At 47.0% G+C, this 144,179-nt stretch overlaps 2 protein-coding genes across 3 annotated transcripts; both read right to left on the reverse strand.

Moving 5' to 3' along the window:
- Positions 1–8,437: 8,437 nt before the first annotated feature.
- LOC127210716 (phospholipase B1, membrane-associated-like) lies at positions 8,438–13,748 on the reverse strand. Of its 2 annotated transcripts, none has more exons than XM_051170492.1 (5): positions 13,615–13,748; positions 12,615–12,695; positions 11,481–11,546; positions 10,973–11,067; positions 8,438–9,414 (listed from the first exon to the last, which is right to left on the reverse strand). In XM_051170492.1, exons 1-5 carry the CDS (start codon positions 13,660–13,662, stop codon positions 9,231–9,233), a joined length of 474 nt encoding a protein of 157 aa, XP_051026449.1. In that variant the 5' UTR covers positions 13,663–13,748; the 3' UTR covers positions 8,438–9,230. The 2 variants fall into 2 exon arrangements, with proteins under 2 accessions (XP_051026449.1, XP_051026514.1); XM_051170557.1 differs by lacking the exon at positions 13,615–13,748 and adding an exon at positions 12,780–12,846.
- Positions 13,749–35,560: 21,812 nt separating this feature from the next.
- Plb1 (phospholipase B1) lies at positions 35,561–103,388 on the reverse strand. The gene is made up of 36 exons (XM_051170675.1): positions 103,333–103,388; positions 99,484–99,524; positions 98,961–99,004; positions 96,304–96,391; positions 95,946–95,997; positions 93,458–93,544; positions 87,456–87,518; positions 86,800–86,879; positions 83,035–83,110; positions 81,986–82,084; positions 80,753–80,809; positions 74,876–74,947; positions 73,432–73,506; positions 71,475–71,538; positions 62,947–63,005; positions 61,009–61,082; positions 59,560–59,603; positions 56,394–56,502; positions 55,270–55,321; positions 53,823–53,903; positions 51,773–51,838; positions 51,419–51,519; positions 48,926–49,007; positions 48,465–48,569; positions 48,274–48,369; positions 48,068–48,139; positions 46,984–47,022; positions 46,498–46,558; positions 45,133–45,191; positions 44,044–44,114; positions 39,899–39,942; positions 39,004–39,112; positions 37,421–37,472; positions 36,980–37,060; positions 36,382–36,447; positions 35,561–35,665 (listed from the first exon to the last, which is right to left on the reverse strand). Exons 2-36 carry the CDS (start codon positions 99,507–99,509, stop codon positions 35,561–35,563), a joined length of 2,511 nt encoding a protein of 836 aa, XP_051026632.1. The 5' UTR covers positions 99,510–99,524; positions 103,333–103,388.
- Between the last annotated feature and the right edge of the window lie 40,791 nt (positions 103,389–144,179).

Raw genomic sequence — 144,179 nt, forward strand, 5'->3', positions numbered from 1 at the left:
TGTTAAAGAGGAGAATGGTGCATGCAGATAAGGGGGCTCCATGGAGGGGTGTGTGTGGAGGCAGGAGCAGGAGAAGAAATCAAGATGGAAGAGGAGGCGCCCAGGCAGTAAGGGACCAGTGGGGCGAGGAGGTGGTGAACTTCTTCATAGGTGAAGTAGGTAACGAATAGAAGTAAAAAGCACGCACACACACACTAGCGGGGCTCATCTGGGAAGTGGGCCCGTTAGCCTAGGGTGTGGAGTGTGTAATAGGCACACGCTGGGCAGTGGTGACCAGACAAGGATTCCAACATCTTTGACAAGGTTGGAGTTAACTCTTCAAGCCAGCCATTCAGTGTCTAGAAGCAAGTGGAGGATGATGGGGAAGCAGAAGAGGAGAGCTGGAGGGAAAGGTGGGCATCTGGTCAGTGGTCCAGGAGAGGAAGGATGGGAGCATGGATTATGAGAACAGATGGTATCTTCATTATAAGCCACCTCCCATCCCCGAGCTCCTAGTGTAGGGCTTGGCACTACAAACGCTAAAATCCCTCTTGAAGTTTAAAGGCATCTAGGCAGCATTTCCCAGACTGCTGTCCAGCATGACTCCTCTCTGCCATTGTTAACTCCCCACTCCCCTCTTTTGGGTCACTCAGAAGAGAAAGTTGTGATGCAGAGAGTGGCAGTTTGTTTAAGCCCCGCCCCCAAACATCCAGTCAACTCCGGGCTGGCAGGGTACTCATGTTCACTTACAGGTGAGGGGCACCTGAGTTTGGTTCGGCTGTATGTGAAGTTATTAGACGTTGTCTTCCGGCCCACTGGTTCCAGCTGGAAAGAGAAAAAAGGTATCTTGACTGTGTAGAAAGTTGAGAGCTGGCTTACATGGACGGCATGGATGCTCTTTTGGAAGAAGGGTGGATTCAAACCAGCAACTGGTGAAGATCCACCTCACAGCACAGCATCTCTGGCCAGAGCTGGAACTGTCTTTTGACTCACAGGGAGAAAAGGCTGTCTGAACAGGGGGAGGGTCCCTGAGTTGATGCCTCTAGATTTACCCAAAAGGAAGCCAAAGTCCCAGGACAGAGCAAGCTGTGAATCTCATGAAGAGCCAGGGCCAGGATGCCCACTGCCTCTCCACTCGTGGGTGGCTGTGATTGCAGACACTGTATCTTCAATTTTATAAAATGGTGATCATATTTACCAACTTGTCCAAGTGTGCGTGGCTAGTCGGTTTCAGGAGAACTTTGAAAGCATATTGGTTACCATGGCACCCTTACTACACTTGGCTTGTCAACCTTAAGAAACTGGAATCTTACTGGAGCTGCTTATGGGTTGTCACACAGATGAAAACATTTACTTGGAAATATCCCAGGGAGCAGCTGTGGTTCTGGGCGGGGGGTGGGGGGGTGCTGCTAAATGCTTTCATATCAGACTCGGAGAAGGAGCAGGAAGCTACTATACCCCGACCCCAGTGACTTTAGTTAGTAGCTTGTCCTAGACTTGTGCCCCAAAGGGAAGAAAAGATCTGCCAATTTGAATTGGTCTGGCCTTCATCCACTGTATGATCTGCTGTCGGTCTGTTCCTGGTCACCAAGCCCTGATAGTGCAGAAAGTAAACACTCTCTGTGCTGGTGACAGGCCTGGGCCTGGATCTCACTCTCTGAAGGCCCCATTTCTTAGGAAACTCAGAGGCAGCGAATGTCTCTGGGCTTGGCAGAGGTCCGAACCCTGGCTCAGCTGACAGTGACTGTGCAGGGCCAGCCAGTCACCTTCTCCAAGGCATCAGGATGGCTGGCATTAGCTGTGGTGGGATTGTGAGGAAATTTATTTTAGGGCTTCCAGAGAAATGATGACATGGAAGCATGTATGAAGCGGGATGGTTCTGGATGTAGAACTATTTCCGCTTCCTTAGAGCCAAGGAAACACAACTCTGCTCTGGCGAACAGAACCACTAGGGACAGAATGGAGGTTAAAGGTCAAGTTGCCTGTTTCCCAGGGATGTTCTGAGAACAAACTGTGACCCTGTGGGTTGAAAGACCCCTGTCAGTTTCCTCTTCCTGTTAGTCCTCACCAGAGTGCGTCCACTTCACCCACCCCCTCCCTTCACTTGCCCAGATTTCCCTCCACCACGTCACCACGTTACCTGTTGTTGTTTGTAACTGGCCCCATGATCCCCAGTACCTCTTCCTCCCCTAGGGCATCTCAGTTCATTCTGTGGTTTCAAATACTAAGATTGGTGTGCCTTTGTCACTTTTCTGTTGTGGCTGTCAAACCTCATCCAGACTTTCCCTCAGGCTCCTGCATGTAGCAGACCCGCTGCCTCTGTGAGGAAGTCTAGGAGGCAGCTCCCACTTCCCATGCCTCAAACAGACCCCAACTCTTCTGCTATTTGACCATCTGTTCAATGTCTCCAGGCCCCGAATCCAGAAGCCCTCCCTAGTCACTTCCCTTGGCCAGTTTTAAATATATCCCAAGTGACCACAGCTCTCCTCCATGGCTGTCACCCTGGTCCCAGCTACACTGTATCTCTGATCCTAGCCCATGTCTGCACGGATGGGAACACGTCATCCTCTTGTTTAATACAGCTGAGGACATGGCCCTCGCCTGTCACTCTGATCCTGGGCCCTGAATTTTGGAGTTCCTTAGAGGCTTCAAGCTCATTCCTGACTCCGTGCCACATGAGTCCTATTTCTTCTTCCTGGAACACTGTGGCCCAGCCCTCTGCCTGCCTGGTAGCCCCTTGACATTCAATCCACATGCCACAAACGAGGCTGCCCCTTCCTCATCAGCACCCTATGCCCCGCTCCCCGCTTTACTTCTTGTAAAGGCCAATGCAGTAGGGTGCATATGACCTTGAGTTGACCTGTCTAACTTGTTTATCACCTGCCTTTTCCCGACCACACTGCTCACACTCCACAAGAGGCACCTGCAATGGTACCTACCACAAAGTAATGTTGGGTAGTTGTTTGATGACTGGATAAAGAAACGGAAGTCTGCAGCGCTTGAATGGAATGGCCAAGAAGAGAAAAGGTTTGCATCAGCCACAAAAAGTGGAGCTGTTTTTCCTAGGACCAACCTTTCCCAGCACAGGCCACTGTGGGGTACCAATGATGCAGCCCATCTCAGGCACTGGCAAGGTGCAATAGAGCTGGCAGCCACTGGCCTGGCCTGGCCTGGCAAAACAGGTTGCTGTGGTAGCTGGTCTCTTTGAGTGTTTAGACTAGGCAACGAGGGGAAAAAGAAAACCCAAGACAAACAGATGGTGTAAAACCACGTGGGTGGGACAGGGATTGCCAAACTGCACAGTAGAGGTAGGGGCTTCCTAGCATGGTGGCCAGAGAGAGGAAATGGGGGCCAAATCCCCAAAGTATACAATACTATGGCAACAGTGTCTAACCTGCCACCTTTCTCTGGGAGGTAAGAGCCTTAGAAGATTGAAGGGAAGCGATGATCTGGTCAGGTTTTCTTTCATACGTTAAAAAGTACTATGTCTAGACCATTACAGTGGCACATGACTTTAATCCTAGAAGTCAGACACATCTGCACCAGTTCTAGACCCATTTGGTTTATATGGCCAGTCAGGGTATACAGTGGGACCCTGTCTTGAAAGAAAAAAAAAAGTACCAAGCCTAAGACCTACTCCAGAAAGACAAATTATTTATCAAATATATATATATATATATAATATATATATAGTGTGTGTGTGTACATGAGAACAGTTGCCCTCAGAGGCCATATCCCTCTTGGAGTTACAGGCAATTTTAAACTGTTTTTGTCAACTTGACACATGGTATAGTTATCAGAGAAGAAGGAACCACAATTGAGAAAATGCCTCCATAAAACTGGACTATGGCACCTTTTCTTAAGTTGGGTGATGGATGTGGAGGACCTTGGCCGCTGTGGGCAGTGCTCCTCTTGAGCAAGGGGCCCTGGGTGATAAACAGAAAGCAGGCTGAGCAAGCCAGGAAGCAGCTCCGCCATGGCCTCTGCTTCAGTTCCTGCCTCCAGGTCCCCGCTTGAGCTCCTGCCCTGGCTTCCTTTATTGATGAACTGAGCTGTGGGAGACTGGAAGCTTCCTTTTCTCTCTCCAAGTTGCCCTTGCACGTGACATTTTATAGCAGCAATAGAAACCTAACCTGAGACACCGTCCGACATAGCTGGGAACTGAACTTGGCATCTCTGCAAGAGCAGCATGCACTCTTAAGCCAGATGACAAGATGTCTCCAGCTCATTGCTGTGTTTTAAAAAAAGTACTATTTGTGGAAGCTAACACAGAGAGAAACAAGAAGTACACATCGCAAATAAGCAGCTGATCATTTTGGTAAAGAGAACATACCAGAAGGGTAACCAACAGCCAGAACATGGCCAGTGTTCAGAAGGGCTCCTCCCGTATCTTTCTCAATCCTCTTCATCCAAAGAGAGGCCATCACGAAAGACAACTTCTACCACCTTACAGTTAGTTAGCGCTTGCCTGGGAGGTAGGGGAGTGTACATGCGTGCATATGCTGTTGACGTTTGCTTGTTCTTGGTGTGTCAGAATACTCCAGCTTATGGATGTGCAGTGGTTTGTTGATAGACATCTGTGACAGCTTGGGGTTATGATGTGTGTAGTGCTGCTATGGCAACTGTAGTATGTATCTTTTTAGTGGACTCTACTATATACTCTTCTCTCCAGGATAGGATTGTTGGGTCTTAGGAAACACATAGGTTCACATAGGTTTAGCATCATTAGATAAACAAAAGTTTGCCCAAGTGGTTGCAAACAGTCATTACATTTAAAAGTCACGAGAGGCTGGTCCAAGGAGATGGTTCAGCAATTAAAGGCTCTAGAGGATTCTCATAAGCAGCCAGTGCTAAGAACTGTTGTATTGGGGTTGTGAGTCTGGAGAGGTGCTAAGGAGGAGGAGGTGCAACTACTATTTGGTATATGGTTTGTAGACAAAGGGGATTGTGTAGCAGTGGGAGAACACGTCTCAGAAGGGGAGAAACAGCTGGTTTTGACCTTTGCTCAGGTCTCTAGAGGAAGACCTGTGGGCTATTAAGCCAGGACACACAAGATACAGTGAGACTTAACGTTCATGTGTTGTTCCTGGAGCATGCCCTGGGAGCGTCAGCCAATGCTGCAGACATTATGTCATGGGACTCTAATTATGAGACACGAATTCACCAGCTGTGTATGTGCTTATCCGGTTGGAAGCAGGAGGGAGGGAGGCTGGTGCTGTGGCTGGGCCACCAGAGGAAGACACGGACTCTTGTTTCTGCTGGGCCACTAACCGGCTGTGTGAGGCTCAGCAACTGTCTCATGTCTCTAGTTCTTAGTTACTGCGTGCCCTGGCTGGATGACCTCTCAGAGCTGTTCCAGCGCTAACAGTCTATTATTTATTTGCTGTGACTCTAGGGGTGACATTCCAGTAAGAAGATGGTTGGAGAGTTGGCAAGATGCTAGAGCTGTAAGTCTGAGATGGTTTGGGATGAAAACATGGGGCTCTGTAATTATTCCCCTAAATTACATAGGACAAGAGACTCTGGTGGTTCCTTTTTTTAAAGTTTGGGGCATCGCTGGGGAACCACAGCTGTCTTGTGTTACCAGTATTTTAGTTTTTGTTTTGACATTCAAGCCCCTTCAGCCTGACCTCATGGAACAAAACCCTCTCACCTGGGTGGATGGAAAGAACACTGACAGACTGAGGGCATCAGAAAAGAAGGCAAAAACAACAGGTAACTCTTACAGCAGAGACCAATGGGCTTGCTGGTGTTTAAGCATCGGTCTGCCTACTGAGCCCCAGGAGACCCTGAAGACATCCAGCTATGAGCAGACAAGGCTCAATGGAAAAGCTGGGAAGGGAAGAACAAGAACTTTGCATCTCCTGGCTCTTGAAATGAGTGGATCCCCCTAAGATCTTTGGGGAGGGGGACATAAGACAGGAAATAGATTCCTATTCCACGGAGAGATGTTAAAAGGGACAAAGTTGTGTGACTTAGTCATTGAAGGACAGTTGTCCTTCAAAACAAAGAAACAGAGCTAGTTTCGGGAATTACGGTCTACAAAGTTTGATTTAAAACAAACAAACAAACAAACAAAACCTTGTGCAGCCAGGTGCAGTGGTGTGTGCCTGTAATCCCAGCACTCAGGAAGACAGAGCTCTGTGATCTGGAAGCCAGGCTTGTCTACAAAGCAAGTCCAGGACAGCCAAGGCTACACAGAGAGACCCTGTCTCGAAAAACAACTGAGAGTGTTGGCCCTTGGGAGATTGAAGCTGAGACAGATACTTTGTGTTTAAAAAGCAAAACCAAAGGGAGTCAGTCATAGGGCTATAGCTCAGTGGCAGAGAGCTTACCTAGTATGTGTGATGCCCTAGGTTCCATACCCAGCAAGAAAACATATACAACAAAGCCAGTTATAGTTCTAATTCTGGCATTTGGGAGGCAGAATTGATATACAGCATTAGGCCAGCCTGGGTTACAAGAACCAAGACAATCAAGATAAACTGAGGAGGCAGGTGGAGGGAAAAATCAAAGATATTTTAGAAACCTGTGCTGAAAGTGTATGATGGAAAGTTCTGGAATGGGTGGACAGATAGATGATGTCCATGGGAGGAAAACCCCCCAGACAACAAACAGGAGTGGAGGGAAGTGGAGTCGGCAATTAAGTAGACTTACGCGCCGCTTTGGTTGCTAGAGAGGAGGCGGCGATGTAGCTAAGCAGGAAGTCAATATTGTGAGTCAAGCACCGGAGTATGGGGTTGCTGATAGGTGTGGGAATATTTGCCCAGCAGTGGCTGCCACAGACACCCTAGGCCTGAAACTGCAATAAAGGCTAGGGGTGTTGATGACTCAGTCACCATGGGAAACATGCAGGCCAGGTGGGTGTTGGGTTGCAATGGAACCTAGATCAAAGACCGTGAGAGCACTTCATCTGCTCTGAGCCAGGATCAGGAGTGATGGGCGAGCACAAGGACAGCTGTCCACCCCTCCCCCTCTCGTGGAAAGGACTAGAGTAGGTCTCTACCTGGGAGAACAGGCTGTGTGGATGCTGCCTTTTTGATGTCTATAGACAAACTAGTTGGAAGTGCTGAGACTGGATACTGAAAGGGGGTGAAGGGGCTGCCATTAGTCTACATTGATTTTGTGCTGACTTTCTGTATCATTTCCCAGGTGTGGAGACAGGCGAACAGAGAGACCATTTTTCCAAGGATGTACAGCTGGCTCTCTTATTCAGCCTGATTGCAAAGCTATTCTCTTCACAATATATACTATACAAAAGTGTGCAAATGTGTGCATACACACACACATACACACACTTTAAAAAGGTATGTGTGACTGTGTCAGTAGACGTGCTCGCAGGCCAGCCTGATGACCTGAGTCTGAGGCCCGGAAACCACATGGTAGAAGAGAACTGACTCCTACAAGTTGCTCTGACCTCCACATCTACACTGTGGTGTGTGCGCACACACAATAAATAAATATAATATCTTAAAACATCTTTATACCAAGGGGTAGAGCAGTCATCTACAGGCCCGGGACTAAAAGCACTTGCCATCCAAGTCTGTCCTCTTGCGGGACTGGGTCAATACCCTTAGGGTGCTCCCAAGGGAGCATCCCCACTCACCATGTTGTTCCAGAGTGCAATGGACATCTCAGCATGCCCGCGTTCCGAGAAGTGGAAACAGTCTTCCGAGAAGAAGGTGAGGTCCGTGCCCCCACGCTGTGACCAGAGACAAGGAGGAGGTTAACATCTGGACACAGCTGCCTGCCTCCCCTCCCAGCAGGGGACACAGCAGTTGCCCTCCCGTCCTTTTGATTCCTCTTCCAGCTGCTTCAGATACGGATGGAAAAAAAATCTCCTGGGTTTTGGATTTTGTTTTTTTAGTAAACATGAATACGTAGCTTCCCTAGTTCATCCCTGTCCTGAAAACGAGAATATGATACTTTTTAAGGAAGATTTCTATTCTGGGGTGGGAGGTGACATGGAGGGGGACACTTGGCCACTATTCTATTGTTACTATTACATTTATTGTTTCTAAGAACATCTAAGTTCTCTCTCTCTCTCTCTCTCTCTCTCTCTCTCTCTCTCTCTCTCTCTCTCTCTCTCTCACACACACACACACAGTGGAAAGAAAAGATCCACCTTTGGGAGGCTTCCTGGACAAGGCAATAAAAATGGGCTACATCCTTCTATAAGCTTCCTAGACACAGCTGCAGCCTACCTACCTCATTCAGTGGGACAAGGGTATCCCGGAAGAAAGGCTGCACGACAACTGCAAAGTCCTCGCGCTGCATGTACCGGTGCACGTACGAGAGGTCAGAGATGCCACTCTGCGGGTGGAGAGGATGCTCAACCCAAGTGGCAAGGCTAGACATGGTCTCCTTTGGCTGCCATGGGCTGGTTGTGATAGGAGCGGACCCACTCTAGCTAAAGGGACTGTGCTATCCCACGCATGGGCTCTTCCTGCTGCAAGGAACACCCACAGCTTAGAGTCCTGTGCTGGCTGACAGGATCAGAGCCAAGAGGCCCTGGATAGAGAAGCTCTCCACTCATAGTCTCTACTTTATCCTAAGAGGCTAAGTCTAAGCCACTGATGGCATCACATTGGCCACAGGCCCTCACTGCATGGAGTAGTGAGTGAGTCCTCGGCTCTTCAAAAATGCCTAAGAATTTAGGATGAGAGGGTTAGAGGGGCCATAGGTTTTAGACTTAAGTACCCAAAACACAGACTATAAAAGAGTTAAACTAAGATGCATCCATACTTAGGACTTCACAGTTCATCTGGTAAACAGAGGCAAAAGGGGAAGAAATGAGAACTACAGATAGCTTGAAGGTCTGGTAAGGTAAAGAGAGAGTGGGGGTGGGGGCTTCTAAGAGGAAGATTACTTACCTCACGAAGAGGGGTTAGTTTGCAACAAAGGCTTTGGGTGGGCTTGTCCCAAAAGAGGACGATGGTAGATACGCAGGAGTGTTAGGGGCGCAGACAGAGGGTGGGGTAAGTAGATGTCAGTAGGGCTACTATTCATGGGAAGGGAAAAATAGAAGTGGGAGCCAGGTACGTCACCCTTCCCCTCATAAAGGTTAGAGGTCAGCAGCGGTCTCTGCTGGGTGACGCTACTCTGAAGGCTAATGCTGTTATTTGCTCAGCCTGAGCCTGGGCCAGGAGGCTGGGTTTTTTCCAACTGCCCCTTTTGGGTTTCCATGCCATCTTTCCCTGGATAAATACTGTGAGGGATAAGATCTCCTTTTAGGGAGCTGCTGCTTGCTCTCAGCCAACCCCTGGCAAACACACGAGGTTCTGAGTCCTCACCGTGGGAGCGTAACATAGCCTCCCGTCAGGGGTCCACAGGAGGATGAGAGCGTGGAGACTCACCTGGAGGTTCCAGTTCACTTTCTTCAGTTCCTGCATTGCCAAGGGGTTTTGTGAGTATTGAAAGCAACTGCAGTTCTTCCTACGGGACAAGAAGTCTTGTGTGGAGGCTTCCTTGGCCCAGCTGTGTCCCACTGACAGAAGTCTGTCTGTCCACAGGGTACATACAGCCTGTGCGGCTCGATGGGTGTGGTATGGGGTGAGTGGGGCATGACACACAAGTAGACACTTGGGTCCAAGTCAGAGGCCTACCTCAGGAATGAGGTAAAAAAAACAGTGGGCCATGGTTGGAACAGTAAGTGTTCTCTAGAAATCTCAAGCGCAGAATGGAGGCTTGGTCCCACGTTCTGGCGCTATTGGGTGGCGGTGGAGCCTACTTAAAGGAAGTGGTCACAGCATCATCTCCTTTGAGCTCCCACCCGCTTCGCTTTCCAGCCTCTGTGAAGTGAGCAGCTATGTTCCCCCATATATTCCCACCAAAAACTGTCTCGCCACAGGACCAAGAGGCCATGGAGTGAGAACTCTGAAACTGGGAGCCAAAATAACCCAATTCTCACAGATTGACACAGGATGCTTGTTTAACAGTGGAAGGGGGTGGGCCCTGAAGCGGGGTCCCCCTTCTCTGTGGTGACTATTTCACAACTATCTGAGAAGACCCCAGGTGGGAGTTTTGGCGAGACTTTTTGGATGGCTCTGCCTCTGGACTCACTCCTTTCAGTTCTGAGGCTTTTCAGCTTCACAGCTGGGGGGTTCCCTCAGGGTGCATAGGCGAGGACAATTAGAAGGCTTGAGATGACCTTGAAATGTGATACCAGAGTCTAAGGAACTGGAGGGGACTTTTCTTGCTAACCATGGCCATTCCACCTGGAGACTTGATTCCTGAGTCACCTTTACAGGACATCTATTTGTCATCAGTTAGGACTCCTCAGCCCCAGATGTCGAAACTGAGACCCTGAGACCTCAAAAGGTGGCAAATTCCATCCAGAGTCCCACAGTGACTCTTGCCCATTAGAACATCCAAGCCCTGCTTTTGAAGACGGGATACACTCTCTTTTGAAAGCCCATTCTAGCCCCAAACATGGATGTCCTGTTGAGGTCCCTTTTGGGGAAAGGTTTAATGCCTATTTTAAGATTTATTTTTATCTTATGTGCATTGGTGTTTTGTCTGCATGTATGTCTGTGTGAGGATGCCAGAACTGGAGCTACAGACAGTTGTGAGTTGTCATATGGGTGCTGGGAATGGAACCTCAGTACACTCTAAGAGCCAGCCAGTGCACTTAACCGCTGAGCCATCTCTCTAGGCCCGGTTTATCCCTATTTTATAGGCAAGTACTCAGAGGTCCAGAGAGGCTGTGGGTTCAGGCCCAGTTGTTCCTCAGTAGCAGAGCCAGTGTTTTAGGAATGCTCAAGGTGTCCTTGAAGTTCACGGCTCTCTGTGGAGAGTAGATTGCCAGTGTGGACCTTGGACGCAGAAGTGCTGGGGAGGCTTATAGGTTTTGGGGTGTGCCTCATTTGCTAAAAAGGAACCTAACATCCAGGAATGGAGTAGGCATGTGGCTCTATAGGCACCTCCAGGCATTTTTCTGAGTCCCTAGCTTCTGGCCCTGCCCACTCCCGGCAGCCTTGCCCTGTACACTTACTGAACTACCAGCGGCATGGCACACTTCCCGCCATGGCCCTGGTACAGGCCAGCCAGCTCCATGACCTCCACCACATTGACGAAAACCCTGGGAAGCTGCAGGAAGCAGAAGCAGAGGGGTGGGTTGCATGAGCTTGAGGCGGGTGCGGACAAGAAGCCTGGAGGACAGTCTTCGATGGAGCCTTACCCTCCCCAGTATTACCACAGAAGAAACGGATGCCCAGGGAGGGGCCCATCCACTTCCTCAGGCAGAGAAGCTGAGACCCAGAGAGGTTCAGGTGCTAATAAAAGCCAAAGCGGCTGCCTTCAAACCCAGGCCAGCTGGCTCCAGCGGGAGCTCTTTGCCATGCCACCATCCAGCTTCCGAGCCAGTTAGAAGCTGCTTTGCACAGCACTGAATACAACTCGCCTAGAAGCACCCAAGGGAAGGGCCCACCACACTTGGCAGTAGTGAGAGAGCAGGGCTGCCTGCGGGATCAGGGAGCAGCCTGCTCACTACCTATTCCTACCTCCTCATAAAGGATGTCTAAAGCACGCTGGATGTGCTCCACAGACTCCTTGGTCGAGTGGTTCTCCTGTGAGGGGAAAAGGAGGCTCGCTTTAGCTTTCTATTCGGGGAGGAAGAACTGAGTGGCTCCTGTCCCCAAGAGCCCCACATTCTTACATTCCTCAGACTTGGCCTGAGGGACCTGGTGGTGTCCATTTTCAGAAATATTCACTCTCCGGAGCAGAGATAAAAACTGTTTACATGAGGGGCAGGTGTGCTGGGCCCCAGAGGAGCCTTTCCCTGCATCCTATATCCACAGGCAGTTCCGGGTATCTTCTGGTTCCCAGTGGCCCCTACAGTCCAGGACCCAGCAATATTGAAAGCTCCAAGGGTTAGGTCTTTCCTGCGTGCCCTAGACTCCCTGTTCTGGGCAGTAAGGGGAAGGACTAAGGGAGGAGTCTAGAAGACATGAGCCTGCATAAGGGAAGACAGTCCCACCAGGCTCTTGATGGTTGCTCTCTGTGATCCACCAGGAGCTCTGAGCTGCCTGCCACCTGATAGTGACCGTCTCTACCACACGTTCAGAGTCCTGGCAGCTGCCTTTTCCTGGCCGAATAAAATACAGGATGTCCTCAGCTTAGAACAAGATGTATTCTAAAAGGTGCGGTTTCCAAACACTTGTAAGTCCGGACATGTTTCCTCATAGAGACACATCAGGAATGGGGTCAGCTCCCAGGCCAGCTGGCTGGGGTTGGCTGGTTAACTTATCATAGCCCTGAAGGGCAGCAGGGACACTCGCCAGCTTGGTTCTATGTTTCCCCATTTCATTTAGAGGGCAAACTCTAAGCAGGCACAAGACAGAAAACCACTGGCTGCCTATCTACCAGAAAGTGCCATCTGTGTGCCCTCAAAGAGGCCACCACTTCGGTGTGTGAAGACTAGGTCCTTCTAGACATTGGGACCCTTAGGAAAAGCTAAGTCTTTCCTGATCTGTGTGAACCAGAGGCCGCCTGGGTAGAATCGAGTACCTGGAGTCTAGGCTAGCATGGCACCCAAAAGAGAAGGGCCTGAGTCAGAGCCCACGGTAAGGAGGATGATGGGAGCCAGTGATGTCATCCCCAGGCCCCCAGTGGGGCTAGTCAGGGTCGTGGCTTACCGGATTCTCACAGTAATGACACAGGTCGTTGCCCCCAATGAAGAGTGTAACCAGCTTCCAGTCTTTCTCCAGGTTGATCGTCTGAGGGGACAGATCCTGAGTTTAAGATCTGGGGACAACTGTTGGTGATATAAAGCCATGCTATCCTGTCAGCTTCTCAGATACCTTCGTATTTTTTATATCGCACAGAGAAAGCATGGGGGGAGGTGGTCTCCTCTAGTACCATGCTGCCCTGAGATAATTGGAGGTCCCTGAACTGCGTGCGTGGGTGTGTGCGTGGGTGTGTACCTGCTCACACACAGGAGACAGGCTACTTTCCCTTCCCATATCCTCTTAAAGGGCTAGGCTGGATGTGGTCCAGGTTTCTCCCAGCTCATAAAAGGCCTCACACATTATCATGCTCCTCAAATGTGACCTGAGGTGTCCGAAGGAGTCTGTGTTAAAAGATAGAACTTGAAGACAAAGGCAGGGCTTTTAGGGGCTGGCTTCATAGAGGGAGAGCCCAGCGGGGCCAGCATGGCGGCATAGGTCCAGCGAGGCCCCAGAGCTGTGCTTCCTCTTTCAGCCTCCACCATAAAAGGAGTCTCTCCAGGAGCTGGAGTTCCACAGCACAAGAGCAGAGCTTTAGGAAAGAGTGCAAGTGAGATTCTGAGGGGCTGGGGAGGGGAAGGTGGTGGGGGGGGGGTGGGGGGGGGGGGGGGTGGGGGGAAGAAGATTGGACTGGCCAGCCTATTTTTAGAACTGTGTGTTTATGTAAGAAGGCTCTGGGAAGCCAACTCTGGGATAAAGGGCCCAAGGCCTGTGATCTTGGCCAACTGCCTATGTATGCCACCTTGGCCTCCTGCGCCTAGCCCCTGCCAGGCAGCACTTCTTTGAATTCCTTTAAAGACCAGCCAAAGGCATGCAGTGGGGGCAATTGAGGGGTCTATCAGGCCCTGCAACTCCCCAGTTAAAGAGAAGAGCACCTTTTGGGGTGGGGGAAGGGGCGTTCTGTACTCACAGGAGTGCGTCTCATCCTCTCTACCAGGGCCCGGGCCTGGACCGGCATGTCCCTAGGAAGAAGGCAGAGAGCTTTGATGACACTGTCAGAGCTGCTGGTGGGTGGAACACCTTAAGCTGGACTCTAGGAAGGCTAACTCCCAAGAAAGTCATTCTTCCGAGTCAGTCTTGGGGTTTCCATTCCAGCTCTTTGTTATTAGGAAGCTGCCAGGGACCTGGGGCTACACTGATGCAGACCCTGCACCTCACTGACCTCTCATATCTAGCATTTGGACAGTGACATCAGGGGCTGCCCCCACTTGTGCCATGTCTTTTCACTACAAGCTGAGCTTGTTTGAGTCTTACTCGGTTGCCTGTTTTAAAAATAATCTATTTTATTTTTGAAAGAGTCATGTTCCTAAATTATCCCCCAGCTTTCTCCTTTCCTAGCTCCCATCTCGATATATGAGCCCCAGCAGTCAGCCCTTTGATCCCTGCACTCTTCTCCATCGTTGCTTGGATGTTGATGCTATTATCCCCCCCTACCCCCACCTTCTGCTCCCCCCAACCCCAGCCCCCTTCCAACAAAATAGGGGGGGAGAGGCAGAGGTGAAATGAGGAGGACTGAGGCGCCCTTTTTCTCCTCACTGTTCGCTGTAAATTAAGGTACACTGCTAGCTCCTAGACCCTCAGTCATGTGTGGTGGCGGAATAGCACTCAGCAATGAAAAGGAATGACGGCGCTCAGCAGCATGGATGGCCTTAGATAACTCTGTGAGTGACAGGCTTATTCACTGCACGACGGCAGTGACAGCCTCACGGGCGCACAGGTGTCAAGCTTTATCAGGCTGTATACTTTTGATTACACATGGTTCCTTGTGGGTCAATATACCTCAATGAAGCTGTTCCCTTAAAAAGACATAGTATTGCACCAGGTGTGGTGGAGCACACTTGCAATTGCAGCACATGGGATATAAAGGCAGGAGAACTGGGAGTTGAAGGCCAGTCTTGGCTACATAGTGAATTTAAAAGGTCAGCCTGGGCTACCTGAGACCTTGTCACAAACCAACAAAATTGAGCTGAGAAGTTAGGTGAGCAAAGGACACATGGCCAACATAAGGAACCAACACAAGATGGCTCTAGTCTGTGTGTGGACACAATGGGCAGGTACTGGCCAGCATACATGGTGCCATCTATGCCCTTCTCATGGATTGTATGCATAGGCACAGGGTTTGTAAAGTAAAGGCAGCCACAGATAGGCTCTAACTTTTAGTAGGCCCAAGTCAGGCTCAAGGGAATTCATGGCAATGAGGCTTTAATGTTCACTGGGGGAAGTGAGGGACCTTTTCCACTCCCTCACCCCCTCACCCCTTACCCCCTCACCGCCTCACCTTCTCATCCCCTCACTCCTTCATCCCTGTACGCCCTCACCTCCTCACCCCTTCACTCCTTCACTCACTCACCCTAGCAGCTTCTTCCTCCTCCTCAGGCCCTCACCATGCACTTCTTTTCCTGCGTCCTTATCTGTAGGTCCTCCATCTTGTCTCCCACTTCCCTCCAGTGCCCAGGGCCTCTCCTCATAGCTGTTTCCACAGCTCTGTGAATCTGCACAGGTCCTAGGCTTGAGGTAGCAGGCCCTGATATTATCCCGCCTCTCTAAGGATACTGTGAGCCAGCATCAGGCGATTCCAGTCTGAGTGTTGTCCTAATCAACACCGCCTTTCCCCAGACGTTAGCTGTTCTCTGTCTAGTTCCCTGACTGGACTAATTCTTTCAGGGCAAAGATCTTAGCTTTTCAATCTGTAATCTCTCAGTAACACAGATGCTAAAAGCAGTTTTGCTGGTTGGTTAATGGAAATGAAGTCAGCTGCCGAATAAAAACTTGAAACTAAATATCCCAACAACGTCTGACTTTTGTATGTGTGTGGACTATATACCGTACTAAATAACTTCTCTCCTTTAATCCTATGACAGCTCTAAGAGTTCAGGTACTATGGTTAACTGCATTATAAAGGAGAAAAATCAAGACTCAGAGATGCCAAGCAACTTGGCCAAGGTCACACAGCCAGTAGGTTTCTGAATGAAGATTTGAACACAGAAGATCTGACCTCTGTGTACCTGGCTCTTACATGGGTGCTGAGGATTCATGGGACATCTCTCTCTCTCTCTCTCTCTCTCTCTCTCTCTCTCTCTCTCTCTCTCTCTCTCGCTCTCGCTCGCTCTCGCTCTCGCTCTCTTTAGGCAAACTCACACTTATCCACACTGATAAGTGACAGAGTAGAAATAAGAAAAAGAGACCGATTCTTACTTAAGCCAACCACTTACCTTTGTCACATGCCCCACCCTGCCCCTTGCCCACCCCCCTGCCCCCCCAACCCTCCCCACCCCCCCCCGCCTACCCCACTCCCTTCCCCTCCACCCACTGGACAAGAGTAATGCCTGCAGGTATCAGCTACCTCTCCTACCACCACCTCTGCTCAGGCACAACTGTTAAGTAAGGCAATGAGAGAGGGGCGTGGAGGAAGGGGTAAGGGTGGAGGCTGGGGAGATGATCAGTGGGTAAAGTGAGTGTGATGGAAGCACAAGGGACCCGAGTGTGAGTCCCCGGCACCCATGTAGAAGCCAGGCACCTCTGTGTGCACCCATAGTCTCAGTGCTGAGGGGTTGGAGACAGTGCACCTCTGAAGCTCACTGGCCAGCTATCGGTTAGCTCTAGGTTCAGAGAGAGACCGGGTCTCAACATACAAGGTGGGGAGGGTGGTGAGCTGGTTCAGTGAGTGGTGCTACACACAAGCCTGAAAACCTGAGTCTGAGTCCTAGAAGCCATGAGGGAAGGAGAGAACTAACTTCTCAGAGATGATCACGTTCTTCCCATGTGTACCCTACAACCCACCATACACCACACACACACACACACACACACACACACACACACACACACACGCATACACACTAAAATTATAGGGCTGGAGAGATGGCTCAGCAGTTAAAAATGTTTGTTTGCAGAGGACAAGCATTCAGTCCCCATGCCAGGCAGCTTACAGTCACCTGTATCTCTATCTCTGGGGATCCTAACCCTCCTTTCTGGCCTCTGTGGGTACATGTGAGCACACACACAACCAAACACCCATGCGTGCACACATGCACCAAAGTAAATCTTTAAAAAAAATAAATTTAAGCTTGTGAGTTATTGAGAAGAATGTGACATTGTCCTCTGGCCTCCACTTGCAGGAGCATTATCTGAATTCACACACCCACACATGTCCGTACTGCCACCCGCCCCTAAAAGAAGGGGAGAGGAAAAGACAGTAGGAAGAGGAGTAGAAGCATTAACAGACTGAAGAGCCAGGCCTTGGTGAGCAAAGCCTAGGCTCCATGCTTGTGACAGTAATCCTAACAGTCACTAGGTGGAGGAGGAGTAGGAGCACTCACAGACTGAGGAGCCAGCCCTAAAGCCCGGGCTCCAGGCTCGTGACAGTAATCCTAACAGTCACTAGGTGCTAGAATAATGGCCCACAGGGCCCAGTGTTTTGTAGATAAATAAGTCCTTCCTTATGCGACACTGAGGAACTATCAGTGCAGTGCGTCTGCAGCTGAGCCCTGGGCCCAGGTTAGGCTTCCAAAAGGAATGTTCTCTGTACGCAGAGTGAGTCAAGCCTGTGCTGTCTCCCTGGTGACAAGAACACAGCAGCAATCCTTCTGCAGAGCAAATACCCAGCACGCTCCGCTCTGTGCAGGAAATCAATGAACCCGGTCAGGCATTTCAGCTTTAATTACCTGGGTTGCTGTCAACAACAGAAAGCCCAGTGAAAACAAACCACTGCCATGCTATTTGAAGGGCCCTGACATCTAACTCTCTTGTGTCAAAATACAGCTTGCTTTCTTTTCTTTTCTTTTTCTTTTTCTTTCTTTCTTTTTCTTTTTCTTTTTTTTTTAAGATTCAAGGATATGAGGCACGACAGAGAAAAGCAGAGGAAGAGAAAGGAGTGGTGTATGAGACTTCTAGCCACTCTGCACATGTGACTCATGTCCCCGAGGGACAGGAGATAGACATGGACTCAGCAGGGACAGGGACTGCTCATGCAGAAGTAGATGGGCTCCTTGTGCCTCTATAACAGTGCAGTGGTCAGAGCTACATTTAGGAATGGTCCTTCCCTAACTGGCTAGGTGACCCCGGCCGTTTAAGAAACTCTAGTGCCCGGCGTGGTGGCGCACACCTTTAATCCCAGCACTCGGGGAGGCAGAGGCAGGCGGATCTCTGTGTGTCCGAGGCCAGCCTGGTCTACAAAGTGAGTCCAGGACAGCCAAGGCTACACAGAGAAACCCTGTCTCAAAAGCAACAACAACAAAACAAAAACAAAAACAAAAACAAAAACAAAAAAGAAAGAAAAAAGAAACTCTCTATCCACAAGGCCCACATCATAGTACCTGTGTCCAAGGGCATGAGGACTGCAGGAGATAATGCACACAGAAGGATTGATGCAGGCCCAGCACTCAGGGAATGCCCCGTGTACTGAGGTTATGACCCATCTGGGTCCACATAGGGTCTTAGACACTGTTGCCCTCGCCACTTCCAAATTCCCACCTTAATCTCTTTGCTGGTCCCCACATGAACTCACTGAGCTCTGGCTCCTTCTTCGGCCATATTGAATCCCGCCGTCTCCTCCGAGGTACCAGTAGAGAATCCCAGGACGGAAGGGTTGAACTTCTTCAGTATATCTTTGATGAGGGAGCGAAGCAGAGAACACAGGTGAAAGGCACTGAGGTAGGCATGCTGTTTTGGGGGGCACAGGTGTGCGGCAGGAGGGTCCTGATTTTTCTAGGGCTTGCTGACTTCCTCCCCTGCAGATAGCTCCCACTTCCCCCACTCTAGGCAGGAGGCCCTGGTCTTGGTGAGGGTTACCATGGTCATGGCACCAGAGCCTCTTGCTATGCTACTTACTGGGAAGTGTGGTATGGGTCTCCAATGTCCCATCTCCTCCAATGCTGGGGAAGAGAAAGTAACTCTGTCAAAGTCACACTGACCTGCTGCCTCCTAAACTGTCACAGGCAGGAGCCAGGCCAGAGAGATTCTGCCCTCAGCCATTGCTCCTACTGCCCTCAGGGCTAACACAAACATCACAGGGTCTTCTTGGATATCAGAAGTGGGCCACGGGAACCTAGGCCTACTCCTGAGCATGTGGTGGGGAACACATTTTCTATACCTCTTTGTTTTGTTTTGTTTTGTTTTTTTGAGGCAGGGTTTCTCTGTAGCCCCAGCTGCCCTGGAACTCATTCTGTAAACCAGCTGGCCTCGAACTCACAGAGATCCGATTGCTTCTGCCTCCCGAACATGGGATTAAAGGTGTGCACCACCACTGCCTGGCTTCTTATGCCTCTTTAGGGGAATATTATCTATAGAGAATGTGCTGAAGAGCTCTTACCTCCAGGACAGCCCCCTCCAGGGCGTGTTCAGATTGTTGGACTCACTCAGTCGCGCTCCCGTGGCTAGCTGTGAAAAGCAAAGAGAAGCTATAGGGAGGTGCCAATGTGCGATGCAGCTAGAGGCCTTCGGCGGCCCTCTTGCCGCAGCCAGTGCTCAGATTGGTGGATTTTAGGGCAGGACCCCACTGCCCTCTGTCTCTGTGCATCTGCAGTTTTCTCCCAGACTTTTGCTGAGTCTTCCTGACACCCTCCCCTTCCCCCAGTGAAGGTCCTTTATTGTGCGCTGTTCATCATGTCCTTGGAGACAGCCTCAAGCCTGCAATGGACAACACTGGTGTCCGATCTGACCTCATCGGTGCCGCATGCTTCCTTCCTGCCACCGGGGCTGCCGGGACTCTCTATGTATCTTTCCACCATTTGCTTCTGATTCGGGCCCTTCCATGTGTCCATCTTGGGGTCTAATGCAAAACGCTGTCCCCAATATCCAGCATCCACTTTCTGTCCCTGTGTTTGCTTCTCACCTTTGTTCTCTCCTCTGCACCCGCCCCCCCCCGCCACCCCTAGACAGTGTTTCTCTGTGTATCCTTGGCTGACCTGGACTCATTTTGTAGACCAGGCTGGCCTCTAACTCACAGAGATCCTCCTGCCTCTGCCTCCTGAGTGCTGGGATTACAGGCGTGCGCCACCACTTCCTGATGTTTCCCACCTTTCAGACCATGCAAAACCTCAGATGGAGACACACTGACCTGTCACTCATTCCAAAGCCTGAGGGCCTTGAGCTGCTGGCTCTGTCCTTGCCCTCCCTTTCTTTCTCCTTTCCTAGAGTGCTGAACCTCCTCCTCCCCAGCCCCAGAAACCTCTAGTTCACTCTCTCCCACCTCTGCCCATGTCTCTCCCTGCTATCTCTCTATCTCAGGGCCAAAGGCAAACGCCTCTCCAGTGGGGACACCCTAATCTGCAGGTCACTTCCCTTTGTTGATTCTGTCTTCCTAATTTCTTTTCCATGAAGACTTCTAGAGCTGCCATCTTTTAATTTTATTAAAAAAAAAAAAAAAAAAAAAAAAAAGGATTCTACCTCTGGAAGTTACCAATGTCACTCATGTTCACCATAGTCAGTAAATTAAACGAAGATTAAAAAATAAATAAACAAACAACTTACTCCCACTACAGGAGTCTTGCCCCAGGCTGGGGGTGCAACTCAGCTTGCCTGGCATGGGTGAAGACCCAGAACTGCTTCTCAGTACCGCACAAAACTGCATTTGCTGCCATGCACCCATAATCCCAGCATTCCAGAGATGGAGGCAAGAGGATTAGGAGGCATTCTCAGGAAGTCTGAGGCTAGCCTGGGCTACTTGAGCTCTTCTCCCAAATTAAACAAGAAGCATTGCCTCAGCTGGGCCTAGTAGCTCATGCCTGTAACATCAGCACATGAGAAGCTAAGGCTTGCTGGGAGTTTGAGGCCAGCCTGGGCTACAGAGCAAGTTGGAGCCAGTCAGGACTATTTATTGAGACCCCAGCTCACAAAATAAAACAGAAAGAATCATGGCCCTGACCGTCTTACTTCATCTACTACATCATCTCTTTCCCCTGCACCCATGCACACGCCCCAGCAGGGTGACGTCATGCTTGTTGGGGCCCCGGTGTGCTCCCTTCACTACTTTCCCATGTCCACACCGCAATTAAAATGCCTTCGCTTCCATGTGTTGGTGGTGGTTTGGTCTCCACAGGAATGGACATGCATTTTGAAAGCCCCAGACGTCACCTATCTACTCATGATTCTCCTCCCGAGTCTGATTCTTGCTGTCTTAGCCATTGGGCTATGAGTGGCTCAGTCCTCCTTTTGGAATTGCTGAGAGAGCATGACGCACACAGCAGTAGCTAAACAGCGGACTAATGCAACTCTGCTAGGACTAAGCTGGGTTTCCCTCTGCCCATAAGGAACATGTCCTTAAGTGGGGTGAGGGGCTCTGGGCAATGCGGATGTAAGGTCTAAAACTCTTTAGGACTGGGTCGATGGTGTTGAATTCAGGCAAGTTCAGACCTGTGCATCATACTGATGAGATGCTGGGAAGCAGCGGGGGCTGGAGAGAGACCTAGACCCAGTGCACAGGGTAAAGTTTAAGTAGGCCTAAGGAAGATGGGGGCTGGGATATACACTTCACGCCTGGAAGGGACTGCCTGCTGAGTGTAGAGTTAATGATGAAGAACAAAGAGCTGACTGTGCACAGCCAGGCTGAACTCTGTGGGGGCCCATGGCTTAGTACTCACAGTCAGAGAGTCACCCAGAGCGGCCACCACCTTGATGTCTGCTGGCCGGAGCTCGTGGACTAGGAGAGACAAGCAAGAGTGTCAGCTTTTACACTGAGCCTGCTCTAGCCCACAGGTCCCTGTTCTTCCTGAGCCCAGCTGAAGGCTTTACCAGTGCTGCCTCTTCTATTCGCTCAGAACACTAAAGCTCTCAGGGCATGGGCTTGCTGGCTACCATACAGGACTCAGTGGGTGGTCTAGCAGAGCTCAGTGTGGCTCATGTGGGGTAGGCAGCTAGGACTGCATCCTTGGCTGCACCTGTCTCACCAATGGGGAGAGAGGGGCTAAGGAGAGGGGTTGGAACTTCAAAGAGACAAAAGCATTACTGAGGGGAGAGGCCTGAGCCCCTCCACATGGGAGCTCGGCAGTAGCCGCAGACCCAGCCTCTCGGGGCCTCCAAGCATCAAGCTCTGCTGTGCAATGGAACCAGCAAGGTCCACTCAGTGCTCTAGGTGCACCTACAGGTCTCTCACCCAACGTGATATTTTGTAAGGCCCTTCAGGGAAGGAGGTGTGGTGGCCCCACTTACCTGAGGTAGGCATGCTGCTGGAGGGACTCTGCTCTGCACAGAAGAAGTCACTGCCCCAGTTCTAAGTCAGGAAGAAAGATATAGGACCATCACTCTCATTCAGGTGAGGTGTACCTGAGAATAGTGTCAAAGGACCTGCAAATACACACTGGAGGGGCTCTCAGAAGAGTGAGAATAGTTAGTGGTAGGTGTGGGAAATGGAGAGAGGAGAAGTGGCTTTCGTTTTTATACACACACACACACACACACAAAGGGACACACATATATACTCACACATACACACATATACATAAATATACATGCACATACAACACACACAAGACACACACTCTCTCTCTCTCTCTCTCTCTCTCTCTCTCTCTCTCTCTCTCTCTCTCTCTCTCTCTCCAGCACAGCAGCCACAAAGTAGAGGAGAAAACAGTGAATTCTTACAAGTAGTTCTGCAAAGGACATGAATTTAACGTGTTTAAGATGAGAGATTTTACACATCTAACACAAGTGCCTTGGTGGGCATTAATGAGGTTAAGCTGATTGACATTAATTACGATGATAGAGTCTAAATAACCAGCTGTTAAAATATTTTTTATAAAAATAACTAATGTTTTGTAATTTTGAAGCTCCTAGCTTCTGCACATCTTCCCTATACACCTGTGTCTCCATTTGCCTACTAAACCCTGAGCCATCAATCCCTCCTATGTGCAGAAATTGATTCTTGCCACCCTGGATTCTCTTGGTCATTGTCCTTGTCTTTAATACAGAGTGGATTTTCCAAATGCCTGGGGCGGGCGGGGGGTGGTGGTGGTGGTAGGGAGGGCATCAGGGTGTGGTGGGAGGTAGAAGGCACAGAAATGACAATCCTAGGAAACTGATAGAAAACTGACTTTCCCTAAATATGTGCACACTGAGTGTGTGGCATCATCTCCCTACAATGGAGTGTGAGTGACTGCCTGAGGAGCCCTGGATAGGTCATCTGAAGACAAATCATCTTAAAACATTGAGCAACCAAGGAGGAACTGTCAATCAAAATACAGCTTACACCTCAAAGGGAGTAAACTGATTTTTCAGCCCAAAAAAGGAGGAGGAGGAGGAAGAAGAGAAAGAAAAAGAAAGGATAGAGTGACCATGACCCAGGAACATAGATTTAGGTTGCCTCAAATAACATGTTCCAATATAGCAATGGTTCTGTGAAGTTTTTATAGTTGCAGAACAAAAGAAGTGCATTGATGGAAACATCAGATGTCTGGGTTACAGTAAAGAAGAAAAATGTCCTCTCAAATGCCATCTCTGATGACATTTTTAGCTTTCGGGTTGATGGAAGCAAGTGGCCCGTCTGTTTAGTCACTATTTATATTTTTTAAAAAGTTTCCCCTGATAATCACAAGGATTTAAGTTGAGCACAAAGTGGGAAAATGAAGACTTACTGAGGGACTAAAGGCAGCACAAGATAATTTGGTTCTGGATCTGCAATATTCTGACTCTCTACACCCATGAAATTCTGAGGAACCTTGAAGAATCTTTAACATATATGTGGCTTTCATGTGGATGGGGTGGAGTGGGGTTGGGTGACCAATCGGCACATTTGCTTAATCCAGTAGACTAGTTTATTCCAGGGCCTGCTCAACAGGTCACAGTGACTTCACCAAGCTGCTGAGATGTTTTATGGAGCCTAACAATAGGCAGACGGGAAAGCTACACTTGGGAAAGTGCAATTCAAAAGCCAGCACCGTAGACATCTGATAGTTAAGCATGTTCAATGTGGCCTGGCACATACAGATCGGATCTGAGCGTGTCACATGTCACAAAGGAGAGGACACCATGCTCTGCTCTCACCAGGACTTCCCAGGGTCCTGCCATCTTGCTGTATGTACACCAAGTAGGTCCAGAGAAACACCCAGGACAAAGGTAAGTGTTGATGTTGCCAGTTAATAGCACTCTACTAGCCAGGCAGGATAGCACACGCCTATAATCACAGCACCTGGGAAAGCAGAGGCAGGTGGATCTCTGTGAGTTCGAGGCCAGCCTGCTCTACAAAGCAAGTCTAGGACAGCCAAGGCTACACAGAGAAACCCCATCTCTAAAAAAAAAAAAAAAAAAAAAAAGAAAGAAAGAAAAAGAAAAGAAAAGTGCAATATATTAAAACAAGCACATGCCGTTCTAGCCCAGGTTTTAAAGTCTGCCAACATTGGAAGAAAATACCCCTGAGAATGAAGGTTCAGGGGAACAGGCCCAGCCCTGCTTGGCTCTGTTCATCTCTCCCCATCCAGCAATCAGCACAGTGGCCGGTCCTCTTAGTATCCAGTAAGGAAGTGGGAATGCCTAGTTGACAAGACTTCTTGCTCACACAGGAATTTGGTCACTGGTTCAAGCAGGGCCAGCCAGGCTCCTTTGGGTTAACATGAGTCAGAGAGATTCCAGGGAGCCTGGAGATGACATAGCTCCCCGCCACACTGCTGTAGTCGTCAGGGGGGACACAGCTGACAGTTCCTTGGCAGCTCCACATAGGCCACACTCAGTGCTTTGGTTGCCTTGTGAAAGATCTTTCTTCTAGGTGTGGCAGTTCCCACCTCTAATCCCAGCGTTTACGAGGCTGAGGCAGGAGGATCACTGTGAATTAGAGCCCAGTTTGGGCTATACAGTGGGATCATATTTAAAACAAAACAAAACAAAACAAAACCCAGAAATTTAAACAAAAGCTAGGTGTAGTGGTGCACACCTGTAATCCCAGCACTTGGAGGTGGAGGCAAGAGAATCAGGGGTTCAAGGTCATCCTTGGCTACATAACAAGTTTCAGGTCTGCCTGGGGTACATGCAACCCTATCTCAAAAAACAAGTCTTCCCCCAGTCACTGATGACTGGTACGGTCTCCATGCCACACTAGGGGAGTCTCTCAAGCATGTGTATCAAATCATCAAACCTTCCATGGATCCCCTTCACTCTCCACCCAAAACTTAACCTTCGTTCTCAGGCATGTAGGCTGTGTGTGACCCCGCCCTGAGCACTGCTTTGACGTCATCTCCCACACTCCTGGCTCACCACATTCACGTGCCCTGACTCCAGCCACTCTGACCTCCCGTCTCCCTCTCAGTTACACTCAACCCCACCTCCTGCCCCCAGCATCTGTGCTCTCTGGCCCATTTGTTTGGACTTATCTGGCTTTCCAAGCAGCTGGCATCTCTTTAACCCGCATGTCTTAGTCCCGGTCTCCCCTTCTCAGACAGGCCCAGCATTCTGATGCATCCCTTGGCCCCTCATTCTTTGTCCCATCTCCCTTCACTTAGCAAAGGCTGTCCCTATCCCAAATGACCATTTTAGCTGTGTCCTAGATGCCTCGGTGCAGCAAATGGAGGGTCCCATCTGTCCGGTCTACTCTAACTCCCTGACAGTGTATGACACATATTGCATGCTTAATGGACAGCAGTGAACTTTCGACTAGGCTCTAACTACCCAGGTCAGGGCCATATCAAATGCTTCTCTGAATCCCCACCAGCCCCCAGCATGGATGTAGACCGGCTCTAGATCCTCCAAGGTGTGGCATGGTCCAGGATCTAGCAAACCAACTTTGTTGTGTCGATCCGTAAACCCACAGAGCTCTGGAAGCTCAGAGCAGGACTGAATGATTTGTGTCTAGTAAGGCACAGAGTTTGGTGTGGATATGCGTCAGCTTCCTGTCAGGGTGGCCCCACCCCTGGCACAGAGTTCCTTCCCACTGAGTTTAGGTTTCTACCTTCAGGAAGTCGATGGCACTTCATGCCCCCCTGTCCCACCCCCAACACCCACCTCCCTTACCCCCCTCTATCCAATTCTGCAAGGCTGAACTGCTTAATTAAAAACAATGTCACGAGCCCAGGACAGCAAAGGTCAGTGCACACCGGTCACTGGCGCTTCCTTTGCTTAGCTGCTGACGTCAAGCAGGCAATGTGAGAACATGTCAGGACTATGCCTAGGCCTCGGTTCTGGACCCTTTTTTGTACATTCCAATTCCCAGTATGTAAGGCGGGTATATTTGTGCTTGAACTAACAGTGAAATCTGCACCACACCCCACGTCCCTGGCAGGTGGGACTGATTTGTGTCTCAGAGACAGAGACATGAGTCATAGGTTACCTCAATGGCTGGCTTGCTAGGGTACATGTAGTTACTGTTCCGGAAGGTTCTCAGGAAGGGCTCATCCTAGGAGGAAAGATAAATCTCACTGAGGTTATCTAACAGCATGAAGGCTGCATCTGAGCTAACCACCCTGCCTTCTAGGTTTATTTAACAGGGTTCTGCATCGAAGTAGAAAAGGCTGCGTAGACAGAATTTCAGTCCTTCCCGGAAGGGTTTTTGTAAATGCTTATTAACCAGGGAGGCACAAATACAAGGCTTAGAGAATTGCCCTAAGCACCCCGCGGTCTGGTCTCTGGTCTCTGTGATCTCATGTAGACTGTAGCAATTACACATCTCTACAGTCCTAGCTCTGGCTTACCTATTTTCTTCATTTCAGCACTTTTCTTTCTGAAGAAGGGTTCTGATTATCGACATATTTTATTATCTGTCATCCCCCTCCCCTAGTCTTCTATGTGCTGTGTATCACCCCCTGTAAACTGGCTTCCAGTGTTTTCAGTCCTTTTTCCCTCTTGATTAACCTGCTCGACAGGGCCTCCTCCTCACCTATCCGCTGTCTAATCAGTGCTGATACTCAGTCCTGTCAACACTCCCAGTCCACCCAGTTGTTGCATGTGATGGGTTAATCAAAGAAGAGAGGCGGGACGAGAAAGAAAACTAGGGGAAAGAACAGGGGGAGGGGGAGGAGGAGGAAACAAAACAGGGTGGAGTGAGGCCTACTTAAGTTCAGAACCAGAAAGTAGCAAGGCAGACCTAGGGCTAGGGGAACTCAGTGAACAGGCTGGTGGTGTAGAAAGACCAAGGCAAATGGAAACCAACAGGAAGAGGTGGAGGAAAGCCAGACTGTTGGGAAAGGGGGCTTCAGAGATCAGCTCCAGGTGTTGTAAACTGACTTTCCACAGTCAACTCAACTGGGAGAGGTTTTATCTTGGCTCGGAGAGCGGTATGAGGAGGATGAGGAGAAGAGGAGGAGGAGGAGAAAGAGCGGGGGAGGAAAAAGAGCAGGGTTAAAATGTTGGGGGCCTGTCTCACTGTCAGCACTCCCGTCTGAAAGAGAGGCCAGCCACACTCAGGTGGTGCCACCAGTGCAAGGCAGAGAAGCTTGTAGTGGCACACAGGATAGTTAATTAGGCTCTCTCAGATCGGTGTCATCAGGATTCGCCCCACAGTCACCCCAGGAGGGCAACCTGGGTACCTTCTACAAAGGATGGACCTACCCTTGTGTCCGGTTCCTGTGCCCAGAGCAATACAGAGATAAGGGCAGGAGATCTGTCCCCTAGGCACAAGGGAGAAGGACATGCGATACCTCGTAAGCAGTGGAGAACTGCAGACCTAGACGTGTGGAATTTGCCATAGGACTGACGCAAGACTTGGGGATGTACATTCCTTGGGACAAGATTGGGCGTGGGTGCTAAATACAATTCTCCCTCCATAGAAAAACCCTGGCTGGAGCTGGTACCACCAGTGTGCCCAGCACAAGAGAGAGCAGAAGACACAGACCATTTTTACTTTTCTGGAAGAGCTAGGAGTCACATAACTATTTATTTATGTGACCACAGGACCCATTTGTTGGGGGAGGGATAGAAGGACAGAGAGACCTTGGGATTCCGCCTTTATTGGCTCTCTGTTGCTGGGTGCACGTGAGTCAGACTGGTTTAAAGGCCCGGGGTGGAGCTGACGTCATGAGAGATTCTGGCTGCTGGCCTGAGCAGGTAGAAGGCATGTGGCCTGGTTCCCGTGGGCTGCCACAGGGTAGAGTCCAGGCAAGAGCCAGCAGTTGAGTCAGTGGCTGTGGAACCAGTCTGCTGCATAGCTAGATAAAAGAAAGTTCTACACAGCCACGAGGGCCTTTTCTGCTGGGCTCTGTAGGCACTGAACCCACCCTCTTCTTTCAGTAGGAGCAGGAATCTTAACGCCAATGTGTAGCTTCCAGGGGGAAGTGAGTTTTAAGGGTTTGGAAATATAGGGTTGGTATCTGGGAAAGGAAAGACTGGTGGCAGAGTGAGAGACTAAGGAAGCCGGTGCTTTGAAGTTCAAGAAGGGGGAGGGGGAGGAAGGGGTGTGACTCTAAAAATAGATCAGCCTCGGTGAGAGGTTGCACACATAGAAAAAAGAGACAGGGAAGTCTGAGAGGACGTAGGGATGCCATTGGGAGGTGGGCAGGGAGGCAACCAGACAAAAACGAAAACAAAAACAAACAAATGAAGGTGCTTAAGGCTTCCCAAAGTCCAGGGAGGGGCAGATTCCAAGAAAGAGGAAGTTAATTGTGACAAAGCTGAAGAAGAATACAAGCTGAAAAAAGGACCGAGCTCATTTTCCAGACGGCTCAGCTCTGGAGTTAGGGAAAAGAAGGGGCCAGAGAGACAGTTAACGTAGGGAGGTGGAGAACGGTCCACAGAGCTAATCAAGACTCAGCTAAATGTAACTCACCCAGCCTGCAAACACACCCTAAAACTACAGTATATTGTGAAGTCCCCCTATCTGGAACAGCAGATTGTGGTAGCACTGAGGCTGGGGGCTGGCAGGGGCAGGGTACTGAAAGTATTGGCTCCCAGCTTGCTGCCTTGCCCTCCTCCCAGCCCCCATCCTTCCTGCTTGTTGCTTCTATGTTTAGACAGCCCGGATGAAAATATGCACTGCCTGGTCCCCATCAGCTCATGCTGAAATGTGGTGGACTTCTGTATGGCTCTGAGGAACAAGGCAGGGAGGGAGCAGATGGCACCTGAGACACTGTGCAGTGAGGCTGGGCTGGCCAACAGATGGACTCCAGGGTTGCTTAGCAACAGCTTCTCCTGAGCTGGGCTTTTACAGGCTCTCAGAGGTTGGCTTGCTCTCCTCACCTCATCAATAGTTAGGTTGGGCTCTGTCCAGAATGGATGAAGTAAGCTTGAAGAGTCTAGGTAGGGCATTACTCCTTTGGGGGCTCCCTGCCTGCACTGGGACAGAGAGGGGCATAATTTGCCTTGGGGCTCACAGTGATGGGACTTTCCTTGAGCCAGGGCCGGGCCCTCAATCTGGCAAACAATATTTTTGTTTGTCATGGAAGGAAAGCCCATGATGGTTGAGAGTTTTGACACACTGGAGGGGACGCTTGCGGTTGGTAGTCAGTGTGGCTCTACTGATTATTAAAGTGCTGAGATAATTCTAGGCTGGGGAGGAGGCTCAGTTGGCAAAGTGTTTGCCACATGAATGAGGACCCCAGAGCCCACACAAGAAGCCAGATGTGGATGTGTGAGCCTGTAATTCTAGAGCTGGGAAGGTGGAAGCAGGAGGATCATGGGACTTACTAGTCAGCCAGTCTAGGGCAAGTTGGTGAGCTCCAGGGTCATTAGGAGAGCCTGTCTTAAAAACTAAGGCCAGAAACATCAGCCTCTAGCCTCTGTGTGTACATACACGCACACCTTAATATACAAGGGCACACAAATAGAGGAAAATGAAATTATTATGGTACGATGATCACTGCTTTAAATCCTCAGAGGCCTCCTACTGCCCAAGTTGTCCAGGCCCCACCCTCAACACCGTGGGAGAGACTCAGGAAGTGGCACAGAGGAACCTCATCCAAGCCCTTTCAGCCAGCATCTGATCAATAGCTGGGATGCGAGGCACCCATACAGACTGTTAGCTATACGACTTGACTTGCCGTGCTTGGAGTACCAGATCCAGCCACTGAACCCTCTGCTACCATTGCTTTTCTCCAGTCTTCCTGCCAATCTTGCCCATAGCTTATCAGATTGAGTCAGGTACTAAAGACTGAGCTGGAAAAGACATCAGACAGGGAGCATGGAGCAGGGTAGGGGCTCCCCTTTTCTTGGAATCTTCCCCCCCCCCCAGCATATTCCAAGGGAGCTGCAAGCCTAGGCTGAGGCTCTGCCTGGTAGGGAGGGTGGGAGAGGCTGGTGGCTGCCTGACCCAGGCTGGAAACCCAGCCTCCCAGATTAGGTCAGGCACTCCGCTTTTATGGCCACTAAGGGCTCTCTAGCCTTGGCCTTATTTGGCTAAAAAAAACTATAAGACAAGACCAGCAACAGGAGCTGAAGGCAGTGGGAACGCAAGCCTGCCCCCACTCCAGGCCTGAAGTCACGTTTACCATACTCCTCCTTAAAAGGAGCCCTGAGCTGTCCCTTATTCCAATCCAGGCTAGTCCTCTTGAGCCCTCCCTGATGATAGCTTGGGCTTTCCCTTTGTGGCTTCCATTGTTGGCCTTTTTCATGGGGGAAAACACCCAGTCCAGGCTCTGGGCGCTTGGGTCCCTCTTTTGGACCTCCCACCCACATCTAGACGTTTCCTTTTGCCCCACACTTTCTTGCCCTCTTGGCTTCTGCTGCCTTGACTCCTTTCTCTGTGTGGACCTACCTTTACCACCCATCTCCAAGGAAGCATCCCCTCTCCCCCTCTTCCAAGTCCATCTCTCAGCCTAGGGGTTGAGCAAGCCCACTTAGAGAAGGAAGAGGAGGAGGAGGGGGGGGGAGGATGAGGAGGAGGAGGAGGATGAGCAGGATGAGGAGGATGAGGAGGAGGAGGGGCAAAGCAGTCTCTCTCTTCTTACCTGGCTTGGACAGGCCATGGCTATGAATGCTTTTAGGTCCAAAGTATCTGTTTTCTTTCCCAGTGGTTCAAGCTGATCAGGAGGGAAAAAAAAAAAAATAAGAAAAAGAAAAAGAAAAATACACCAAGCTAGTTTGTTTCTGCTGAATACTCCCTGGCAGCCTCCTGCAGCAGGAAGTTCAGAACTTCATTTCGGGGTCTTGGCTTTGACTTCAGGAAATGTCAGATGTTGGCAGGAACCAGAGCAAGTCAGCTGGCTTCCCTGGACAACTCAAAAACACTTTCTGTGGGGCTATGCAGGGGCTAAAAGGAGATCACATGGTTTCAGCTGCCTAGCATAAGTAATGGTGTAAAGAAAAGGTTGAATAAATGAGGGTTTTCTGCTGGTGTGTGTGTGTGTGTGTGTGTGTGTGTGTGTGTGTGTGTGTGTGTGTGTAGTGTGCATGCACATTTATAAAAAGGTACCATGCTTGTATGTGCTCATATGGAGGTCAGAGGTCAATGTTAAGGGTTTTTCTCTACTGCTCTTCACATTATTTTTTGAATAAGGGCTTCTGACTAAACTTGGAAATAAGCCTGCTAGATGGCCAGCATGCTCCTTAGATCTCTGTCCCCCCCAGCCCTGGGGTTATAGAGGAGTGCTCCCCCTCCACAGCAGCCCTAAAGATCAGGTTTACCTCTGAATCCATCCCCTTAGCCCTTGGGTGGGCATTTATGTAGAGGGCATCCTGCATCCTAGCTGACAAGCACAGAGGACAGCAGGCAGTACCTGGCCAAGGCCATCTCCAGGCTTCCCTAAGGCCACGCTGTAGACTTCTGCAGATGTGCCAGCTGCTGATCCTCTGGGTCTGCCCCACATTTTGTTGGGCTGGTGCTTTGCACTAGGCTACCCTACCAGAAGTGGTCCTTCCTCTTACCATATTGACCCAAAGGGCTCTGGAGAGTTGAGAGTGGAACTTCTGGTTTGGGAGGATGCAGTCTGGGGCAAAGAAGGATGTATCCGGATGCCCATCCTGAAACAAACACACTTCCTCAAGGTCCTGTCAGGTTAAAGGGAGCCAAAGGCTATGTGATCCGTGGGAATGACCACAAAATACCCTCTTCCCATGGGGTCACCCGAGGAACATGAGGGCATTCCCACAGATAAAGAGCTTGGGATGTCCTCAAGCCCGTATCCTCTTCTCTGGCCTCCACATTCTCCATGTTTAATTTAAAAGATGCTCTATGCTTGGGCACATTTGTAAAATGCCTGCCTCATGCTGTAGGGAGGAGGCAGCTTCTCAGTTCTTACAGGAGTCTTGGGTAGTGGATCGGTTAACATTGACATCAACCTGACAGGACCTAGATTCCCCAACGAGACAAGCTCCAGGCATGTTGGCAAGGAACTTTCTAGAGCAGGTCAGTTGGGGCAGGAAGACCCATACTAAACAGACTGGGACCCTGGACTGGGCAAAGACAGGAAGCTAGCTGGGCACCTGCACTCCTATTCTCCGCTTCCTGACAGTGGATACAATGTGACCAGCTGCCTCATGTTCCAGCCACTATGCCTTCCCTGTCAGGACAGTTGTGTCTTCTTAAATTAAGATGTGAGTCAAAACAAACCCTTCCTTCTTTCCTTAAGTTGCTTTGTCAGACATTTTGTCATTATGAAGAGAAATGTAACTAACACTAAACCAGCAAAGTGTGTGTGTATAGGGGTTGGGGGTGTACTTCCTTCCTCATCCTCAGTCTCCACACTTCGGTAGAGAGGATAGAAGAGGGTGCCAAACAGGCCTGCCTGGAGCTGGGCATCTGACTCCAGATCTTTCTGCAGCATCTCTTTGTTCTCCTTCCAGCCTCCTTGAAGCTGGGTGAGGTCTTGGGATAGAGGCCTTACTTCACCTGCTCTGCCCACAGAATTCTTCTGCACTGAGCGGGGGCGCTAGGCAAAGAGCATGGCCAGTGGGGTGGGAACATAGCACCTGAGTTCTCCTTTCTAACTTCGGGGGGGGGGGGCACATGTGAGAGCGACCACATGTGCGGCAGGAAGTCACTAACATAAAGTGGAATACCTGTGACTTGTGCCTGTCTTTTACGTTCTATCTGATTTTAGGAAGGGTATGGTCACATCTCCATACTTCTGTTCTGTGGGGCTCACAGCATCCCCAAAGGCAGCTGTGGCAATCTTATCTGCGGGAAGCTTAACACCTGCCTGGGCTCAGATGTTAAATGGTACTGTGCCAGCTGGTGTAGCATCTGCAGAGCCCCATGTGTCCTTCCCAGAGTATTCTCATGCAGTGGGGGCACTGGCATTCCTGTCTTGATTGATTGTGCTCTTGCAAGGATGCCCATAGCAGTTCTTCCTCCAGAGCCCAAGGTGGGGGCAGGGGAGCGTACCTCTAAGATGGGGAGCTTGGTGTTGAGGAAAAAGGGCTGCAGTACCACGGAGAAGTCTTCCCGGGTGTCATAGCGGCCGGACTCAACGAGCTGGAGCATACTACTCTGAGAACACACAAACACACACACACACACACACACACACACACACACACACACACACACACACACGGCAGCCTTTAGCACAGGGTACAGTGAAGGCAGGTGGCACATGGCATCTCAGTCCCTATCTGCTTGATAGGAAATCTGACTCAGCCTTTCACATGATAGAAATGTTTTTTTGATGGCAAATCCCTTCCTGAGAGTTTGGAAATGGGTGTATTATTTTAGTGGGTTTTGTTTTGTTTTTGTTTTTGTTTTTTGGCCTGTTTTGTTTTAAACTTGGCATCTCTAAAGGGCTGGGAAGAAAGACCCATAAAGAACAAAAAAAACAGAGAAGACACTCCAGAGGTCACCACCAGGCTCCTAGGCTGCAATCTCTTTTCTTGTGGCCTGTCTGTAGGGACTGGTGTGGGAGTTGGGGCTAGGGATATGGGGAGAAGCCGGCCTCTAGCGTGGCTTCATGGGGCACCCCACGCCTACTGGCCAACAATGACAGCTGCCTTGTCCCCTCCTACTGGGGGAGGCATCTTGGCCACACCAGTGTTGTCACTTTGGATGCTACTGCGGGCATTTACAACCAGAGAAACTGAGACCCTCAGTCAGGTGGACCAGAGGGAGGGCCCCAGGATGGCTAATGTCTTGCTCCCTTTCCTTCATGCCTCCCCTGCCTAGCATGGGCTCTGGGCTGCCGTAGAAAGAACACAGGAGGAAAATATAGAAAGGAGCTGCCCTCTGCCTTACCTGGTAGGATTGAGAGAAGCCCTCCAACCTGGCCAGCTCATGGGAATTCTCCCCCGGGGTCAGAACACAGTTGCACAGGACACTGTGTAAAGAAGGGAAGGCAAGAAGATCCAAAGCTGAAGCACCGTTCAGGGCCTGCTTCTGGCTACCCAGAGCTGGGTGGGATAACCAAGTTCTCTCAAGCTGTGGTTTGGGAACACAAGTGCCTGCAGGGTCCGAGGCACCTGTCCTAGGTGCTAGAGAAAGTGACAAGAGACTGGAACCTCAAGTTTGAATAAGTTGAGTATTAGAATTGGGCTGCGGAGACTAGGCCCATCACACATCCTGTAAATGAACTCAGGTGGTGAGAATGCAATGTTTAATAAAAATAAATAAATAAACAAAATAAAAAAACAGCCATGCATCCTCTAGTATTGAAGTAGGCACACCAGAGCTCTGATACTCATGCCCTGAGATACCCTCCTCTAATGCTATCCTAACCCCTTTCCTTGGATTATGAGTTAGTTTCATTTGTACATACTTAATAGTAAGAGGAAAGTTAAAGATGACCTTTGACTTATGATGGAGGTTACATTCCAATAAACTCAATGGTGAGTTTGAAATACTGTAAGTTAAAATTCATTTTCTGGGTTGGGAGATGGCTCAATAGTTAAAGTGCTTGCTGTGCAAGTGGAAAAGCCAGAGTTTGGATTTCCAGGGTCCCCAGAAATGCCAGGTGGGTGTAGCAGTGCCCCTGTAATCATAGCCTATGGGGATGGAGACAGAGGATCGCTGGAGCAAGCTGGCTGGTGAGACTCACCATGCCAGGGAACCCTGGCTCTGACTGAGAGACACTGCCTCACTGACCAAGGAGGGAGAGTGATCGAGGATGTCTCCTGGCATCAACTTCAGGCCTTCACAGGCACACACAAACATGTGCATGTTCATCCACACGTGTGTGCTCCTCCATACAAACATGCATACAGACACACGCGCACACACACACACACACACACACACACACACACACATCCACCACACAAACCCTGAATTGGGGAAAAAAATCATTTGCTATACCTACCAAATATTGCATCAGACCAGCCCCATACACCATATTGAGTTGGCGGTCTCCCTTTGTGGTGAGGGTCTCTCCTTCTTGGGACATTGGGCTTGCTGCTGCTTCTGGGTCACTTGAGAGCATGGGGCTACGTATTTCAGGTCCAGGGACAGACTGTATTATGGGTATGCTTTCTCTTGAGGGCATGTGGCTTTTGCATCCTTACAAAGATCAGAATCCTAAGTCAAGGCCATCTGTATTTCTAAAGCCTTAGGATGGTGCCCGGGGGACAGTTAATTCTGTGAGATTTGTTAAGCGAATGGGCACATGAAGACAGTGTGAAGAATAGGGGACCACACACATTGTACCCAACAACACCCAGCTAATCACACACCTATGTACCCAACAACACCCAGCTAATGAAGTAAAACAATCATCCTTTCCGTTTTCCCTTACTCTCTTCTTCTTGGCAAGGTGCCTGGGTTGGGTGCCTTCTCTGGTGCTCTCCACTGTAGTTTAACCACACACAAATACCACTCTGTGCTGCCCTTTTCAGTTTGGGCTACTCAGTTTCTCCATTAGTAGTCCTGGTGACTCTAGCTGTCACAGATGTTCCTGCCTAGCACCTGGGATATGGTCAGGGACAGGACCAAGGCTCTTGATCTCCCAGAAGAGAATGATGCTAGCACAAGTCCTTGTCTACAGGCATGGACAGACTATGGCTGAGGAGTCACTGGGGAGTCACTGCCGAATGGAAAGGCCAGATCAGAGCTTAGGGTATCAGAGCTTAGGGTGAACAGTGACTGCCTACCTGGCCTGATGAACTGGGCATTTGTCTGGGTTCTTCAGAAACACTTGTCGTATGATCCTGGGGTTCATGAAGTCCACGAGGTTGACAAGGGCTCTGGGTACCTAAAGGGAAGGCTGCAGGTGAGCAAGGGCCCCCGGGGTCCGGATAGAGGCTCCCTTTAGACTTCCGGCTCAGCTCATCCCTTGAGTTCAAGAGACAGGTCCACCCACACAGGACTACTTTGTGGAGTGTCGCAGCCCACACATGACACAAATACGTCAGTGGGTGGGAAGTGTCCCGCACAGCTGCAGCATAGATGGAGCCTCTGGAATGGGACAATAAATGGTAAGCGCTCATCTCTGTTCACCATCACTTAGTGAGCCTAAATGGCGCAGTAGGCGACTTGTTTGCCAGGTTATTAGCTCATGACCGATTTCTGCCAGCTTGACCTGGGGCAACTTCTTCTGAGTCCACACGGGGACTCAGGTACCTAACAGGGCAACTGGTGGTTAGAATGCTATTTCCTGGGCATAGCAGGGGTGGTAGCGGTGGGGAAGAAGAAACGAGGCTGGGTATAGAGGCTCACTCAAGGCACACTCTGTGGTTCAAAATGCAGTGCCAAGTGTGGGTACTGGCTAGCTGCTAACACCAACAGATGTCCTGGAGAGAGGCGGAAGTATGCAGTACCTTTCTCCATACTTGAGACCTCTGGGGCTCAGAGTGCAGTTGATTTGGGAATGAGACAGACGGGAGCCCATGCCCTTGGCTGGCTCCACCCTTCTTCTCTGAACTACCACGATACTGGAGCTGTAACCAAGTTACAGAAGCCCTCACTCACCTCCCTATGTAGGATGTCCAAGGCATTGCGGAGATGGTCGAAAAAATTGGCTGCAGAGTACAGATTCTGGGAAGAGAAAGGAGAGGGACAAAGGAGGAGTCATTGGATCCAGTGAGAAGGCAGAAGGGGCAGGTGTGAGCTTCCCTTCCGGGTCCGGGTCCAAGGACTTGCTTCTGTCTCCCCCCCACCATCAGCATGTCAGCATCTGAACCGGATGCCCAGCTACTCATTTGTATCAGGGGCAGGCCGTCTAGAAGCCTGGAACCAATAACCAGAGTTGAAAATGGAGGTCACTCTCCCAAATGCTTGGAGCCTATGGTTTCTCCTCCTTTTAAGAGTTGTAAGAAAGAGAAGCAGCAACATATGTGTGCTACCTGGTCCCTCAGCACCTGGGACATGCACAGGGTTCCAGTCACCACAAGGTCAACCATAGAGAGTGTGCATGCATGAATGTGTGCATGAGTTATGTGCACACCTGTACAACATGGTTGGAGATGACTTCCCCCTAGGGTGAGTTATAGGGGCCTCTCTCAGAGAAAATCTCCAAAGACTAATGGCTGAAGTCAGGATCAGGCCCAGACTCTACCCCATTCATTACCGAATTTGTGCAGAAGTCACACAAGTCACTGGCCCCAATCATCACCGTGATGACCTTCCAGTCTTGGCGGAAGTTCACTCTCTACATTAGGAGGGAGAAGAATGCTCGTCACTTCCGACAAACAGCTCTAGGAAATCCAGTCAGCCCCTTGTGACTTCCTTGTCCTCTTGAAATAACTCAACCAGAACCTCAGAGCCGACAGCATTTTCGAGGCTTATTTATAGACCAGGATCTTGGCAACAGGAGGGACCTTCAAGGTCATTGTGACTAGCAGCCACTTTCTCCCCATTGATGTAACATCCTACGGAAGGCCTCAGACAGGGGCTTCCCTGTTGCTGTTTGAATGACTCTGGCAGCAGGGAGCTTGCTGCTTTTCATGGCCTGACCATTGCATTTGGGAAAACCTTAGGCAGCTAGACAGCGACCGTCAATCCGACTCACATGGTCATTCTTCATTCTTTGAACCAGAGTCTGGACTTGGCTTGCAAGGTTCCTGAAGAGAGAAAGCCAGTTCTTCTGTTGGGGAAATGTCCACATGTGTCCTCCTACCCTACAGGGCCTACACACTGCAGGCTTCCATGACACTACATAAGCTGCCGAGACTCCGAGGCTCACAGGCCACAGGGGCTACTGTTCGAGAGACCGAGCTCGAAAAGGGCAGTGCAGAGTGTCGCTAAGCTACAAAGGAAACTAAGAGACAGACCAGCCAACCTACCCACCCAGGAAGAAGAAAATTGGGAGGAACGGAGAGGATGGAATACATGTTTAGGACCTACATCTCAACACATTCTAAAGAGATATTTAGATGCAGTGCAGCAAATGGCCTTGTGAACAGCAGGGTGGAGGCTTCCTAAAGGCTGTAGTTAAAGCCACTACTCATTTTAGCTCATGTTCATGGTCTTCTAAGATTCTACACCAAGCATCTATTTGCCTTTGCTGTTCTATTCACAAGTAGGGTTTCACTGTATAAGCCAAGCTGGCTCAAGTCCTCCACCTCTTATATTACAGGCGAGAGCCACTACAGCTGGCTCACTTGTCTCTCTTGAGTAGCTGGGATAGATCGTACAAGAGACTGTGAAGAAGTTTAGGATGTATCCTTTTCTTCCCAGCTGCCAGGACGCTGGGGCTTTGGTGCTTAGGTACAGGGACCATGAAAACATTCACATCGACACAGTCCCTTCCTGTTTGTCCCAGTGGCTGTGATTTCTCACATGTGTGCGCATGCGTGTTATTTGATCATGTGCCCACATGTGCATACGTATGTGACCACTATCTGTCACCTGTGTAACTTGTTTTGTGAACCCATCTAGAAAGAGGTGGAGAACAAAGGCACGGCCCACACATGTCTGGGTTTATGGCTCTTAGTATAAGCCTGCATGGTGGAGCCATAGCATGGAGGTCTCCTTGGGTAGGATAGTGGAACTGTATGTCACAAGCTATTACAGAGCCCAGTAAACAGGTGTTGGTGCCACGCCCATCAACTAGAGGTGTGGGCTAGAATCGGGGCAGGGGACGACAAGAACCACGGAGAGCAGAAAAGGCTTCTGGGCCTCAAGGTGGCCTCTAGAGCGTCTGTCCCAGGAAGCTAGGCAGTTCTGCCTCAGCAGGCCCTAGATGTCTCCAGTCTTGTTTTTGTTAGTTCCAGTCAGGGCAGTAGGCCTTCCCTGGTCAGATAGGGCAGGTGCTATGCGTGAAGCTCTGGGGAGAGAGGGGCTCTCTAGCACCATGATGTCAGAGCAAGCTTCAAAATGTGGCGATAACGCTCGGTCAGTCTAACTCTTAGATGGTAAGGTGTGCGAACGCTTGACCCTGGAGCTGGGTGACAGCTGTAAGGATACAGCACCCAAGGCCACTCTAAACTCTATGCTATAGCTTTGGTTATGGGCGGGGGGGGGGGGACAGGAACGAGTACCCTCAAAATCATTGCTGCAGTTGGGTGAAGTGACCCTTTGTAGGTCTCTGTGGGTATCTGAGGGATTGACCACACGCCTCCCTTCCCCTCCCTGCAGCCTCTCCCCTCATACTCAGCTTTTGCCCTAGGAACAGCCTGATTAAGGAATGCATTTGTAGAATTGATGTCACCGGTGCCTACTGCGTAGCCTGTGAGATTTCCATTAAACTCCCGTAGCATATCTGGAAGAAGAAAAGTAGACTCTAGCACATATGCCTGACAGAAACAAGGGCCTCTCTCAATTAGAATGACATCATGACAAACAAGACAAAGTCAGAAAAGTCTCTCACTTACAGAAGTACTTTTCTCTGCTCAACTCACAGTGCAGTTAAGAGCCCCTACCAGATTTGCCCCAGCATTTCTTGGGCCAAGAAAAAACGCAAGGCTTGCCTTAGGTAAGTAGCTCTTAACCTTCCTAATGCTGCAATTCTTTAATATTGTCTCTCATGTTGTGGTGACTCCAACCATAAAAAAAAATATTAATAACAACAACAACAACAACAATAAAAGTCATCACCACCACCACCATCTGGTTTTTCAAGACAAGGTTTTTCTGTGTAGCCTTGACTGTCCTGTACTCACTTTGTAGACCAGGCTGGCCTTGAACTCACAGAGATCCATCTGCCTCTACCTCCACTGGGATTAAAGGCATGTGCCACCATGCCTGCCTGGCCTCGAAATAATTTTTGTTTCTACATCATAACTGTATTTTTGCTACTGTTAGGAATCAAATGTAAACATGTGATATACAGGATGGTCTTAAGCACCCCTGTGAAAGTGTTGTTCCACCCCAAAGGTTGAAAACTGCTGTCCTAGGTCACCTCACAGAAAGAGGAGGGATTGAACCCAGGTCTGCTACCCATTCCTCCCCCTCAGGCTGTCTGTCAGGCCTCCTCTCCAGCTTCAGGCTAGTCCCTAAGAATGTGCCGTTCGTTTCCTGAACACTCAAGCCGTTGGTGTTTACTTACTAGGCAAGGTGGTTACGTTCTCCAGCGACTCGTCCCCACCGGCGCTGCAGGGAGTGAGCAAGGCAGGGAAGGAGAGAAACCAAGTCAGTATATACACTTAACTAAAGAGCAATCCCCACCGTTCTTAGAATCCGAGGGACCCTGAGATCATTCTAGATTCAGCAGTGCACTGTTTCCCTGTTTCCTTCGCCCACTTGGTAGGAGTGCTTAGCTGAGGACACTGAGTGCGCAGCGTGGACTGCACTGTAGCCCTTGGCTCACTCTCCTGTGCTGAGCTTAAGAGTTAGCTATGGACCTCTCCATTTGACAGAGTAGAAAACTGAGGTGCTGGGAGGTTAATTGCTAAGGGTAACCAAAAACCCGGGTTGATCTGGAAACCTTGAGAACACAGATAAGCTTTTTCTGCCCAGTATCAGGTAGATTCCAATGGAAGATTCAGAGGACGGGAGGAAGCTTGCTGCCTTCCAATGCTCCATCTCATTTTATCTGCCTAACCACAAAACACACTGTACAAGAGGTCACTTCCTGCCACATACTTAAAGGAAATACTTATTTCTATCTTTAAGAAAAATCTAGATGTTCAGATATTTGGGATTTACTGTTTGTCTTTCTTATGTTTGCTCAGTTTCAGCAAGCCACTCCAGGCCAGGGGATTTTGAGACTACAGCCTTAGTTAGCACCTACGGGAAGAGACCTCTCAAAGATGGCCACAAATCAAAGTTGCTCTTCAGTTAGGGAATGACCGGGACAAACCAGGGTGGTCAAGGGCTTAACTCTCAGCAAGCAGCTCAGGTGACACAAAGAAGCTGGGGCAAGCCCCGCCCCCCACATCACTCGGTCCTCTCCCCCATGGTCCATCCGATGTCTGGGCCTGTGGCAGCCTTTGGGCTCTTGCTGTCACCAGTTCTTTTCTACACAAAGGTGTTGCTTCAGAATCCTCTCTTCTAGCCAAAGTCACCAAACTGGAGCATTTTACACATGGAAGGAAATTACAAACCCATATACTATGCCATCTGTTGTCTCTCTCAATAAACAGGATAACATACATAAACACACACACATATATCATGTACCATCTACTGTCACTCCTTACCGGTACCTTGGTGCTTAAAAAAGAAAAAGGATGGTGGCAGGGCAAGACCAACAGGCATTGCTGGTGCCACTTTAGAATGGAATGTTCAAGAGGATAAAAGACAGAGAAATCCAAGTATTTAAGTCACCATATTGATCAGAACTATGCAAACATGAAACACTCATGTCAGACATCTGACCTACATTAGGCCCTTCAGCAAGCGTTATCTGTGACACATGAGCTTGATGGCTAGACTCTGTCTGTTGTCGCCCAGTGTGCAGAAAAGCTCGGGAGATGTTTAGTGAAGTGTGTTGAAAGAGTGTCAAAAGTGTGTGACTGAAGTCCTGGTAACTAAAACAAAACCAAGGAGATGCATTTTGCTTTGGGTAAGTAAACTTTATTTTGGTCCATGGAACAATCCCAAACAAGCCAACGTATTTCTATCAAAGAAAAGCCATACTCTAAAGCAGCCATTCTTAACCTATGAGCCTCAGCCCCTTGGGGGATCGAATGACCCTTTCACAGGGGTCGCCTGAGACCATCAGAAAACATAGATGTTTACATTACAATTCACAACAGCAAAATTACACTCATGAGGTAGCAATGAAAATAATTTTATGGTTGGGTTTCACCACAACATGAGGAACTGCATTAAAGGGCCGCAGCATTAGGAAAGTTGAGAACCATTACAAGGAAGCTCTCTGACAGACCCTGACAGCTAGCTGACAATGAAGACATCCACAGGCTCACAGGCTCATAGGCCAAGGGGCCTTGGAAACAGCCAGACCTCTATAGGTCCTGTTCACAACCACCACCCATCCCCCAAGAATCCTGGGGCCCCTTATCCTGTGTTTATACGAGGTCCATTTTTCCTACTGTTTCCTTGGAGGAAAAGATCCAAGGTGATTTCTTAATTTTCCTGGGATCATTTTATTGTCTGGTATTTCCAAGAAATTTGTTTTTCTCTGAGCAGTCTGCTTTGTGGACATTTCTCAGGGGTTGTTAACATATATTCCAAGGAAAGAAAATTCTAGAATTAAGGGAAACCTTGGAATAAACATAAAACATAAAAAGAGGTCTTCAATGCAGTGCTTCTCAGAGCCCTTACTACGCTAGGATGCATATGAAGGAAACATATGGTAATGTCTAACTCAAATACCACAGAACTCTCCTCTTGGACAGCTAATATTCCATGAAACAACTCGGAGAAGCACCTGTCTGTGAATTCTGCCACTGTCACTTATACTAACCTGGAGTGTCCACCTTCAATACAGGTGTATTTGGGACATTTAAGACAAATACAGGGTTTTTACTTAAAGTGACAACAGTCATTGGCCTGAGTCGTTGGGATCATAAGTAGAAAGTTCAGGTATTTCATTCCTAGGGAAGACCAGACAGTGGCTGACCATTTGCAGTGCTGTGCAGGCACTCTAGCAGAAGACTGACTGACTTTGTATCTGCATCAGGAGCCCTGCAACCTCTGTTCCTAAGGATGTCCCTGTGGAGCTGACATTTGTGTGTGCTTTCCTTCACATGATGGCGATGATGACGATGATGACGTCACTGCCTCCTTTAGCTGAGATTGAGAGCAGCTGCTGCAACCCAGGTCTCCTCTTGATTGCCTTAAATCCTGCTTTATCCCACCCCCTACCCTATGACTCATCGCATCAGTAACACTCAGGAGAGTGCCAGGTAACGGAGGTTCTGTTTTGTTCCAGGTAGCCCACAAGACACCACTGACCTGGCTGAAGACATGTGGAAATGTGAGGGCTCTGTGCTGGAAGGCAGTTACCTACTTCAGGGAGGGGAGATCGCCCTAGCGTGAGGGCTCATTGGAGCGTCTCAGTAGGTGGCGACAAGCTATGTGATGCTGCCTCTCTCTTACCTTGGGAAACAGGTCTCTCTGGGGCTTTCCTCAGCTCTGACCACCCCACCCAGTTCCCTATCATTTTCATAGGAAGGATCGTTGAAATGAGTGCACCCTGGAAAAGGAAGTGGTAAGTATGCATCTGTGCAGCCAACTGCTTGTTAATGCTCTGCCCTCTTGTGGCGGGCTTGGGTCTAGTTTTCCCCGATAAATTCTTAAGTACTTGTTAACTACTTTGAAGCATGCAAGACCACAACTTTATTAGGAAAGAAACGGAACACGGCCAACAATGGCTCACCTGCACCCGAAGCCTGAGCTCCTCTCTATGCCTGTGTCTAGGGTGCCCTTTCTCACCCCTTCACTTGTCTAATGGCACACTAGGTACCACTGTCTCTGGGAAGCCTTCTATTCTTGTTGGCAGGCCTGGTTCCCCTCTCTTCTCCCTTGGGAAGTTTTCACTTCTAAAGAGCACTAGCCAGGCCAGTGTGCAGATGACATATAGACCCCTCAGACACCCATCTCAGTTCTTAACCCTGTGCTAGCACACAGGAGATGCTCGGGGTTACCCACGAAAGTGAGTATTGGGTCTTGGCCATTTTCTACATAGATGTGTATATATATATATACACACACAAGCAGAGGTGGGACTACAAAACAACATGAATATACATACATACAGACAAACATAGTAGCGTCAACATATGAGCAAAGACATGCAAGTGGACAGGTGGAGACTCAAGGACTTGGTGCTTTTCGGGCACATTTCAGGCTGGATTTGCAGACCCAGGAGTTTGCTAAGAACCTTGGTTTACTCTTTCTGCATAATTTAAAAATAAAACCATCATTAAGAGCAAAATCTCTTCTCCATTCAGTCAACATTCACAGAAATACATAGCAGTTCCTCCGAAAGCCCCTTCTAGGTCCTTGCTCTTTGGGATTCATGCATTTACAGGTGCTAAACCCACACCCCAGCCATCGCACACTGGCAGTCCATCAGCTGGGAGGCAAAGACAGGCGAGTCAGAGACTCAGGGCCATCCTCCTTTACATAGATAGTTATTGTCAACCCAGATTCCCTGAGACCCTGGCAACAAAACAAAACAAGGCCACAAAGCCAAAAAGGTAACAAACACAAACAAACAAACAAACAAACAAACAAACAGGTTAAGCAAGCCCTGGGGAAGAGAAGGTGAAAGATTGACATTACCTATATGACAGTCCTCGATACTGTGTGGCATCAGAGAGGTCACCTTCTTGGGAGCTGATTCCATTGCCAGCCTTTGAGAACATCAAATTCCACAGGAAAACCAACAAGTCAGAAAAGTGGGAGCTATGAGCATAACATGAGTTCTGAAGGCACAGCGCCTCCCCCCCCCCCAGTGCACTCATAGTAGCAAGAATGGCGTAACAATGGGGGTGAGGGGACGCAGTCTGTGACCTCCTTCCCAGCTTTGCCCTTCCTCACTATGGATACCCAGTACTGAACTGAGAATAAGCATCTTTCCACAGGAGGGGTTGGGGGCCCACCTGGGATCACGGCTGTAGAGAGTGGAAAAACCTCAAGCGCTTTACAAATGGGACCGATGTCAGCAATATTACCAGCAGGAATACCACACAGGTCTTTGCGGACTTAGACTAAAATGCTTAGGCTGCAGCCACTGTGGTGGAGAGATTGCCAATAAAATCCTTCATTTCTAATTTTCGCCCCCAGAGCTGAGAACTGAACCCAGAACCTTGTGCTTGCTAGACAAACACTCTACTACTGAGGTAAACCCCCAATACCCCTCATTTCTATTTATTTTTTCTTCTTTTTCTTCTTAGATCTGCCAGGAAGGCATTTAGAAAGCCCCAGCTGTGCTGCCAGAAGGTGGTGCCCTGAGATGTTAAAAGCGAGGAGCGGAACATTGTCCACCATGAAAGGGTAAAGCTGCCTTCTGCACTGATGTGCAGACCAAAAGGGAGGGAGACTAGCACCCACACAGGCAAGGTTAGGGGAATTTTGAATCAAAATGATGTATTTTTACACATGTCAAAAAGCGATGCTGGGTGTTCAAAACCTTTGCCAACTGAGAATATTCGGGTTGTTCCTGAAAACAATTTTTCTTGCATACCTACCTGACAAAGCAGTTGTAAAAAACCGAAATGCTGCCATCCTCTTGGGTGGATGGAGCCAGGGCAGAAGAGTAAGAGATTGCAGACTATGGGAGCACAGGCTTTAGAGCCAGGAGGGCAGACTTGAAACTGGCCCCACCACACCCACGGCCCACTTCCTCCCCCAGGGCTCAAAAGTCCTTACGGTCAGCGAGTCTCCCAGAGCGGCCACAACTTGGATATCTGCAGGTCTCAGGGCATGCACTGAAAGATAAGTGGATGTGCCTGGGTGTGGGAAGGGAGCTGAGGGCACAGCTTGCTACTTCTGCTTTATGCCAATACCAAAATCAAGACTGCCTGTGTGTTTAGACCATGCAGAACTGGGGAGCCCAAACTGTGTTGGCAGGAGTTTCATACAGTTTCCTCATAAACTATGCTTAGGCTTCTGTCAGGCTAGAAGATAGAGAAAGAGACCGAAAAAACATTGCAAGACATGAAGTGGGAACGGAGGAGGAGATGCGAGGCAGGGTTCCACTTCAGTGCTGGTGGTCATGGTGAGATGTCCCCTGTAGCCTGAGTGCCCAACTGGACAGGCACTGGCTCATATATAGCCCACTTAGCGCTGGGCTCTAGATTTCCACAAGAATCTAAGAAAAGTCATGGCAGGCCTTTCCCTACCCTTGGGTCCTCTTTTGAAAAGTCCAGAGAACATTCTAGCTCCCTTCCACAGGCAGAGCTTGTAGACACATTTCCACAGAGCCAAGCATTTCATGAGACTCCCTGGCCTCGCCCACCTCTGGACTTCCCTGTCCTGCAGGACTCAGCCAAGCATGAACAAGTAAGCGCCTGGGTCTTCCCTGTGCCCCTGCTTAGATTTTGAAAGCAGAGGGATGGGAAACAGCTCCTGGCACAGAATGCTTTGGGGCTTGCCAAAGGCCATGGTTGTGCAAATAGCCGGCCGGGGATAAGAAGCAAGCACTGGTCACAACCGTGTTGAGAGGTTTTCATGTGAGGCTTTCGTAGATTGCTCTGTGGGTATGTAAGCCTTTGTGAGCGGGTCGCAGGGGCTGTGGCAGTCTAAAGGTAAGTGGCTCCTTTAGGTGCACAGGGAATGGCACTATTAGGAGGAGTGGCCTTTTGGAGGATGTGTGTCATTATGGAGGTGAGGCCCAGTGTGGCTTTCGCTTCCTGCTGCATGCTGATCCAGATGTGGAATTCCCGGTTCTAGCATCATGTCTGCCTGCCCACTGCCATGTTTCCCGCCATAATGACTAAAGCTCTGAATCTTAAGCCAGTCCCAGCTAACTGTTTTCCTTTATAAGAGTTGCTATGGCAGGCTGGAGAGATGGCTCAGAGGTTAAGAGCACTGGCTGCTCTTCCAGAAGCCCTGAGTTCAATTCCCAGTAACCACATGGTGGCTCACGACCATCTATAATGAGATCTGGTGCCCTCTGTGGCATGCAGACAGAACATTTTATATAAATAAATAAAATCTTTAAAACAAAGAGTGCCATAGTCGTGGTGCCGCTTCACAGCAATAGAAGCCCTAACTAACTAGAGATGGGCTTACCTGAGGTTGGTGGTGAGGCAGAAGGGGCTTTGTCATTGCATAACATCCAGGTTCCATAACCCTAAAAGCAAAGAGCCGATCCCAGAACACGGTTAAGGGGGGCAGGCAGAGGAGCTGGATGGCCATCTGGCTCATGCAGCAGAGCCCTGGGTCCTGTACCTGGGGAGGGGCCTCCAGGGGCACTAAGGATGGCACCCTAGGTGATTCTGAACATCCGCCAAACCGAGATCCGTTCACCTAACTCTGGCCTCTCAGCGCAAGACCCAGGGCTGTAGCAACTGGCTCTCCCCACCCTCTGGCCTCTCCTCCGGCTGTGTGACGGGTAGCTAAGCTTGACTCTCCTCTCCACCTCATGGAAGACATAGGTGGAGAGATGGTTTCAGAAAAGGGAACGACCCCTCTATGGGTTCTGCCAGGAATTCCCACCCATCATCCCATCAGCCCGGCTGTCCACCTCATTGCCAAAGGGAAGCCCTAGATACGCACCTGGTTGCTGTTCTTGTAGGTGCTCAGAAACGGCAAGGTCTGTGGGAAGAGGCGAGTGAACAATGGCAGGATTTGGACCAGCCTACACATGTCCTTTCCTAGCCTTCCTCATGCCACAGTCAGAGCTCAGACTCTTCCAGAAAGGCTGATCACCACGCACTCCCACCCAGGATGCACCAGGGTCTTCTCTGCAATCTGAACCCAGCCTCAGAACTCAGATTTAATGCTTAAGCAGCTACCAGGAATATATGTGTCCTATTTCCTGCATGTAGCCTATTGGCTAAGGATGTTGGGCCTGTTTCTCCACAGCTTCCCAACAGCACCCCTGTCCCCCCAGGCTGCCCGGCCATCTGACACGCACTTTGCCCTTATAGCATCCTAAGTTCCTTTTTGCTTAAGCAAGAAAAAGCAGACCTGCTCCGTGCCTAGCTTCTTTTCCATGAAAGCCTTGGTCCAGTAGTTCCCAAGGAGAAGCCTGGGACCTTTTTGGGGACCCAGAGGAATTCGTAGGGCTGGGAGGCTGCCGCTTCAAAACTCCAAGAATCTGACATTTTGTGAATGGAGGCTAGAGTCCAGCTCTGCCTTTCCCTTCTGGTTAAGATCTGCTTTCTCAGCTCCGTCTTCTGTTTTTACACCTTGCCCTCCTCCACTCTCCGTCCAAGCAGACATCTCTCTAATGCTTGGTCCCTTGCTCTTCCCAGGTTGGTCATGAGCCAAGGGCTTCATGGAGACAGGTTATCCCTCTGTCTTGTTTATCCTAAGAAACCACCTATCCTTCTCATGAGAGCCACCACATCACTCTTGCCTGCCCCAAAGAGGGGTAGCCTGCCTAGACTTGTGTTTATGCTCTTGCCATTCAGAGATGAGGAACACACTAGAGGGTTCCAGTCACTGCAGGTCAACCATTCCTCTCTGCTCAACCAAAGGGGATGCATTGGATTGTTAACCTGGAATACTGATGGGGCAGGTGGGTGGGGCAGATAGGGGCTCAGATAAAGGCATGGGCTGACATGACCCATGCCGTCCATCAAGAGCTGGAGGAGATGCCGTACTCATAGGGTGCTGTCAGGAGAGCCCACTCTACCTGGTTCGGACATATGAGAGGGGTTTTATTTTCAAAATCTTGTTGCCTTGTTTTGTGGCCAACAGGTTCCAGCTAAACAAAGAAGCAAGAAGATGAGGAATGATTAATAGGCCGACCAATTGGTCTGGTCAAAACGCTGGGGGCAGGAGAAGGGGAGACACAGGCAGTTGGACCGGAAGGGAGGATCCCTACCCCACAGTTCCTACCATGTTTTTCCAGAGAGCAATGGATGAGCGGGCATGAGCCTTGACGTTAAAGTGGAAACAGTCAGGGGCAAAGAAAGAGCTGTCGGGCAAGCCCTCCTAGTCACCAAGGAAGAAAGTGAGAGGGAGTTACAGAAAACTCAACTGCCCACCCTCTGGGGGTTCCCCTCATCCCCAACGCATCATTTCTTTACCAGGGTCCGAGGCATGGCCACATTTTCAAAGAACGGCTGGAGGACCACAGTGAAGTCATCCCTAGTGTCGTACCGCCCACTCTCAATCAGCTTTTCAGTTTCTTTCTGCAGAAGGAGACAGAGTCAAGGGTTGGAATGGTCAGAGAAACACTGTAAAACCAGTCTTGGAGTCTGACCAGATATATGCTTTCAACCAGCACTTGAGTTCTTTCCTAAGGGAGGAGGAGGAGATGATGATGGGGAAATGGGGTTTGGTGAAATGTGTTCTGTGATTTCATTCTGTAGCTTCGTTCAGAGAAGCTGCCCTGTGGCCCCTACTATCTTAGAATGTGTTCCCATCGTCACAGTCCTTGGTGGTCACCAGTCACTCAGTCAAGGACAAAACACTTAGAATCAACGGATTCTGCCTGGTACAGACCTCTGAGAGCTCTACGCAGCTGCAGAACCCTCTCCAGGCTTACCTGATATTGCCTGTTCCTTTCAACAAGGGCGGCAAGTTCTGCTGAGTTATCATCAAACTTCAGGACACAAGGACACAGGTTCCTGCCGACAAAACCAAAGAGATGCCCCCCCAGCCCAAGGTCATCATCTCAAATGATGCAAAAAGCACTGGCCTGAGACTCAGTGCATTTCTTTTAAGTTAAAGGCATCAGGAATCTAAGTCTGGGTCATAGGAAGACACAGAAAACGTCCATGACCTGAATTTGCTCTTAGAAATAAAATCTTCCTCCTGATTCTGTAGGAGTGATTTTTTTATGGTGCTGAGTCACCCAATGGTTATGTGAACATGTGCAGAGACACACCCCCTCCTAAACGGTAACAGTGGCAACAGCAACAAATGCTAGTACACATTACATGTTAACGGTGCCAAGTACCATGTACTAATGTTTAAATCTCTTAGCTGTCCCAGAGGTTATTATTTTCCTCATTTTACAGGTAAGAAATCTGTAGCTGGCACACTGTCATCTTAGTTATTTTGGTGGCTAAGGAAAAGAATTAGGAGTTTAATGCCAGTCTGGGCAGCTGAGCAAGATACTGTCTCAACACAAAAAAATAACAAGGGAGTTGGGGACGTGACTCAGTTGGTAGGGTGTCTGTCTAGCATGCATGAACTCTTGGGTTCTAGTCGCAACATTAAAAACCTGGCGGGGGGCGAGGGGGGCCGGTGGTCCCTGCCTGTCATCCTAGCACTCGAAACAGGAGGATCAGAAGTGTAGGTATAGGTCATTCTCAGCTAGAGAGCAAATTTGAAGCCAGCCTGGAATACAGATAAAAGTAGAAGGAGCAAGGCTTCCCTAGCACGTGCAAGGTCCTGAGTCTACTAAGGAGGGCTGGGGGAGATGACGGGGGTTCAGCAGTTAAGTAACTTTCTCACAGTCACACAACCACAATGCTGCTGATGGTGGCAGGGACTTGAACTCTTAGTCGCTGAATCAAACAGCTCTGCTAGTCTACAGCTCCCCTCTGGCTTGCCATCTGGCAAATCTGGACTTTTGGCCCTGGGGGATAAGGTGATAACTGTCCAGGTGGCTCAGCATAGATGTAGCACCACAGAGGGAAGCTTGGCCACAGAGGCGGAGTAGCACAGAGACGGAGAGTGTGGTCACAAGACAAGGAAGCCCTTGATTTCATCAACACTGACACTCTCATCTCCAAATGGGTTTGGCAAGTGCCTAAACTTCTGGTTTTAATGGGTTTCAGATCTCTGCAATGACCAGGTGGGGAGGCCTTTGGTGGCGGGATGGGGGGAGGGAATCTGTTCTCAAGTGGAATGAATACACCAACCCCCCTGCGTGTCCAAGTGACTGGAGAAAGTGGGATCCATCAGATGAGTCAGCAGTTGAAAATAGTGCCTGACACCAGCTATGCTTAGTAGACGCATGTCACTGGCAGGCAGCTTGTTTCTGCTCACAGCACCCTGAGCTTTCTTCTCTAGGGAACCTGTGCAGTCAGCCCATACTCCCCCAGGGAAGGTTTGGCATAGTTCTCCAGGGATCAGCCAGCATACCCTCCTTCATTTCCAAGAACAAGGCTGGCCCTTGTGAATTATTCATTCAGTCTGCAAACAGCTCCTGAGCCCCTACGCTCGGCTGGCAGTGACTCAGTGCTCACAGGCTGCGGAGGATAATCACCACACTGCAGTGACTAACGACCACGTGTTGTGCCCAGGGATGTGGTGGGAGCTTGCACAGAGCTAGAGGGCAGGGAAGGACGGTTTGCCCAGCCACCGTGGCCTGGGCAAATGGTGCAGAGGAAGGGCTCTCAGGGAAGAATCTGTGGGAAATGTCATGCTTCAGTCAGAGCGGCAGTTCCTTCCAAAGGTCATAGAGTCATCTGCTGCTAGAGAGGAGCCGCCATCTTTAGTTGGTTCTGGAGGCTGAGCACAGAGGACAGCCTCCTGGGAGCACCCTTCTGAGGACCAGAAGGATCTGTTCTCTGAGAGGATCAGAGGATCTGTTCTCCCCTGGATCCTGCTGGTTCTGATCTTACTTCTTTGTTTTCTACAGAGTGACAGTAGCCCCCTGTCTGTGTTTGTCCCACCTGGAGCACACACATGTCAGTCAGCAACACTATCCTGGGGACAGGTCTCTGGGAGGTGGTCACTATGCTCTGCACCATACTCTGTGAGAAAGGTCTTAGGAGTGGGCTGAGTCTCCCCATGACCTGAGCCCATTCCTAAAAGCCTGTCTTCCTTCCCTGATGAAGGGGTCCTGTGGCTGACATGGCAACAGAAATAGGAAGAGAGTCCACCTGGGTTCTTTCAGGGAGATTGCTGAGGCCTACCTAAACTGATGTTAAAAAAAAAAAAAAAAGCCTGAGATGTTCCTGAGGGAGATCTTTTCAGGTTAAAATGTGGGGTGGTTCTAACAACCCTCACACTCCAATCCTGAGGGTTCCTAAAGAATCTGCTAAGGCCCATGGCCCTTTCAGGCACACAGAAGTTCCCGCCAGACCTGAGGATCAGCCGAGGGCAGCTGACTTGAGTTTCTTTGTACAGTTCCCTCAGGGCGATGATCTCAATCACCTGCACCATGTTCACAAAGGTCCGGGGAAGCTGCAGGGACAGAAAACAGTCACCAAGACAATGGCAGGCAGGACAGCACCAGCTTCTCACAGGGGGGCTGGAGCTCAGCTCTTGTCACTCCCTCCCAGGCCCACCCACTGTGTTTCTCCTTTCTCTCCTCTCTCTGCTCTCCAAAGGATGCCAGGGCTCACAGGAGGGCTCAGAGCTGCTTCTAGGCCTCTGAGGAGGCCACAGACAGCGGCAGAGAAGCTACTCAGCGGCCTGTGTGGTCTAACCTCTGTACCTCTGCATGGAGGATGTCCATGGCCTTCTTGATGTTGTCTGTGAAGGCTTGGGGAGAAAAGCGAACCTGCAGGCAGAGGAAGAATCTCCTGAGCCCCATGCATCACCCCTATCTCCTCCCTATCAGTAAGAATGCTTCCTAGCTTGGCTTCTCATCTTTCTGTATTTCTATCAGAGTTAGCAAGATCGAAACAGAGGGTTAGTCTTTGGGGGCCCGAGCTACAGCTTGAACTCATCATGACCTTAAGAAAGGGTCTGTTCTTTTGCCCAGAGCCAGGGAAAAGTCTGGATTGGTTTTGTATTGACTAGGGGCAGAGCCTTAGCCATCACTCCTTTGAGCGCCTCTGAAATGGGGGCATTGGGGCAGATGCCCTCTGCATTGCATTGGTCTTGCATCACCAATAGTGTCTGGTGCTACTGTCTGCCCTCTCCTTGTGGTGTCAGAGAGTCTGGGCTGAGCCTCATGTGCCAGCATCAATCACTGCTAAATGCCCCAAGGATGCATGGAGGCTAAGAGGGGGTTTGTGGAGCCTCCAAACATACATACATTTTTATTTTTATATCTGTGGTTTTAGAATTTTCCGTGTGTGTGTGTGTGTGACAGAGAGACAGAGAGAGACAGAGAGAGGTGGGTGGAGAGAGGAAGAGAAAGAGAAGGGAGGGAGGAGAGAGGAGAGGGAAGGGATTATAGGTATGCACACTGGGGTCTCAGGTGTGCATGAACACAAGCACACTGGGGTCACAGGTGTGCAGGAACACAAGCATACTGGGGATGCAGGTGTGCATGAACACAAGCACATTGGGGTCATAGGTGTGCATGAACATAAGCACACTGGGGTTACAAGTGTGCATGAACACAAGCACACTGGGATTGCAGGTGTGCATAAACACAAGCACACTGGATTGCAGGTGTGCATGAACACAAGCACACTGGAGTTGCAGGTGTGCATGGTCACAAATACACTGGGGTTGCAGAGATGCACTGACACAGTTGACTTCTCATGTGGGCCGTTGAGATTCAACCTCAGGTCTTCATGCTTGCCTGGTGACACTTTACTGACTGGGCCATCTCCCCAGCCCCTTTTAAGAGCATTGAAAAAAAATCACTGGAACCCCCTTCTCTGGATGAAATATATCTGAGAACCCTGCTTTAAAACAAGTTAAAGCTGTGTCCTTCAGGAACCTGGGTGGGGGACCAAGGTTCCAAAGCTGCACCTGTCCCCACAGCCTGTCTGTCTCCTGTGAGCTCTTTAAATCTCAGCTGTAGAGTTCCTAGCCCTAGGTAAATCTGACGTCAGGGAAGTGGGGACCGATGATCCTCTGGGCATGTCCTTCTACCTTATTCTGTTGGTCCCTCATGCCCTGTCCAACACATGGCCCACTGGCAGGTCTCCTGCGTCATCTGCTGAGAACCCTCCCCAGGCTCTCCAGATGTCAAGACTGCCTTGGGTGTGGCGTCTTATGCATCATCAGAACCCAATGGTGATGGCTCTCCTGTGCTAGGAAGAGTTGCTTTTTATCTGGCCACTAGCTAAAGACAACCCCAAGGACAGAGGGCTTGCGTTTCATGAGTGTGGGTGTGAGACTCACAGGTGGTGTGATCTAAGGGGGCTTCTTCAGAGGGACTTGGGAATCCAGGAAGAACAGATAGGGCCACAGCCTCTGTTGTGGGTTTCCCATGAGCCCCTAGAGGCGTGTGAGCCCTGAGCCCTACCCAGTCCCTTTCATGGGAAATCACTTTCTCTAGAGACAGCCCAAAGGTGCCATTGGCAAGGCCAGTAAGCACTGCAGGGATGAGCCAGCCTGCTATGAAAACAAGCAAGAGTTCCCAGATAACACAAGATTATTTTGTTTCCTAGAGTGATATGATCCGGCTCCCTCACTAGGAAACAACTTCTTGCAGGTGAATGTCCTCTGGCCTGGAGGGTTAATGAACCCTCAGGTGGATCCATGCCAAGCCATGGACAGACTCCTGGCCTAGCTATGCTGTTTCAGAAGCCAGCAGCCAAGTATGGAACGCCTTCCTGAGGGTAAGGGGCCTGGGGACTTACCTGGTCATTACAGGAACCACAGAGGTCATTGCCTCCTATAAACACAGTGATTATCTTCCAGTCCTCCTGAAAGTTTATTGTCTGAAATGAACAGAAAACAAAGAGGGCCCAGTAGGAAACTCTCAGAGGGGGCAGTCCCCACACATTAGAGTTCAAACCATTTGGGTTCTGGTACAGTAGGTCTGTCTCCAATGACGCTGACAGGAGGAGCTCTTTTGAACTTTGCTTCCAGTCTCAAGCATGGTAAGGAAGTGGGTGAGAGCTTGGGAAATAAGTCCTGGCCCTGGGAAGGAAAGGTTGTTCTAGAATCTTCTAGAAATCTGGAGTTCTAAGTTGCTTTCCAAAAGAAGGACCATCTTCCATTTAGAGGGAACTTTCCTGTGAAAAAATCCCAGCTGTACCTGGGCAGAGTGGTTACACACACCTTTAGCCCCAGTACTCGGGAGGCAGAGGAAGATAGATCTCTGAGTTTGAGGCTAGCCTGGTCTACAGAGTGAGTTCCAGGACAGCCAGGCTACACAGAGAAACCCTGTCTTGAAACACACACCCCCAACCAAACACCCAAACACACACACACACACACACACACACACACACACACACACACACAAAGAAAAAGTGATTGCAGCTGGCTAGAATACCATGAAGGTTCCAGGAGAGTTTGCCACCTTTATTGAGAAGTGTCTGAAGTCACAGGGTTGCACGGAAGGGGTGGGGGTACCCACATTGCACACACCATGGTCCAGGGGTGGCTGTGGTGCTCACAGCCTCTTACATAGTCTCTGGCCTCTGCTTCCAAACAAGGGTGGAGGAAAGATGGGGCCAGGGATAGAAAAATCAGACAAACCTGACATGAGGCATAGACGTATTCCGACACCCTCCTAATAACAGATTTTGTTTTGGAGGGTGCATTGCAACCATATAAACAACCAAGCTTGACCCCTCCTTTTGTTATTTTATCCACCTGATACCACCTCTCTAGCCAGGTCTGCAAGGAGCCTGCATTTCCATCTTTTATCTGAGAGAGAACCTCAGGCTCATCTTTTGGAACCCACCTCAAACACCTGTCTCCTTCCTGAACAGGAAACGCATCCATGGTGCTCACATCTACACTGTGCACAGCTCTCTTTACAAAGCATGAGTCAACTGTTCCATAGTCTTGATTCTTTGAGTTTGTCTCCTCTCCTAAGCTCCTGGAGGGTGGGACTGCTGTATCTTCCTCCTGGATCTACAGCCCCAGGCTTGACTGGTAGTGCATGTTTACTCTGTACAGACGGCTACTACAGTGAATGCTAAATCTATTTGCAAAGGAACGGAGGGCCAGGGCTCAGATTCTGCTAGAAACCTCGCCTGAGTCCTTTGAAGCTCTCACCCAACTGTGGACTTCTCTGTCTATGGGTTTATCTTCCTGGTCTAGGGGGTCCCACCTTGATGCTCCCAGACTCACCTTGTCCTCCTTCATCAAGCTCACCAGCTTTTTGGCCTGGGCAGCTAAGCCACTGTGGGAACACACAAGAAGGAGTTGGATGAAAATCAAGGGATAGGAGGGCAGTGTAGCAGAAAGAGTAGCAACCGGCCATTGGCTTAGCAGAGGAAGGTTGGGAGCAGGATAAAGACCCACCACACAGAGCTCCATCCCCACCCAGGCCCCACTGGGGAGTACTGACTGCGTGAGAAGGGCAGAGGCCTGCACGTTGGAGGGGTTGACTTTCAGTGTGTTGGTATAGTTAATGACCTACTTCTGGTTTCTCTTCCAAGCCAGGCTTGTTCAAAGAGAGTAGGTCGTTACATATTTATGTCATGTGCCACTCAACTCATGCCCATGTTAATAGATGCTATGGCCTACCTACCGCCCAAAAGTGACATCAGCTTCAAATGGCTACAGAGCTGGGATATATTTAGGGGGAGACTGCTTGCTTAGCGTGAACAAGGCCTTAGGCGCAGTATCTATACTGTAAAAGACTGTAGCAAAGAGATCAACCTGCTTCTGGAAAGTTGTTGTGAGTCACATGACATCCCAGCAGCCCCTTGGATCAGCTACTGCTCTGCTAGATAACAAGGGTTTGAATGCCCGGTCTACCCATGACCACCTCTGAGACCGTCACCTTACAAACCCAGTACTTCCCCTCATAAAATGGAGGAGTATGGCTCTGCCTTCTTCATAGAGTTGAGAGAATCAGATGATGGTCACATGAAAAACTTAGTGCCCAGCACAAGGCAAGCATCCTTAGAATGAGGTCTCTCGTCACTACCACTGCCACCATCCGCAAAGTTCTCCCGGCCCCATGACCAACAGGCACAGTCAGCTATCCTCTCTCCGTCTTAACTACTAGCCCAGCTGCTCTGATCTTGGCCTTTGTAAGGGAGTGTGGTTTACAGACAAGGCCCCTGTGATCTACTTCCAGTGTATGAAGGACATCAGAGGAAGGTTTTTTTTAGGTGCTAAGGTTGGGCCGAGTCTTCACTACCAGGTTTGTGCGTCCGACAGCAAAGGACGCTCCCAAGAGAGCCCACTCCAGTTCCTCACCCCAACTCTGCACCCAGACCAAGTGGCTAAAACCCAAGGCTCACTCAGATTTGGCTCCTGCTACGGCTTGGTTGAAGGATGCTTTGGGCGTGTTTTCTCTCCCGGTGCCAATGGAGAAGCCCTTCAAGGAGGGGTTGAATTCCCGGAGGATGTCTGGAAACACAGGGACATATTTACCAATGACTCCAAAGCGATCTTCCCAAGTCCCTCCTTTTGTAGTTTTGTGATGGGGGTCACCTACCTAGTTCAGGCTATCCTCAACTGGTGAACTTTCTTACCTAAGCCTCTGGAGTGGACCGGGGGGGGGGGGGTCACCTACTTAGCTCAGGCTATCCTCAACTGGTGAACTTTCCTACCTAAGCCCCTGGAATGCTGGGGTCACACAGCCAACTGTCAAGTTCTTTTGACCATTGAGTGTGAAAGAGCAAACCACAGCTTTGTCCCCTCCCCCAATCCAGCTGTTCCGATGTCGAGCAGGTTGAGACTCTAACGCTGCAACCCTTTAATGCACCCCTCATGCTGTGGTGACCCCCACAACTATGAAATTATTTTTGTTGCTACTTCATAACTATAATTTTGCTCCTGTTAGAAATCATGATGTAAATTTCTGATGTGCAGGATGGTCTTAGGCCATCCCCGTGGAGGGTCATTAAACCCTATGGGTCACAGCCCATAGGTTGAGAACCACTGCTTTACACCCTGCATATCACATAGTAATTTATTACCCTTAGATTTTCCCTTCAGGTCCTTGTTTCTTTAGGGACTTTATTAGGAAGGGCTGTTGGGATCTCTTCCTGCATCCACTGAGATGATCATGTGATTTCTGTCCATATTAATCTCTATATGTCAATGCATCCTTGTATCTCTGGAAACAAACTAACTTGCATATGGTCTCAATGTGTCCTTGAATTGAATTTTTGCAAGTATTTTATTAAGAATGTCTGCATCTATAATGACAAAGGAAAAAATTTTTTTTCTACCCTTGCATTCAGTGGTGTAGGTCTGAGGGTGAGGCTTGCTTTGTGGAATGAATCAGATTCTTGCCCTCACTGTTTTATGGAAGGGTTTTTAGGACGGCTGTTAGCTCTTCTCCAAAGGCTTGGCAGAATTCATTAGTGAATTTGTTGTCCAGTTCAGGCCTTCATCAAAAAGTTAATTTCTTCATTTTCTTCTTAAAATGTTATTTTTCATCAATTTTTAAAGATAGTTTTGCTGATAAAGCAATTTTATTGGCAGCTATTTACCTTCAGGGCTTGACACAGCATCCACAGTCTCCTGACACCAGGGTTGCTAATGAGACCTGCTGTTGTTCTGATGTGTCTGCCTTTGTGGGTGAGCTGAGATTCCTCCCTTACAGCTATCAGCATTGTTTCTTTGCTTTTAAACTTCTGATATGTGAACTGTATTACACTGTGGGAGGTTCTTCAGTTATGTTATTTTGGGTTCTACATGTCTCTTAAGTTTGAATGTTTTTCTCTAAATTTGAGAACTCTTGTGCTATAAATTTAATTGGATGATTCTGTATTTCTTTAGAATTCATCTCATCTCCTTCTAATCCATCCTTCTCTCGGCTTGGCCTCTTGACCGTATCCCAGAGTTCTTAGACGTTGTGACCAAATTATTATTTTTTTATATTGATATTTGATCAGAGATTTCATCAACCTTGTCCTCCATCCCTGATACTTTTTCTTTTTGGTTATAGCTACTGGCAATGCTTTCATTACGTTATTTGACTCACTGAGTCTTTGCATTTCTAACATTTCATTCCCCCCTGCCCCCTCCCCCCACATCAAATCTCAATTTCCTTGCTGATTTTTTTTCCTCCCACGTTGCAGGCTTTTTTTCATCCACACTTGTTGAATGTCAATTCATGCATCTGCCTTTGGGGTGGCATACCCCACCCTGGGGACTTGCTGACACTATCAGGGCAGAGTTTTGTCTCCCACACGCCCTGTGCGGGAGCATCTGTGGGGTCAAATTAAACAGGGCCTTGGGCAGAAGTTCTGGCCTGACCTCGCACTGTCACAGCACATCTCCACACAGATGCTCTACCATCAGGCTGCTCTGCACCTCCAGGAAAGATGGCTGAACAGCTAAGCTAAGAAGTCACGGGAGTCCACCTAAGTGGGTGACACTTTCACAGTCATTTGTAAGCCACTTTGGTGAGTTGAGCTTGAAGAAGATCATGGCCAGCCATCTTGCTGGGCCACCTCAAAGCCAAGTTCATTGTATTCATAGAAGCCGGAGTCACCCCTCCTAGCAACAGGGGACAAGGGGCTCTCATGACACAAAGTGGTACCTATTTAAATTTGACACAGCTTTCCAGGAACTAAAATAGACAGTCTGATGAAGTGTGCCAGTGTGGATGTTGAGGATCCCTGTTGTCTAATCTTGCTGGCTCAAAACTCAAATACTTCTTAGCTCAAGATATGTACCAAAGGAATATGTTCCAGGAAAAGTAGGAAGAATGAAAGCAGATCAACTCCCTCCCAGGCAAAATCCCTTATGGGTTTCTAAGAGGAAAAGAATAAACTATAAATATCGTCTAATGACTTTTTTTTTTAAACGTACTTTAAGAAAAGTAAGCTAAAGATAATGAATAAATTACATAATAAAAAGCATCGCCAATAGCTCTTTAATGAAAAAGATTAAAGGCAGACCCGCAGAAAAATGTAGCCAGGCTTTTAAAAAATTATCTAAGTGGGTTGTTGGCAAAACAGTTAAAGGGTTGAACCCAAAATACGGCAGTGTTTGCACAGCCAGAACAAGCAAGGTAGCTTCATCTCTCATCGCTGCAATTGCTGTGGGATTATACAGCAAGGCCTTTATGAGCAAAGATGCCTGTGCTGCACAGGCCTAGGTGGGTGCTATGTCCAGAATCACAGGCCAATGTACAGTCCAATCTTTTTTTAACAATTGGAGCATTTTAAAGAGATATGCCCTAATATTTAGTCTAAGCTCTCTTTTCTTTTCTCTTTCAATTTATTTATTGGATAAAGACGATTTCCTGTTGAAAAACACAAAAAGTAAACAAAACCTTCCAAGGTTTTAATTAGCCCAGGAGCTGAGCTGGGACAGCAGCCTCAGGGAAGCGGCGCCCCCTACTGCACGAAGCTGCATCCTGCTGCTTTGCGTGGCTGGCGGCCGCCAGCTGGCGGCACAGTGGGCTCAGGGGGCCCCCTACCCGTCCCAGAGCAACAGGGTACTCACTGGCCAGGGTGGTCACGGTTTTGATGTCCTCATCTCCACCCACGCTGTTGGTAAGAAGCAAGGAAGAAAATGAAGGTGTACAATGCCAGCCAAGCCCAAGCAAGACAGATTTCCCGGCCGAATCACAGCTCCAGGGACTCACCCTTTCTTTACCCATCACAGAACGCAACTTGCTGTTCTTGTATTTTTAGCTTTGTCGCCCCCCCCCCCCCCGCCGCCGCCCACAGCTCTGATGTTGGAGAAAGGAGAACTAAGGTCTCTTTTACTGCCTTTCCCAATCCAGAGGGATTCTTTCGGGGCCAGCAGGGGACCACTTAGCCTCTCCATTGCTTAGCTTGGAAAAAACAAAAACAAAAAACAACAACAACAAAAAAACCCTTTTTTGAAAGAGTGTCTTTAGGAATCAGGGTCTCCTGACCCAAGGCTAAGATTCCAAGGGAGATCCCACTGGCCTTTTTTAGGAACAAAATATTTGTGCATTTCATGCCTCCAAACTGTCCAGCCCACACCACCTCTATAATAGGTGCTGCGGACCGTTTCAGTTGGGTATAGCTGTTTAGGTCGGGAGTTCTCGAAGTGTCAGTGTGCAGAAGATAATGCAAGTGACAAACAGAAACAAACTCAGAGGTGTTGTTTGATTTTGAGTGTATTTTGAAGATGAGCAAGCCGGGTTTATATACATATTTTAAAACGGGGTGGTTACAATATTTTTTATACAAATCAAAAATACAGGATATAGTGTAATTACGTTGTCATCAATCTTTTTTTTTTTTTGTCATCAATCTTGAACAATCACTTATAAGTCATCAGATTGGTATCAGTGTATGTGCTCTCTTTATCAAAGGTCAATGTATTTTATTACATCAAACATCAGTGAGTCAAGACAGTTTTTTTTTTTTTTTTTTTTTTTTTAAGCTCATCTGCCACTATCTGGAGTTTTACTCAAAACTTATTTGTAAGTTATAATATAAACTATTTATTGGTGACTAGTGTTTAGTCATGCTTTTATTAACAAGTGGAATGGAACTTAGTGGTAAACTTGACTGAATGACCCTTGGCTGTAGTTTCAAGTCAAGGGTCGTCTAGCAACTCAGTTACTTTTGAAAAGTTCTTTGATAAGAAAAATAAAAACAAAGACGGAAAGAGAAAACATTCAGAATGTTCTCAAAACAATGAGTGAGTGATAAGAGAAAAAAGGAGGGGGACTGTAATTAGTTACTCCTGGCAAGAACATCAGACCCATTTTAGGAAGCTCTCCCTTGCTAGGGGTCGTCGCCTGGGTTCTGTGGTAATGTGTGTCACACAGACTCTACTGGAGGGGTCGTGACACATAGGGATTGTAGTCTTTGGAGGGCCAGTAAATTGAATTTAGAAGTTTGTTATAAAAAGAACTGGACAGCTCATCGCCTACTTTCTAGAAGGCTCAAGAGCCTTCTGTGCCTCACTCACCTCCAGGACAGGCCTCGGTATTGAGTTAGGACATCCAAGACATCCCCAGGCTTGGACCCAGCTCCATTGCCTGCCTGAAAGAGAAAGCAAATAGTGGGTGGGTGTTCCTGCGTTTCCTCAGGAGCCGCAGCTGTCCACCTGTTTGAAGGCCCATGCCCTTATCCTGGGCAGGACACCTAGGGAAGTTCTAGAATCCAGATGGAACCTCATTTGGATACGCCTTCCGCCCTTCTGCCCCTCTGCCCTTCTGCCCTTCCCAGATGAGCCTAGTACCATCCACAGCTGTATTTCCTCCTGGGAAACCCTGCCTGGACAGCAACTGGGAGAAATGCAGCCTATAGCATGTATTTTTCAAAAGCACATACTTGAAGGTGCTGTGTCCATTTTTGAAAGTTGTAAAGCGTACAATCAAAAGAAACATATGTTAAGCCTTTCCCGTCATCACATCCCACGCTCACGCAGGTAAGAAACAGCAGTAAGATGTGTTCAGGGCATCTCCTCCCAGGAACCATGGGAGTTCTAGACTCCAACAGAAATTCTTGGGTTATATTCACTACAGTTTGGAACCTAATCATCACCATGTCACACGTGCTGCCTCCCCAGGAAGTCCTGAGCACCTGTGTGAGTCTCTGTGGCTTCCTGTCCTGTCAGCATCTTCCAGGAGACCATAGAGGTGGGGTGTGGGAGGGTGGGTACCAGACCTCACTCAGTGGGAAGTGGCTGAGAATCACAGCTTAGGTAAGATGCCAAGGATCAACCTGCTCTCCCAGGGGGTTATGCACAGTAGGATCTTTGGGATAAGGAACTGCTGGGGTCTCATGGAGGAAACTTCTAACATTAGACCTAACAGTCTGGGCCCTAAGTTCTGGGCCTGGCTTTTATACTCACAAGCTGAGTGACTTTCCTCATTGGTCGGATGTGAGGAGTGTCAGACCTCACAGGACTTTTGTCATGGGCTATGGAGTGAGCTACCCTCACTGTGACTAGGACACAATTGTGCTCCTTGGAGAGCTCAAACCTGGAGATGCTGCCTGTTAACTGATGAGGGGGACAGCAGCTGGGGACAGCAGCTCGGCAAAACAGCTGGACTCCAGGAGTGAGCTTAAAGAGAAACTTGTTTTTCTGAAACCTCTGAGGGCCGACCCCCTCAGGCACTCTATGAACTTGATTCTGTTTTTTAGAAGTGTGCATTCTAAGAGATTTGGGGTGTCACCGGGAGCAGCTACAGAAGTGCATTTGTCCATCTCTGGGGCCTCTGCTTCTTCCACTGACTCTCGTTTCTCACAGCCACCTCCATACCCACCAGCACTTGCTCCTAGCTCATCGTCTCTCTATGCCTGTCTGGGTAGTTCTCAGCTTTTCCACAGAGACAGAGGACTAGCTGGGTCTTTGGAGACGCCCACAGCAGATGACGCTGTCCCACTATAGGCACGGGCTGTCTAACTTAATTTTGTCACTCATGTTCCCTCCGGGTCCCTGCTACTTTCTGTTTTCTTTTCATCCCAGCATTGAGGCAGGAATTGTAGAGGTTGAAGTGAAAATCATGCCAGGCAAGGCATGCTAGGTGTGGGCAAGGCATGCTAGATGCCAGGCAAGGCATGCTAGATGCTGGGCACGGCATGGTAGGTGCGGACAAGGCATGCTAGATGTCGGGCAGGGGCAATAGGGAGGGTTTGAGGAGCAGCAGCAGAAACAGGCTAAGAGTAAAACCTCAACTTTCAAGGTCCCTGTTTTTATGTTCACTAAAATCTCCTTTCCTAGCTGGACAGGGCAGCCCACAACTGTAATCCCAGGGAGGCAGACATAGGAAGATCAGGAATTCAGAGCCAACCTCAGCAACATAGTGAATTAGAGGCCAGCCTGAGCTACATGAGACCCTGTCTCGGAAGCACGGACAAAATCTCCTCTCCTATCCCTTCTTCAGTTGAGGTCACCTACCGTGAGAGAGTCACCCAGTGCTCCGATTACCTTGATGTCTGCCGGCCTCAGCCTGTGAACTAAAAAGCAAACATGGGGTGAATGGAAAATGGGGGTTTGAGGAAGACTCTGGATCCAGTTCCCTTGTGCCTCAGGAAAGTGGCGAGATGCTTAGCCTTCCTTTGCAGGGCACACCTTACTCCCGCCAGCAGCCAACTCAGGCTTTTTGACCACTCTCACACCACTGGCAGAAATGGCAGCTGCCTGGGGAGGGGAAGTCCCTGATGTCTCCTCGGACAGGATGGATGCTAACACACGTGTGAGAACACGTAGATTAGTGCTCCTCAAATTGGGCTGTGCACTGGAATTGCCTGAAGAGCTTGTTAAATCTCAGCTGACCCCCCCAAACTCCTAAGAGCTTCAGATTCAGCAAGCCTGTATTGAGCCTGAGAATTTACATGTCTACTGTGGCTGTTCCCCGTCCTGTCTGGGTACCACATTTTAAGAACTACTGAGAAACACATTTTTACTTTGAAGCCAAGGACAGTTGTCCGTTTCTACTGTTCCCTTCCATGTCTAGGTACAAATTGGCTCACACAACTGTGGTTGCTATTGCAGATCCCCATGGTGGCTTTGCAGTCTTGTCTTTTAGATTCTAGAGCCACTAAGTGTCTTTCTTTAGAGCCTTCCCTCCCCCATTGTCATGCCTTGAATTCAACACACACACACACACACACACACACACACACACACACACACACACACACACACACCTTCTACGTGATTATAGCCTACGTGGCCTTTCCCAGCTTCCCCTGCTACTCTCTGTGGTTAGAAGAACAATATCAAATCACAAACCCAGCTGCACACATTAACACACGCCTACAGGGCTAAGCATGGAAACTTTAAATGACCTTTTCCCAAAGAAATCAGGCTGGGGGTGGGTGGGTAGGGGGAGGAGGAAAAAAAAACACAGAAAATAAGAGCCCCTTCCTCAACTCCAGAGTGGTTTATTTTAGCTTGTGGTGATGACAGTCAGTCACTATATTTTTAGGGCTGTAAGAGTGAGTTCTCTGAACGCTGACTGGTATGCAAAGGCTAAGCAAAGTATTTGGAGTTGGTAAAACCTGAAGGAGACAGACAGATTTGCCTCCAAAGCTTCAAGATTTTTTATAGGTTGAGGGGGGAAAAAAGGCAGTACAAAGCCAGGCATGCCTTTAATCCCAGCATTCGGGAGGCAGAGGCAGGCAGATCTCTGTGAGTTCGAATCCAGCCTGGTCTTCAGAGAGAGGCGAGGACAGCCAAGGCTACATAGAGAAACCCTGTCTCAAAAAACAAACAAAACAGAGCAGTGCAGGGTCCTCAAGATGGCTCATGGGGTAAAAGCTCCTGCCACCACACTTAAAGTCCCAGGTTTTGTTCCCAAGATCTATAGTGTGGGGAGGGAGTACCCCTGTAAGTTGTCCTCTGACCTCCAGGGTACAGCATGTGCCCCCACATATACATGTGCATGCAAAATAATATCTAAAACATGTAAAAAGCAGCTCCAACAGCCCATACTTACCTCTTAAATTTGGTTGGATAGAAAGGAAACAGTATATGTACACATATACAGATCTCCCCTGTTCCCGTGTGTGTGTGTGTGTGTGTGTGTGTGTGTGTGTGTGTGTGTGTGTGTGTGTATGTTTCTGCAGTGGGGTTCTCTCATTGGCCACTCTGTAGGATTCTCAGCAAGAGAGAGTAGATATGCTGCAAGGCTTTCTGGGAGGAGTTGATTTATCTAAGATTTCACTGTTAAGATAGAGGGCATGCATTTCTTTGGTTTAGTACTCTGTAGACCTTGGTTTGAGGTTTACTAATGCCATTGCATATGACAAAGACACAGCCCAGAAATGTAGAAAAGAAAAAAAAAAAAAACCACTTTAGCCATTACTGTCTTTGGAGAGACAACTATTTCAAGATAAGATTACATTTCTGTGGGCTGATTAGATAATGCTATCTGGAACGAACTGTTCACTACCTCGAAAGAAGTTTAACACTCAGCATAAGCTTGTGGGCATTTCTGCAGAACCCTTATCAGAAGGCCATCTAGGCTCTGGTGCCGTGAGCAGTGAGCAGCCAGCACCAGACCAAAGATGAGGGTCGGCCTTAGTCCGTGAAAAGCTGTCCTTAGGGGCAGTGCTCATCAGGCTGCGGTGCCAGGCTCCAATAGCCCAACAACTTGAGCCATGCAGTGCTGAAATCTAAACTCTAAGAAGCCAGTTTACTCTCCTTGTTAGCCAGGCCTTCCCAACCCATTTGCCCTCCAGTTTTAAGAATTTCATGAAAAGATTGCAACAAGGATGGTAATTTGCTGCCATTTGACTGCAGCTCCATTTCTGCCTTTGGTGATTTTAATCTAAGTGTTTATGGGTAAATAGGCACCTCAAATGTAGAGGAAGTAGAAGGAATGTATTAACCTCACTAAGAGATGACACAGGTCTGACACGATATATATGCCAATTTCCTGGATTTGATTGTTATATATTGTATCCACGTATTGAAAGGCCACCCTGGCACCTGAAAAGTACTGATTGTTACTATGTATTCATTATAAACATATTAATAAAACATAGTAGCTAGAAGTAAAGGCTATGGGTCTGTGATGGTAGTCTTAACAGATTTCAAAGCTTTGAATAAAAAATTTTGGGAGCAAGAAGGGGTACATGGGAAGGTTTAAAAGGAGAAGAGAAAGAAGAAATGATATAATTATTTTATCTCAGAAATTACAATGAATTGTTTAGGGAGTAATAAAAAATAAAGCCTGTAAGTTCATTATAGATGGGATTTTCCCCCCTAAGCATTTTTGAGACATTATTGTCTGACTCTGCTGCCATGGAAACTATGGATACAGAAGGCTGACTTCACTGACTTACCTGTTGGACTTTCTCATTTGTTATACCTCAAAGGATGCTGACTTCAAAATAATGTCCTTGGATCTACTCTCCAGTCCACTACTCTCATTTTCTACTCACCTTGTCTATGTTGGTTGGCCTATCAATAGGGGTCCCAATGTCAATTACTCTATTTTTACATATTAATTAGGGTTGCAATTTCCATAGTCTTATTTTCATTTTTAAAAGTTCTACTTGATTCTTTAGCATTTTAGTGGTTCCTTCATCAACTCTTCATTTTTGTTTAAACATATTATCTGTATTTAAAAAAAATATCGAGAGCAGAAAACACTTAGATAAATGAGCCTCTTGGGGAAGCAATTGAATTTGACCAGTGGGCTGGATGCACTGAGAGCCAGGCGGGCTCTTGGTCCCCATGGGGCAACACTTCCTGCTGATGGTAGGCTATTGAGAGTTTAGAAAGACTCCAGCAGAATCAATGAGCCACATCCCCTATCACTCCTCAATACCACTCTTTTTTGAAAAGAACAAAACAAACCTTTAAGTCATCAGTAGACCCCAGTAGACTCTTAAAGTCATCAGGAGGGCCAGCTAGTATCAACATTTCATCAATGTTTATAAAGCCATAAAACACTTTGCAAATCCTACATGTGTATGGACTGGGAGGGAGACCTTGCAAGCCTTTATTCTTTATTGAATTCCAAATGCTGACTGGCTATAAAAAAATCACTTGTACTAACTTTCTACATTTCATTTCCCAAAGCCCCATAGATGGACAGGTGAGGGTTCATCACCCACAAGCTCTGGTGTACGATACAAATAGGCACCCAGGGCACTAGGGACCATGACCTGTGATGACAGGCAGTATCATATTTCATAACATCAGTTTTGATCTGTGAATCTGTGGATTGAGGAATACACGAGAAAAAGTAACTACAAAAAGGGGTTTTAAAATAATTTGGAAGGCAAAATAGTTATTTTATGCCATGGGCTTAGTAAAAGACATTTGAGTGGTGGTACCATGACCTAGTTTACATTTCAACTCTGAGAATTCATTGGATGAATTTGAAATTCTCAGTAATTCAAAGCTGCTTAGTATTTAGTAGTTCCTCCTAGTTGCTAAGCCAGTGGGGATGCAAGAAGATGGCCAGCTCTACCAGCATGTGTATCGGTTCAATTAGAAACCACAAACATGGTCTTCAGGAGAGGGGAAGAACTTACAGAAACACCAAATAACAGTAAAAGGAAAATAGTAATGTGGTCCTTCGCTGGGCTTCTTCTTCTTTCTTCCTTCTTCTTCCTTCTTCTTCTTCTTCTTCTGCTTCTTCTTCTGCTTCTTCTTTTGTTTCTTCTTCTGCTTCTGCTTCTTCTTCTGCTGCTGCTTCTTTTTCCTCCTCCTCTTTCCTTCATCTTCTCTTCTTCCTCTTCCCCCTCCTCTTTCCTTATCATTTTCTTCTTCTTCTCTTCCTCTTCCTCCTCCTCAACATGGAAATACCTCAGGTATAGATCAGTGGCTCCAAAACGAAGTGTGTCTTTCCATATCGCCCACTTCTCTGTGGTCATTTTCCTGAACAATACTTTCCAGGGGATGCAGAGGTCCACCCCAACACTCTTAAATGAGTGTGAATTTCACTGGACGAGCATGTGTGTTTCAGTCCTAGGCAATTTGGTCAGCTCAGTGGAAGCTTGGATCAACCTAGCTATCTGTTTACTTAAACAGTGCCTATCACTGAGATATCTGAGATCATAAAGTCTTGAGACTTGCTCTTGAATTCTTCAAGAACTAATAAACACAGCAGTCACTAGGGTCAGGGAGTAAGGAAGAGTCTGTACTTTATCTGGTTCCTAGATGTGAAGATACATTCTAATGGATGGTTGCCATGACAGAAACACAATTTAGGGAGATTGCAAAATACAGATCTTCTTTTCACAGTGATAAGATTAAACTATGGCTATTAAAACCTTCAAACTGATACTCTATCTAGATATATGCACTATCTCTTCACATATACCTCTCTCTATGTATTAGAATAAGGGTTTTTACTGCAGGGAGGCACATATATAAAGACAATCATCTCTTTCTGCTGTTAAAGTCCACCCAGTAAACAGATGGATAGGAATGCAGCGTCACCAAACACAGGAACAAGAAGTCGAAAGAGTAAACTCCTCTTTGTGTAAGATCTGTAGCACTTCTGTGGGCTTTGGATGTGGTTTGGTCCTCCAAAGACCCAAGTTCTGGAGGCTTGGTTCTCAATATGGTGGTAGGAAGGGGCTAGAAGTTTAAGAGATGGGCCTAATGCGAGGTAATGAGGTCACTGGGGGTTGGGGTGTGGCCCCAGTTGATGCTGGTCTTGGAAGGTGAATTAGTTTTCTTGACAGTGGGTGTTTCAAAGGAAGCCTACCCCAACACATGGCCCGTTTTGCCAATTCTCTTCTGTTCTTTTTAACAAAATCTCAATTGTTCAATTTTATCAATAAAGACTCGGGAGCCAGATGCTGGAGTGAAAGCCTGCTAGCTCAGAGGCAGAGAAAGCGCCCAGCTGACCTTCCTCCTCAGCAGACATCCCAGAAGGAAGGGTTGTGGCTTAATAGTAATGAATTTGTGTTAACAAGTCGACAAGGGGTCAGTCGTACTGGCTGGTTTTGTGTGTCAACTTGAGACACAAGTCATCAGAGAGGAAGGAGCCTCAGTTAAGAAAATGCCTCCATGAGATCTACCTGTAAGGCATTTTCTTAATTAGTGATCAGTATAGGAGGGACCAGTCCATGGTGGGTGGTGTCATCCCTGAGCTGGTGGTCCTGGGTTCTCTAAGAAAGATGGCTGAGCAAGCCATGGAGAGCAAGCCAGTAAGCAGCACCTGCCAAGGCCTCTGCATCAGCTCCTGCCTCCAGGTTCCTTCCCTGCTTGAGTTCCTGTCCTGACTTCCTTTGGTGATGAACAGCTATGTGGAAGTGTAAGCCAAATAAACCCTTTCCTCCCCAACTTACTTTTTGGTCACAGAGTTTCACTGCAGCAACAGAAACCCTAACTAAGACAAGTTGGTACCAACATAGTAGTGTACTGCTGTGACAGACCTGACCATGTGGGCCAGGCATAGTGGTGCATGCCTTTAATCCCAGCACTTGGGAGGCAGAGGCAAGTGGATCTCTGTGATGCCAACCTGGTTTACAAAAGCGAGTCCAGGACAGCCAATGCTACACAGAGAAACCCTGTCTTGAAAAACCAAACAACAACAACAACAACAAACCCAAACAAACCCAAACCAGACCTTACCATATTTTGGAAAGGACTGTGGAAGGACTATGGGACTTTGGGCTAGAAAACCATTGAGTGTTGAGAGTCCAGTGGGATGTCCTGTAGGAGCTGGGAAGATACGAGTGTTGAGAGCAGTGCAGATGGTAGAGACCTGGATTGTGACATTTCACAGGGAATGTTAAAGACACTATCAAAGCTATTTGCTATTTTGATGTAAGATTCTGTGGTTCTGGTTTGCTGGGGCTGAAAAATCAGCCATGAGTAACAAGATACCAGGCTACTAAAGCAAAACCTTTGTGTTACTGGGACAACTGATGCTGGTTAGCTGAGCTGAGAAATCAGCAGTGATTAAGAAGAGGCCAGAATCACTGAGATGAAATCTTCTGGGGAGTGTTTCCTGACAGCACTGAGACCCGGTGTTCAAGAGGCGGCCACAGTTGTACCTCGTGTTGGCAGCTGGACTTGGTAATATGTAAGAGTCACCAGGTGGTGCTGGTTTTAAAAGCATGAAGGGGTGGGTCATGGAGAACAGCTGACACTGGCACTGTGAGAGGCCAGAAGAGGTCAGTGGTGAAGGTGCAACCTCAGTGGCAGGCAAAGGCCCAGAAATGAAAGGGTCATGCAGAGAAGTTGAGGCTTGACACCAGAAATAGAACCTATGACAGGCTGTTGGTGAAAGTGCAGCCCAGTTGTGGCAAAGGACCCCAGCAGATTTGGAGACGCCAGTACCATGGGACAGCCACCAAGGACAACAGTAGTGGAGTGGAGCCAGCCAGAGTAAAAACAGCATGTCTCCCATTTCTCTACCATGTTTTAACGTTGTCACAGGGGGAATCACTAGAGACTACACAGATAGGTTATCTAATATTGGATATGAGGCTCTACAACCACAGGGCTTAAATAGGCCTTAAATTCCTTTTAAGGTTCCAGGCTCAGGTGTTTTGTTACAATAAAAGGTAACAGATGGAATACTATCCCCTGTTTTGTTACATTACAGCTTTGAAGAATAAATTTTGTATCTAGACTCTGGTAAGGTTTTGTTTTGTTTTTGTTTTTGTTTTTAGACAGGGTTTTTCTATGTAGCCCTGGCTGTCCAGGGACTCACTCTGTAGAACAGGCTGGCCTCAAACTCAGAGAGCTCTATCTGCCTCTGCCTCCCAAGTGCTGGGTCTACAGGCATGCCCTGCCACTACCACCCAGCAATGAGATCTTTTAACTCACTTGACAATAATATGACTTAATCTGCATGTGCGAAGCCCAGATGCCAATGAAAGGCAAGTTACATATTTGCTTTGCTCACAACACAAGAACACAATGTTGCTGTGGATATAAGGGGTCCTTATAGGTATTGTGACTTCTCCAAACTTCATTTTCTCTTTTCAGTGATCCCGGTCAGAGGTTAAAATACATCAGCTAGGACAGAGACTCCTGAATGGCTTGTAGGAGAGACTCACCAACAAGTGAACTGAGAAATGAGCATATCTAGTTATCCTCCACTGCCAAGCATGGAGACCTACAGCACCAGTGTCTTAGCTAAGGTTCTGAATCACCGGGTCCCACAGTGACCTTCATGTCCCTTTCCATATGTACAGACACCATTTCCCAAGCTGCTTCACCTGCAAAGAAAGCTGCAGCGCTCAAGTAGCTTCCTCTTCAGGAAGATTGTTAACGACTGCCTAGAACATTCCATGAGTCTCATCTTCAGAGCTCAGCAACATTTTAGAAAGATAGTGAAGCCAGCTGTGATGGTGCACATCTTTGATCCCAACGCTTGGGAGGCAGGGTCAGGTGGATCTCTGTGAGTTCAAGGCCAGCCTTGTCTACACAGTGAGTGAGTTCCAAGCTAGCCAGAGCTACATAGAGAAGCCATGTCTTGAGAGAAAGGAAGGAAGAAATGAAGAAAGGAAAGAAGGGAGGAAGGAAGGAGGAAGAAAAGGAAAGAGACACAGAGAGAATGGGACTGGCACATTTATGAACTGTGGGGCCTCCTCGCTCTATGCAGCCCTTGAACACACTCTGCACATTCCTTGGGTAAGAAGTACAAGCTGTCCAAATTTGCTTTGTGTTTAAAAGTATTTTTCAAAAGAACAAGTTCACCCATCAGTGTTTTAAGACAGGACACTGCACTCAACAACCCTTAGGCTCCTTGCACAATGTGGCCTAAAGTGGGGTCAATGCTCAATACGTGCTTTCTGATAACGATGGCTCGTATTTTAGTTAAAGAGTAATCAAGCATAAACATGACCTTATGGCCCCCTGCAGAGCCATAAAAACTGTCCTGGGCCCTCTCACCCTTCTTGAACTCATGTCCTGGGAATCCTTGGCATCTGAAGGCTGCTCTGACTTAAATTTCACATCTTTAATTGAGTCAAAACTCACTGAACACATTAGCCGTGTACCTGTTGTGGGGACTGTGTCCGAGGGGTGCATGTCAGAACAGCTGAATACTGTTCCTTCTCTCACCTGGAAAGAAACACACAAGGAAATGAGAAGTGGAATAGAGGATGGGTGGGAAGTGGGCCTATATATTCGAAAAGACCACTTACAATTGAAACAGAATAGAACTCTGGTGTTTGGTAAGGTCTCTCTTTCAATCTCATAGCTCACTGTCTACAACATACTGCTCCGATCTGTCTCCTCCTCAGGGCCATCTCCTCCTCCACCTGAGTTCAAGCCTTCAATATTCTTGTTTGGAATGTTGTAACCCTCAATAGTGTCAGCACCTCCAGGCTGGATGGCCTGACCTCTCCTCTGCTCTGCTCTCCTCTCCTCTCCTCATGTCTCAGGGAGACACAACTGTGACCCTGCCCTGCCTAAACTCTTAGTGAAGCCAGGCTGTTGTGTCCATGCCATTTATTACTGTGACCCCAAGGTTGAGAATGGTGCCAAGCATCGCAGAAGATTAGTACTATTTGCTGATTGAACAAATAAATGGCTACCATATACCAACCTCGGCATTAAACCCACTGATCCCAATATGCCCTACTGTAGTCTGTCCTTGACCAAGGTCTTCATACGCTCCCACCCCTCTGCACCTCTGTGTAAGCTGCTCCCCCCATTCTTTTTTTTTTCCTCTCTCTCTCTTTTGTTTGTTCGCACTTCTATCCAACAGGCTCATTTCCTAGTCTCTTCAGAACTGAGGCCATGAGTACTCTAGGAAAGTTGTCTTTAACTTTCTGAGCTGGCTTTTCTTCCTCTGTGATCCCATAAGACACAACACAAACTTAACTCCAGTTGTTATTTTCAGTGCATGTGCACGCTGGCTGGGATGCCTGTTTCTGTATCAAACTGTGTTCTTTTGGCTCAGCAGTATATTTTATTTGTGTCATTAAGTCTCGTGTCTGGAATCCACCTGCCCATCTTCTTAGTCCCCTAGCAGCTCACTCCTGGGCACTGACCCTCAGCCCTTGCCTCTCTGAGGTTGCATTCTAAAGGTGTAGAAGAGACTTAGTAATGTATCCTGAGGGGAAAAGCAATACATAGAAAACAGTACCAAGACTTTGGTAGGATTCGCTGCGTGCCAGACTCTGGAATGCGTGCTTTTTATTTCTTAAGGCATTTACAGCTCTATGTGGCAAGGCCATTACAGTCACTACCTCCCAGATGGAAACCAAAGGCACAGGGAAGTGAAGAAGAGCCTTGCTTAACAACACAGAGGCAGGACATGGAAGAATCTGGATTTGAATATAGATCCAGCGGCTTCATCTCTCTGTGTCTACTTCCTTCTAGATATAGCTACGATATTAGAAAATACAATGTCCGTTAGAAAGTAAAGAATCTTTTACATTGGGTCTCTTAGAGTAGTAGTCAGGCTACCGTCAAGCGTTAGGTGCCTGAGTCCCCGAGGGGTGCAGAGTGCCCTATCTAATCTTGGCAGGAAGAACCTGAAGGCAATGGAGGAGATAAGCCATAATCAAGATGCAAGTGACAGGTGAACAGCGTGCATCCATCTACTTTAAGGCTATCCGGTCCCCAAACTGGTTCCAGAGTTCAATTCACATCTCCTACTTTGACAAGCTTTTCTTTCCCTTCAATTAAAGACTCAAGGACTAGCCAGAGATTTGGGAAGGGTCTGGGGTATCTTGTCACAGTGCCATGAAGCCCCAACACCTCATGACACTGTGGGTGGTCCACTGAGAGAGGCCTGAGGATGGTGTTGATCCAGGCTACCAAAGGAACGTCACACACATGCTCGAGGTCGCTTCCCCTCCCCCAGCCTGCCCTGGCCGAATTTCAGGCACCTGTTGCAAGCTTCCACGACTTTTAAGCTTTCAGCGTGCCCAGAGGCAAATGGAGTTTCAGGACACAGAGAGCCAAGGAGCCGGTTACAAAGATTCAAGTGTGTCCTTTTCTTACCTGAAGCTTTCCTATGGGTCTCAGTGGTTTGGCCTGGTAGTTGCTATTTCTGTAGGTGAACAGATAGGGGCTCTCCTGCAGAGGAAGGTAACATGTAAGCATGACCCAGAGCTCTCCATCTCATAATAATCAAGCTTGTCATCATTGACATGGACAGTTCATCACCATTTCTCTCTGTTGCATTGAGAGGCGTCCTTGCAATCCTTGTATAAACCACAAAGACTTCAGATTCATGTTGAAAGGCTTCAGAGGAGGCGTGGAGTTCACAAGAGGCACTGAAGAGGATTATTGGGGAGTAAGGAGTTTAATGAAAATGTTTTGAGAGCCACAGACAAGTAGACAGCTCTGCGGACAGTTCAGGCCCCGGCACCAGAGAGAGACAGCATGGTGAGGTCTCTGAGGAGAGATACAGAGCCCAAGTACAGGATGAGATTTCACAGTATAAACCTGTAAGCCACACAGTATAAACCTGTAAGCCACACAGAAGCCAGGGAACGAGCTGGGCAACAGGACGTGTGGTGATCAATACACCTTGGCGTAAATCCACTTTCCAGGTAAGAGACTGTAGCCCCACAGGCCTGTAATGAGGCACTCAGTAGGTGCCTGAGAGTTTCTGTGAGGGGGTGGAAAATGCTGCTGTGGGTGCTGTGGCCTGGGCAGTGGCTGGATTCCAACGTTGTGTTCTTACACATATCATCTTCTCGATGAAGGCAAACCTTTCCCTGGTCCCTTTCTTATTGTCGCCTGTCGGCCCTCTGAAGAAGCTCCCTGAAGCTTTGAAATGGCCCATTTACAAGCCAGCATCGAAGTCTGCATCACCAGGCTCATCACAACCTCATTTTAGGCTTTTTAAAGCCGTAGTGAAGGAGGAAAGAGGTGAATTATTCCTCCTTATTGTGTACTCATGATAAGCTTATTAATTCATCAAGAAAGCAAAAAAAAAAAAAAAAAAAAAAAAGATAAAAAAAATCAACTAGCATTCTATGAGAGGAGGAGTTTCCATCACTGATGTTTGGTTATTTCCTCATCCATGTGGAAAGATTACCTATGTATCTATTACATGTTGGGCACATCCTTAGGATACACTCTTCAAGTCCCCTCAGGATCTCATCAGCTCTGCCTCCTGAGGTAGAGAAAGGCCTGGAAGTGTCATCTTGGCCACAAGGCCAGGGCCCTGGGAAGATGAATGAGACCATAGCTGGAGGCCAGGTGAGCTGTGGTTTTGTTCCTGTGACTTCTACAGGAATGGAAGGCCTTCATTCTGCTAGGACTGCTCTCAGTCCACAGGACCATGTTTTTGGACAGCCACATGTGCAACCTATGCTCAGGCCCAGAACAACAGACTCAAGACTCTCAGGGGCCTAACATCTCAGTAAGATGCCACTTTTCAGCCAATTCCATATGGCCACCCACATCCCGCCTCACCCAGTCCAGTGTCTCCTACCTGAGAGGGACATTTCATCATCTTTCTGTCTGTTGCATCTAGTGGCTCATCTTTGTGACCCACTGGTTCCATCTAGAAACGAAAGTAACAGCTAAAACAGAGAAGCCTCATGCAGGTAATCCTCCAAGGTCCTCCTGAAGTGCATCCCCACCCCCACTGACCAGGAAGTCTCTCAGAGTTTGACTCTTGGGTCAGCAGCCCCTTGGGGGGCCTTTGCAGCTCTGTCCTAGGCTGCTCTCTCATTTGAATATCACCATGTGAGAGTTAGTGGGCTTCTTCGGTTTTGATCTTTTTTCATTGGCAGGACTTCCTAGCTCATCTCCTCAGTAGCACAGGAGAAATTGAATGTAATTTGGAGCAGGTGTCCAAGGGAAGACTGACAGACACCTGGTATTCTAAATCCAACCAGATATCTTGCAGCAGGTCACATGGCTTCATGGTCACCCTAGGGTGCTTATCACGTCCTCCCGCTCAGTGCCCAGCTCTTGGCTGGCTCACTGATGAAGATTTCTATATCTAGGGCAGCAGAGGCAAGGAGGAAGGGCTGAGGCTGTATCTGAAAAATATGTGTCCTTTCCTGGCTTCTTCCTTCTTATAGCTAGATCCACATGAGTGGTTTGAAAGTTTCCTAATGCCTCTACCCTTTAATACAGCTCCTCATGCTGTGGTGACCCCCAACTATAAGATTATTTTGTTGCTACTTCATAACTGTGATTTTGCTACCGCTGTGAATCGTAATATAAATATTTGATATGCAGGATATCTGATATGAGACCCCCAAGGGAGTCGCAACCCACAGGTTGAGAACCACTAATCTACACTAAAACAAAACAAAACACCCAAAACTCTGGATTGATGTTTATACAGCTTCACAGGAAGCCAACAGGCCCCAGTCTTTAGCTGGGCTACAGAGATGGAGTGAGAGGGTGTACAGCTTGGCTCCCCGACCCTCACAGACAACAAGGCTGTCTAGCACCTTGAGGATTAACAGCATAGCACCATAACCACAAAGGCCACCTAATAACAGACAAATGGTGCTGAGAGCAACAGCAGTAGTGCCAGCAAGACTTCAGCAAAAGCAGTGGAGGAAGGGGAATGAAAGCAGCTGAAGAATTAGAAGAAGGGTTTGTTTGTTTGTTTCCATGCTGGGGATCAAGAACAGGGCCTTCTATACGCCAGGCAAGTACTCTACTCATTTTAAAAACTTTTTACAGACTGGCGATGCATCTCAGGGGAGAGCTTGGTTGGTATGCTTGCGGCCCTGGGCTTGATTTCAGGCACTGAATGAAGTCCTCCTGTGGTGGCACATGCCTATAATTCTGCCAATTTGGAGGTGGAGGCAGGGGCTGCAGGAACTCCAGGTCATTCTCACTTATATATCAAGTTCAAGGCCAGCTTGGATGAGAAAGAGAGAATAGTGAGGAGAGACAGGAGGGAGAGAGGAGAGAGGAGAGGAGAGGGGAGGGGAGAGATAGGGGAGAAAGAGGAAGGGGGAAGAGGGGGGGAGAGAAACAGAGACACACACACACACACACACACAGAGAGAGAGAGAGAGAGAGAGAGAGAGAGAGAGAGAGAGAGAGAGAGGAGAGAACTGGTGGACATGTGCAGTGGCTTAGAAGGATCGGAGTGTCTTTTGCACACACCTTTCACTCCTGTTTGGAAGCCTTGCCACACCCAGAGTACTAAGCTCTGTCGACAACTTTGCCTCTCATCTTACTAACACTGTGACAAGGGTGTAGGTGGTCACTGGCTTGGACACTCCTGTCTATCTGTCACACAAATAAACCATGAAGACCTCAGGTCCCCTTCAAGATCTAACCCTGTGTTTGTGCTTTTAGATCCCAGGAACCAAAGGAATGTCCAGGGACTGGTGGCTTGTTCTGAGCCAAAGTAAGGAGTGTCAGATAAGGGGTGTAATTACTGTCACTTCTGGAGGAGTGGCAGTCTGTGGCTCCAGGCCCGGGAGAGGAACAGGGCTCTCAAAACTCTATCTCCTTTCAGTTTTGTTTTGACAGTGGCCACTCCTAGAAATGTGACCCAGGCTGTTCACACAGGCAGAGCACAGAGGGCCTGGCTAACGGCCAGGGTCAGATGGCCATCTGCAAAGCATTCTTCTCCTCCTCAGTCTTTCAAGAAAGGGAGAATCCACAAGAGAATCTAGGGGGGAAAAATCAAATCTAATTCTAAGGTACTGAGGACAACAGAGCCTTGAAAAATATTTCAAGGACCTCAGAAGGGAATCCATAGGTTTGACCAATCAATCTGCTTCTGTTGAGAACTTTATCTTAAAAGAGGCATGGTGTACTCTTAACATTTGGGAGGCTGTGGCTGAGGACGGATTGAGTTTGAGGACAGCCTGGTTACAGAGTAAGACCACATCACAGGGCAAAAGCAACAGCAAACCTTAAGTTCTTGAATTAAATATTCCTGTATCAGTTTCCCAGTTTTCTTACACATGTTCTGACCCTGAATCCTCAGAGAAGACAGAAATCACAGTTACTTCAAAGAAGCCCTCTTCCTCCTGTCACCCAGTGCTGTACACAAAGGCACTATTTCCCCCTCAGGGACATTTGCCCTTGGTCTCATCCTGGCTTTTCCTCCATCTTCTGGCCCCTTTCTTACTTTGTCTCCTCCACACTGCTCTGCCACCTTGAAACTAGCCAGAGCCTGTGGATGGATGATAGTGATCTTAAAAAACAAAACAAAACAAACAAACAAAACCCCTCTCTGGGAGCTGGTGAAATGGTTGAGCAGGTAAAGGCAGTGGCCACCGAGCCAGATATGAGTCCAGCAGGCCTCACCCCTCTGGCTTCACATGTGCATCATTACGCAATGTCTGCCCCCCCCTCCTTAAATAAATGCAATAATGGAAGAAGAAGAAGAAGAAGAAGAAGAAGAAGAAGAAGAAGAAGAAGAAAGGAGAAAGAAGAGAGATCTGGAAAGAGTTCTGACATATGAACACTTCCCAAGTTCCTTCCCCCACCTGGTAGCATCTTCTTGTGAGGTTTCACATAGGGTGTTAGGATTTCTGGAAGGACCTGACATTTAACATCCCCAACGGTGTGTCCTCTTCACTACCACTATACAAGAATTTTCAGAATTTGCTGAAGCAACAGAAAGGGCCCAGAGAGACTGAGTTCTGCCCAAACGCCAGCGCCTCTTCAGCTTTGAGTAGGGGTGCAAGCTGCAGCCAGAGCTGGGGTTAGGGGGGACCACACATATGGGAGAATTTTAGTCTAGGTGTGTGCAGATAAAACTGCTCGCCACCTCTGCCTTATGTGTGGCACACAGAGCTCACACTCACTGTCTGAGGGCAGGGAAGGCAGATGTTGCCGATGTGGCCCGTGCACAGCCACACATGACTCTGTGGGCTGCACAGCAGAGACTCCTTCCAACACGGATGTGTCCTGGGTGTGTGGTCGGGAGATGGCAGAGGTGGTTCCGGAGATCACAGCAGCTCCTCGCCCCCCACCCCCTGCTCCTTACCTAGCAGGAAAGTCCTCCCCCTAAGGCTCCATGCTTGTGAATGTGGCACTGACCTCAATGGTCTTAGGTAAGCTAAACACTTCAAACCAGGGCCCCGGCCTTCCCCGTCCTCTAATGGGAACACAGAACTCAAAGGTGTGGAGGGCGCCCATAGATGCCCATTCTTCCACAAGCCCTCTGAGGCTAGCTGAAGGTCACCGTATTCTTTTGACAGAAGGAGAAAAATGTGATTTATACCAGGAAACAACCAGAGGTGGGACCAGAGCCAGAACCACTCTCTGACACCCTTTGCCTCGCCCTAACCTGTCACATTCCTGATCGTTCACAGGCAGATTCAAGCCTGCAGGAGCTGTGGCTTTGAGCAGAGTTGTGGGTGGCCTGGTGTGCTGCCAGCAAGGAAACTGGGGAGCTGACATACTTGAGGGACTCCTCTCTCCCTTCTTGGGCTGTATGGGCCTTGAGGGATTTATTGGGGAACTATGGGCTTGTGGGTGTTTTGGACAAGTCCTGATAGACAAGTGACTTCCTGTCTAGGACAACTGTTACCTCTTCTGAAGAGTCCTTGTGACACTTGCTGTCCCCCAGGCCCTTGATCTTGAAGGAGAAACCTTCTGCTTCCCTGTAGGTGCTAGCTCCGTGTGACCCTTGAGCGGGTTAGGCAGAACTGGGTCAGTAGCATGGGGCTATATCACTTGGCCACCTGATAAAGGTGGTTATTGCCATCCCTGCTGCCAACACCGAGGACAGTCAACCACGGGATCAAAGGAGAAAGGGAAAGGAACCTAACCCTCCCGTGCTCTAGTCAGATGTTCCTCTCACATTCCAGGACTTATCTGTGCTCTGGCCCCCCCCCCCCCCCCCCCCCCCCCCCCACTGTCCCCACAGTTTCTCTCGGATCAGCCAGCCTCCCTCTTGGCCATTTGTGGCTGCACTTGGCTCATTATCCCTATACCCTTTGCTCACAAAAGGCCTCTTGCCAAGGATGTCTGCCTTGCCCTCTTCCTATACACCACCTCAAAGTGACTTCTAATCCCATCCTCAGGGTCCCTCCTGACCTTGTGGTCCATACAGCATTTGGGGAACTGACGGCACATCCCTGCTGTCCAAGTTGCCATGTGCCCTTGTTCTAGTGACTGGTCCCTTCCCAGCTATACCTTGAACTCCATGAAGACAGAAGCCACACTTGGTGTCTCTTGTCTCCTCTAGCACTAGGCAGGGCAGAATAAAGTCACGTGGTAGTGTAGATAGAGGCCCAAGGTTTGGCTGAGCTGGCACAGTCAATTGTATTACTGCCTTGAGAGAAGGTGGAATGAGGATGGGCTCCTACTAGGGAGCCTGGGGTCTGTTCTCCGCCCCTCGTGGGAGAAAGGCTAGCAGTGGCTCTCAATCTGTGGGTTGTGACTCCTTCAGTAAACTTCTATCTCCAAAAACTATTTATATTACAGTTTGTAACAGGAACAAAAGTACAGTTGTGAAGTAGCAACAAAAACAATGTGTGTGTGTGTGTGTGTGTGTGTGTGTGTGTGTGGTTTTTCCAAGACAAGGATTCTCTGTGTAGCCCTAGCTGTCCTAGAACTCTCTGTAGACCAGGTTGGCCTTGAACTCAGATATCTGCCTGCCTCTGCCTCCCAAGTACTGGGATTAAAGGTGTGGGCCACCACCGAGAATGAAGCATTTCTAATCCAAATAAGAAGAAAAGCCAATTTTTATGGCTGGGATTCTAAATACGGCAGCACCAATAGGAGAAATAATGGCAGAAGCTCCCCAACACCCTGGAAGGGTATCAAGCTTTGGGGGTACCCTCCATCCACTAATAATCCCAAAGGCCCTGGGGAGCATTGGGGGACCTAAGAAAGCCTATCATTGTCACCCTACAGAGATCAAAACACTGAGATACCCTGAAGCAAGATACACTGACTGAGCGATTTGTGTTTGGGGGAAGCTGACACCCTGAATTGATGCAGGCATGAAACAAAGGATCTAATTTGAGTCCAGGTCATCTCTCTGAAGACCATGCTGGCTCTAAGTACCACCCAGGCCTTTAGACCTGCATGGTGCCACCCAAATGAGGAAAGTGAGTGGGAACTGCAGAGGAGCCTGAGCCCTGAGGTGACACTGGAGAGGAGCCTGTGCCCTGAGGTAACACTTGAAGCAAGCTAATCACTCGATCTCTAGGGACATGGCTTTGCCTCTGGGAACGTAGGACGGAACTTCTTCCGAGGTCCTGCCAGTGGTGGGTCATGCTTCTGGGCACTGAGCTTGGCCAGCATCTCCACTGGTGTCCCACACCTCTTCCTTGGTGCAGTTAGCAGAGAGAAGCAACAGCAGTGGCTGTCCTTTTGTGAATCAGCCCACAGGCTGGCATGGGCCTCATATCTCCACACTCACCATACTGTTCCAGATCCTGAGGGCGAGTGTTGTGGGATCGTGGGGTGAGAACCTTTTCTGGAAGAGATAAGGTAAGAAGGGACTCTGTGTTACACACACACACACACACACACACACACACACACACACACACACCACACCACACCAAGGATATAATGGCCTCTACATACTGATTGATCACGTGGAAAGGGCTCTGTCCCCTAGCCCTCCCTCAACAATGAGTTGTACATTTACAGGAACACTGTCTGGGGCAAGCATTTGGAGGTCAGGGCTGGCAGGAGCACTGTGGAACTCTGCTTGCTCTGCATTGTTATGGAGCCTCTAAAACTGAACTCAGAACAGCAGAGTGACAGAGATGTGACTCAGCTGTGGCCTGAATGAGGAAGTAAGGCATGAGCAGGGGGTCTTTTCCTCCTTATGAGCCACTGCCTTAAACAGCAACTAAGTCTTAGGGGCAGCGCAGTGATGCTAACAGGTAGCAGCTGAGAGCTGTTCTCAGCTATAGCCCTGAAGGCACAGAGGCTGCAGAAACTCTGGTTAGCAGGCACGTCCCTCCCTCAGTGCTATACAATCCAAGTAGCCCCTTGGCCAGTTATCTTAGGGAGAAAGATGTAAATACCCTTCTCTAGGGATGGAGGTAGAGGGGCACACACAGGGAAATGCTAGAAGTGCTGGCCTTGAAAACACCAACCTCAGTAATCACAGAGGCAGGGGGTACCCAGGTCTTCCCAAGCCGCAGGCCCTGAGATTTTCCCCACGAGTTAGCTCATGGGGTCCTGACACCAACTCTAGAAGGATGCAATTTTAATAACAGTTCCTTGTTTCACAAATGAGAAACCAAGGCATGGAGAAGCCAAACCACTTGTCTGAGCTCACACGGTTGGCCCATTCCAGAGCAGGGCTTTATAGGCCAGGCTGTCAGCCCTGGGGCCCTGCTCTCCGCTTTGGAGCTGCCCTGCCTCTCGGAGTTCTCCTGGGGCTGTGAGACCCTGTGAGGAAACTGCATAAGAAAGGAAGGGAGAGAGAGAGAGAGAGAGAGAGAGAGAGAGAGAGAGAGAGAGAGAGAGAGAGAGACTACTTTGGTATTATCTCTGAGAGTGTACACCTGGCATTCACCAGAGGCTGGGGCTTCTGTGGAGGAGGGGTGGGAGGAGGCGGGTGGAAGGTGTGTGTGGCCCAGACTTCCTCACTGTCAACAATTCATACTCTTGATGCCTCACATAGCTCACTCACCGAGGATGGTTCTATCTCATAGAAGAAAGGCTGGAAAACCACTGCAAAGGACTCGTGCTTGTTGAACTTGCTGGAGGCCAGGAGATTCTCCCAGGATTCCTGAAGGGAGAAGAGAGTACATGTGGGGTTCACGAGCCCAAGCCAGCTAGGGTTGTTGACTGCACCAGGACCCCTCACTCAACCGTCTCCACGCATGGTATACAACCATGTGCTGCTTAGAAGCCTTACAGTTTGGGGTTCTTGAGAAATGAAATTGGGTTTTCACTCATCTCTGAAGCCCCAGCACCAGGGCATCCCAGACAGAGAGCTGGAGACGCTTCTCTGCAAACTCAAAAAGTACAAGACAGCCCTGTGTGCCATGGAGGAGCCATGTTCTCCTCGGAGACCTAGGTCTGCAAAGGCACATGCCCTTAGCAACCATTCCCCGTAAACTCAGTCATCTCTAGAGTAGACAGTGTCACATAACTGCACTTACAACTTTGTTGAATGCAAATCGTTTTAACACACTTCAGGAGACACTGTATTTTGAGCTGCTTACCAGCTCATATGTAAGAATGGTGGCTTTTCCTGAGCCCACGACACCTATGTGGCCTCTTTGGTCAACTAAAACATATGGCTTCGGGAGGAGTCACGGCTTGCCTTCATACAGGCACCCTCTGGGTGAAACAAACCACACACACGTAGCAGTGCCAGCAACAATGGCAGCAAACAAAACACCAAACATTTCAGAACTAACTGACAGAATTCCTCACTCAGCCAATTGTCAGCACGGCCCCTCCCCCACTCCCACACAAGCTTTGCCTCCTCCTTATTATAACAGATGAATTCACCATAGGAAGTACTATGATGTTCCCTCTCATTGGCTCCCAGCAGTCCTGAATTCAGTCAAGTCTTAACACAGCTGGCTTAGCTCTTGGTGCCCATCACCATCCCTGTCCTCCATACCCCCATGCCCCGCTTCTCACGCCCCCCTGTGGCCCCCCTTCCCTAATCTCTCCACCTCCCAACTCTCCTGTGAGCCAGCAGCCTAAATCCCAAGAGATGCTCACCTGATAGGACCACTGCATGACAGCCTTGGACAACTTGGTTGCCTCCTCTGAACAATTGCAAAGCTCTGGTTCAGGGCTGCGGGTAAAAATGAGCAAAGCATGATAGGTTATCCTGGTGGGCTAGGGCTGTGGGGGTGGCGGGAGAGTTGCTCTACAGGAAGGGGAGGAGGTTGCTCGCAGCCTTAGAGGCCTGCAGGAGAAGAGAGGCAGATGGTGAGTGTGAAGGTTGGGGGTGTGCATGAGGGCTATTAGTCCACCGAGGGAGGCCAAGGCAGAAATTCAAACTGGGAGGGAACGTGGAGGCAGGAGCTGATGCAGAGGCTACAGAGGAGGGTTGCTTACTGGCTCGTTCCTCATGGCTTGCTTAGCTTGCTTTTTTTTTTTTTTAATAGCACTCAGGGGTGCTCAGGAGTATTCCCAACCACAGCGGGCTGGGCCCACCCCCAATAATCACTGAGTAAGAAAATGCCTTCAGGCTTGCCTGCCTACAGGCCTATCTTATGGAAGCATTTTCTCAATTAGGGTTCCCTGTTCTCAGATGACTCTAGCTTGTGTCAAGATGACACAGAAATAGCTAGCACAACTGAGCCCTTGTCAGCCTGACACACAAACACATCACTCACGGTCAAGCCACAACCTTTCCTTTCTTGTCCATCCCCCACACCTCATATGAATAAATATCACAGTATGAAACATATCACAAAGCTCAAAGTCCTACAGTCTTTACAAATTCAAACACTTGAAAATTCCATCTCTTAAAAAAAAAAATCCCAACTCTTTTTTAAAATACAAAGTCTCCATAAAACTCCAACATCTCTTTTGGGTTTTGTTGTTGTTGTTGTTGTTGTTTTGTTTTGTTGTTTTGGGGGTTTTTTGTTTGTTTTTGTTTTATTTTGTTTTTTGAGACAGAGTCTCTCTGTGTAGCCTTGGCTGTCCTGGACTAGCTTTGGAGACCAGGCTGGCCTCGAACTCACAGCGATCCTCCTGCCTCTGCCTCCCGAGTGCTGGGATTAAAGGAGTGTGCCACCACTGCCGGACTAAGTACTTTCTTTAAGAGGGAAAAAGCAGGGCACACTTGTACCCTGAATAAGACAAAACCACACCCCAATTGTGTTAACTAACCCATTGTCCAATGTCTGGGATCCACTCGCAGTCTCCTGGGCTCCTCCGAAAGGCCTGAGCCTTTTCTCCCGCTCCGCCCCCTGCAAGGTCTCCTAAGCTCGGGTCAGCTCCACTGTATACCCTGCTGCTCTTGTCAGCTCCAAACTTCTGGGCTCTCTCTCTGCAACTGGCTACATTTCACCACCAGCCTCTCACTCTCCAAGGCTCTCTTCAGGGACGCCATCGCTGCTACACAGTACCAAACCTCAGCTTGGCCAAACCTCCGTGGCTTCCTCCTGCCTTTAAAACCGGTACCACCTGGGCGGCTCTTACACTACTAAGTTCGATGGCCAGCGTGAGGTGCAACCTGGGCTAGAACACAGCTTCTGTGTGTGGACTCTCAATAAACACCACCCCCCTCCTCCCCCGGAAGATTTCACCTCAGCCATGCTGCTGTTGCCTTAATCACCGCTAATTTCTCAGCTCCAGCACCAGCATCGACTTCACTAGCCTCAATTATCACAGCAAAGCAAAGGTTTCTCTTTAGTTCTGGTATCTTATTAATCACAGCTGATACTCCAGCCCTGGCTGACCAGAAACCGATTCTTAGTACAAAATACACAACGACCCCGACCCGGATGGAGTCTAGCGGCTCTCAAACTTCCTTTTGAAACTCATAAGGCCACTCACCCTGCACTCAAGATCAGCCTCCAAGTTCACCAACCTTTGAACATTCAATGGCTTTTCTCGCCCAAAGTTTCAAAGTGCTCTCACAACGCCCACCCCACCCCACCCCCCAAAAAAAACCCAACACGGTCAGGTCTATCACAGCAAGTTAGGATCACTATTGCTGTGATGAAAACACGACAACTAAAAGCAACTTGGGGAGAAAAGAATTTATTTGGCTTACATATCATGAATCCCACTCCACTGAGGGAAGTCAAGGCAGGAACTCAAACTGGACAGGAACCCGGAAGCAGGAGCCGATGCAGAGGCCACGGAGGAGTGCTGCTTGCCCCTCAAGCTTGCTCAGCTTTTTTTTTTTTTTTTTTAAATAGAACTCAGGACCACAGGCCCAGGTATATTCCCCCTCACAGTAGGCTGAGCCCTCCTCCATCAGTCACTAACTAAAGAAATGCCCTACAGGCTTGCCTGCAGCCCGGTCTCATGGAGGCATCCTCTCAATTAGAGTTCCTTCCTCTCAGATGACTCTAACTTGTGTCGGGTTGGCACCAACGGCCAGCTCAGGGTGGAAGGTGCCCCCACAGAACCCTTGTCCACAGGGTCAAGATGTGCTGCGAAGATCTTCCTTCCCTTCCCATGTGCTCCCCACACGCTCGCCGCCCCCGACACCACAGCCTTGCTTCCTCTCCTGTTCTCTCTTCCCTTCCTTGCCTTCAGAGCCCCTCGTTCTCCCCCCAGCTGCCCTTATTCCTTCTTCCCATGAACTCCTTTCTCAGAACAAAAGACAAGATTCTGAAACCAAAGCAAAAATCCCATGGGAAAAAACTCATAAATACATGAGAATCAAGTTCTGAGACATGAAAATACACTACGCTTTTTTTTTTTTTTCTGGTCACTTTCCTGAAGTGACGCTTCTTGACGCTAGGGACACTTTGCCAAGTGTGTGTGTGTGTGTGTGTGTGTGTGTGTGTGTGTGTGTGTGTGTGTGTTTAAGACTATGTCTCATGGAGGAGCCGGGCTTGCTTCAAACGTGTTGCATACGGGTGCGCCCTCTGACCCCGTCTCTGTCTCCTAGGCGCTGGGACTACAGGTGTGTTTCACCACGCCTAATCTGATGCTGGAGACAGAACCCAGCTTGTGAGCGCTAGGCAAGCACTCTATCAACTATGGTTTAAACTCTCTAATCATTTGGGGTGGAGGCGGGGCTCCACTACCGCATCAACCAACTTAAGTATTACAACAGTCTCACTGCCACTGCCACTCAGTAGTGCGTAGGTGCACCAGACAGCTACGGAACTCTCCAGCCCCCATGCCTGGCTCTCCCTGGGGGTTGGTATATGCGGAGAGCCCACACAGTATTTGAAGAGACTCTGTGCAGCCCGAGCACGGTTAACATGGCTCTACAGGCCTTGCCCTCTTCCCCCATTCCCTCTGCTTTGCCTTAAACCGTTAGGTCACACTCTAAAGCTAGCCCGTCCATTCCCTTATTTGGCCAATTCTTCCTCCTGAGATTGACTACAAAGCTCCAGCTACCAAAGTCCTACAGGCCAGCAATCTGGCTCACCTTTGGCTCACCAAAATAACATGCCCAATTAGAGCTAAAGACCTCATCTTAGCACAGCGTTTCCCCTTTTGCCTTTATAAACCAATATTTTCCTAAGGCTCCAGTTGGTCTCTTGTCTATCCAGAGGCAGTCTTTGTCCTCCAGGACAAATATCCCTCACCCCTCTCCCTTGCACCTTTTCTCTCCTTGCTTCCCTTGTTCCTCCTCCATCTTCCTCTAACTCCTTTTCTCATCCCTTTGTTCCTCTGGGGCAAATAAACCTCCTTTGTGCTGAGAACATGGTCTTAGAGTGTCTTGATAGACTTCGAGGTCCCTACAGTACTGGCATGTGACAACCACACAACAGATGATGCTCCTACTCTACTCTACACACACACACACACACACACACACACACACACTTATTTATTTTTCACCTTAATCCAGTCTCTTGATGCTGATGAGCCGTGGTCAAAACCTCAGAGAGATCCACCAAATTCACAAACGCTCTGGGGATCTAGGAGATATGGGGAGACACAAGAGACATGGGGTGGGGTGGGGGAAGGGACAGGACATGAGCATGTGCCAAGCTGCCATGGCTGCCTATGGCCCTCTGGATCTCTGTGGGCCTCGTCTGGGGTCACCCTTTGGAGGGTTTGGATGAGGTTGGTCCTCTCAGCTGTGTGTCTTAGAAACACACCTCTTGCCTCTCTCTCTGGTGGTCAGTGCAGGCCAAATCCTGCAGAAGCTCAGAGTGCAGGGGCATGTGAGTGCAGGGCAGGGGAGTGCAGGGGCAGGTAAGTGCAGGGGCAGGTAAGTGCAGGGGCAGGTGAGTGCAGGGGCAGGGGAGCCACCTCACTCAACTCCTACAGAGGCCAGCCTCAGTCAGAAAGCAAGGGCCAAGCCTCTCTCAGGAGCATCCCTTTTCAGGGTAGGTAGGAAGATAGGGATCCTTCAAGCTTTCTGTGCCTGAGAGTCAACCAAATCCCACCTCAGTTGCCCTGAGAAGGATTTCAGAGGGCACCCCAAATGACGCTTGTCTCATGTTCCACGTCCCAAGGCCCCCCCAGGTGCTGGGGAGCCACCATCTCACCTCTTGGTGCAGGTAATCCAGTATCTCACACAGCTTTTCCATGCGTCTCAGCAAGTGCCTTTTCTGTGAGAGAAGAGCTGGGATGAACAAGGGGGCAGCAAGGAGGAGACAAGGTTGGGGGACACAGACTCAGAAGGCCCCACAGAGACTATGGCAGACGCTGAATGGAGGCTGTGGTTCCCCACAAGTGTAGAATCCCAGAGCTGCTTCACTGTGGTTTGGGCTTTGGGTCTAGTCTCTGTTTCTCTAACTCATCCTCTACCAGAAAACCAGCCAACCTCCCACTAGGAAGGCGGGCCACATCACAGAAGGACAAGCCCAAGGCTGGAGCGGTGAAGAGAGATACTGAGGGGCCGCTGATGTTCCCAGCGAAGGGTGGGACACATCCCAAGGGCCGAGGGAGTTGTTTTTATATGAAGAAAATCAAATCTGAAGAGGTAACACGATCAATCTGGATTTAGGGACCCAGCCAGATCTCAAAACTTCAAAAAGGGGACCCGGCACGATTGCTCAGTGTGTAAAAGAGCATCTGCCACTCAGCCTAAGGACCTGTTTGACCCCAGGATTGTCTTTTGACCTACACACACACACACACACACACACACACACACACAGTAATCAATAAGATTTAAAAATAAAACAAAACAAAAAAAGAGGTAAGGTGGCTCCGTAGGTTAAAGGCACTTGCTGCCAAGCCTGATGACCCAAGTTCAATTCCCTGGAATCACATGACACAGGGAGGAAACTGACAGGTCCTCTAATCAAGGTCCTGTGACCTTTATATACATACCATGCTATCTTGCATGAGTACACACACACACACACAAAATAAACAAATAAGATATAATATCTTTTTTTAAACCCCAAACTTCCCAAAGGCACAGGCCAACTGTCCCATCTCTGGCTGTGTGGGAGCAGAAGTGCTCCGCTCCTGACTTTGAAGTCTTTCAGAAGTGGGCATATTTGCATAGAATTTATCAACTGAGTATTTGTTATCCGAAAATCCCAAATCTGAAATGCTCAAAAGGTTTTGAATTTTGGATTTCTGACTAGAAATCCAAATGGGCTGTTTGCCAGATCCCTCCTCCTGCCCTATGCCACATTTGCCTTCAGTGAGAGAATGAGTCCCAGAGAGAGGGTTGACAGGGCCCCATTACTGGAATATATAAATCCATCCGTTCCGTCCTTCCTAGCTCAGCCCTTTTTGCAGGTGAGAAAATAAGCGACTGGGATCACCTCTAAATTCAACCCCTGGTTATCATTTCAATGTAAGAAATAAATAAAACGTACGAGGAGACAAGCCCCTCAGCTGACTGCAGACTAGCTGTCCCCTGAAGCAATGTGGCTTAGACAATGAGACAAGGAAGGGCAAGAGGCTATGCTCTTACCCAGGGGGACAGGGGCAGAGATTCTAGAGACAGCTGCCAATCACCAGGTGAGGGCTGCAGGGAGGGCCGCCTGCCACCCACAGCCTAGGAAAAAGTGCCTATCCCTGTCTCTCCTCTGCTCCCACTTTGGGGAGAGGCTGGCCTTCCAGCCCATCTGTTGCAATGGCCAGTGATAAGCATTCTGTCTGGATTCTTCTGAGCCCTCGGAAGGGGGTCCAGAAACGTCTCTGTTACTTGTCTGTACCATACTCAGGCCATCCGTGCTTCCTAGGGGACCTGGAATGTATGGTACCTGACTCCCGAGTGTGACCTTGCAGTAGAAACCCCTGGGTCAAGGGTTTGCTTCTGGATTTTGGGGGAATCTATGCTCATCTAGTCATGACAGGCCTGGAATGGGCGTCACTTAGCTCACCAACTGTCCCTGACTCCAAGTCTTCAAACCACTTTGGTCATGGTTGAGTGTTTTGCTTCCAGAACAAAGGAAGCAGAGACCCCTGACTTCACGCAATGAACTGGAGTGTTTCTTGTTTGCTCTATCCCATTTTCTTATTCTTTCCTATATTTTACAGTTTTTGTTACAACCTTTTTGACTTACCTGTGAGGACTCACTAATGACCCCAAAAAAACCTAGGCCAACAATTTTATATGTGCAAAATAGTGGAAAACTTGAAAGAGACAAATGGGTGTCAGTCAGCCAATGCCAAAACGAGAGGCGGCAAATTCATACTCAGCAAGAATAGGTCTAGTCTGTATCAACCATGACAAGGTCTTGAAAATATGTGGTTGATGAAAATGCACACTGCACACCTATATGGAATGTCACACTGCATACATTTAAATGAAAACAAGGAATATTAAAAGTAAAAAATAAAAAGACTTGCGTATCACTTGTGGAACTTAAAATTAATTTAAAAAAACCCACGTCACATAAATGGGACACGTGTACTTAGAATGCATCATGTGTATTCAATGATGCTTAAAGGGACAAATACATTAAAGGCAAGAGATCATGTAAGACTGCTTGGCTGCAATTTAGAGCACAGAGAGGACATTATGAACGAATGTAAACATCCGTGAATGCTTTCTCACACGTTGAAAAACAAAAATCCAACACCAGCCTGAGCAGACTCATCACAGGTATGTTAGCATGTCAGAGGGTGAGTTTACATGTGGTATGATAATGTGTGAGAAGCTGAAGAGTAACGAGGAATGCAGCAATGTGTAAATGCATGCTTGAATCTCTCAGTGCATACATACATACATACATACATACATACATACATACATACATACATAATTCATGGCTTAGCATTAGTATGCACAATGACCCTAGAGAGAACAAACAGCGCGTGTAAATTTCACTTGGCACAAGTGAACAGAAACTCCCATCATTTGTGTGCAACGCACTCAGGAGATCCACAGGAACAGCGGACAAGGAGGGCTGGCCAGGAAAGGGGAAGTTTTTTTTACCACAAGTCTCCTGGGGTCCCCCCATACAAAGCTTTGATAGTGGCCCAGGGATCAGTGGAGGTATGCAGCATTTGGAAGAAGGCAAGATGTGGCAGGGGAGGGACACATCAAGAACTTAGCCATGGCCTGACAGGGGTTCTGAGCTGGGCTGAGGGGTCAGTAGGCGAGTCATGGTAACTGACAGAGACAGCTCGGGGCAGCTGGACTCCTCTGGAAGGGGGTATGTATCATCTATACAGCACAGCCCACAGCCTATATTCCGCAGCTATGCCTACACTTTCAGTCGACTGGCATTGGTCTTTGATAAATACTGAGGTTGCAATCTGGGATATAATTACCTACACATATATTACTTAAACCACGTGTTTTGTCCCCAGGAAAGCCAATGAGCCTGAATGATAAGCCCCACAGGTTGTTTGCCTTGGGTAACCACTAGCCTCTTCCCCCGAGCTGGGACTCAAAGTTAGAGTGAGGAAAGGGTGTGTCCTGCGTCATTTTGTACATTGATGTGAAGGCAGAAGAAGAGAGGCAAAACCAATTCTTAACTAGCTCGGAAGCTGGTTCTCTTTAGACATAAGAAGATCATTAAAGTGGTTTCTCTAGGCCCTGATTAATTTTACTAATGTGAGAGACTGGTGAGGATATAAATCTATGGTAGGATAACATTAAATGTAAAAACAACAGCAACAGAAACCCAGTCAAAGTGAGGAAAGGGCTTATAAATAAGAGAAAATCTTGGGCATCAGTTGCTTTTACAGGGGGTTAACATTCCCAATATATAAAGGAATAGTAAATGGAACACCAAAAACCAAATTGACTAATCAACAAATGGCTGGATGACCCAGATACAGCTCTCAAAAGAAGTATAAATTGCCATTAAATGCATGAAAAAGCAATCCTTACCCTAAACCAACACAGACACACCAATCAAAATTACACTAGTATTCCATCATATCCCAGTCAGTCAGAATGATTCTCATCAAACAAACAGCAACAAAAGCTGGAGGGGACGAGGGTTAAGGGACTCCTTCTATATGACAGGTGGCAGTGTGAATTAGTGAGCTACTGAAAAGCAGTGGAGAGGTCCCTCAAAAGATACAAAACAGAACCACCACATGACCCAAACCCAGTACTCCCAAAGGATCCTAAGTCAGGATACATTAGTGACATCTATACATCCATGCTTCTCATGGCCCTGTTATGGAATCAGCCTAGGTGTCTGCCACAAATGAATGGATAAAGACAATGTGGTATATCTACACTGTGGAATCCATAGAGAAGAATGGAATTGTGCCATTTGCAAGAAAGTAGGCGACCTGGAGATCATCAGATAAGAAAACAACAACAACAACAACCAAAAAAAAAAAAAAAAAAAAAAAATAGACCTAGAAATGCAAACATACGTTTTTCTCTCTCACGTAGAATCTAGTTTTTTTTTTTTTTTTTTTTTTTTAAAGCATAGAAGCAGAACAGGAACTATTTGGCAAAAAAGGAGAGGGAAATAAAGAGGAAGGAGAGAGGACGACGGGTGTGTGGAGGGATGACGAAATACATTATACACATGTATGAAGATGCCACAAGACCATTATTTTGAACAATGAATATAACATTAAATTTTCTGTTACAAGTTTAAAAATACAAATTGAAAATAAAATAGACAGTGGAAGTGGATAAAGAGAGGCAACAGGGTAGGGGAGCAAGTGGGGAGGGAAAAGAAAGGTGGGGATTAGATTTGAGGAAAGCAGGGGCAGGGGAGAGGCCAAAGGGCTTGAAGAGAGAAAGGAAACCAAAGGCAGAGCATCTCTGAGACAAGTTGGAGACACGCAACAGGGTAGGCTCCTAGGAAGATACGGGGTGACTCTAGCTGAGACTCCTAGTAGCAGGGGTCATGGAGACTGAAGAGGCCCCCTTCTAAACAGGTAGGACTCCCAGTGAAGGGAGGGGAACACCAATCCATCCACAAAACCTTTGACTCAAAATTCACCCTGCCTACAAGATGTGCAGGGATAAAGACAGAGCAGAGATTGAGGGACTGTGTACCCGATGCCTGGCCCAACCTGAGCCCCGCCCACAGGAGAACGCCAACCCCTGCCACTACTAAGGATACTCTGCTATGTGTACAGATGGGAGCCTAGCATAGCTGTCCTCTGAGAGGCCACACCCAGCATCAGATTAAAATAGATGCTGAGACTCACAGCCAAACATTAGGCAGTGTCAGGGGGGTCTTATGGAAGTATGGGGGGAAGGATAGAAAGACCCAGAGGGAACAAAAACTCCACAAGAAGACCTACTAAGTCAACTAACCTGGGCCCAGGGGATCCTGTGTAGACTGAAGCTCCAACCAAGAACCATGACTGGAGTAGACCCAGGCCCCCTACGTAGATGTAGCCGATGGGCAGCTTAGTCTTCATGTGGGTCCCCTAGAAGGGGAGCGGGGGTTGTCTCTGACATGGACTCTGTAGCCTGTTTTTCAGTCACATCCCCCTGACAGGGCTACCTTACCCAGGCTCAGTGGATGAGGGTGAGCTCAGTCATGATGAGACTTGATATGCTAGAGTGGGTCGGTGGCGTGTGGGGGCTCCTCTTTTCTGAGGAGAAGGGGAGAAGGGATGGGGGACAAGGGTGGGAGGGTGGAACTGGGAAGAGAGGAGTGAGGGGGTGCTACGATCAGGATGTAAAGTGAATAAATAAATAAACTTACATAAAATAAAAAAATTTAAAGCATTCTTGGCTCTTGCGATGGTTATAAATGCACAACTTTAGGCATATATTTATAACAGCATTTAATCCCACCCAAATCATAACACACAAAAAATGGTTAAGATCGTCAATTTGATGTTCTGTGCACATTATCACACTAAAATACTGGCAGAAAAGAAACAAATATGTATTATTTTGTTTATTTGTCTTCTTGAGAATCCACACATGCATCCCCCTGCCTGCCCATCCATCCATCCATCCATCCATCCATCCATCCATCCACCCATCTGCCTGTCTGCCCATCTGATTCACATATTGACCTGTCCTAACTCTGAAATAGGAGGCCTCATCCCTAGCTCAGTAGACAGTGCTCAGACAGGTTTAGCCCCTTCTCCTCCACAGCAGCCATCCCTCAGCCTCCCTTCCTCCCGGCCTGCGGCTCACCTGCTGAGTAGAGGGACACAGGTGACACTGGCTTGTGTTACTGAAGAAGACAGTAATTAATTTCCAGTCGTTCTCCAAGTCAAGTTGCTGCAGCACAACAACAAAGAGACAGTGGTAAGAGCCTGGGCCACAAGTCTGACTGCCTGTGGTCCTGGGTCTCACGCACCGATGACCTTAAAGTCACGGTTATTGTTGTGGCCTCAAGCATCGGGCCCTCCTTCCTTCCTTCCTTGCTGTCTGCCTGTGTCTGTGTCTGTGGTGTCTGTGTCTGTCTGTCTGTCTGTCTCTTCAAAAGTAGTACTTGGTAGTCTAATGTGGAATAACTGCTTTATAAGGCAATCTGGACCTCGTTCGTATTAAGGGGTATACCTTGATAAAACAAGTTTTTCCTTTTCAATATCAGATGGAACCTAGGGTCTTATGTATGTGGAGTAAGCACTCTTCCACTGAGTTAGATACAGCATCTTTCTATTTTGACGAATTAAAACATTTAAATTATGACAGAATGTCTCACTTTAAGCTTACTCTGAAACCCGACAGGCTTTAAACTCATGATCCTCCTGCCTCAGTCTCCTAATTAGCTAGGATTACCAGCCTGAGCCACAAGGTCCAGCTCTCAAAGGATATTTTAAGATCATACAAGATTTAGCCACAATGATGCCTTGTTTGTAGGAATGACAACTGGCCAACAGCATAAATATCTGAAGTAACGCATTATTATGTAAGGTATGCTACACTCATGTGAAAGAGCCTCTATGTGGCTGTTAAAATGATGATGGAAACTGTAATGAATACCACCAGAAAAACAGAAAAGCTGACCACAAAAAACATACATATCCAGTTTTATACAGATAAACATTCTTAACAAAAAATGTGGAAGGAATGATATACAAAGTCGTTACTAGTAATTATGTTTTTTGGTATTAGACTTAAAAATGGGGTTAATATTACATTTGCTTTCTGAGTTTTCTGTAGTGCACATATGACATGCATAACAAAGCAAACTCGTTTTCTCAGGCAGCACTGTGTAGCCAGGGAAGACTGTGAAATCTACCTCAGGGCTTAGCTCTAACTGAATGCATGAGCTTGGCCTTGTCACGTGACTTCTTGGAATTTTAGCTTCTTCATATTTAAAATTACAGGGTTGGGTTCAGGGCTGCCCAGCTATTATACAGAACAAAGACACTCTGAATATCAGTATTTCAGCTCACTATTGCCAGGGAGACTGGAGTTTGCTTGTTTGCTTGCTTGCTTGCTTGCTTTTTGAGACAGTCTAACTCTATAGTCCAAGCTGGTCCCAAATTGCCTAGGGTTTGTGCCCTTGGCCTCCTGAAGGTAAGTCAGCATCCCTGGCTTTGACAGGATTTAGAGTTGCCTAGGAGATGCACCTCTCTGCTTGTCTGGGAGGGCAGCCCTAGAAAGCTGAGAAGGGAAGAGCCACCCTAAACATGGTTAGCACCATCCCGTGAGGTAGGGACTTAGACTGAATAATTAAGAAGGGAAAAGCCAGAGGGGCACCAGCACTCATCTCTCTTTGCCTCCTGATCGAGGGTCACAACATAATCAGATGTCTCACACCCCAACTCCATGCTTCTCCGTTGTGGTGAACTGTATCCCCCACGAACTATGAGACAGATTAAATCCTCCCTCCCTGGTTGTTTCCCAGGGATCCTCCTGTCTCCTCCCTCTCCTGTGCTGGGGCGACAGCCACATACTATTCCGTCTAGTTATGGCACGGGTGCTGGGAGTCCCAAGGATCCTCCTGTCTCCTCCCTCTCCTGTGCTGGGGCGACAGCCACATACTATTCTGTCTAGTTATGGCACGGGTGCTGGGAGTCCCAAGGATCCTCCTGTCTCCTCCGTCTCCTGTGCTGGGGCGACAGCCACATACTATTCCGTCTAGTTATGGCATGGGTGCTGGGAGTTGAACATGGGCCCTCAAGCTTGCACAACAAGATTTGTCTGACTGAGCCATCTCCCCAGCACTGTGGTAATTATTAATAATAGCAATCATTGCTATGGTGATAATGATGGCTAACTGGCTTTTATTGAGCTTCAGCTGTGCCAGGCATGCTCAATACATCACTCGATCCTCTATAAACCCTATGCATCAGGCTCTCTCACTACTCCCCCATTTCTTAAACAGGAACACTGAGTTTAAGGGACGAGCAGAAAGTCTAGGTCATAGGCAAGCTAATCTCTTTCTGGAACCCAAACACCTCCCTATGTGAACAGTCAGTCCCTCTGCTGATCTGCAGTGCTACACAAGAAATCACTCTAAATAAGTCGTTCCAAACAGAGCTACTCACTCTTTCCTCTAGGGACCTTCAAGTATTACAGTGGAAAGGGCATTTTCTAAGAGGCCAGGATACATGAACTGTGCTCATGGTGAGCTGGCACCAGGGTCATCATCACTCTGGGTCTTGGTGTCATAGCCTTGCAGCAAACCCAAATAGCCCGCCCACACCAGAGTTCGAAAGCCTCTTACCGGGTTCTCTTTCAAACGTCTCACCAGCTCTTTAGCCTGAATCCATAAGTCTCTGTGGCAGAGAGGCAGAGGAGTGGAAAGAACAGTCAATACAGTGAAGCTGATCCCCTCACCCCAACACAGCTGCCAAACTCTGATCCCGAGGCTACCCTGAACCACCCTGGCTTCTGAGATCCAGACTTGACCTGACTTTTAAAGCCAACTGAAATCAGTAGGGGGAAGTCATTTGGGCGTTGACTTAATGAAGGCCTTTATTTTAAAGCCCTCTGACTGTTGGCAGTCAGTCTCCTCAAGTCCCTACATACCCAAGGCCAGCAAGAGTGTTGCAACCCCAGAGACGGACAAGAATGCAACTTACTCGGTACTGTGGGCTGCACCACTCCTCCCGGGAGAGCACGTGGGCATCAGAACAGAAGGGTTGAAATGTCTGATGATATCTGAAAGGACTAAAGAGAGAACCGGGGGTCACTTCTAACGACGACTGGTTCCCTAGGGTGACAAGACAGCATGGCTGCCTCCATTTCAAGGCACAGCCTTCACACCGTGCTGTGAGGTCGCCCCCGAGGCAGACCCTGGAAAGCGAAGGGAGCTAAATTGAGCATCTGTCTAGGTGGGCCAGGCCCAAGGTTGTGTGTTCTCCAGGCATTCTCTCCTTTACTCCCGGGGAAACTGAGATGGAGACATCAAGCAAGCTATGTCAGGTCTCCCAGCTGACAGAAACTGCTGGGATTAGAACCAGAGCTCTGGGCTGCCTTCCTGTCTTCCTTGCTCCTCGTGAGTGACAGCAGGGTGGGGGAAGCTCTGGGGAACACGCAGAGAACATGTCGCCAAGCTGACAGGCAGAAGGCTGCTAAAAATAGTGCTGTCAGGAGTGTTTAAGTCGAGTCTTGCTCCTGAGAGAGGACAGGGCAGAGCAGGGAGGGTGGGCTGCTGAGGAAAGTGCCTCTTTTTCTCCCTTTCTTTTTGCTTTATCCTCAAAGAGCCCCCAGAGTTTGTGGAACCAGGGTCCAGAAGGCTGCAGGAAAGTTCTCTGTGGAGGAACACACTCTGCAGATAATGGGCAGGGAGAGAAATAGAAACTGATCTGAAGGTCAAGGGACTGGGTGCTTGGCTTCGTGACCTCAGTGGCCACCTGATGCATGCTCTTTGGCATTGCCATTTTATCCCACACATGTGACCTAGGTTTTCTCATCTGTGACAAGCTTGCAGGATCCCAGGTCCATGGATGGGAAATGCAGAGCTTTGGACTCAGTTCAACATGGTAAGGATGGCGTGCGTGAGGGGGCCACTTCATCCCTCGAGTGAGAATGGTCGCCAAAGGCCAATGAAAACGCATGAACAGTAAGTCACTCAAAGAACTGTTGCCCAAACTACAAGCGGTCAAACTTTACCTTAAAACTTTTCACACACACACAAAAAAATTTCTCTGTCACTTTGTCTCATCTGCTGAGTTCTTGGTCTGTAGTTACTTGGTCTTTCTCTCGGGGTTCCATGATGGTAGCAGGACAGAGAAAAAGGCAAGGCATGAGAGATAGCTGCTCTGCGTTTCCAGGGACCCTGCTATTTACTGAGCACACAGCCTTGGAAAAATCCATTTATTCAATATCAGTTTTTCCACCTATTAAATGGCCCCCTGCCTGGGAAGGGTGTGGCTTGATGTGGAGGTCACTAGAGTGCTCTAAGACTCTGGGGTTAGAGGATGGGTGGGTTGAGCCCAGGTCAACCCCATTGTACCCTGAATTGGTCTGGACATCCCTGGATCGCTTTCTCTGCAGAACTCCTGCCATGGTTGTCAGTAACAAGCTGTCAGCCATGGCATGTCCTTCTTTCTACTCAGGGTACCCGCGGCAGCTCCAGAAGTCTGGGCGCCGAGGGCTTCAGGTGCAAGATCTGCCCTCCCTGTCACCTCTGCTGCCCTTGGCCCAGGCAGGATTCCCAATCACCATGTGCTTAAAAGGGGGGCGATTAGAGGCGGCAGGGTGAGGAGGAGAAATGGAAGCAAATGAGAAGCCAAGCAAAGAGACAGAGTGGTATTGGGGGATTCAGGGTCCAAAGTATATTCTCAAACTGACCATTTTCTTCTCGCCTGCCATTTGGACAGAAACAAGTCCAGTCCTCGACACTGCTGTGACAGCTGCCAAGTCAGTGAACACTGCCTCCTGCCTAGGAGACCCTCCTGCCACCCTACCACCTCACCTGTCAACCAGGTGACAGGAAGGCTGGACAGTGGCCTCAACCTTCCTTATTGGATCATGAGCAAAGGAGGGGCAGACTTCCCATCTCTGTCCTTTCTAAGAGCCTAATGCATGCCAAGCCCTTTGTGTCAACTGCCAAGCTCAACTGACAGGGCACCGGCTACATCCCCTTGTTCATTACCAACAGAGTGGCAGCTGAGCCTCACATCTGTGTGGCCGGCTCATCTCACAAGCAGCAGGCAGGAGACACTCTACCCAGGCTAGTTCAGCCACATTAAGGGACTCAGGGATTTAGGCTAATGCAATAGTCACAGAGGTCCTCTGTCATCAAATGAGGAAACCCAGGCCACAGAGAGGGGTTGTCACAATTATTACCCCCTTCTGGTTTATTCACTGCATTTTCTGGACCCTAGGATATGTTTTTATGGCCGTTAAGAGAGACATTATAGAATAAGGTTTTATTTTACAAATAAATGGAAAATGATGCTTGGGTTTCCCCAGGACACTTTCTCAGGTAAGTGCCATGAATCCATCTCTGAGGTCCTGCAGAAGCAAGAACCCACAGGGCTTTGGTCCAGCCCCTTCCCCCCCAGTCCTTTCATGCCTCTTAATCTTAACCCATACCTCACTCATGATTTCTGTTTAGGACATGTGGCCTTCTATCCTCCACCTCGGCCATCTCCTTCCTAGGACGCCTTCCCATTTTCCCAGGCAGTGGTGATGAAATGAACAATAAAGTACATATTCTTTATTAACAAAATGTCTTCAGTGTCACAGGGGTGGGGACAATCTGGAATGTGGCCAGAAAGCCAGGACTTACCTGTCATGACTCCCATGCACACATGCTGTGGTTCTTTCTCGATGCTGTAAGACAGTACACAGGATGAGACTACACTTGTCACTCATGGAAGCCCTCCCCTTGGCCATCACAGGCCATTTCCCAACACACTTTGGCCTGTCCTTGTTCTGAGGACAGAACAAGGGACAAACAGCTCCCCCTGGAACCTGCTCCCAAGCTCTCTAGTCCTGCCCAACGCTGAGGAGACATGAGCTCAGTGTAAGATGACTCTGGTCCAAACCCTGCAAGGTCACCCAAGAGCAGAGGTAGGAGACCTTGTGACAGAGGCAGGGATTATACTTTTCTGGTCTTTTCTGCTTCTCTCTCATTCACCCGGAGGAGCCACAGAGAGTCACAGGCTCTGGGAGGATGCTCGGAAGGTTCTGGTCACTGCTGTGTCCCTAAGCCTTAAGTGAAGACTTTAAACTCCCTGGTCTTTGGTGTTCTCCATCAATCAAGCAAGGAGTTAGGGGACAGTGTGTGTGGGATGTCCCAGGTTTGGTACCTTTGAAGCTTCTCCACGTGGAGCATGCCAGGGCCTGGAAACTGGAAGAGACGCTTGGTGTAAGTTGGCTGGGTGCACGACACAGGGAAGCTACGAGTCTACAGGAGGACCAAGTCCTTCTTGCTCATACCCTGCTCCCGACAGCTTGTGTGTTGGACCCTCACAACAGAGCTGCCAACAGCTTTCGTTACATCATAAATCATGTTTTATTCTATGCTGAATCAAAATACCGATTTATAGTGAAACCCTTTACGGTCTAAGGATGACTTTGTTGTCCCTGCCCTCCCCCCTTTGCAAAGCCGTATACAACATACCACTTAGAGTTTATAAACAAGAAGCAAGCAAAAGGTGCCTAATACCACTAATCATTAGGAAAACTAAAGTCAGGGCTGGAGAGATGGCTCAGTGGTTAAGAGCACTGTCTGTTCTTCCAGAGGTCTTGAGTTCAATTCCCAGCAACCACCTGGTGGCTCACAACCATCTATAATGTGATCTGATGCCCTCTTCTGGCCTGAAGGTGTACATACAGATAGAACACTCTATATATATAAAATAAAAAAATAAATATTAACAACAACAACAAAAAAAAGAAATAAAGAAAAGAAAAGAAAACTAAAGTCCAAACCACAGTGAGATGTCACCTCATGCCTGTTAAAGACAGCAAGCAAACATGGGTCTGGAGGGATGACCCAGTGGTTAAGAGCACTGGCTGCATCTCAAAGATCCGCCTGCCTCTGCCTCCCGAGTTCGAGGCCAGCCTGGTCTATAAAGAGAGTTCCAGGATAGCCAGGGCCGCTACACAGAGAAACCCTATCTTGGGGGTGGGGTGGGGTAGAGCACTGGATGCTCTCCCAGAGGACTTGTGTTGGGTTCCCAGCACCTATATTGGGTGGCTCACAGCCATCTGTAACTCCAGCTCCAAGGGATCTGATTCCTTCTTCTGGTCTCTTAAGTCACTCACATGGTAGAATACACACTCAAACACATACACAGAAAGTAAAGTCCAAAGAAAAAAAAAACCAAACCAAACAACAGTACCAAACAAAAACAGTAGAAAATAAGCATTGAGACTAGAGGGGTCCTGGAAGATGGCTCAGCCATTAAAGGGTAGGCTCACAGTCAAAAACATAAGAGAATATGGAGAACTTAGAACTCTGTGCATTGCTGATGGGATTGTAAATCATGTAGCCTCTATGAAAACTAATACAACAGATCCTTAGGAAAATAAATATTTTAAAAGACAAAATAGCACTGTATATCTCAGACTGGCCTGGAGCTTGCTGTCTAACCAAGCTGGCCTCAACTCTTCTTTGATCCTGCTTCTTTTTCCTAAATTAGGATTACAAGAATGCACCACCATTTTAAACTTCCTCAAAAAAAGACTAAAAATATAATTGTCACGTAACCTAGTATTGTATTTCAAGGTATCTTTTCCAAAGAATGGAAGTAGAATTACAAGAAGATTGTACTAAGTGTTTTTAGAAGAATTTGCAATAGCCAAAAGATGACACAACCCCATGTCCATGTGTGAATGGTTAAACAAAGTATGGCATATCTATTCATACAACGGAATATTAGCCACCCTTAAAAAGGAAGCATCTTGTGCAGGAGGAAGTTATGTTGAACAAAATAAGCTATTTATATAAAGACAGATACTACATGACTTCAAGGATGAGAAGTCGGGGCTGGAGAGATAGCTCAGAGGTTAAGAGCACTGACTGCTCTTCCAAAGCTCCTGAGTTCAATTCCCAGCAACCACGTGATGGCTCACAACCATATATAATGTAATCTGATACCCTCTTCTGGCCTGCAGGTGTGCAGGCAGGCAGAGCACTGTATATATAATAATAAATACATCTTAAAAAAAAAAAAAGGATGAGAAGTCTGTAGTCAAACTCATGGGAAGTGGAAATGTGCTTTTTGTGGCCTGGTAAAATGCAAGATGAGTTGTTACTGAATGGGTGAAGAGTTGCCTTATACAATGAGAGCATACCTTATGTTACCAAGTACACACTTAAAAATGACTCCGATGGAAGCTCAGAGCCGCCTGTGAGACAGAACATGCAATATTTGTCTTGCTGGGCCTGGGTGATATCACTTAGTATTTTCCAATTCCATCCATTTTCATGCGGATTTTGCAGTTTTATTTTTCACTGTGGCTGAGTACAATTGCACGGTGTGTATGTACCACAGGGCCATCATCTGTTCACCAGTTGATGGGCAGCTAGGCTTTTCCTGTTTCCCTGCTACTGTGTGAAGAGTTGTTTAAACATGGATATGCAAGTGTTTCTGTGGCAGAATGCAGGTTCCTTATGTCCAGGAGAGTTATGGAGTAGCAAGAAAACTAAAGAGAGAGAAAAGAGGATTTAAGAAGAGGAGAAAGCCAACAGAACCCATGATACATGAAGGGAGAAGAAGGAATTACAGGAGGGTGGGGGCAGGGAAGTGAGGAGGGGACAAAAGGCCGCATCTCTGCTGGATGTGGACATTTCCTTGTCACTACTTCCTGCATTTACATTGCATTAGATATTATAAATAAAGATAGTAAGTTGTATAAATTCATATTTATCACAGTTATCCATTTTTATTAAAATCAATGTATTTTAAAAAGTATTTTATTATTTTATGAGTGTTTTGCTGCATGTCTATCTGCGTATCACATGTGGGCCCAGTGTCCGTCAAGGTCAGAGGTCAGGAGAGAGTGACCAATCCCCTGGGACTGGAATTTCAGATGGTTATGAGCTGCTGTGTGGGTGCTGGGAATTGAACTTGGGTCCTCTGCAAAAGCAAGAAGTGCTCTTAACCAGTGCACCAGCTCTCCAGCCACTCAATGTATTTAAAAAAATGCAAAGCAGACATGGAATTTCCTTTATCGTATAAAGCAAAGCTTAAAAGATTACTTTACAAAATCTGAGCAATGACTGAAATTCCATGTGAGCCAGCTACACCACCCCTGAATAGTGATCCAAAGGGTTCAAAGCCAGCATATCCAACACAGTTACACATCACTGCCTACTGCAGCACTGTTCACAACAATTATATTATGGAACTATCCTAGGTATCCAACAGCAGAGGAATGGGTGAAGAAAATGTGGTTTTATATACATAGTGGAATTGTTTTCAGCCATAAAGAATGAAGCCAAATTGCTGAGAGACGTAAGCAATTGGAGACAATCATATTAAGTAAGTTAAGCCAATCTCAGGAAGACAACTGCCCTGTGTTTTCTCTTGCTCACAGTCCCTGTATCTTATGCAGATACATAAAATCATGAATGAACATATGAGATGAAAAGTAGAGGCGAAAGGGAATAGAGGAGAACAAGGGTGACTAACAGCAGGAAAGGAGGTGAGAAACAGAAAGAGAAATTGTAGATATAAAGACACAGGAGATGTAAGAGGAATATGCTCAATAAAAATTAGTGCTTGTAGGAGATTTAAGCAACATGCTTTAAAACATATGGCAAAGATCATGGGCAATGCTTATCAGTGGTATTAACTTGTTAATGAGAAACCCCAAACATCCCCTTTCCTGAGGTGAACCTAGGCATTCACCTGATTTTTTTTTTTAACATTAGATCCTCTAATGTTTTAGACTCTCTTTGACTCACGCTTTGACTCACGCAGTGCTCTCTCCCAAGTGGAACACTATGTGAGGTAGAGTCCAACAGCCCAGGCCAGCCTTACATCATTGTGCAGTTGAGGGTGACCTTGAATTTCTGGTCCTTCTGCTTCTACCTCCCAAGTGCTTACATCACAGGCCTGTGTCACCACACCCGGCCTCAAATGGAACATTATGCCAAGACATCAGGACCAAACGGGCTCCTAAGCCAAGCTATATGGAATACTTACAGTTTCCAGGTTGCCAATGGCTGCCACAAGTTTAATGTCTGAGGGTCTCAGAGAGTGGACTGTGAAGATAAGAACCCATGAGGCAAGGTCAGGTCTACCACAAGGTAGGCAGAGAATGCACTATGAGGGTATGCAGAGCAGACCCACACCCTGTGGCCACTGAGGCCAGATCTGCTGGCAAGTTCAGAATCCTGCACTCACCAAGAATGCTGGAACCCGTACTCAAGGGTTCCCTCTCCTCCGGAGGGCAGAATGTTAATCTGGACTTGGCCTCTCCAAGCCTATGTCACCTGGCCCTCTGCCTGCCTCTCACCTTCCACTTACCCACAGCCCTGCATTTATGAGCTACCATTAATAAGTAACAAGCCGAAAGACTAAAATTAGGGCCATATGGATACCTAATAGTTAACTGTAGCTTGAAGATTACCAGAGAATAACCCTCAAAGCCAGTGACCACAGAAAACCACTGGGTGCAAATTATATGCAAATGATACACATCTCCTTAACCCACATGGGTGTATTCCTAGAAACCAGTGGCCAAACTTCCTGGCTGGGTGATGGGGGGTTTTAAATGTAAACTTCTAAAAGATGTGATTTTTAAAGAAAGTACATCAGTTTTTCTTAAAATAAGTTTAAGTGGAAGCCCTAGTAAAGTCTCTCTCTCTCTCTCTCTCTCTCTCTCTCTCTCTCTCTCTCTCTCTCTCTCTCTCTCTCTCTCACACACACACACACACACACACACACACACACATGCGTGTGTGCATGCACATCCATTAAATTCAGATAGCCACTTAACATGTTAAGCTTATTTACAGCATCTGGGTCTTAGCGAAACTTAGTACACAGCAGGAATGACTAAAACGGCCAAAATGACTACATGGCAGGAATGGGGAAGCCACATGAGTGACAGGTTCCAACCCCCAATTCCCAGGACACTTTATCCCTCAAGGGAGTCAAGGAATATGAGGTTGTCCCCATGTTGGTTTTATCTTTCAATGTTGTGTTGTCTCTGTCCCTACAGAAAGAGCCAAGGAGAAACAGAGCAGTGGTTCCCAACCTTCCTAATGCTGGGACCCTTTAATACAGTTCCTCACGGTGTGCTGACCCCAGCCATAAAATTACTTTCACTACTACTTCATAACTGTGATTTTGCTACTGTTATGAACTGTAGTGTAAACATCTGATGTGCAGGAGATCTGATATGCGACTCCCCAGTGAGGTCATGACCCACAGGTTGTCAGCCCCTGAAACAGTGTATGGTGATGGGCTGAGGGAGCATGGCATGCCCAAGAGGTAGACGAGGAACGGAGGTAGGACCTCTGTTGGCCACAGACCCTTGCCTGCTCACGGCCAGCGCAAACATACCTGACTCAGAAGGCACATCCAGTTCTAACTTCTTTGGCTTGCAAGGGAATGGAAAATTCTTCAGGGCCCGCAACTGAAACCAAACACCCCAAAACATCAATTTCCATGTCCTGAAGTATTGCCTGCTAAAACACTTGGTGTAGAAATGACCCTGTCCTTGGCTACCTAGGCTCAAAATCCAGAAGCAACACTTGCCCGTGGTCACATTTTCCCTGGTGGAGGGGGGCACACATCTCTTGATGAGGATTTTAGAAAGCTGCATGTGCACACGTTAGGACAGTGTGGTGGGGAGGGCAGGTGGGTGACAAAGGAGAATAAAAATCAACTCTTGGGGTGACGGATGATGAAATGCTCTTGTAAAGGAGAGCTGTGGCTGTACAACGGCAGTGTTCCCGGGACTGCTCAAACAGTGTCAATGTTAATGTTTGTTGTGGGTTTTCTATTCCAACTTTAAAAGAAAGCATAATCAAAGGACATAGTGTATTGAGATTAAATGTAAAAATAATTCAGGGCCTCATTTGTCTTTATCTACCGTTTCTCTCTTACTTTGACACAAGGCATTGTGCATATTTGCTGCTGCAGACTGGGTCAACATGAACCCAGGAGCCTCTTGTGTCTCCTCCACACTGGAGTATCCTGATCCCAAGTGAATCACTGAGAACAGAGGAGAGACACAGTAACTGGCATGCAAGTCTTCAGGGTGGCATGGGTCTCTTGGGTACTGGTACCAGGAATCCAGAGTGGCTTCTTTGTCAGAATAACGCGGAAGGCTGTGGGACATGGGAGGTGCCAGGGAAGGCACCCTGGCAGGAAAGGCAGGCAGTGCATGAAGCCCTCACCGCATCTCACAAGCGTAAGTTAATTTCTCATGAATTACTGATTACAGTAAGAGATACACTTACTCCCATCTCTTATCTCGTGAACCTTCTGGGAAGACCTCACCCAAATGCCTTCGGATAACTTACAACATCTGCTTCAAGGTTCACAGTGATAACACACCCCATTTATAATGCTTGCAGAACATTTCTGGGAACCACCTGCTTGATCTGCAAGGATGATGAGCCCCAAATTTCAGGAGCCATGGTAACGTTCTGCCAGGCAGCCTGGCTGGCCTGGGGAAGCAGCTCCTTTGGCCCATTCTGTTAAGGCATTAATGAGGGGACATCAACCTGCTCGGAAATTTGGATTTGTTTTTCCAATAGAAGAGAGCCTACCTCCCCACCCCATTACATACACACACACACACACACACACACACACACACACACACACATATACACACACACACACTACACACACACACACACACACACACACATCCCTCTCTCACAGGGGTTAAATCCTTACCATTTGCTGGGACTGCCATGCCATTACATTTTCTCCAGAAGAGCTATGAGTTTGGGAGGGCCCTAAAAATGAATAAAAATAAATACATAAGCAAGTAAACAGAAATAGGTCAATTTTACATATGTGTATACGTGCATTTGTGTGGTGTGTGTGTGTGTGTGTGTGTGTGTGTGATGGCCAGTGGTGTCTTCCCCAACATTCTCTGCCTTATTTTTTGAGACAGAATGCCTCAGTGAGCCTGGAGCTCACCCATTTCACTAGATCATTTGGCACACAAGCCCCCTGAGATTCTCCTGCCTTGACCTTCCACCACAGGATTACGAGTGTGCCACCATGCATGGCTCTTTTACACAGGTCCTAAGGACTGATCTTAGTCCACACAGACTACCAAATTTGTACCTTTTACACCCTTCACCTAAGCCCAATTATCTGCATGCCCAGATGTATAATGTCCTTTATCTTAGAAAACCACAGATTCCATTTCTCTTTCAGTTTGTTTATATGGTGGATTACATTGATGGATTTCCATATATTAAACCATCCCTGCATGCCTAGAATGAAGCCTACCTGATCATGGTGAACGGTGTCTTTCATATGTTCTTGTATTCATTTTGCGAGTATTTTATTGAGTATATTTGCATCAATGCTCATAAGAGAAGTTGGTCTGAAATTCTCTTTTTTTGTTGTTGTTGGGTCTTTGTGGGGTTTAGGTATCAATGTGACTATGGCCTCATAGAAAGAATTTGTTAATGTTCCATCCATTTCTATCTTTTAGAGTAGTTTGAAGAGTATCGGTATTAGCTCCTCTTTGAAGGTCTGGTAGAATTCTGCGCTGAAGCCATCTGGCCCTGGGCTTTTTTTTTTTTTTTTTTTTTTTTTGGTTGGGAGACTATCAATGATTGCTTTTATTTCTATAGGTAAAATAGGGCTATTTAATTTTTTTATCTGATCTTGATTCAATTTTGGTAAATGGAATCAGTTGAGAAAAGTGTCCATTTCCCTTAGATTTTCAAATTTTGTGGCATAAATGCCTTTAAAGTTTAAATATTCCATTTCTATGGCTCTCATAGTTTGGGACAGCATGATGGCACTAATATATCCCATTATTAGAATTGTTGCTAGTAGAATTTCCAGGTCAAGGTGCAGAGGTGTTGTCAGAGAGGGGCTGTCACCCTATGTCCTGCATGAAAGCATTATCAGATTGCTATCCTGCTTCCTTGCCAAGGATCGTAACATTGGACAGATAGCTGCCACTGGTTGGGCATCTAGGACAAAGCAGGGAAGGCAAGCAGCACACTAGAATGCTCTGAAGGGCAGTGAGACTGCAAAGAGTTAATCACGGGGACTCTCAGCAGCCATGACTGTGCTAAGTACCTGGACACCACTGTCAACTCGAGGCAAAGGAGAAGAGGACAAGATAGGCAGGGAGACCACAGAGACACAGTCCTCACCCCAGGGTATTCGGGCTATATAGCCCTGGCTTGTCTAGAACTCACTATATAGACCAGGCTAGCCTCCAACTCACAGATCTGCTTGCCTCTGTCTCCTGAGTGCCAAGATTAAAGCCATTCACCACAATGCGGGCCTCTGTGTTTTTTTTCCCCTGTTGTGACACTATCTTGATATCTGTCTTAATATCTAGTTCCACAAGTAACTTGATACTTGATCCTGGATTTAGAGTTGTTGCTTCCTCTCACTCTTTTTTTTTTTCCCTCCCAGCTCTCGGCCTAGTGTACGCAGTACATTCCGAGGAGCAGCAGACACCGGGAAAAGGCAGATGTGAGCTGGGAGACGGAGCTTGACTGATTTTCCACCCCAGCCTTCTTCTGCAGCTTTACTTCCTGACCCTGAGAATAATTTATCTGGAGTTGCATGAAGGAGAAGCAGTATATTTCCAGTTCCTACCCACAGAGAGGACGCAAGCAATGGCTATAACCCACCTCCAGACCCCATGACTCTTAAAATTCCCAGAAGCCAGTGTTCTGAGCAGAAAGGACCCTGCGATAGGAAATCAGTGAGACGTGGACAAGTGTGGAGTGCTGGAAAAAGCCAGGACAGGGTCTGTGGCTGGAGGGCAAGAAAGAAACAGGTAATGAAGAAATAGAGGGAGCTGGACTTCAAAGCCACAAATGCCAGGCTAGCCCATGGGTTAGTGGGAACCATGACCAATCTTGAAGAGATAAATTTTAAGATGCTGTTACTACAGTAGTGGGAGAGATGAGTTAGCAGGGCAGAGAGTGGAGCCCATTGAGGATCTTCCCAGGCTGGGACAGCAAATGTAAATGTATGAGGCAACCACAGCTTCTATACGGCTCCTCCGTATCAGGCACTCTTCAGCACCTAATCCCCATGACAATTCTAGGAGACAAATGCCATAAGCTCACCATATATGCAGCAAAGTGAAGCCCAGAAAGCTCAAGTCACACTAAAGTTGACACAGCTAGCAACTGGTGACAGAGGGACTCAAAACAGGCAGCCTAGCTCACTCGGCTACATGTTTGGGAGCAACAAACTGACTATAAGCCACATGCCCAAGACTAGACCAGGTCTGACAAAGGCCAGATAGTCCATGTTTTAGATTCTGTAGACCATAAGGTCTCTTCTCTGACATGACCATTCTATTCATGATTTCAGTATTGTGAAAGTGGCCACAAGCAACACACACACACACACACACACACACACACACACACACACACACACACACACACACACACACACACACACGAGTTTATATTCTGCACAAGTTTCACATGTCATAAAATGTTTTTTCCCCTTTTGGTTATTAGAGCCATATAAAAGTGTAGAAATCTTCATGGGTATCAGCAAACTGATTCTAAAGTTTCTAAGGAGAGGCAAAAGACCTCAAATAACACTGAGGACCAATACAACAGAAATCAAAACTTACTATAGAGTTCTATAATCAAGACAGTGTTCAGTTAGCAAAAGAGTAGACAGATCTGTTGGAACAGAATAGAGGTCAGAGAGGCCCAGAAAATATAGTCAACCAAATCTTTGACAAAAAACAAACAAACAACCCAGAGACAATATAGTGGAAAAAATGGTCTTTTCAAAAGTAATGTTGGGACTGGGCATGGTGGCGTACACCTGTGATCCCAGCACTCTGGGAAGCAGAGGCAGGTGGCTCTCTGTAAGTTCGAGGCCAGCCTGGTCTACAAAGTGAGTGCAGGACAGTCAAGGCTACACAGAGAAACCCTGTCTCAAAAAACCAAAACCCACCAAGCAAACAAACAAACTGTTGTAATGTTGACTTGCTGGACATAGATACGCTCCCTCCCCCCAAAAGTAAAAATGTCTTTTAGCTTGTAAGTTGCACAAAAACAGACAGCAGGCTGGATCTGATGCATGTCCCTAGTTTGCCACCTAATCCATGATTTACACTGGGCCTGAAAAGAGGTCATCCAGGTGGAATAGGAGGGCAGACCTCTAGGGACTAGCTGTAGCTTTCACAGGGTGGGTGAAAGACCTGAATGTTAAAAAAAAAAAAAAAAAAAAGGCATTTAAAGGTGATGAGAAGGGAAAGAGAGGACCCTAGAATAGACAGAGAATCCCCAAAACACAAATAGGCAGATATGACCTTCAAACCCAGAGAGAGCCCAGAAGTCAGAGGTGGAGAGGGGGTTAGGAGACTGCTCCTCAGCATCTACCTGCAGCTCTGGGTGTCAGCAGGGCTGGCCTTGCTCAGGCAGCTCCCAAGCCAGGACCAGAGCAAAGACACAGGCTGTCCCTTGGTAGACTAGCAGCAGATAGCCAAACAAAAATAGACGGGCTGTCCAGAGCACTGGTCCAGGCAGAAGCTTTGGGTGTCAGACAGGGCTAAGAGCTTAGACACCTCAAGTCTTGTCAACCTCCCCAAGAATCGGTTTCCTCATCTAGTCCATCATAAGATGGTCATGGCAAAGTCTGCCTTGCACAGCTGTAACAGGGACTCTGGAGGCTTCACCTTCCCCGGGAGGCATTGCTGAAGGCTTAATGGTTAATGGAAAAGGGGGGTCATTTTCGTCAGTGGCGTAGACACTGGTAAAGTTATGGTTAATGCTCCTTCTGCTCATCAGACAACCCTATTTAAAGTCAGTGGGTCACAAAACCAAAACAGATGTGCAAGTGGAAAGAAGGCTTGCTGGTAAAAGGGTGGACGGGAGGAGAATGAGAGTGGGTAACAAGGGTGAAAACAGCCAAAATTCATTAGGTACATACGTGAAATTGCCAAAGAACAAAAGGAAATTTAAATTTTTGGATATTTGTTTTCAGTGTGTGTGTGTGTGTGTGTGTGTGTGTGTGTGTGTGTGTGTGTGTGTGTGTGTGTGTGTGTGTGTGTTTTGCCTGCATGTGCGCCAGTGCACCACAGGCATGCCTGGTACCCACAGAGGCCAGGAGAGGCCATCAGATGCCTTGAAACTGGAATTACAGAGAGTTGTAAACCACCATGTGGGTACCAGGACTCAAACCAAGGTCCTCTGGAAGAAGAGCCAGTGCTCTTACCCATGGAGCTATCTGTCCAGCCCCCTAAATAAATACCTTCTACAGGAAGTAGATGACACAAGACAAGGACGAGTCGCGGTGATTTCCATGGCCAGCATCAGAGAGGCCGCTCACTTAGTCTCTGTAGCCTGAGATAACCCATGACTTAGTGTCTGTAGCCTGAGATAACCCATGTAACTAAAGGCTCTAGAGTTCACATTTTCAACTTGATGACAAGAGTCTCCAGGATAACTGCTCTGGGCTGTCAGAGAGGCTGTGCCATCTCAACCCTCACGGAAAGTTACAGCCCTTTGTCCTGTCCCCACTGACTTGTACGAGGCACTTAGGCCTCATCCGTGTCCTGTGCTTTTGATCAGATATGTGGAAAGAAAATTCTGTCAGTGCTCCCCCAGTGCCTGAGGCATTGTGGCAGAAACCATCAAAGCACTTGTAACATCGCCGACCCCCAGGCTTGGGATCTCAGGCGAATGCCTCCCTTCTGGAAAACTGTTTACTATCCGGCTCCTGCATCTATGGGCTCCCTGAAAAACTCCCACCCCAGTAAGGTTAGTCAGGGAAAAACACACGTATTTTTCCACCCTGCTGGGAATAAAAGGGAAAACATCTGTGTGTGCCCCAGGCATGGGCCTGGCAGAGGTCAGTCAAGCAAGTTAGAGCTGCAACCTTTGGGGTCGGGAACTAAAAAGGGTCCATTATAGCTCCAGGCCTTAATGAGGTACAGTGTGCAGAGATTTCTCCCTCAGTGATTTCCTCCTTTTAATGCAGAAGCTCTCTATTGCTCCCCCAATACTAGACACTGCCCCTCCCCACCCTCTACCCCACCCCGAAAAATCCAGGTTCCACTGGACTGCATGGGGCCTAATATGCCAGACATCAATTACAGAATTCCCCTTGGGTGGCGCTCATGTACTTCCAAGTTAATAACTAGACTCTATCCAGCAGCTGGCCACAGGAAGGTGGGGTGATTTTACTAGACAAATTAAGGCAGGACACCCACTCTAATTCACAGATTTCCTTGATGTCTGTCCACTTAGGACACATCCGGAGCACAATTTTCCATAATCTCTCTCTCTTCCTTGAGGAAGAGCAGCTCCCTCTGGCGACCTTGATGGTGCACTCAATGTGTCTCTTGACTTCCTCATCTATAAAATGGGACTGAGCCAGGCTTCCTCGCTTTCCTCCTGGGGTTGCTGTGAGGATCAAAGAACAGGAAAGTGCTGTGTGGGCAAGAGCTGTGCGTGCAAGCAAAGATCACCTCCCAGGATGAAAGGAAGGTGCATTCCTCAGCAACTGGGAAGAAAATCCAAAGCAATAGAAGTGAACTGAGGTCATGCTTTGTGGCACACTAAATTCTTGGGCTCTTTGTAAAGGGTGATGTCCTCACAGCAAGCCTAGGGGCAGGGTTTGTGACCCTCTAGAGCAGTGGGTCTCACCCTTCCTAAGGCTACAATCCTTTGATACAGCTCCTCATGACGTAGGGCCTCCAACCATAAAGCTATTTTTGTAACTACTTCATAACTGTAACTTTGCTAGCTGTGAACTATAACATAGATATTTGACATGCAGAATATCTTATATTCAGCCCCTGTGAAGGGGTCATTAGACCCCAGAGGGGTCGAGACTCACAGCTTGAGAACTGCACGTACAGACTCAGAGACCAGACCATCAAGGGAAATGCGGGCTTGAGTTTTGCTGCAATCCTCTAAAGCATCGTACTGTGCCCAAATCTAGAAAAAGGAGGGTCAATGTCACACAATGTCTCCCTTGTGGCCTCCTTGACTGTATGCAGATTCGATGCTCCTTAGGATGGTTGGCAAGCCTCATTCACACGCAGGCAATACAAAACGCTGTGGCGGCCTGTGAGCAGGCGCTAACTTGTGACGACGAGCTATGCGTGCTGAGTCAAAAGGCTGACTCACACCTCAGACTGTGGCTTCCACCTCAGAATTCCAGGCGTGCTGGGAAATACGGGCATCCTTTTGTCGCATGGTGCGTAAGCAGTCGCATGCCAGCCAGTAGAAGGTGACACTTAAGTCCAGAGAGACTGATGGGCTGGCTTCTGGGTATTTGTCTCTGAATTCTAGGACAGCGGATGGGGTGAGCCTGTGCAATCACCTCGTTTGCTTCCCCAGGGAATGCTGACCTCATGGCTTAATAAACTTGACAAAGACAACCAATAAGACAGCTAGCAGAGAAGTGGGCGGCGTTCAGTACTCTTTAAAGTGCGTCTGGTGCGCATGCTCCAAAGCAACGGGCCTTTTGATTGGACATCGTAAGAAGTTTATTGTGTGTGTTACTATTTGGATGTAAATCATGCCCCCACAGGACTGTGTTTGAATGCTTGGTTCTCAGTTGGTGGCACTGACGGTTCGAAGAGGTTTTGGAACCTTTAGGAGGTGGGACCTAGTTGGAGGAAGTAGGCGGCTTGTGGGAAGGAGGGCCTTCCTTGCTTCCAGGTGGCACTCTCTACTTCTGGGTCGACAGACATGTGAGGAGACCAAGCCACATGCTCCTGCAGCTATAAACCCTGCCATGCCCTCTTCCCCTTGATGGACTGCACCTCTCAAACCCCAAGTCCAAATAAATAATTGTCCCTTAAATTGCTTCCTGTAGGTATTCTTTCACAGCCACAAGAAAGCGAACAATAGAGTCCCTGAATTAGCACCATATGGAAATGTGTCCCATGGAAATGTGTCCCATGGCTATGCCTACACGGCCACCATTTCCAGCTGTCCTTACAGTTGGCGTAGGCTTGCCATCAGGCTGGCCAAAGAATCAACAATATCATTCCATTGAGGGGGAGACCCCACAACCTCTAGTCTGATGGCCATGAAAGTCATCAGAAATGAATAGAAAAGTCATGACCCAATGCTGTCTAAGCTTTCAGCGTCTAATGACAATGGCCAAAGGAAGACACCACCCACTACTTGGGGTGGAGGCCAGTGCCCACTCCTGTTTCCTCCATCTTCTTCTTCCCAGCCGTACCAACATCATGCACTCAAAGGGGTGGCAGTAACACTCACAGGCCAGGCCTTATCCACACTTGGATGCTTTGCCCTTGGCCTATATATTTTTCTTGACTTTATTTTGCATCAGGGGCAGGTACTGACTGGGGCCAGAACAAAAAAAGCCATGGATATCTCTTAAAACTAAGTGTGTGGGGTGGTGGTGGTAGTAAGGGAGCCTCAAGAGGAGAAGAATCTCAAGGAAGTTTGAGGGGACCCTCAGGTTTTCCCATCAGCAAGATCTCCTTCCAGAGGCTGGGGAGGCGGGGAGGGGAAGACGGGCATCACCTCATATACAAGAGCAAATGGTGGCCCAAGGCAGGAGAGCTGCCTTGGTCTTTTCCGGAGTCCATCAATCCTCCTGCTCAGAGACAGGGATGTAGCTTGGTGGGAGAGCACTAGGTGTGCTCACTTACTCTCTACTTCCTCTAAGGATGCCAGGCTTCGATCCAACCAGCCTGCTTGGGAGAGGGGTGAGCTTTGCCTCCTCTGAGCGGACCTGTGGGCCTCCTTTCCTTTGCACCCCTTGTCTGTTCTTCTGGGTTTATTTCAACCCCTACAGAACCCTCTGGGTCTGCAGCACATGCCCCCTTACGACTTCTGTAGCCCACTTCCACCCCTCAGCTCTCAGAATCCTACTGCTGTTTTCGCAGCTCTTTGCATCTCTGTTGGTGCTTAATTTTCCTCCAGTGACTCCATGAGATCTAGTGTCTCTCCCCAGAGGATTCCACACATTTTGTTTGGCATCTGCCAATGAGGCTTAGCCAAGGGTACTCAGACGGTTAATTGACAGTAGGGGAAAAAAACCCTGCAACTTGAAGAAAATGATGATTGACAGTTAAGTCCTAAAAACCTACAAGATTCAGGTGACATTCCAGGAAAGTAGACTCTTGAGCCCTGAAAGAAAAGCCCATACCTGTGCTGGCTGCTTGGAGCAAGAATATGGGGACAAATGTATGTGATGGCAAGATTGGGGGCAGAGATCGAAGCAGCAGAGATGGAGGGAAGTGTGTGGCCTCAGGGTCCCAGGAATGGCTCTGCTGACTTCTGGATAAGTGACCCAAGCCAGTCCCTTCCTCTTTGCGTTAAGAACTTGAAGGAAACAGGGCACAAAAATTTCTCTAAGATCTGTTTCTACTCTTAATTGTAATGATATTTCTAGAAGGCTGGGACAGGCAGGGAAACCAAACTCCAGGCAGGACTCGGGTTCCTCACAGACTCAAGACTTGCAGACTTGATTCACTTCATTCACGTCAGATGTGTAAACACGCACGACCACTTCGTTCAGCTCCTATCCTTGACTTTGCACTGAAAGTATCACAGATGCAGCACCAAAGCAATGAGTTGTTACCCACAGATCTGACAGCCTTTTAGGGGACTTGTAAGTCATTTGTGGAAAATCAAAACTCCAATAAAATCTGTATTTTATTACCCATGGTGCTTTGCTGCCAGCTCGCTGTGGTCAAGGACAGTTTGAGATAGTGCTGTTTCTGCATTTGAAGTTAAAGTTTTCAAACAGGGATCTGTTCTGACGTGTCTAGTTTGTGTGCTTAGATCCTGCTACCCCCACTGGGTTCTAGCACTGGCCAGATGAGTGGCCAAGAGCCTTGGCTCTGACCTGGGGACTGACTCAGGCTCCTTGATTTACTAGTTGAATGACTTTTGATAAGCTAGCAAGCCTCTCAGAGTTCTCATCTGTACAATCCATCTTAAACGGGAGTTGCTATGTGCAGTCAGCCCTCTGCAGCTGGATGTCCTGAGCCCATGGATTCAACCACTGAGGGTTGAAACTATCTGATCAGAACTGTGCAGGTGTCACAACTATTTAGATACATTTACAGTTCGTTTTGTATTGACATCTACCTAGATATGGGTTAAAGCACCCTGGAGCTTATGCATGTGTCTGTACACATCACTCTACACAGATTCCACAGAAACTTGAGTATCCTCAGACAGGCGTAGTCTCTGCTAGACCCAGGGAGAAGCTGTGTGTCCATGGCTGCCAGAGGGTTTACCTCTTCTAGGAAATGTCACACAGTGAATCTAGTTTGAAGCGACTCTTTACTGGCAGTGGTCTCTGACTCTGAAGCACGAACCTTTATATTTGTATTTTCTCCAAAATTGATCACCTCCAGTCCAGGCCCCAAAGACTATCACGGGTGGATTTTTCAAGGAGGCTATTACAGAAAACATAACCAACCAATCATAGAGATGCACAGTGTCCACGAGTGAGAGTTAGCATGGAGAAAATAGAGCACAGATATCATAAAGCTTTGTATGCTGAAATTACCAGACAAAATTTATAGTTTTTTTTAAAACTATTGTTTTCCATACTTGAGGTTTTTTTTTAATAAGAAGTCAAAATACCAAGCTATATTTGTGTAATAATTAAAATATGGGTTAACATACTATATGTGGCATAGTAATACATATTGTATAATAAGCCAAATCAAATGAGTTTGTGAAGAAATAAACTAAATTTGAAAACAAAACCCAGCAGTTTTCAAAATCTTTTTTTTTTATCTGCTTTAACAGCAAATTAGACACATCTGAAAGACAATGGAAAAGCTACATGTGTAAGTACCTAAAAGGATGGTGGTATTGGGAGAGAGGGGGCAAGGCAGGTGACAGGAGAAAGCCAAGAGGAAAAGACAGAATGGGTGGCTGAGAAGTCTTAAAATGGATGACAACTTTGGGACACACCAGGAAGACCAAGCGAGGAATATACAGGAATTAATAAACTAGAAAATAAACATATAACATGGACTTGTATGTATATACATATATATGTATACATATACATATTTTGTGTTTGGCATGTGCTTGTGTGCATGTTTGTATGTGCATGTGTGTATATGAATATAGAAACTGGAAGTTGCCACTGAGTATGTTTTTCTATCATTTTTCTACCTTGCTTTTAAATGTATTTATAACTCTATTTATTTATTTCGAGGCACAGTCTCTCACTGACCCTGGGAATTTGCTGGTTTCTAGAAAGACTAGCTGGCCAGCAAGGTCCAGGCAACCTCCTAGTGTCTACCTCACTGCCACATACCTGACTTCTTATGTGGGTTCTGGGGACCCTAACTTAGACCCTCATGCTCATGCAACCTGCAGTTTATTTACTCGAGCATCTCCCCAGCCCAGACTATGGTGTTTCCCCTTTATCTTTCATTCTCCTTGGATCAAAGCCAGCCCTGGAACCTGCCTTGGCCCCAAGAAGCAGCAAAAGTGATGCTGGGGCCCGGGTATTAGAAAACCTCTTGTGGACTTTATTTGTGTTCTCTTGTGGGGGCGAGGGGGAGGCATGGGTCATTATGTAAAACATAGGCTGCCCATTAGAAACACAGACAATGTGGAAATGAACCAAGAATGCCAAGCACCCAGACACGTCGTTTTCCATTAGTTCTGTACTATACTATGGGAATAGAGCTGAGCTGTCCTTGACAGGAGTGTCCCAAATTTCAGATCCACAGAACTGTGAGAAAATGCAGCAGTGGCTGCTCGAAGTAACTAAGCTTTAGTACAATTTGTTATACGGCAAAAAGAAAAAAGAAAAAACAATAAAAACAAAAACAAAAAAATCTGTTACACAGAAGATTGCTCATCTAAAAATTAGTTCTTCAAAAATATTCAAATGGACAAACTTTTGGTACAATAAACAAAAGAAAAGGGAGTTGCTTAGGAGTATAGCTCAGAGGTGAAGTACTACATGCTTAGCACATACAAGACCATGGGTTCAACCCCCAGCATGCCAACAGGCAAGGAAAAGGAAACAGATTAAGTATCAAATAACCAATATCAACCTCACCCGCCCCCGCCGACCCTCCCACAAAGAGGACAAGATGGCTCGGTGGGTAGAGGTACCAAGCAGGCAAGCCTGACATCTGGGTTTGCTCGCCAACAGTCCACGTGAAAAGATAATACAGATGTGCTTCTAAAATCCCAGCACTTCTCAGGTAAGACAGGAGGAGGAGGAGACAGAAGGTTTTCCCAGAAGCTCACAGGCCAGCTAGGCTGGAATACACAGCACTGCAGAAACAGAGAGACTCTGCCTCAAAGGCAAGACGGAAGGAAGCAACTGACTCCCAAAAGCTTATTATTTGACTTCTGGCAAGTATACGTCCACACATTCTCTGTCTCAGTGTTGCCTCCTCCCTGTCTGTCTCTCTCTCACCACATATATACAATGATGATGATGATGATGATGATAATAACAACAACAATAACAACAATAATAATAATTTAAAAGTAAGGCCATGAGTACAGAAGCTGTAGGTATTTAAAAGATGAAAACAGAAAATTTGACTTTAAGAATGATCTAAATTTTGGGGGGACAGGGGAGGTGGCTCCGTTGGTAAGGCACCTGCCATGTAAGCATGACGATCTGAGTTTGATCCCCTGCACCCATGTAGAAGCCAGGTGCACAACACACATCTGTAAACTTGGCACTGGGTGGGGAAGGAGGTGCAGGACAGGAGGATCCTTGGAGCTTCTTTGCCAGCCAGCCCAGCTGGGACAATGAGTTTCGGCTTCAGTAAGAGACAGCATCTCAAAACAGTGAGGTAGATGGAAAACCTATTGCAGAAGACACACAACATTGACCTCTGTCTTCCACATGTATGCACACATGTGTGCACATGCCCCTAGACTTGTAACACACACACACACACACACACTCAACATCCACTTATGAGCTGCCATGTGGGTGCCGAGGATTGAACTCGGGTTCTCTTAAAGAGAAAACAGTGCTCTTAACTGATAAGCCATCTCACTACCCCCATTTATTATTTTTAATATCTTTTTTCAAATCAAGGACAAGATAGAAGTTTCTTAGTCTCACCGGGAATACAGATTGAGTCGCCCTTAGGATGCCTGGAGTCAGATATGTTTCAGATGTTGGTCTCAAAGTGCTTCTTCTGAATTCTCTGCCCCATGCTTTCTACTTAAAAAATTCTTCCATTTTGGTGCATTTCAGACTTTGGATGTTCAAAGTGAACTCACAACAAAGCCATAGCAAGCATCACACTTGCTGATGAAACTGTAGAGAAAGTCACTGAGCTGTGTATACTTTGGGTCTGGTTAATTTGAGTGTTCTAACTTATTTGCGAGTCCTTTTTAAAAAGTGCCAAAATTTATAAAATTAAAGAGAAAAAGAAAACACTACCAGTCAGAACTTGGAACATAATGACGCCTCCAGCCATCTCTTCTATGAGAAAGTTGAGATAAGGTTTCAGACACCTCAGAAACACACAAGCATGGAAGCATGAGAGAAGAGCTGAGAAGGAAAGGACAGGACCAATCAGACTGTGAGCAGAGAAAAGTCCTACAAAGAAGCAGGTAAAATATAAGAGAAATTAGCTGAACTCCAAACTCGCCATGTAAACAGCAATTTTACTACTCTATGCCTGTAATAAATACTTTTAAAATTAAAAAGTTAAATCTACTTGCCATACAACATAAATATCACCCACCTTGGAATAAATTGGTCAAAGTACTTATTTCTCAACAAGAAGACTGTGTAGACTGTGAACAAAAATGTAAATACATGGACGGATTGGCATGACCCAATTGTGTCATACAGTTTATCTCTCCCACCTTGATTCCTACTCTAGAAAGAAATCTTTATTAAAGTGCTAAAAATGGACAAGCTGATAAATTTATAGGAGAATTCAAAGCCAAAACACCTCAACAGATGGAGAAATGGAAAAATCATTTTATCAAATTATAGATCTTATCACAGAGCTACACAGTTAAGGCAACATGCTACAGGCAGAGAGATAGACAGAAGCTTGCTGAGCACATATGACCCCTAACCTGTGAAACAAAAGGCTAGTGGAACCAGTAGGGAAACAACTGGCTTTTCAATAAATGACGCTGACACAGCTGGGTATCTGCATTGGCTTCCTCTCTTACACTAGACACAACAAAAGTCAACCCAAGTGTACCGAGAGTAACCTAGACGGAGCAGCAAACACAGAAGGAAATGTATGATGTTCTTTGTGACTTCAAGGCTGGAGCTTTTAGACAAGACACACAGAATTACCAACCATACAGAAAAGACTTCCAAGTCATACCTTAGGGATTGAGACAGAATATACATTAGGATTCTGACTGCCATCCACAGCTACCGAACATCACCCTCTATCTCTATTGTTTTGTAATTGCTTCCAAGTCAGGACCAACTAGAGCTGAGCTGTGGTTCTCAACCTTCTTAACACTGCATCCTTTTAATAGTTAGTTCCTCATGTGGTGATGACCCCAACCATAAAATTGCTTTCGTTCCTACTTCATAACTGTGATTTTGTTACTGTTAGAGATTGCGATGCAAATAGTTTTGGAGACAGAGGTTTGCCAAAGGGTCACAGACCGCAGGTTGAGGTCCACTGAACTAGAGAAAACCAAATACTCTCATGTAAATTGCCAAAGACGCTGTACTCCTTAGCCTGCCTCCAGCTTCCTCCAGCCAACACCGCATAGTCATGACCAACCTGAAGGCCCTGCTTCTCCACCATCAAGCTTTCCCACTCCCCTGCCACCCTTTGAGTCTATGAAATGGAAAGTATGGCTTCTTCCAGCAAATTCCAAGTACTCAGTATACAATTCCCATTTGTGGGCTCATCACCTAGTTCCACAAAATCAGTTCTGCCTTTCTCCATGAGGAGAGCAGAAAGACGAGCTTGAGGTGGGAAAAGACACTACTGGTCTCCCCAGAGACTCACTGAGGCCACTCGCTTACCTTAAATGAGCAGCAGGACTTTGAGGTCCCAGGCAGTGTAGCCTTTTATCCCATCTATATCTCTTTCATTGCTCCAGGACAAACGCCTTCTGTTCCAGGCCCAAGCCTCATGTGAGGAAAGGGCAGGAGGCCATGGTCAAGGCCCTTGGCAGCTGAAAAGATCCTGCCTTCCTAAACCAAGGAGGATGGGGCAGAGAGGGTGTGGCAGGAGCACACCTGATCACAACCTTGGCATCACCTATGTGGTTCAATCAAGGCTAGGTACTTGATACAACTAAAACCTATGGGCATCGTTAGGGTTTATCACGCTGATCTGCCTTTATCTGTCCTTAACAGAAAAATCGAAGGCCACAGATAGCCATGACCATGACTTGATACACCCATCCTAGTCTATTGATTGAGGTATTTGGGGGATTGAACCCAGGGCCTTACACTGATTAACGAGCAAATCTCCAGCCACCAACACTCCATTATAAAGAAGGGGGATTAAGGTCCAAATAGAACTTTTCCAGGCCACACAGCACAAAGTGATAGAAATCTTAGAGACTCTGCACTGTCAATTTCCCCCCTACCCCCATTCACCCCCAACCAGAGTATGCAACTCACCTGGGCTTCTCTCCCAAGACCTGCCCTCCCTGTAACAGCCTTCATTTGTCCTACAGGCAGACTCCGCCTCCCATCCTGTAAGAGGCAAACCAGCCTTCTTGTGTTTTCACTTTACATTTGGAGCTTTGTCTCAACAGAAGGGCACATTCTACCTCTGAACTTCTTGGTTAAGCAAACGAGGACACAGATAGGACTGCGTATCAATGACTCAGCAAATGTCGTGCTTACCTTGTCCCAGCAGCAGCAGCAGCAGTCCCACAAGGGAGACACCTGGCCACGGCTCCATGGCTCAGTGTCAGCAGGTGTCAGAGGCCTCTGCTTCCACAGATGGATGAGTTAACGCACACTCTCCTGCTTTTATGCTCCTCTGGGATCTGATAGTACACCTGTTGTAAATTTTACTGTGTTCACCTTTGAAAGGGGGAAGTGGCTGGCTGTAAATGATAAATATTAACATTTAGGCAGAAGCTTGATGACAGGGTAGCATGCTGTAGTCATAGACACCCAAAGATCAGGACTGTGTGGCAGCCTCCCTTCTACCTTCCATGATGTCAGGGGTCCAGATACGGCTCGTGGCAGAAGCAGAGCTACAGAGAATAACATAAACTTTGGCATCCCACGTGGTGAGCAGGGATCCACTCTGTAACCTGACCCTGGGGTCTGGGGCACATCCCTGAATTCGACCTCATCTCCGGCTTACAGAAAATAAAAGACACAGAGAACAAAAGTGCTTCATGGCCACTGTAGACCCATCAAAGCAGCTCAGACAAGGCCTTTCTTAGTGTGAAATATGCCAGCACCCAGTCTCAGGCCCACCAGGCTCTCTAGCTTGGACCTGGAGGAGGAGATTTCTTTCAATTGTCCCCACCCCACCTCCCAACGCACTGACGGACAAAAGTGGCAGCCAGCATAGAATACATGCATTGTCTGCATGTTGAACTGTGAGATGCAAAAGGCTGCGAGGTGGGCCAGCTGTGGAGCTCACTCTGAGCCCATCAGCAGTTTCTACTGGGTGCGTGGCTGAGACTAAGCTGGGGCACACTGAGCTAGAGTTTAAAGCCTGAGTGACAAAAAACTGTTGAGGTTGACACGTTCATTCTTGTCCCCCAAATACCAAAGACTGGGTTCTTTCATTTATATACACAAGTATGGACAAGGCACGTTTGCCTTCTGCCCACTCTAGGATGCAGTAGCTGAAGGCTCGCTCCTCCAGGAACCCTGAACTGGTTTCCATGACCTAACTCATAGCTTGCCTTCTTCTCTGACTCAGCTATTTTTTTTTTTCATATATATCTTTACTGTGTTGAGTCTAAAGTGACGATGAGCTGGGCCGCTCTTCCTTTACAAAGTCTTGTATTTAGGATGTTGCCCATCCCTTCTCAGCGGCTCAGAAAAATGTAACATGGCTAACCCTGGATCTCAGGCTTTGTCTCAGCCTTTGGACTTTGTATGGGTGTGGAGCCATGTTGTGGAGGGTAGCCACTGACACACTAACCCTGCACGCCATGTCTAATCCTTAAAATGGATGACAAGCTCAGAAAGGGAAGGAGAAACTGTAAGCAATGCCAAGGTCTGGGAGGGGGCTGTTTGAGCACAGATATTCTCAGGCGTCTGGATTCTTGGCACCATCACTACACTGCCCACAGAAACAACCTCAGACTCACAGCTGCCACTCTAGTAGAGGAGCTAGAACCACCCACTTTGTGCTGCCAGCAGCCTCGAAGAGCATCACCAAACTTCCTTGAATGAGGGGCCCTAAGTCTCTGCTCATGCTTAGACCCAGAGAGGTAGGGCAGGAAGCATGATGGGGGAGATCAGAAACTCCTGCTTCCATCTCTGGCCTCTTTGCTGTATTGCTGGCCATAACATATCCTATAACCCCTTTCCCATCTAGAAAATTGAGACTAGTTTAACCATTTTGATCTCTGAGAGGCATTTTGAATAAGACAGTCTGAATTGTCTTTTAGACCAAGGAAATATTGGAGTCCCAAGATTAGTAAGGTAAGGAAGGCAAAATTTCTTCTTTCTTTTCTTCCTTCCTTCCTTCCTTCTTCCTTCCTTCCTTCCTTCTATTTTATTTGAGGGGTAGGCTCGAGCAAGACATGGCCTCATACTGCTTTCCAGGTTACTCAGAATTTGCATTGTATTCCAGGATGTCCTTAAACTCATAATAATCCACCTTAGCCTCCTGGGTTATAGGATTACATGTGTGAGCCACCAGCCTTGGATTGGTAAGTAACATTGTGGAGGCATCTGCTAGTCTGAATAACACTTGCTATCTATAAGACCTGTTACATCTGATACAACATAGAGAAAGCAGTCCTCTACAGGCAGAGGCAAGCAACTGTCAACTTCATCACTTCCCCATAAATTTTTGTTCTCTGAATTTTTTTTTTTTTTTTTTTGCTATAAAATGTGTTCAGAGGACAAGTCCTAAAAAAGGAAACCAAAAATCTCTGTGTGTGCCCTTTGAGAAGGAAACAGCAGTGAATTCACATCTTCAGAGTCAGACAGCATTTTCTGCTCAGAAGACTTCTTGTAGACAAAGCAAAGTAATTGCTATTTCCTAAGGGCCCACTAAGGGGCGCTAGACCAAATCTCAGGCTCAGGACCCACACAGATTAAAACAGCTGGACGTGGTTGCACACATGCTTGAAAGTTTGAGGCCAGCTTCTTCTACAAAGTGAGTCCAGGACAGCCAAGTCTACACAGAGAAACTCTGTCTCAAAAAGTAAGAAAGAAAGAGAAAAAGAGAAAGAAGTGGAGTTGTCTCTAGCCAGCGTCTTTGATGTCACAGCTATGTCGTATTTCTGAGCCTTTCTACAGTACCTCAATAGCACAAACCATATGGTAAAATCAGAAAATTTAAAATAATATTGAAACCAAAGTTCTGGGGTCTGGGAAGATAGCTCATTGTTAAGAGCACTCTGCTTGAAAGGATCCAAGATGGTGGCGCCAGTCACACACCACTTCTGATCACCAGGACAACCAGGACTACAGCATCCTAAAGACCAAACTGAGAAAAAAAACAACAACAACAACAACAACAAACCACCAGTGCTGCTGATTCCCAGGTGCGAGAGATCCACACTGTGTGGAGTATGGGTGTGTCTGGCCCCTGGCCACCCAGCTAAGCCACAGAAAAGTCCCAGAGGACAACCCCCATTAGCTGCCACCTTGAGAAAGACTGTGAAACATTTGTGCAGCTTTGGGCTCTCTCCATTTGTCTGCTGCTTACCTGATCTGGGATACAGATCAGACAGGCAGAGCTGAGTCTCAGTGCCAGCCACACTCCACATTAGCTGCCATCCTGCGAGCAGCTTCAGGTAGGATCTCGCTCTGCTCACCTGAAGCTTGCTGGCCTGACATAGCTAGGACATAGAGCAGATAAGCTGAGGAGACCTGAGCAGGCCACACTCCACATTAGCTGTCTATCTGCTCTGTGTCTCAGATGGTAGGCAGCTGTGGGGCTGAGGGGGATCTGAGCCCAAAGCTGCTGGGTGCTCCACAGGCCTTCTTGAGAAGGCAGGGCTCTGCCTATCTGCTCTGTGTCCCAGATATGCTAGGCTGGTTAGAAGCTGACAGGCAGAGAGAAATTGGAACCTAAGGCTGCTCAAGGAATGGCAACTAATGTGGATTGTGTCCCACACAGGTCTCTGCTCAGTCTGTCTGCTCTATGCCCTAACTGTGTCCGGCCAGTAAGCTTCAGGAGGGTGGAAGATATGATCAAAGTTATCAATACATCAAACAAAGAAAACATTAAAACTAAAAAGTTTCTGACACAAAACACCCAAGAAACCTGAGACACTATAAAAAAAAAAAAAAAAAAAAAAAAGCCAAATCTAAGAATAATAGAAATAAAAGAAGACTCCAAGCTCCAAGGCCCAGAAAACATTTTCAACAAAATCATAGGAAAAAACTTCCCCAACCTAAAGAAATGCCCATTGACATACAAGCCTACAGTGCTCCAAATAGATTCGACCAGAAAAGAAAATCCTACCACCACATAATAATCAAAACATTAAATGTACAGAACAAAGAAAGAATATTAAAAGCTGCAAGAGAAAAAGGTCAAGTCACATATAAAGGCAAACCCATAATAATTACACCTGACTTCCCAAGAAGTCAGCTAGAAAGCTAGCTAGCTAGAAAGCTAGCTAGAAAGCTAGAAGAGCCTGGATGGAAGTCATGCAAACATTAAGAGACCACAGATGCCAACCCAGACTACTATATACAGCAAAACTTTCAATCACCATAGATGGTGAAAATAAGATATTCCATGACAAAACCAAGTTTAATCAGTACCTAACCACAAATACAGCCCTATAGAAGGTACTAGAAGAAAAACTCCAACCCAAGAAGGCTAACTATACCCAGGAAAACACAGGAAATAAATAACTACACATCCACAAATCCAAAACACAGAAACACACACTCTACCACTACTACCATCAAAACAAAAGGAACTAACAAACACTGGTCATTAATATCTTTTAACATCAATGGCCTCAACTCCCCAGTAAAAAGACGCAGACTGACACAATGGGTATGAAAACAGGATCCATCATTCTGCTGTATACAAGAAACACACCTCAGCAATAAAGATAAACATTACCTCAGAGTAAAGAGTTGCCAAACTGTATTCCAAGCAAACCGACCTAAGAAACAAGCTGGAGTAGCCATTCTAGTATCTGGCAAAATAGACTTTCAACCAAAACTAATCAAAAGAGATGGGGAATGTCATTACATACTCATCAAAGGAAAAATATGCCAAGATGATTTCTCAATTTTGAACATCTATGGCCCAAATGCAGGAGCACCCACATTTGTAAAAGAAACATTACTAAAACTTAAGCCACACATTGAACCACACACATTAAGAGTCAGAGACTTCAACACCCCTCTCTCCACAGTAGACAAATCATCAAGACAGAAACTAAATGGAGAAACAAATAGACACCATGAAACAAATGGACCTATCTGATATCTACAGAACATTTATCCCAAACACAAAAGATTACACCTCCTTTTCAGCATCACATGGAAGCTTCTCCAAAATTGACCACATACTTGGCCACAAAGCAAACCTCAACATATACAAGAAAATAAAAATAATCCCTTGCATTTTATCAGACGACCATGAATTAAAGATGAAACTCAACAACAAAAGAAACAACCAAAAGCCTACAAACTCATAGAAACTGAACAACTCCCTACTTAATAATATCTGGGTAAGAAATGAAATAAAAAAATAAATTAAAAACTTCCTAGAATTCAATGAATCAGAAGGCACAACATACCCAAACCTATGGGACACAATGAAAGCAGTGCTAAGAGGAAAGCTCATAGCACTAAGTGCCTTTATAAGGAAACTAGGGAGATCCCATACCAGCAACTTAATGGCATACCTGAAAGTTCTAGAACAAAAGGAAGCAGACACACCCAAGAGGAATAGACAGCTGGAAATAATCAAACTCAGGGCTGAAATCAATAAATTGGAAACAAGGAAAACAACTCAAAGAATCAATGAAACCAAGAGCTGGTTCTTTGAGAAAATCAATGAGATTGACAAACCTTTAGCCAAACTAACCAAAAGGGAGAGTATTCAAATCAACAAAATCAGAAATGAAAAGGGAGACATAATGACAGATACTGAGGAAATCCCAAAACTCATCAAGTCTTATTTCAAAAGCCTATATGCCACAAAATTAAAAAACCTAAATGAAATGGACAATTTTCTTGATCACTACTAACTACCAAAATTGAATCAAGATCAGGTATCAAAATTGAATAGTCCTATCACACCTAAGGAAATAGAGGCTGTCATCAAAAGCCTCCCAAAAACAACAAAAACGCCCAGGACCAGATAAATTCAGCACAGAATTCTACCAGACCTTCAGAGAAAAGCTAATACCAATTCTCTTCAAAATATTCTGTAAAATAGAAACAGAAGGAACATTACCAAACTCATTCTATGAGGCCACAGTCACCTTGATACCTAAGCCACAGAAAGACTCAACAAAGAAAGGGAATTTCAGACCAATTTCTCTTATGAACATTGATGCAAAAATACTCAATAAAATACTTTCAAGCTGAATTTAAGAACACATCAAAACTATCATTCACCATGACCAAGTAGGCTTCAACCCAGGCATGCAGGGATGGTTCAATATACAGAAATCCATAATCGTAATTCATCATGTCAACAACTGAAAGAGAAAACCACATGATCACATACTTAGATGCTGAAAAGTCATTTGACAAAATTCACCACCCATTCATGTTGAAAGTCCTGGAGAGAGCAGGGATATAAGGTACATACCTAAACATAATAAAGGCAATATACAACAAGCCAACCTCAAACTAAGCAGAGAGAAAGTTCAGTCAATTCCACTGAAATCAGTGACAAGACAAGGCTGTCCACTCTTTCCATATCTCTTCAATATAGTACTTGAAGTCCTAGCAAGATCAATAAGGCAACTAAAGGTGATCAACGATATACAAATTAGAAAAAGAAGTCAAACTATCAATATTCATGGATCATATAATAGTATACATAAATGACCCCCAAATTTCTATCGAGGAACTCCTACAGCTGATAAACACCTTCAACAAAGTGGCTGGATACAAAATCAACTAAAAAAAATCAGTATCCCTCCTGTATACAAATGACAAACAGGCAAAGAAATAAGTTAGGGAAACTACATCTTTCACAATAGCCACAAATAATATAAAGTATCTTGGTGTAACTCTAACCAAGAAAGTGAAAGACTTGTATGAAAAAAAAAAAACTTCAAATCTCTCAAGAAATAATTTAAAGAGGATTTCAGAACATGGAAAGATCTCTCATGCTTGGAGATTGGGAAAATCAATATAGCAAAACTGGCCATCTTACCAAAAGCAATCTACAGATTCAATGCAATCCTTATCAAAATACCTATACAATTCTCTACCAACCTTGAAAGATCAATTCTCAACTTCCTATGGAAAAACAAAAAACCTAGATTAACTAAAACAATGTTGTACAATAAAAGATCTTTTGGAGGAATCTCCATTCCGAACTCAAGCTGTACTATAGAGCAACAGTAATTAAAAGAGCATGGTACTGGCATAGCATTAGGTTGGTTGATCAATGGAATTGAATCAAAGACCCAGAAATAAACCTACACACCTATGGACAATTGATTTTTGACAAAGAAACCAAATCCATACAATGGAAAAAAGATAGCATCTTCAACAAATGGTGCTAGCCAAACTGAATGGCTATATGTAGAAAAATGCAAATTGATCCATATTTATCACCCTGTACAAAACTGAAGCCCAAATGGATTAAAGACCTCAACATGAAACAAGACACACTAAATCTGTTAGAAGAAAAAGTAAGTGGGAACAACTTCCTGAACAGAACACCAATAGCTCAGGCTCTAAAATCAACAATTAATAAATGGGACCTTATGAAACCGAAAAGCTTCTGTAAGACAAATGACACTGTCAACAGAACAAATGACAGCCTACAGACTGGGAGAAGATCTTCACCAACCCTACATCTGACAAAGGGCTAATATCCAAAATATATAAAGAAATCAATATATTAAACACCACCAAACCTAATAATCTAATTAAAATGGGGTACAGAACTACACAGAGAATTCTCAACAGAGAAATATTGAATGGCTGAGAAACACTTAAAGAAATGCTCAACATCTCTAGTTATCAGGGAAATGCAACTCAAAAAGACTCTGAGATTCCATCTTATACCTATCTGAATGGCTAAGATATAAAAACTCAAGTGACAGCACATGCCGGTGGGAGTGCAAACTTGTACAACCACTTTGTAAATCAATCTGGTGCTTTCTCAGGAAATTGGGAATTATTCTACCTCAAGACCCAGCTATATCACCCCTGGGAATATACTTGAAATATGCTCCACCATACAACAAAGACACTTGCTTAACTATGTTCATAGCAGCTTTACTTGTAATAGCCAGAATCTGGAAACAACCTAGACGTCCCTCAACCGAAGAATAGATAAATAAACTGTGGTAAATTTATACAATGGAATACTATTCAACTATTAAAAATATGAAAATCTTGACATTTGCAGGCAAATGGATGGAACTAGAAATGATCATCCTGAGTGAGGTAACCCAGACCCAGAAAGACACGCATGGCATATACTCATTCATACGTGGACATTAGTCACATAATACAGGATAACTACACTACAACAGAGACTAATACACCAACCAAGGACCATATGTGATGTGGACCTAGACCCTCTGCTCAGATGTAGTAGACAGGCAGCACAGTCTCCTTGTGGGTCCCACCTATGGGGAGTAGGGACTACTTCTGACATGACTCTGGTACCCCAATTTTGATCACTTTCCCTTGGGCAGCCTTGCCAGGCCACAGAGGATGAAGATACAGTAGTACATATGAGACTTGATAAGTAGAGTTCAGATGTTAGGGGAAGAGGGCTCTCCTTTCTGAGGACTAGGGGAGGTAAGGAGAGGGAGTGAGGGAGGGAGATACAATTAGGATGTGAAGAATTCAAACTGCAGAACAAGCAGGTAACTTATATTGCTAATCCCACTACACGGGAATAGCTCTGAGACTGGATGAGACATGAATGTCTAGGCATAGACAATGCTTCTTGTTTGCTTCAGAACCCATGTGAATTATTATTAGATGCCATTCTTCATATGGCATGAATGAAGATTTACAGATGTCTCTTTTCTGCATATACAAAGAGCAGAGATCCACCCTTAATTGTTCTGTGCATCACACACACCTTATACATTTATAATTTTAGGACTATATAATGCTTGTGAAAAATAATATGTTTTCCAAACAAAAGAACCTGACACCGACACTGGATCAGACCTGAGAAGATTCATTCCTCTCAGTATGCTGGACACTGACATCCTGCATCCTTCATGTTCCAGGACTAAGAGCTTCAGTTGCTGTGCCTCATCAGAACAGGACAGCTTGCAGGACAGCTTCAAAGAAAGCTTCCAATCCCAACTGATGCAGCATTTCAGACTGTCCTACACAGGACTCTAATTAAGTGTGGAATTTTTCAACATTTAGATACTGGACCACAAATGCTACCCCTAGCTTGTTTAATCATTTTCCACAGTTTTATTTTGGCCCCTACATAGGTATTATTTCTCCCAAGTCAGCTGGAAGAAACCTTAAGAGAATGACAACCCATTTCCCTTAACGGGGTTGGGTAGGTTTTGGGTTGCTTTCTTGAGTGATGTTTATTTTCATTGGGAGTTGGTTATAAGCTATTATTGGCTTTATTTAAAGAGAAAACAAGGTTGGACTTAGGGATGTCTCTCTTTTCCTTTATCTTTCATTCTTAGGTTTAGAGTAGGGGTTGAAAAGAAAGAAGAGAGAACATAGAAATATAAAGGGACAATAGGACAAAAAGTAAATTAATGAATCTACTATGCAACTTAATGCCTTAATTGTTACTCACAAGGTTATTTTTAATTCACTGGTATAGAATTTTATATGTAGATGCAAAATAAGTTTAATTTTAGATACATTGGTATAGAACTCAAATTTAAGATTATTCTTTACACACATTATATATATTTCTACTCTAATATGAGGTATTGTATCCACACAACTCAAGTAGAATACAAGCTTACTTCCAATACTTTGAAAGTGCTATTGCAGGCTATTTAGAATAAGTAAGTAATACAAGTTAACTGTTGGTCCATCAAATTATGTTCATATCAATAACTAGTCTATTTTTAATCACAAGAATATACATCCTGGGTGTAACAGATAGATATGATTCCTTAGAAAGATAAGGTTAAAAGGTCTTCAAAAACCTCAGAGACATACAGAATATGGTATTTAAAGATGTTTTTATTATTTCAAAGATAGATTTACAATGACATAGGTTAACTCCTGGCAACACCCAGCCTACTTCAAAGAAGATGATGAGCATCAAAGAACCACGTTATAGAGATGGCTTCAAATGTGGCAAACCAGCCACTGGGCAAAATGTCCTCATTTTCTACCCAGACAGAATTCTGCTTAAAAATAAGCAAGCTTGGATGCAGGCAGAATCAATGGCCTAATTTTGCCAAGACAGGGTAAGCAAATGCTCAGTAGTTCCTGCCTTACAGATATGTCTGTCAGATATATTGGGCCAGAAGGCTGAAGATGATGCTCTACCATTATAGAGAATTTTGGGTGACTGTTCGAGCAGCAAACTGTCTCTGTCACCTTCTCATTTGGTAAGCTGCCAACCTGCACTTACTGTTTACTGGGGTAACCAATTTTATTCCTTCTCAAGTCTCTGATGGTGTTGAAGACTAGATAGTTCAGTTTTACAATTAATCTTAGTTGTTTAGGGGTTAAGACAGCTTAAGGTCTAGATAGATGTTTTATGTTGATAATGATGAGATACGATAGATATTGACTTACATTCAGAATTTTAGACTCACCAAGATAGGAAAGATGTTTTCTTCAAGGCTATCAAATACAAATAGCCAAAACCCTATGAATGAATATATATATTTCTTGATTGCTTCATGGTTCTTCTTGCTGTAGGTAGTTTATTATATATGTGTATAATGATATGAATGCATATGTAAAAAATAATAAAAAATGAGCCAGGTGGTGTTGGTGCACACCTTTAATCCCAGCACTCGGGAGGTAAAGGTGGGTGGATCACTGTGAGTTTGAGGCCAGCCTGGTCTACAAAGTGAGTCCAGGAGAGCAAAGGCTACACAGAGAAACCCTGCCTCCAAAAATCAAATAATGATAATGATAATAATGATAATAATAATAATAATAATAATAATAATAATAAATGTTTAAAAGGTAGTTTTCAAACTGAAGGATGTAAGTAATTATTGTTCTCATGAATTTAATTTGATAAATGAGTACCCAATTTAAAAAAAAACAGACTATAGAACATCTTGAATGTAAGAGTGGTAAGTAAGGTGCCCAGGAAATGTGTCCCGGTTCCATGTTGTGAAGTGTGTGGTTCTTAGCGTGCGTCACAGTCAATACTGGAAAACCACTATCTTAGTAGAAAACACAGATGTCTGCTTTGTCTCCTGGTTGATGGTGCAGCTGGTCACAGTTCATCTATGTTACAGAGTATCTAGAAACAACGGCTATGGTTGGTTCTGGGCCACGGAAGAAGGGTAAGTGGGGTCAAGCTTTCTGATGACTGTGGACAGAGCTTGAGGTGGACTGCCCTGTTTCTTCAGTACGAAAAACCAGATCCACTTGAGTGAACTGAGACAACATGACAGCATGTTCTCACTAGGAGGCCATCATCTCTGATGACCTGTTTCCTGGTACAAGACTCAGGCACACGTGAGAAAAACAGTAGACAGTGCTGGGAAGCGGACTTTTTCAGCTACACATGCGCAGAGACTGCTCATCAAGATACTAAAGACATGGACTTCATTAGGGAACAAAGAAAGGATCAACAATGTAGTTCAGGAAAACCTCACGATTTTTAAATATCTCATTCTTATTAATAAGTAGTGAAAGATTGATGTGGCAAATCCCAGCAGAATAGATGTTCCCTGAGAGAGGACACCTGGTGGACTTTGATCTCTGATGGTCCCCAGAGTCTAGGCCAGGGCTACTGTAGCAGGCATTCATTAAGTGCTGGATGAATAAATAAATGAATGAATGCGGGAATGAAGCAGAGACCAAGACTGCTATAAAAAGATCAGCTCACAGAACAGACTAGAAAAGATGAAAGGAATACAAATAATGATTGAGGACAGAGAGCTGAGGACACAGAGACTGTTTTCCTTGCCCATGAAGCACAAAGGAAGGACACAGGTGGTGGATCACGGCCTCTCTCCACGGCTATGCTGTTATTCACCTGCATGGGGGGGGGGGGCGGTCTCAATCCTGGCTACCTCTTGGAAGCTCAAGGAACTACCAGGCAGCCAGCACTGAGGGACAAAGATGACTTTCTGTCTTGTATCAGACAAGTCAAAAGTCCACCTGGCAAGAAGACAGGCTATTAACAGCTGGCAAAAGATATGGTCTAGCAAAATTCTGGGCTTTTATTTCTCAGAGGTCATGGGGGTAGAAGGAAAAAGGGCTGAATTCTGGTGCCTGGAAAATCCCAGTGTCTAAGACCAGGATGTGTAAGCTAGAGTTCCAGGTCAGCTATGCCACCCGTTGTCACTTGCAGACTCTTTCTCTTCCTCATATACTGTGATATTGACAGCATAAATTTTCCTTGGCAGTGGGCACATAGACACATCCATGGTGTTTGAAGGAGGCCTGAGCTGACCCACCCACTTCACGCAAGTAGGATGCCCTCTTTCTACAGCAGGCATTAGTGCAGAGAATGCACTATGGCTGGCTGACCACCATTTACAGGTGGGGAGTGAATGTCTCTACAGTAGGAGCCCTGATAATCTGTAAATCGTTGAACACTCTAATTCCCTCTCTCTCTCTCTCTCTCTCTCTCTCTCTCTCTCTCTCTCTCTCTCTCTCTCTCTCTCTCTCCACACCTTACCCCCTTCGGATGACTCCAATGTCCCAGTAGCATAGACAGGAGCATTTATTAGAGCTATGTTTTCCAAGTCTGTATTCCTCCAAGCACATGGAAAATGGTGATGTTTGTATGGCAAAGAGCCCGAGGTGATCAATCAGGGTATTTTAAACAGCCCAACCCAGTACCTTCCTGTAAGTTCGAAGAGAACGTTCTCACTGCCTACATGTGGCCCGTTAATGCACCTACACCGGGTTCAGATTCACTGAGACCCACTAAACAGCCTTGAGCACCTACTAAATTGCAGGCCTCTTAGTTTAAGTTCATACATCCTTTATTTCATACTAGTGGGATCTTGGGGGGCGGGGGCAGCGTCGAGGGTAAAAAAAATCGAGTCGGAGGCCACCCAATTAGTGTGTGTAAGAGGAGGCTCTGATCCACGTCTCCTCTCCCATTCATTTCTCTCCAGAGTTACTGGGAGATATACCTAGTGCCATGGCTACTCATCCTCCATGAGGGAAGCAGAAGCAGGCTGCTGATCCTGAGCTGAGGGAGGGCAGCCTTTAGCTCTAATACCCAATAGGACAGCAGACTCACCGGTGCGATTCTTCTTTCCCAGGTGCTGAGTCTGAAAACTGGGATGCTGGTGAACCTGGAGGCCCCTTTTTTCCTGACACCAGAAGACTCTTTTCTCTCTGGCACTATTTCAGAAGGACCAGAGACCTTAACAGTATTCTACAATCCATCAATAGGAAGGCCGGTACCCGGCTTTTTGGTCCTTTCTTCTCCCCTCCCTGAGGACAAGTAGTACACCTTGAGAATAGTTCAGAAGGCACTCAGCCCCTGGCAGTCACCTGGACTAGGTTTTCTCCACCCCTCTTGTGTACAGAAGAAAACCGAGGCAAAGAAAGAGGCTTTTGTGAGGCCCACCCATGAGTAAGAGCAGCACTGGGGGGTTGGACTCTCTGGTCCAAGTTCAATGCTTTTTACCCTATCATTGCTCAGGGCTGAATCACTGTGACCATGGCAGCAATGGTGTGTTTAGTCCAGCTTTATCAATAAGAAACTTAAAACGCACCGAGGACTAGTAATTGGCTTAGGGTTGCTTAGCTACTAAGGATAGAACCCAAAACTCTTGCCTGCCCCCCACAGCCAGGAAGTGGCCAAGTTACAAAACCCGTGCTAAACGGCACCAACGTGAAGCCTGCTGCCCATACCTACCCCACCTCTTCTATCATGGGTTCCCTGGGAAAAGGCTAATGCAGGAAGCGCTCCCCTAGATCTCCAAAGCCGAGATGCCTGTGTTTGGTAGAAAGCTAGGGAGCCAGATGGCGTAGAAACTTGAAGTGAAGTTTGCCTTTCCTCTCTGCTTGAAGGAGCTGTGATCTGTGCTTCACCTCCAAAGAGAACAAGCAAACATCCCATTGGTTCCCTGGGCACCGCAGTGTTTGCTACTGTGCTGCAAAGAGCCTGGGTTCCACAACCCCAAGCATCCTCTGCTCAGCCCACCTGCCTCCCTGGCCTGCATTCCCACTAGAGCATCTCCTCAGAAAGCGTTGGAATAGAGAGAGGGACAGGAGCGAAGAATCCTAGACCTTGCACATGAGAGGTGACTCTCACCTGGGTTTTGCCACAGTTCCTGCAGACTGACTGAGTCAGCTTACCAGCTGAGAAGTCTCTCCGCGTAGCACAGCAGATACAGAGCGGGGCCTTTGGGCCTTCGGCTGTGGGGCAGGGGATTGCTGTCCTTTATGTCACCAGCTCGGTCAGGGCCTGGGCTTCCAACACCCAGGACACCAACGTAGCTGTGGATGTTAACGGCGTTGGCAGTAGTGAATGGGCTTCTTTACTGTGCCTGCTCAGTTTCAACCTGTTTACTTTTGATGGCGGCATGTGGGGAGAGTAGGCTGAGAGAGGGGGAAGTGCTGAGAGGAAAGATCTGCTGTTTCCTGCTGGGCTCCAGCCATCTAGATGTCTGAGGTGAGGACTGGACAGCTCACTGAGAAGCTGTTCCCTCAAGTTCTGTCTCCTGAGGGACTGCCCAAGTGCCGCTGCCTCCAGGCACTTCTGTCTGGCATCAGCCTGTCACCTGTCCTGTCTTCACTTCCCAGGTGTGGGAAGGACTTGTTTCTTGTAGAAATCAAATTCCCAAGATCTACATCTTTCTATCCTAAGCTTATTTTTAGACTAGGCATTTCTGAAAATAGACGGTCGTGTGTGTCTATGTGTGTCTGTGTGTGTGTGTGTTGTGTGCCTGTGTCTCTGTGTGTGTTGTATATAAATGTTTTATGTGTGTGTTCATGTTTGTGTCTGTGTATATGTGTGTGCATATATGTATGTGCATCTGTGTGTGTTGTGTGTATGTTGCATGTATGTATATATGTGTGTCCATGTGTATCTGTGTGTATATGTGTCTCTGTATGTATGTGTGTGCATATATTATGTGCAAGTGTCTGTGTACGGGTGTTCTACATGTATTTGTATATGTTGTATCTGTGTATGTATATGTGTGCATGTGTGTTATGTATATGTTGTATGTGTGTATATGTGTGTATATGTCTCTATGTGCATATGTATGTGCATGTATTACATGCAAGTGTGTCTGTGTGTGTATATGCATGTGTCTTTGTGTGTGTATATAAATTGTATGTGTGTGTGCCTGTGTGTGTATATATATATATGTGTATGTATGTGTGTACATGTGTGTCTATGTGTGTATGTATGTGTCTCTTTGTGTTGTACACATGTTGTATGTGTGTGCATGTATGTTGTATATGTGTAGTGTGTGTGTGTCCTGTGTGTATGTGTATGTTGTGTATGTCTGTGTGTGTATATGTCTCCATGTGTGTGTCATGTATGTATGTATGTATATATCTGTTATCTGTGTGTATGTGTTGTGTGTGTGTTCTGTGAGTATTTGAATGTTGTATATGTCTGTGTGTGTCCATGTGCTGTAGGGGATGTTGCATATGGGCGTATGTGGGTGCGGGTGTTCATGTGTACATGTATGAGAACAACCCTAGGTGTTGCTCATCTGGCACTGTGCACTTTTATTTTAAGAGTGAGTCTCTCACGGCCTGGAGGTTGCTGAGTAAGGCAGAGAAGCTGGCCAGGGAACCTCAGGGACTCTCCTGTGTGTACCACGCCAGCACAGGAATGACAAGCTGGCACCACCAGCCACACCAGCCTTCCAGCCTATCTTTAAATCTGTAGAAATACTTAGAAACCTTCTGAGAGTGGGTGGTAGAAGCAAATTTTATTTTATTTGTATCTGTTTTGAAATAGAGTCCCACTATGTATCTCAGACTAGCCTTGACCATGAGCTCTTCCCGCCTCAGCTCCAGGGTGCTGGGATTACAATGGCACGCCACTGTGCCCAGCCTTAAAGCTGGCTTTTTGTTTAGTTTTATTTTGTTACTATCTTAATGTTTCTGCTCTGAAGACAAGTTACTTTAACCCAAGACACAGAATGTCCTTGTTAATTGACATTTGGGAGTCTCTTAAAGGCTCGCATGGACAAGAACATGAAGCAACATACTTCTCCAGGGGTGGCTGGAATTTCAGTGTGCTCCTTGTGAAAATCATGGACACTCCCTCACTTCCTTCTGCTCACTTCCTTCTTTGCTTCTGAGACAGAGCTACATGAGGCCAATGTCCCTCTCTTCTCTCTGGCCACAGAGACCTGTGTCTCCTGAATCTTTATGAGGCTCCAAACCCTTGCACTGAATCAGTTACTACCTAAGTCCTGTTAGGGTTCCTGTAGGCTGACCATCCCAACTCACTGCCAGGTGGCATTTCCAACACGTGTTTCACTCACCTGGTTCTGTCCTTCAGTGTGGCTGCTGTTCTCACTCCATCAGATGTTCCTGAAGGTCACTAGTCTGTTGAATCTCATGGACAGCAAGTGATAGTTACACCTTCTCTTAGTGAGCTTCTCTGCTAAGTGTGACGGGCAGCCTCTACTGCCTTTTTGAGTTACTAGGCCTGTCTGGGATTCTTTGTTTCTTCTGGCCACTCCTCCAATTCTCCTGGTTCTAAAGGCAATCACAAGTAGCTCTCTGCTTTATTCAACCATTGCCACATTTCCACTTTTAACCAGACATTTCTTCTGAGCTTCAAGCCCCATAAACTCATTGACTGACTCAACACCCTCACTTTGATGTATGTAGGTTCTTCAGATCCTGGGAGCAAAGAACTGACAACCATTCTTCCTCCATTGTCTTCAACCCCACAGGAAACAGTGATGGCCACTGCAGACAGACCCAGGAAACGTCCCCAGAATCCTCTGCCTCCTCGGTCCCCACAACTGTTCTCCAGTTCTTGGATGGAGCTGGGCCCAGCCTACTGTCGCCGCCTACTGGCTTGGTCAAACGGCTCCAGCACTGTTTCTACTTCTTATGTTTCCTTTCCTTTCTTTCTTTAACTATACCAACCTGAACAATCTTGTCAGTGTGCAAGCCTAATGTCACACCTGTATAAAGCCCTTTTAATATGTCCCATTGCCATTCAGTGAAAGACCAATCATCTCTGCAATGTCCATAAGGCTCTGTGTGCCTTTCCTCCATCCTCAAGTCCCATACTCTCTCCTTGTTTACACACACACACATACACACACTACACACATATATACACACAAAATACACGTACACACATACCCATATACACACATATACATACACATAAAACATACACACAAACATATAGAGACACATGACACATGTGCACACATACACACATATATATACACACATATACACACACACACAAACATACATATACCACATACACACTCACACAAAACCATAAACACACAAACTCAAACATAGACACACATATATACATATACACATACACACACAAACATACACATCCAAACACACACACACATACATACACACATAACCCCCGCATGTATATATACATACATACATATATACATACACACTCCAACACACACGTACACACATACATACATATACATACACATATACGCACACATATATACATACACAAACATACACTGCTGGGCTCCTGTATGTCCTTCAGCCTGAGGCTGCTTGTCCACAGATAATTTGCAAGAAGACAAGGGCTGTGGCTTGCTGCTGTGTTCCCACTATGCCTCACGAGGCCCGATGTCAGTAACTACTAACTGTATAAATCTACTCCCACTCGAGTCATTCCTTGGGGGCCCCTGTAAGCAGAATCAAATTTTAGCTCTCAGTAGCTTAACTGCCCTGTCCTCTCTGGCAGGCTGCTTAAGGCTCCATCGCATCACCGACTTCACCTTGACAGGGACCACACAGCTGGCCAGGTGGAGCTAACCCCTTTGCTGAAATAAAGCAGATGTTGTATTTCACTCATCGATGTGCCCCCAGCACAGCTTCTAATACAATAACACCCTATTGAAAACAGGGTCCTCAGAGTTGGTCTCTTGAAACAAAAAATAATACATTGCTTTATGAGGGAAGAGATGCTCTTGGCTTCTGCGGGACTGAAAGAACTCTCTTAAACCATGCCCCTGAAAACCAAGAGAACCTATCATCTTCCCTGTCCTGTAAAATGTGGATAATGAACCTGGCAAAGGATGCCAAATATTTTGCCATGTCAGTGCCAAAATTCCCACCCTAACAGAACACTTGTCAATTAGAAACACCACTGCCTCTTCTCAGGTACCCTTGAACCCCTGCAGATTCAGATGTGACTGCAGATGGTTCCCTCCCAGCTGTAAGTTTATAAATATGCTTTACTAATCTGCTAATTGGTCTTGTGGTTGGTTGGATGTTTTGCTATAATCTTGAAGCTGTGGCTTTGTTCTTGCCTCACCTGCTTATCACAGAGCTCTTGGCTCTTGGCACCTTGTCAGGTTACAGGTGCCACTTAAGAGGCTCAACTCCACTCCCTCTGCTTTGAATCTGTTGACTGCTATGTCAACAAGGAGCTGTGTCCTTGGTGACTTGCTTCTGACCTTCCTTTCACCCTCTGTCCTTAGGTGTCATCATGCCATGCAGAGGAGGATCGCAAAGTGGAATGGCAGCAGGATTCTTAGCAGCTGGCCTCCCAGACTGGGAGCTTCCCTCAGACTAGATTCCCACCCAGCCAGGACAAATAAAACCAGAGAGAATTGTCCTTTCTGCTTGCTCACTTGGCCTGAGAATCTGATTATTTGAAAGAGATTGTTTCTCTGACATACTCTGCTCATAGGAGACTGAGTTCCCAGGTGTCCAGCCATGAGGTCAAGACTCAGACCAGAGACCAACTAGATAACTTCAGCTAGAAGTAAGCATGAGTCTGAAGAAGATGGAAAAGAGGAGGCATTACAGGAGGAGGAAAAATGAGGAGAAGGAGAGAAGAAGAAGGGGAAGAAGAAGAAGAAAAGAAGGAGGAGGAGGAGAAGGGGAAGGAGAAGAAAAGGAGGAGAAGAAAGAGGAAGAGGAAAAGGAGAGAAAAAAAAGGTGCCTAAGTGCCTAAGAAGAAAAGATAAGTAAATTGCTGAAGCTCATTGGCCAGTGAACTTCAGGTTCACTGAGAGACCATTTCTCAAACAGCAAAGGTGGAACGATCAAGGAAAGGCACCCAGTGCTGGTTTCCACATGCACAAGCACACATCACATACACTATACATGATGAAACTAGGACTCAAGCGCCTTCCACACATCACATCACACATCAGAGTATAGACACTGGAGTCAGACCAAGACCCTGAAACCATCCTGTGATGGGGAGTGACTGGCAAGGGCCAGACCTGTCAGGTTTGCCAGCATGAGGATGTGCCTGAAGATGTGGACCCTGGAGAAGAACAGTACAGTGGGGTGAAGACAATGAGGAGCCCGGGAGATTCTTGTGACCAGTTGACTAAAGCATCATGTGGGTCAGAAAAACACAGGACAGCGAACCTCTGTAATGACAAAGTCCAAAAACCACTCCATCACCCGCCACACACACCCCAGCACCAGGGCAGAACACTGATCTTCCATACATCATGCCCTGAGAACCTTGATGGTACCAGACAGGGCTGCCAAAAGCCAGATAAGCCCTTTCCTAGCCTTTCTTCCCGCTCTCCCATCCCCGACTCCTACAGGAGGCTGGCTTTCCCAGCAAGAGGGACAGGAGGAAAGGAGGCTATGACCCAGCATCAAGAGTTCATTATCATTTTATCTGGTGTTGTAACCCCCACTTTGCATTGTAATATTCTTAAGTGAGTTTAAAATTAAATTGCATACCTTAAAAAAAAAGAGTTTTGATGTCCACAGAAAGAATGTAATCTTGCCTTAATCTGAGCCCAAGGTGAAAACAGTCTCGAGATGCCACTCCACTGAGACTTTGTCTCTACAAACTGATAAACAAACATCTGAGATAGACTCAGAGGAGCCATATCAGCCCAAGGCAAAAGACAGGGACCAGCAAGTTAGGCCAGGCTATTGTATTGCAAAAATGATCACTGATGAAAGGAAAGAGCAAGAGAGAGAGAGAGAGAGAGAGAGAGAGAGAGAGAGAGAGAGAGAGAGAGAGAGAGAGAGAGAGAGAGAGGAGATTCCTGCCAGAGGGCACAGAAGAGTTGGAGGATTGGTGACAGTGGCACAGTGGTCCCGGGGAAACCTCCAAGTTCGGTGCTTGGATAGTGTGGCTTCTTCTGTCAGAGAGATGATCTGCAAGACTCCTGAGAATTACACCAGGGGATTTGCCCCATGGAACTGATACCCAGGTTTCATTCTTGTTCTCCTTAATCTCTTTTGCCGCCTATTTAGGGTAGTATGGGTGTAAGGGAGGTACATGCCTTTAATAAATCCCTAATAAAGTAGAATTGTTAAGGAACCAGAGGCAACAAATGGCATTCAACACGGAGCCTGATGGCTTCAATAATTTCTAATGATATGAGGGAAAACTCAAATCTCGAGGACATAGAAATGCTGTTTCAGGGTATCAGCAAAATCACAAATGCTGTTGGAAAACTCTTTCCTGCTTTATACTTAGAGGGAATTTTCTGTTTTTCTCTGTCTTTTTATTGTATTTCATTCTTAGAGGGATTGGAAGAAAGACTGATAAGATAGGAAAACCAGAAGTGTCAGTAAATTCTATCATTTAAAAAGAATTGCAGACTTGATTGAACAGCTGAAGAAAGCGCAGAAAGAAATTGAAGGGCTGAGAAAGCAAATAGCACCTTTGATAAAAGGGGGTGAAGAAAAAATGGAAACTAGAGAAACAGGAAAGCAGACAAACAAAAAGGTCTTTGGAGAAAATGTTCTGATAGAGCAACCCTCCAGAGCCACAAAGACACCATCAGCTTTTTCAGTTATTATAAGACACATGACTGCTCATAATGGTGCTGAGGGGTATGATGAAATGGCATGGCATCCAATAGATATGTTGGATTTAAAACATTTTAAGGAAGCTATCATCAGGTATGGAATGCATTCAATTTTTGTTAAGCAAATGTTGAATAACTGGGCTGTGCAGCATAGACTTTCCCCCCAACATTGGGAAAGTTTGGTTTCAGCAGTATTAGAAGCAGTGCAACAATTACAATGTTTATCGTGGTGGTGAAGTGAAGCCATGAGAATAGAACAACAAAATATGACAAAGGGGATAGATGTTGACGAAGATCAATTGCCTGGTGAAGGGCGTTATGCTGACTTAAGAGAACAAGTTCAGTCTGAAGATAGAGTGATTGAACAATGTCATGTTGCAGTCTTGAGAGGTTGGGACGTGGTAGAGGAACCTGCTGAGACAGCCATTCCATTTACTAAGGCATTTCAAGGGTCTGGAGAAGCCTTCACAGAATTTTTGTGGAGATTGGGTACAGCTCTAAATAGAGCCATACCAGATCCTGAGACCAAGCAGGCACTGAAACTGATCATGGCATAACAGAATGCAAATACTGAATCTAAGAGGTCAATTAGACCATTGAAGGAAAGAGGAGCTCCATTAGATGAATGGGTAAGAGAGACAGTTAATATTAACTCTCGGGAGCATCAAAACAATATTATAGGACAAACTATAGCTAGAGGTCTCAGATACCACAACACCTGGTGCTTTAATTGTAGTAAAATTGGTCATGTGCAAAGAAACTGTAGAGTAAAAGTTCCAGACTCCAAAATAAGCATCACAATAACATCGAAGAAAATATTACATGTAGGAGAGAACAAGGAGCTTCAGGCCATGATGGTAACGAGCCAAGACTTCCAGGGTATTGTAGCCACTGTGGGAAAGGAAAACATTGGCCTAGGGATTGTTAATCTAAAAAGAGATGTGCAAGTTAATATCTTGCTGATGGGAAACAGCATGAGGGGCCCATCAGCCCAGGGTCCCACCAACAATACAAGCCAGGATTTCCCTGACCAGTCCAGAAGTAACAGACTTGCAGGAAAATGAAGATTAGATATCAATGATCTAATACATGCTACTAAAAGCAGTGCAGCCTTGGATCTGGCCTTAGATATGTCTCTTACACTGTCTCCACAGGTTGAATGTTATAAGATAAGCACTGGGATTTATGGTCCTTTGCCTTCAGGGTCAGTGGAGATAATTCTGGGAAGAAGTGGATTAACTTCTCAAGGCTTTATTGTGCATCCCAATATTATTGATGAAGATTGTTAGGAAGAAATTAAAATCATGGCATATGTAAAGAAGGAGATGCAAAATAAGGTAGGGTGTAGAATTGCTCAGCTGTTATTGTTTTCTTACATTAAGGGCAAAGCTGCTCCGGTAGAAAGAACAGGTGTATTTGTGAGTACAGGAAAACGTGTGTTCTGGCAAACAATGGTTAATGATCAGAGACCTAAATTAATAATACAAATGGATGGTGTTGAAATAGAAAGTCTGATAGACACTGCTGCTGACATCACAATTATTTCCAACAGTCATTGGAATCCAGATTGGCTGCACCAGAAGGTTTATATAGAAATTATAGGAATTGGTAAATTATCTCAAATAAAACAAAGCATACAGTGGCTTAAGTGTGTAGGACCAGAAGGGCAGATAGGAAAGATGGGACCCTATGTGGATGACATATCCATAAATCTATGGGGAAGGGATCTCTTACTACAATGGCGTACTCAGATCAATATTCCTGCAATTACAGAGATAAACAATGATGAAGCTAGCAGTGAAATGGTACATGCTTCTGGAGAAGATATTAATATGAGTAATCAGGAGCAACCACAAGCTATGCCCATTGTCCAAACACAGAACCTGCCCCTAACAGGCCTGTGTGGCAAGAGTAGCGGCCTATAACAAAAGAAAATTTGCATTTAGTGCAAGAACAGCTGGAGGCTCAGCATACAGAAGAGTCTACCAGCCCTTCGAATTCCTCTGTGTTTGTTGTAAAAAAGAAGTCAGGCAGCTGGAGGATGATAATGGATTTGAGAGCAGTGAATAAAGTAATTCAACCAGTGGGTTCTTTATAGCCTGGAATTCCATTACCTTCCTTGTTACCTAGGTCATGATCTGTAATAGTGACTGATTTAAAAGATTGTTTTCTCACAATACTTTTACATGGCAAGGATAGGGAAAGGTTTGCTTTCTCTGTACCTAATTTTAACAGCAATGATCCAGTGAAAAGATACCACTGGAAGGTACTTCCACAGGGAATGTTGAATAGTCCAACTTTGTACCAATATTTTGTGCAACAACCATTAGAAATAATTTGTAGGCAGTTTCCTCAATCTATCATTTACCATTACATGGATGATATTTCCTTGGCTGATACTGATGCTGATATTTTAGAAAAATGTTTAAGGAAACACAAAGAATTCTCCATGCTGGGGATTACAGATTACTGTAGAAAAAA

Source organism: Acomys russatus, chromosome 1, assembly GCF_903995435.1.
Source record: "Acomys russatus chromosome 1, mAcoRus1.1, whole genome shotgun sequence".
NCBI classification, from domain to species: domain Eukaryota; kingdom Metazoa; phylum Chordata; class Mammalia; order Rodentia; family Muridae; genus Acomys; species Acomys russatus.

Coding starts and splice junctions, on each gene's coding strand:
- LOC127210716 (XM_051170492.1), bottom strand. CDS start 13,662: ATGCCGGTCCAGGCCCGGGCCCTGGTAGAGAGGATGAGACGCACTCCT. Junction 12,696..13,614: donor AGAGGATGAGACGCACTCCT/GTGAGTACAGAA, acceptor CTGTCCCCTCAG/ACGATCAACCTGGAGAAAGA. Junction 11,547..12,614: donor GTCATTACTGTGAGAATCCG/GTAAGCCACGAC, acceptor TTCCCCTCACAG/GAGAACCACTCGACCAAGGA.
- Plb1 (XM_051170675.1), bottom strand. CDS start 99,509: ATGCTCCACGTGGAGAAGCTTCAAAG. Junction 95,998..96,303: donor GGTGCAGCCCACAGTACCGA/GTAAGTTGCATT, acceptor TCTCTGCCACAG/AGACTTATGGATTCAGGCTA. Junction 74,948..80,752: donor TCAGGATCTGGAACAGTATG/GTGAGTGTGGAG, acceptor TTTCGTTTCTAG/ATGGAACCAGTGGGTCACAA.